Source organism: Triticum urartu, chromosome 5A (genome assembly GCF_056163025.1).
Source record: "Triticum urartu cultivar PI428250 chromosome 5A, HENAU_Tu73, whole genome shotgun sequence".
In the NCBI taxonomy this organism is placed as follows: domain Eukaryota; kingdom Viridiplantae; phylum Streptophyta; class Magnoliopsida; order Poales; family Poaceae; genus Triticum; species Triticum urartu.
Window position 1 is genome coordinate 676722334 of NC_141877.1, and position 144179 is coordinate 676866512.

Below are 144179 nucleotides of genomic sequence, written 5' to 3' on the forward strand. Positions count from 1 at the left end.
CATGAAGATAGCTTTCCCCTTACTTACCTATCAAAAAAAGGTAATTTCACCACTTAATTTTGATGAATCTATGGTGGAAATGAGGTGAGGAGGAGGAGGCAGCCAAAAGCTTGGAGAAGGAGGTGGAGGGAATGAAGTGGGGAAAGTGAGTGGGTAGGTGTGGGGCTGTCCAAAATATCTTGTTGGGGTCCCAGGTTACTAATGGCGCACCACCAGCAAATGCGCCATTAGTAACCCTGGTTACTAATGGCGCACCTGCAGGTGGTGCGCCATTAGTAGTTTTGCAAAAAAGTAAAAACAATAAATATATATACTAATGGCGCACCGGGTAATAGTGCGCCATTACTAGTTTAAACTAGTAATGGTGCACTGTGAAACGGTGCGCCATTAGTAGTTTTGCAAAAAAAAGAATAATTTTTTTTACAGTAATGGCACACTGTCTGCCTGGTGTGCCATTACTAGTTAGAACTTGTAATGGCGCACTTCGACCTGATGCGCCATTAGTTTGTATGGAAAAATGGGAAAAAAATTACTACTAGTGGCGCACCCTGTTTCTGGTGCGCCATTAGTGTCTTCCACACTAATGGCGCATCACCAACCGGTGCGCCATTAGTATATAGTAGTGGCGCAGTGCTTCCATGGTGCGCCATTAGTATCAATCCTATCTATAGCCCTTTTCCTAGTAGTGAATCACCGATGACCGAGCGCCGAACGGACGACACCTCCGCGTTCAAAACACGTACGGTTGGGGAAGACGTCTCCTCCTTCTTGATCCAGCAAGGGGAAGAAGAGGTTGATGGAGATCCAGCAGCACGACGGCGTGGTGGTGGAAGCAGCGGTGATCTCGGCAGGGCTTCGCCAAGCTCCAACGAGAGGGAGAGGTGTTACGAGGGGAGAGGGAGGCGCTAGGGACTTGGGTGCGGCTGCCCTCCCTCCCCTCCACTATATATAGGGCCGCTAGGGGGGCGCCGGCCCTAGGAGATCCCATCTCCAAGGGGGGCGGCGGCCAAGGGGGGACTTGCCCCCCAAGTCAGGTGGGGCGCCCCCCACCCCTAGGGTTTCCAACCCTAGGCGCAGGGGGAGGCCCATGGGGGGCGCACCAGCCCACCAGGGGCTGGTTCCCCTCCCACTTCAACCCATGGGCCCCCCAGGATAGGTGGCCCCACCAGGTGGACCCCCGGGACCCTTCCGGTGGTCCCGGTACAATACCGGTGACCCCCGAAACTTTCCCGGTGGCCGAAACTGGACTTCCTATATACAATTCTTCACCTCAGGACCATTCTGGAACTCTTCTTGACGTCCGGGATCTCATCCGGGACTCCGAACAACTTTCGGGTTACCGCATACTAATATCTCTACAACCCTAGCGTCACGAACCTTAAGTGTGTAGACCCTACGGGTTCGGGAGACACGCAGACATGACCGAGACGACTCTCCGGTCAATAACCAACAGCGGGATCTGGATACCCATGTTGGCTCCCACATGCTCCTCGATGATATCATCGGATGAACCACGATGTCGAGGATTTAAGTAATCCCGTATACAATTCCCTTTGTCAATTGGTACGTTACTTGCCCGAGATTCGATCGTCGGTATCCCAATACCTTGTTCAATCTCGTTACCGGCAAGTCACTTTACTCGTACCGTAATGCATGATCTCGTGACCAAACACTTGGTCACATTGAGCTCATTATGATGATGCATTACCGAGTGGGCCCAGAGATACCTCTCTGTCATACGGAGTGACAAATCCCAGTCTCGATCTGTGTCAACCCAACAGATACTTTCGGGAATACCTGTAGTATACCTTTATAGTCACCCAGTTACGTTGTGACGTTTGGTACACCCAAAGCACTCCTACGGCATCCGGGAGTTACACGATCTCATGGTCTAAGGAAATGATACTTGACATTGGAAAAGCTCTAGCAAACGAACTACACGATCTTGTGCTATGCTTAGGATTGGGTCTTGTCCATCACATCATTCTCCTAATGATGTGATCCCGTTATCAATGATATCCAATGTCCATAGGCAGGAAACCATGACTATCTGTTGATCAACGAGCTAGTTAACTAGAGGCTCACTAGGGACATGTTATGGTCTATGTATTCACACATGTATTATGATTTCCGGATAACACAATTATAGCATGAATAATAGACAATTATCATGAACAAGAAATATAATAATAATCATTTTATTATTGCCTCCAGGGAATATTTCCAACAGTCTCCCACTTGCACTAGAGTCAATAATATAGTTACATTGTGATGAATCAAACACCCATAGAGTCCTGGTGTTGATCATGTTTTGCTCGCGTAAGAGGTTTAGTCAACGGATCTGCGACATTCAGATCCGTATGTACTTTGCAAATATCTATGTCTCCATCTTGAACATTTTCACGAATGGAGTTGAAGCGACGCTTGATGTGCCTAGTCTTGTTGTGAAACCTGGGCTCCTTGGCAAGGGCAATAGCTCCAGTGTTGTCACAGAAGAGAGTGATCGGCCGCGACGCATTGGGTATGACTCCTAGGTCGGTGATGAACTCCTTCATCCAGATTGCTTCATGCGCTGCCTCCGAGGCTGCCATGTACTCCGCTTCACATGTAGATCCCGACACGACGCTTTGCTTGCAACCGCACCAGCTTACTGCCCCACCATTCAAAATATACACGTATCCGGTTTGTGACTTAGAGTCATCCAGATATGTGTCGGAGCTAGTGTCGACGTAACCCTTTACGACGAGCTCCTTGTCACCTCCATATACGAGAAACATATCCTTAGTCCTTTTCAGGTACTTCAGGATGTTCTTGACCGCTGTACAGTGTTCCATGCCGGGATTACTTTGGTACCTTCCTACCAAACTTACGGCAAGGTTTACATCAGGTCTGGTACACAGCATGGCATACATGATAGACCCTATGGCTGAGGCATAGGGGACGACACTCATCTTTTCTCTATCTTCTGCCGTGGTCGGACATTGAGCTAAGCTCAATTTCACACCTTGCAACACAGGCAAGAACCCCTTCTTGGACTGATCCATATTGAACTTCTTCAATATCTTATCAAGGTATGTGCTTTGTGAAAGACCTATGAGGCGTCTCGATCTATCTCTATAGATCTTGATGCCTAATATGTAAGCAGCTTCTCCAAGGTCCTTCATTGAAAAACACTTATTCAAGTAGGCCTTAATACTGTCCAAAAGTTCTATATCATTTCCCATCAAAAGTATGTCATCCACATATAATATGAGAAATGCTACAGAGCTCCCACTCACTTTCTTGTAAATGCAGGCTCTGCATAAACCCAAACTCTTTGATCATTTCATTAAAGCGAATGTTCCAACTCCGAGATGCTTGCACCAGCCCATAGATGGAGCGCTGGAGCTTGCATACCTTGTTAGCATTCTTAGGATCGACAAAACCTTCCGGGTGCATCATATACAATTCTTCCTTAAGAAAGCCATTAAGGAATGCCGTTTTGACGTCCATTTGCCATATCTCATAATCATAGTATGCGGCAATTGCTAACATGATTCGGACGGACTTCAGCTTCGCTACGGGTGACAAGGTCTCATCATAGTCAACCCCTTGAACTTGTCGATAACCCTTAGCGACAAGTCGAGCCTTATAGAAGGTAACATTACCATCTGCGTCCGTCTTCTTCTTAAAGATCCATTTATTCTCTATCGCTCTCCGATCATCGGGCAAGTCTGTCAAAGTCCATACTTTGTTTTCATACATGGATCCTATCTCGGATTGCATGGCTTCAAGCCATTTGTTGGAATCTGGGCCCGCCATTGCTTCTTCATAGTTCGAAAGTTCACCGTTGTCTAACAACATGATTTCCAGGACAGGGTTGCCATACCATTCTGGTGTGGAACGTGTCCTTGTGGACCTTCGAAGTTCAGTAGCAACTTGATCTGAAGTACCTTGATCATTATCATTAACTTCCTCTCTAGTCGGTGCAGGCACCACAGGAACATCTTCCTGAGCTGCGCTACTTTCCGGTTCAAGAGGCAGTACTTCATCGAGTTCTACTTTCCTCCCACTTACTTCTCTCGAGAGAAACTCTTTCTCCAGAAAGGACCCGTTCTTGGCAACAAAGATCTTGACTTCGGATCTGAGGTAAAAGGTATACCCAATGGTTTCCTTAGGGTATCCTATGAAGACGCATTTTTCTGACTTGGGTTCGAGCTTTTCAGGTTGAAGTTTCTTGACATAAGCATCGCATCCCCAAACTTTTAGAAACGACAGCTTAGGTTTCTTCCCAAACCATAATTCATACGGTGTCGTCTCAATGGATTTAGACGGTGCCCTATTTAAAGTGAATGTAGCTGTCTCTAGAGCGTATCCCCAAAATGATAGCGGTAAATTAGTGAGTGACATCATAAATCGCACCATATCCAATAGAGTGCGATTACGATGTTCGGACACACCGTTACACTGAGGTGTTCCAGGCGGCGTGAGTTGTGAAACGATTCCACATTTCCTTAAGTGCGTACCAAATTCTTGACTTAAATATTCTCCCCCACGATCTGATCGTAAGAATTTTATCTTTCAGTCACGTTGATTCTCTACCTCATTCTGAAATTCCTTGAACTTTTCAAAGGTCTCAGACTTGTGTTTCATCAAATAGACATACCCATATCTACTTAAGTCATCAGTGAGAATGAGGACATAACGATAGCCACCGCGAGCCTCAATGCTCATTGGACCGCACACATCAGTATGTATAATTTCCAATAAGTTGGTTGCTCGCTCCATTGTTCCAGAACGGAGTCTTGGTCATTTTACCCATGAGGCATGGTTCGCACGTGTCAAATGATTCAAAATCAAGAGACTCCAAAAGTCCATCTGTATGGAGCTTCTTCATGCGTTTGACACTGATGTGACCAAGGCGGCAGTTCCACAGATATGTGGGACTATCATTATCAATCTTACATCTTTTGGTATTCACACTATGAATATGTGTAACATCACGTTCGAGATTCATTAAGAATAAACCATTGACCAGCGGGGCATGACCATAAAACATATCTCTCATATAAATAGAACAACCATTATTCTCGGATTTAAATGAGTAGCCATCTCGTATTAAACGAGATCCAGATACAATGTTCATGCTCAAAGCTGGCACTAAATAACAATTATTGAGGTTTAAAACTAATCCCGTAGGTAAATGTAGAGGTAGCGTGCCGACGGCGATCACATCGACCTTGGAACCATTCCCGACGCGCATCGTCACCTCGTCCTTCGCCAGTCTCCGCTTATTCTGCAGCTCCTGTTCTGAGTTACAAATATGAGCAACCGCACCGGTATCAAATACCTAGGAGCTACTACGAGTACTGGTAAGGTACACATCAATTACATGTATATCACATATACCTTTAGTGTTGCCGGCCTTCTTGTCCGCTAAGTATTTGGGGCAGTTCTGCTCAGTGTCCCTTTCCCTTGCAATAAAAGCACTCAGTCTCAGGTTTGGGTCCATTCTTTGGCTTCTTCCCGGCAACTGATTTACCGGCCGCGGCAACTCCCTTGCCGTCCTTCTTGAAGTTCTTCTTACCCTTGCCTTTCTTGAAACTAGTGGTTTTATTGACCATCAACACTTGATGTTCCTTTTTGATTTCCACCTCCACTGATTTCAGCATTGAAAATACTTCAGGAATAGTTTTCACCATCCCCTGCATATTGTAGTTCATCACAAAGCTCTTGTAGCTAGGTGGGAGCGACTGAAGGATTTTGTCAATGACCTCCTCGTCCGGGAGGTTAATGTCCAGCTGGGACAAGTGGTTGTGCAACCCAGACATTTTGAGTATGTGCTCACTGACAGAACTATTTTCCTCCATCTTACAACTGTAGAACTTGTCGGAGACTTCGTATCTCTCGACCCAGGCATGAGCTTGGAAAACCATTTTCAGCTCTTCGAACATCTCATATGCTCCGTGTTGCTCAAAACGCTTTTGGAGCCCCGGTTCTAAGCTGTAAAGCATGCCGCACTGAACGAGGGAGTAATCATCAGCACGCGACTGCCAAGCGTTCATAACGTCTTGGTTCTCTGGGATGGGTGCTTCACCTAGCGGTGCATCTAGGACATATGCTTTCTTAGCAGCTATGAGGATGATCCTCAGGTTCCGGACCCAGTCCGTATAGTTTCTGCCATCATCTTTCAGCTTGGTTTTCTCTAGGAACGCGTTGAAGTTGAGGTTGACATGAGCGTTGACCATTTGATCTACAAGACATTTTGCAAAGGTTTTTAGACTAAGTTCATGATAATTAAGTTCATCTAATCAAATTATTTAATGAACTCCCACTCAGACAGACATCCCTCTAGTCATCTAAGTGATACATGATCCGAGTCAACTAGGCCGTGTCCGATCATCACGTGAGACCGACTAGTCATCATCGGTGAACATCTTCATGTTGATCGTATCTTCTATATGACTCATGTTCAACCTTTAGGTCTTCCATGTTCCGAGGCCATGTCTGTACATGCTAGGATCGTCAAGTCAACCTAAGTGTATTGCGTGTGTAAATCTGGCTTACACCCGTTGTATTCGAATGTTAGAATCTATCACACCCGATCATCACGTGGTGCTTCGAAACAACGAACCTTCGCAATGGTGCACAGTTAGGGGGAACACTTTCTTGAAATTTTGGTGAGGGATCATCTTATTTAAGCTACCGTCGTTCTAAGCAAATAAGATGTAAAACATGATAAACATCACATGCAATCAAATAGTGACATGATATGGCCAATATCATTTTGCTCCTTTTGATATCCATCTTCGGGGCGCCATGATCATCGTCGTCACCAGCATGACACCATGATCTCCATCATCCTGATCTCCATCATCGTGTCTTCATGAAGTTGTCTCGTCAACTATTACTTCTACTACTATGGCTAACGGTTAGCGATAAAGTAAAGTAATTACATGACGTTTATGTTGACACGCAGGTCATAAATAAATTAAGACAACTCCTATGGCTCCTGCCGGTTGTCATACTCATCGACATGCAAGTAGTGATTCCTATTACAAGAACATGATCAATCTCATACATCACATATATCATTCATCACATCCTTTTGGCCATATTATATCACATGGCACATGCTGCAAAAACAAGTTAGACGTCCTCTAATTGTTGTTGCAAGTTTTTACGTGGCTGCTACAGGTTTCTAGCAAGAACATTTCTTACGTGCGCCAAAACCACAACGTGATATGCCAATTTCTATTTACCCTTCATAAGGACCCTTTTCATCGAATCCGATCCGATTAAAGTGGGAGAGACAGACACCCGCTAGCCACCTTATGCAACTAGTGCATGTCAGTCGGTGGAACCAGACTCACGTAAGCGTACGTGTAAGGTCGGTCCGGGCCGCTTCATCCCACGATGCCGCCGAATCAAGATAAGACTAGTAACGGCAAGTAAATTGACAAAATCAACGCCCACAACAACTTGTGTTCTACTCGTGCATAGAAACTACGCATAGACCTGGCTCATGATGCCACTGTTGGGGAACGTAGCAGAATTTTAAAAAAAATTCTATGCATCACCAAGATCAAATCTATGGAGTCATCTAGAACCGAGGGAGAGGGGAGTGCATCTACATACCCTTGTAGATCGCGAGCGGAAGCATTCAAGAGAACGGGGTTGATGGAGTCGTACTCGTCGTGATCCAAATCACCGATGACCGAGCACCGAACGGACGGCACCTCCGCGTTCAACACACGTACGGTTGGGGAAGACGTATCCTCCTTCTTGATCCAGCAAGGGGAAGGAGAGGTTGATGGAGATCCAGCAGCACGACGGCGTGGTGGTGGAAGCAGCGGTGATCTCGGCAGGGCTTCGCCAAGCTCCAACGAGAGGGAAAGGTGTTACGAGGGGAGAGGGAGGCGCCAGGGACTTGGGTGCGGCTGCCCTCCCTCCCCTCCACTATATATAGGCCCCCTAGGTGGGCGTTGGCCCTAGGAGATCCCATCTCCAAGGGGGGGCGGCGGCCAAGGGTGGACTTGCCCCCCAAGTCAGGTGGGGCGCCCCCTACCCCTAGGGTTTCCAACCCTAGGCGCAGGGGGAGGCCCATGGGGGGAGCACCAGCCCACCAGGGGCAGGTTCCCCTCCCACTTCAGACCATGGGGCACTCCGGGATAGGTGGCCCCACCCGGTGGACCCCCGGGACCCTTTCGGTGGTTCCGGTACAATACCGGTGACCATCGAAACTTTCCCGGTGGCCGAAACTGGACTTCCTATATACAATTCTTCACCTCCGGACCATTCGGGAACTCCTCATGACGTCCGGGATCTCATCCGGGACTCCGAACACCTTTCGGGTTACCGCATAGTAATATCTCTACAACCCTAGCGTCACCGAACCTTAAGTGTGTAGACCCTACGGGTTCGGGAGACACGCAGACATGACCGAGACGACTCTCCGGTCAATAACCAACAGCGGGATCTGGATACCCATGTTGGCTCCCACATGCTCCTCGATGATCTCATCGGATGAACCATGATGTCGAGGATTCAAGTAATCCCGTATACAATTCCCTTTGTCAATCGGTACGTTAATTGCCCGAGATTCGATCGTCGGTATCCCAATACCTCGTTTAATCTCGTTACCGGCAAGTCACTTTACTCGTACCATAATGCATGATCCCGTGACCAAACACTTGGTCACATTGAGCTCATTTTGATGATGCATTACCGAGTGGGCCCAGAGATACCTCTCCGTTATACGGAGTGACAAATCCCAGTCTCGATCCGTGTCAACCCAACAGATACTTTCGGGGATACCTGTAGTATACCTATATAGTCACCCAGTTACGTTGTGACGTTTGGTACACCCAAAGCACTCCTACGGCATCCGGGAGTTACACAATCTCATGGTCTAAGGAAATGATACTTGACATTGGAAAAGCTCTATCAACCGAACTACATGATCTTGTGCTATGCTTAGGATTGGGTCTTGTCCATCACATCATTCTCCTAATGATGTGATCCCGTTATCAATGACATCCAATGTCCATAGTCAGGAAACCATGACCATCTGTTGATCAATGAGCTAGTTAACTAGAGGCTCACTAGGGACATGTTATGGTCTATGTATTCGCACATGTATTATGATTTCTGGATAACACAATTATAGCATGAATAATAGACAATTATCATGAACAAGAAATATAATAATAATCATTTTATTATTGCCTCTAGGGCATATTTCCAACATAGAGCATTAAGGAGAGTGCGGGGGACTGGGAAGGAGCTCGCGAGGACCTAACCCAACGGCGCCTCAGCTGCCACCACTCGGGCCGGGCGCTTCATCGAGGAACTACACCAAACTCGAGAGATAAGTCACGCCCTTACAGGAGTTGGACTAACGCAGCGCCAAACCCTCGCCCAGTGCCGCTCTGTCATGGCAACATTGCCTTCCTTGCTCGCCCAGCGAGGGCTGCTTGAGCGCTAAAGGGGACCTCCCGAGCATCGCGACTCGGGGGCTCTTACCGGACCTCGGGCTGCTCACCTCCTGGCCTTGACCACGGCATCGCGACCTGGCATACCAGCGACGGCTGAAGCCTGCCTGGGGACTGGGACCTGTCAGCGTAGAGCGCCAAGTCCTCGTGATGATAGAAAGGGGGGGCCGAGCCAGGACAGAGCAAGCACCTCGCTTTGATTCATATTAAGGATATAATGTTCACGGAAGACATGGCAGGCGCCTTACATACCCCCGTGGGGTGTTGCTTTGATTCGTCGCAGGGAACAAAGGTACTAATCCTAAGGAACGCTGATCGCCCGCACCTCCGCAAGGGACGCCATCATCAACAGTGGGCCGCCCAACGCCGGCGCCAACCCCATCCAGATCAATGGCGTTGGCGGCTGGACGCAGCTGCCCCGCCCCAAGCACGGTGCGAGCTCGGGGGCTCGTAGCTGTCGTCGCTCATCTCCGGAGTCACGAGGAGCTCAGGGGAGCCGCTGGATTCCCTAACTCCTCCCCTACCGCCTAAGGAGCTGCTGGAGGGCTGATGGGCGGGCCAGGTCCTCGCCGGTTCGTCGTCCTGCCGCTCTCCCTGGGGCAGCACTCCAGCCAGCGTCCTTCAGCATCGAAGACCTTGAAGAACATCAGGGAGGCGCCGACGTATTCAAGATGAATCACGAGGGCACCTACCGTCCGGCAGACCCGGGCGATTTCGCCCCAGCCCCAAGTCATGAAGACCTTGCCCGGAGCGACGACCGCGACCTCCGCTCTGGTCGCAAGGGTACCGCAGTCAGCGTGCTGCAGCCAGAGCTCCAGAGCCCCGCTCGGCGGCATCTCGAAGGCGAAGGAGGGAGGAAGGCGAATCCAAGAGCTCGGAGGCATGGCGGCATGGAGGCACGAGCTCGCGAGAGGAGCGCTCGGCGTGGACTCAGGAGGAATGACACGCACCATCGTGACTCGCTGGCATCGACGGCGGCACCGTCGATGTTGCTCGACGCCTTCACCCCCAGGACCCACGACGCGGGCGTACGAGGGTAGCGGATACCCAGGTGGCGGCCGCTCGTACCAGGGCCTCGGTGCCTCCGGCTGAGCACCCCCATCTCGGTGGCAGAGGACCAGCCGTTTCTTCGGCGGAAGTGGGTCAGGACCCTCTCGGGGGCCTTTCCCTTCTCTTCTGCAGAAACCGGCGGATTGGTGCCATTTGCGTAAGGAGAAGCGAGAACGAGGAAGAAGAAGGAAATGAGCGGCAGCAAGCGATGGACTGAAGGGGCTCGCACAGCCCCATACTTATAGCCGGAGGAGGCCAACCGCCGAGCACCACGATCGCAGGTAATCATGACCGGTTTCTCTGCATGCATGGACTTGTCAAGTCGTGCGGTCGCTGAGGCATCGTGGGGAAGCGCAGACGCGCACGCCCAATCAATCGCCACACGGCGCCCAAGGCCGCAGGCTGTTGGGGGCCCATGGCGCTTCGCGCTTGCCCCTTCACTTCCTTGACAGGCCAAGCCCGGGCGTGCCTTGGGCCCGGGGGCTACTGTCGGCGTTCTAGGAACGGGGGTCCCCAGACTTGCCTGCCTGCGGCATGGCTCAAGTGGGGGCCCAGCGCGGCCCATCTTCATCAGCTCAAGCTCAACACCCTCGCGAGGGGCCAAGCCTCGCGGGGCGGAGGACCGGAAGCTTCCTCAAAGGTAGCCTCATCAGGCAGGCTCGCGAGGAGGCGGAGAGATCAAGGCAGGGGTACCTCACGAGGAGCCCGTGACGCAAGCCATGACGATCGAGACCAGGCGGGCGCCAGGCGGGCGCCGGCCTGCGTAGTGTCCTTGTTTCCCCTTTGGTGCAAAGGGGGCAAGCACAGGCCAAGGCACCGGGCAAAGGTTGCCATTCCGGTGCAATGAGACCAAGACCAACAGAGCGGCAGGACGGAGGTCACTGTGGAGCCCAAGACGGCGCCATCACCAGTGCTTTTGGCAGCCAAAGACCACCTTTGGTCAGGATAACTTGTACTAGATGTTCCCCTTCAAAATGGCCAATTGTTGGCGCCCTTCCCACTCATTATTTGGGGAGAGGCCCAGGGCCTCTATAAATAGAGCTAGCCACCACAGAGTAGAAGAACACCCTGGAGAGATCAACACACCCAAAGGGCTAGAGATCTGATAGAGCCCTAGCAGAGAGAGAGAGAGAGGCGACTGAACTTGCCCAAGCAGTTCATCGCACCAGCTCAAGAACACCTCTCGCGAGGCTGTTCTTCCCTTGTACTGTTCATCATCAGCCCCTGAGGCAATCCAACACACCACACACTGGAGTAGGGTATTACACCACAACGGTGGCCCGAACCAGTATAAACCTTGTGTCCCTTGTGTTGTTCGTTGTTTCCAATTTAGATCACGCGAGGAGATTGGACGTCGATCGGTAGGGGAGAGATCTCCGCGCTCACCCCAGTGTTCGAACCTCAAGGGTCTGCCGGAACCCGAAATCCGACACAGTGAGTGTGTGACTGTGAGTGGATCGGATAGAGGAGATGGGGTGGGAGATGGAATGGCTTAGCAGTAGAGCGCTATAGAGAAAGACGTTACTGCTAAACTACCTAGCAGCAGCACCTTTCACAAAGAAGCGCTACTGCTATGTGTCAACATGTAAAAATACATTGATCATCAACGATCTTTTTGTGTATAATCTGATTTGTCAATATGAGTCCTCACCGGTTTAGGAACAAGTGAAGACTCATATTGCAGCCACAAATTCTACACATAGAGTTCAATGAAGACCAAGTGCTTATCAAAGTTTGAGAAGTAACATATTTAAGGTGGTAGAAACTCTCTTCACGGAGCGAGGTGGGACTAAATTTTTGTAGTAAACTTAGCAGTAGTGCTTATTGGCGAAATGCGATGCTACTATGCTACGTAGCAGTAGCACCCTTTGTTATAATGCCTTGCTGCTATAGCTAGCCTCGCGGCGGCCTCGTGGGAATTATAGCAGTAGCGCGTCTTTCAGCTGGCGCGCTACTGTTATATTTATTTCAGCATCGAGTTATTCTTGAGCTCGCTACAGCTAATTAGCAACAGCGCCTTATTTTAAAGCGCGATGCTGATAAGATTCTGTGTATAGGCTTTTCCCTAGTATTGCATGCTCTTAAGAAGATGACAGAACTATTCAGGAGGTGGAAGAATGAGCTAAAAACATCGTTTGTCGACAAACACAAGACACCAGAATTCACCGGCCGGTATGAGAAGATCAGAGATCACTGGCCCACATTTGTGGCCGACAAGACATCGAACAAGAGTAAGAAGATGTCAGTGACAAACAAGAAAAATGCTGTAAAGAAGAAGCATCACCATCGCACGGGGTCAGGTGGCTACCTCAAAGCCCGGCCGTTGTGGGACAAGGCTGAGAATGAGATGATTGATAAAGGGGTCGAACCAGAGATGAGTAATTGGCTAGACTGTTGCCGGACTTGGTTCTTCGGGGTTGGCGGATCCTTGGACCTTGTATCAGGGAAGTGCGTTTGGACACACGAGCAACTGAGAGTACCCGTCATGAGGCTTCAGGAGTATATTGAGGCAGCGCAGCAAGGGACGTTCGTTCCAGACAGAGAGAACGACGAGCTCACAATGCCCCTCGGGAATCCTGAGCACCCTGGACGGACACGAGGCACACCAGGCTCCGTTTCGTGGAAGGCTGGGTTTCCAGACGCAGGTGGTTAGAAATGCCAGGAGAGGAGGAAGAAAGTGGAGCAGATCCAAATTCAGGCACTACACGCAAGGGTACAAGCGATAGAGCAACGAGAAGCAGATCGCAACAAGCGACCCGCCGAAGCTTCCCCGCCATCTCAGCGGAGAAGCAGCGTGGTTTCCACCGAGCTGGAGCAGCTGGAGCCTGTCTTCACGGCTCCTGCTAGCTACCCCGTGGACTTAATCACGGAGTCTCAAAATTGCCACCTTATGACGCAATGGAAGAATTTGAAAGTCAAGGCGGCTGTTGGCTCTGTTGCACCACCTGAACCTGGCGCAACTTTTCACTGCCTGCCGATTCCAGAAGGATATGCTAGGGTGATGGTGGATGAAATAACAGACGGATTTGAGGACCTCGAGCTTGACCACCCTACCGGTAAAGGGGAGACTCGGTTGGGTTCTTCTCTGAAGACTCCATGCCTATGGCGGAAGGAGCTCATGAACCTTCCAAACTGGACGCCTCCGTCTCCTCCTCCTCCTCCGCGAGTCAGGGTACTCCACCTCCTCCTCCGCCTCCTCCTTCGGCGAGTGATCATGGCACTCAGCCTCCTTCTCCGGCGCATGGCGGCACTCCGCCTCCTCCTCCTGCGCCGGCGCGCCCGAGCAGCCAGCCTCCTTCTCTGCCTCGCCAGCAAGGGCAGAAGAGACCCGCCACCGCTACGGCTGCTCCGGCGTGTCATAGTCCTTCTCCTCCGCCTCGTAAGCAAGCATGAAAGAAGACAGCCACACCCGCTCCGTCTGCTCCGACGTCTAGCAGTACAGCCAGAGACGGGAGGCAATGCAGATTCGGTCCACCTCTCAAGCCTCTAGAGAAGTTACCATACGAGAGGACCGTGGAAGAAAACGCGAAGATCATGGAAAAAGAAGTGAAGGACTTCTTTGAAGGGGTGAAAGCAAAGAGACATCCACCTCCGGAGGAGAAGGTAGATCCGGTGAAAGCTCAGCGCACTATCGATGCCCCAAGGAAACCACCAAAGTCTCCACTGGAAAACAACTATGAGCGCATTACTGCAAAGGTATATATCGAAGTGGAGCAATCGGGAAATACTATCAATGATCGAAGGTTAGCAGAACGATGAGTTGGGAAAAAATTGCCCAGCTCGGCGAACAAGTGGACCAATCGTGCCCCCCGCTCAAGGTGTCTAGCGATATTGTCGCTAATGATCCGAGGATGGTGCCCGGTTATAGCAATCTTGGAGATTACCTGCCCGACGATGTACATTATGATTTCTTGGAGGTGTAAGAACACAAATACCATTACGGGAAGCCTCTTGTCAAAGATGAAAAATCTCTAACAACGATGATGCGAAGATTCCATGATTGGTACATGAAAACCTGTAGAGAGTCCGGGGGACGAATACTTTGTATCTGAGAGTTAAAGGGGAGCACGACCTTGTTGGAATTGATTTGTTGACTGTTCCATTTGAGGAGTTCTTTCAGTTTTTCAATCAAAAGTCCCTCGATAAATTAAAGGCCACTTGCTACTGTCTGTAAGTACTACTTCTGTCATTAAGTCTCTATATATAGCTCAGCTCTTTCATTGCGTGTATTTATAATTATCCTCACTATATTATGCAGATTGAAGATCGTCGAGTGCAGAAAAGCAGAAATGTATGATATTGGGTTCATTAACACAAATCTCATAGATGAATTTCAGGTTAAAAAGAGCGCCAAAGATGCCAAGGCCAACTTGCTACAATCATTGAGAATAAATCAAAACAAAGATAAATACTCTTTCTTTACAACTTCAAGTGAGTGTTCCTGTTTTGTGCATATTCGGTTTCCCTTATTACTCGAGCGAGGTTATAGTAATGTAATTGATGAGTTATGCATGCGTGCGCATCTTCCACTATATTCTCCTGGAGATTAAGCTTGAGCAGGGACTAGTAACCATCTTATACTCGAGACGAAAAGATCCCGAGACCTATGCGGACATGACTAAAATTCTCAACAAGTAAGTTCAATCGATCATTATCGCACCAAATCAGCAACTTTTTGTTCATTTCCTGATATCTCAAGTAATAATTATTTTCTTTGTCTTGTAGGGTTTGGAAAAAGTTCATCGAAGAAGCTCCGGGACTGCAGAAGGAGCTGCGACATACATACCCGAAAGTAAGTACTACTAGCTAGCTAGTTCCGCGCATCTCCCATTAATTCTAGCTACTTTCATCAATGCCATTTATAATGCTTCACTATCAGTTTGATTGACCTCTATTTCTCGTAAAGTTCTTGTGGTAGGAACAAGGGAATGATTACTGTGGATACTACATGTGCGAGTTCATCTACAACGCGACTTGCAAAGATAAGCGGGGCTACTCTAAAAGACAATTTGATGTGCGTAAGCAATAATATTCACAATTTCATTTTATTACACCATCATTTCTGTTGAGTTTCATTCATATATATGTATTAAGCCCCTTCTTCAAATTAGACGTGGGTGAAAGCACAAGTGCTCCCTAGGTGGTTTTGATAATTGATGACAACATATCTCTTGTTGGACTAACATTTCTATCTAGCATGTTTCAGATAAGTTCAACAATGGAGTGGCATGGACTAAAGGTTGTGGGAACTCCTTCAAGATGCTAAGGACAAAGGATTGGCTAAAGCTTAAAGCTAAAGACTCTTCACTTTATATTTTAGTGATCCAAGATCACATTGAGTCTTTAGGAAAAGCCAATACTATCAAGGAGGGATGAGGTGTTGCTTAATGAGCCTCTTGCTTCATGTGCTTAGTGATATGCTCCAAAACCCTCAACTACTTTCCCATATCCACATATGACCTAAACCCAAAGCCAAACTCAGTCCTACCGATTCTTCCTATCCGGCGCCACCGAGTTTCACTTGTCATAAGCCACTGCCAAACCCTAATCAGTTCGGTCTCACCGATGGGATCTCGGTCTCACCGAGATGGGCTTGCAAACTCTCTGTTACCCATTGCAATATTCTTGGTCCCACCGAGATATGCAATCGGTCCCACCGAGTTTGCTTGGCCAAATCTCAGTTTCACTTATTACCCAAATCGGTCCCACCGAGTTTGAGTAATCGGTCAAACCGAGTTTTGGATTTACCCTAACCCTAGCACATCGGTCCCACCGAGTTGATCCAGTCGGTTCCACCGAAATCTCTAACGGTCACTAGGTTTACCTTTTCGGTCCGACCGAGTTTGTTGATTCGGTCCCACCGAGATTGGAAAACTGTGTGTAACGGTTGGATTTTGTGTGGAGGCTATATATACCCCTCCACCTCCTCTTCATTCGTGGAGAGAGCCATCAGATTAAGCCTACACTTCCAGCATCTTATTTCTGAGAGAGAACTACCTACTCATGTGTTGAGACCAAGATATTCCATTCCTACCATACGAATCTTGATCTCTAGCCTTCCCAAGTTGCTTTCCACTCAAATCTTCTTTCCACCAAATCCAAATCCTATGAGAGAGAGTTGAGTGTTGGGGAGACTATCATTTGAAGCACAAGAGCAAGGAGTTCATTACCTACACACCATTTGTTACTTCTTGGAGAGTGGTGTCTCCTAGATTGGCTAGGTGTCACTTGGGAGCCTCCGACAAGATTGTGGAGTTGAACCAAGGAGTTTGTAAGGGCAAGGAGATCGCCTACTTCGTGAAGATCTACCGCTAGTGAGGCAAGTCCTGTGTGCGCGATGGCCATGGTGGGATAGACAAGGTTGCTTCTTCGTGGACCCTTTGTGGGTGGTTGCTTCTTCGTGGACCCTTTGTGGGTGGAGCCCTTTGTGGACTCGCGCAACCATTACCCTTTGTGGGTGGAGCCCTTTGTGGACTCGCGCAACCGTTACCCTTTGTGGGTTGAAGTCTCCATCAACGTGGATGTAGGATAACACCACCTATCCGAACCACGGGAAAAACATCCGGGTCTCCAATTGCGTTTGAATTCTCCAAACCCTTCCCTTTACATTCTTGCAAGTTGCATGCTTTACATTCCGCTGCTCATATACTCTTTGCATGCTTGCTTGATATGTATTGTGTATGTTGAAATTGTGCCTAAACTCCACTTAAACTGAAAAAGCTTAAAAATTGCAACTTTAGCATTATGTGTCTAATCACCCCCCTCTAGACACATCTACTTCTAGATCCTACAAGTGGTATCAGAGCTTTGGTCTCCATTGCCTTGGTTTAATCACCATTGGAGGAAGATGGATGTGTCTACATTAGGGAGTCTTAGACATAGAGTGCCTATTCTTGATGGAGAGTATTTTCATGAGTGGAAAAATGAGATGCTTGTAATCTTCAATCAATATCATTTGAACAAGTATATTGCTAGCCCTTGTGCACCTCATATTGATCCTTTGCATCCTACCCTAGATGAAGATATTGACATGATTCGCAATCTTAGAACTATTGAGCTCATCATTAGAGGATTGCCCAAAAATTTGATTGCTAGTTTGCCTACTCTAAATTGTGCCTATACTATATGGAAATTTCTTGAGGAACGATTTCCCGATCATTCCTTGAAAACTTTGGATGAAATTCTCCATAAATCTATTGCCTTGAGTAAGATGAACTCTAGTGATCCTAGTTAATCTTAGGCATGCTAAAGGAGATGTTGGAATCATTAATGATATCATATTCAAAGCTATAAGAATTCATAAAAATGACCACTTTGATGATCATTTATCTAATGAATTACCCTCTCTAGGAAATGATGAGTCACAAGATCATGATGAACATGGATACTATGATGATGATGATGATGATAGTGACTTCGATCTTGATGATGCAATCAGACATTTTGGTCTTATGGCAAATCTTCGGGGATATGAATCAGGAGGAAAGGAATGGGTTCTTGATAGTGGATGTACTGATCATATGACCGGAGATGAAGAGATGTTTCGTGAGCTTGCTGAAAATGACGGCCCTCGAAAATATGTCACCTTTGGTGATAATTCAAAGGGTAAAGTGGTTGGCCTTGGTAAGGTGGCCATCTCACATGATAGTTCCATTCAAAATGTCATGCTCGTTGAATCTCTTGGCTACAACATACTTTCAGTATCTAGACTTGCTGATTTCGGTTTGAATGTCCTATTTACTGAGGTAGATTGCCAAGTATTTCGTCGAGACAATCATAAAATGGTCTTTACAGGTATGCGTAGAGGTGATCTTTACATTGTCGATTTCTCTAAAAAGGCACAACCTAAAACTTGCTTTGTTGCTAAATCCTCAAAAGGTTGGTTGTGGCATAGACGACTAGGTCACGTTGGCATGAGAAACCTTGACAAGCTTATTAAAGGAAATCATATCCTTGGAGTTAACGATGTCATATTTGATAAGGATAGACTTTGCAGTGCTTGTCAAGCAGGGAAACAGGTTGGAGGAAGACATCCCGTGAAGAACATCATGACCACAAGGAGGCCACTCGAGCTACTTCACACGGATCTTTTTGGTCCCAACGCCTACAAGAGTCTCGGTGGAAATTCTTTTGGTCTAGTTATAGTTGATGATTTTTCAAGATTTACGTGGGTGTTCTTTCTTAATGACAAGTCGCAGGTCCAGAAGATCTTCAGAAACTTCGCTAGGAAGGCCCAAAATCAGTTTGATGTGAAGATCAAGAAGGTTCGGAGTGACAACGGAACGGAGTTCAAGAACGCAAATGTGGACACCTTTCTTGACGAAGAAGGGATTTCACACGAGTTCTCGGCTACGTACACACCTCAACAAAATGGAGTTGTTGAGAGGAAGAACCGGACGCTGATCGAAATGGCAAGAACGATGCTTGATGAATACAAGACGCCAAAGCACTTTTGGGCAGAAGCGGTTGAGACAGCTTGTCACGCAACAAATCGCTTATATCTTCACAAGCTACTCGGCAAGACGGCATACGAGCTTCTCACCGGTAACAAACCCCAAGTTGGATACTTTCGAGTATTCGGCTCAAAGTGCTACATTCTTGATAAGCATCGTCGTTCAAAGTTTGCTCCTAAATCTCATGAAGGTTTTCTACTTGATTATGGCTCAAACTCTCACACTTACCGTGTCTACAACAATTTCACCCGAAAGGTTGAAGAGACGGTAGATGTGAAGTTTGATGAATCTAATGGCTCGCAAGTAGAGCAATTGCCAATTGATGTAGGAGACAAAGACCCTTCAGAAGCAATTCAAGACTTGTCCATTGGCAAAATTCGTCCAACGGAGGTGAAGGAGAGTACTTCGTCCGTCCAAGTGGAAGCTTCTACTTCACGACAAGGTGAACCAAGAGTTGACACGGAAGCATCCACAAGTGGGACACACCAAGATGAAGAAAACGAGGAAATACATCAAGACGGACATCAACAACCTCCTTCTCCACCACGATAAGAGAACGATGACATCAACAATGAAGAAGGCCAAGAAGAAGAAGAAGATGAAGAAGATGTTCAACGAAGACCCAAGCAAAAGCTCTCACGAGTTCGAGCAAGAATTGCCAAAGATCATCCCGTCGAGCAAATCCTCAATGATATACAAACCGGGAGAATCACTCGCTCAAAAACTCGTTTAGCTAACTTTTGTGAAAACTATTCATTCATCTCTAGCATTGAACCTATGAAGTTTGAAGAAGCATTGGAAGATCCGGATTGGATAAACGCTATGCATGAAGAGCTACATAACTTTGAGAGAAACCAAGTTTGGACATTGGTTGAGAAGCCCGACAATAACCACAACATCATTGGTACCAAATGGGTGTTTCGCAACAAGCAAGATGAAGATGGACAAGTGGTTCGCAACAAAGCACGTCTCGTCGCCCAAGGGTACACACAAGTCGAAGGTATGGACTATGGTGAGACGTATGCTCCCGTTGCTAGACTTGAGTCCATTCGCATCTTACTTGCCTATGCTAATCACCATAATATCACCGTGTACCAAATGGACATTAAAAGTGCTTTTATAAATGGTGAAATAGAGGAGGAAGTTTATGTCAAACAACCTCCCGGCTTTATCAATCCTAAGATACCAAATCATGTTTACAAACTTCACAAAGCTCTTTATGGTCTTAAACAAGCTCCTAGAGCATGGTATAAATGCTTGACCAAGTTCCTTACTACAAGTGGTTTTGAAATTGGTAAAATTGATTCTACTCTTTTTACTAAAAGGGTTAATGGAGAACTATTTGTATGCCAAATTTATGTTGATGATATCATATTTGGTTCAACTAACCCTCTCTTTAGTGAAAAGTTTGGAAAGCTAATGTCAGAGAAGTTTGAGATGTCTATGATGAGTGAACTCAAATTGTTTCTCCGTTTGCGAATCAAGCAAACTAAGGAAGGTACATTTGTCTCTCAAACAAAGTACACCAAGGACTTATTCAAGAAGTTCAATATGCAAGAATGAAAAGGTATGTCTACACCCATGCCTACTAGTGGACATAATGATTTGACCAAAGATGGTGAACCGGTTGATCAAAAGGTTTATCGCTCTATGATTGGTTCATTGTTATACCTATGTGCTTCACGTCCCGATATTATGCTAAGTGTGTGCATGTGTGCACGATATCAAGCTGCTCCTAAAGATTGTCATCTTAAGGCTGTGAAAAGGATAGTGAGATATTTAATCCATACACCAAATTTTGGCATTTGGTATCCTAAGAGGTCTTCTTTTGATCTTGTTGGCTATTCCGACTCGGATTATGCCGGAGACAAGGTTGATAGAAAGTCCACTTCGGGTACTTGTCAATTTCTTGGTAGATCTCTTGTGTCTTGGTCTTCCAAGAAACAAAACTCGGTATCCTTATCCACCGCCGAAGCGGAATACATTGTCGCTGGTTCATGTTGTGCTCAATTACTTTGGATGACCCAAACTCTTAAAGATTATGGGATTTATGTGAAACATGTTCCACTGCTTTGTGACAATGAAAGTGCTATCAAAATTGGTCATAATCCTGTACAACATTCTCGAACTAAGCATATTGAAGTTCGTCATCATTTCATTCGAGATCATGTTGCTAAGGGTGACATCAATCTTAAGCATGTTCGCACCGATAAACAATTAGCGGATATATTCACTAAACCACTTGATGAGAAAGTGTTTTGTAGGTTGAGAGGAGAATTGAACATCATTGATGCTTTGAACTTGGAGTAGAAACTCCATTGGATACATGCAAGACATGAGCTTATGATTAATCCATGATATATCTCTTATGATAACTATCTTATGTCTTGGATATATTTGCACCTTGCATGTTGTCTAACCCATGTAGGTGCTTGGTTGAGTCTAATTCCATGAGATTGCGACTCACTCACATCTTGAGCAATCTCTACATCACCAAGACTCTACACAATAGTGGTTGAAGACAAGGAAGCACAAAACCATTCAAACATATCCTTTGACAAATTCTATGTTAAGCTTCATGATTGTCATTTTAGGATACACAAGTGCTCTTCCTTGCAAGAACTAACCCATGTAGGTAGATGAACTCAAACTCCAAGTGGTGCTCCCAACTCTTGATGAGCTACATCAACCTTGAGCACCCACACAAGTTCAACTACATGAGCAAGAACCACACCACCACCCAAGGTATGTTATTCCATCTTAGAGAAGCTTTACTCCAAGACATGAGTCAAAGCAACTCAACAAGATGTGAATACATCAAGATGCTTAAACGAAAAATGGTAACCCCATTTTGAGCTTAAACGATGAGTATGACCTATGATCAAGTGTTCTCACTTGACTCCTAAGTCAATATACTCTAACATAGGTGACTATGTCACCGCCCAACTCTAGATGAAGCTCTCTTGTGTTCCTTCTTTGTGTTATTGCATTTGTCTCATGCATGTTTATTTTCTCTCTCCTTTGTCAAAAACAAAAAAAACTTCATCTAGATCTTTCAGTTTCTTCTCTTTTCTCCTTGTTTTTGTTTTGCATTTTCTGCACTTAATTCCTTGCAAATCCTTCAGGAAATTCATTGCAAATCTTTGTGAGATCCTACATGTCTAGTGAGCTGAGGTGACAAGTGTTTTTCTCTGTGTAAACTCAGTTTCACTGATTTGCAATTTTCGGTCCAACCGAATCTTTTCGGTACCACCGAAATGTGCCACTCGGTGCCACCGACTTTGCAATCAGAAAAACAGTTTGCCACTTGTTCTACATTTCTTCTGATCCAGCTCCACTCAATGAATCTTGTCCTCTACAAGCATCACAATTTTATCCTCTGCTTTGTGCTGAATCTCAAGGATCAAACCTATTCGACGGATTCCAGGAAAAACCTTCTTGGAAATTGATGTCAAAGGGGGAGAAAGAGATCACATCAAAGCTCAAGGGGAGAGAAAGTCTCAAGGATCCCAGATGTTGTTAAGGGGGAGAGAGAGATTTCCCAGATGTTATTAAGGGGGAGAGAGAGAGATTTCCAGGGAGGGAAAATACTCAAGGATCCCAGATGCTTGATGTTCAAGAGGAGAGATGTCACATGTCTTTTGGGGGGAAAGACATGTATTTGCATTAAGTTCTATCCATTTGTATCTTTCAGCTCTGATTTTCTGTTCCCTATCTTCTCCCAATATCCCATGTAAGATTCAGGGAGAGCAAGACACCTAAGGGAAAGAAATCAGTCAAATTTATTGCATATCTTTATTCTTGGGGACATGTTGAATTCAATGTGGTACCTTGTACTCACTCTCTACATGTCATCCCAGTCTTGGTATTCTTGTGGTTTCTTTTGTTTGCTCTGGCTAGTGGATGTACCTGTGTTATCTAACCTTGTTTGTGCAGGTTCATTCCATCCTAAGCCAACTCAAGACCACAAGGTAAGTATATGCATCAAAATCATGAGTATGAGGAGTTCTTGCTTATGTACATACTGTTTGCAAGAAGGACTCATGAGCATGAAGGTATTTTCCTTGATAATCTTTTGCTCTGATGCATATGGCCAAGATGCATGTAACACATTGCCTACTCTGTCATGGTTATGCTCTCACATGTCTCTATATTTCATATTTACATGAGTGCATACATGTAGGGGGAGCCTATGCTTGTTACATGTCCTTCCAAAGCTTTACTTGCTGTTCTTTATATCTTTATCTAAAGCTTTGATGTATGTTGCCATCAATTACCAAAAAGGGGGAGATTGAAAGCACAAGTGCTCCCTAGGTGGTTTTGATAATTGATGACAACATATCTCTTGTTGGACTAACATTTCTATCTAGCATGTTTCAGATAAGTTCAACAATGGAGTGGCATGGACTAAAGGTTGTGGGAACTCCTTCAAGATGCTAAGGACAAAGGATTGGCTAAAGCTTAAAGCTCAAGACTCTTCATTTTATATTTTAGTGATCCAAGATCACATTGAGCCTTTAGGAAAAGCCAATACTATCAAGGAGGGATGAGGTGTTGCTTAATGAGCCTCTTGCTTCATGTGCTTAGTGATATGCTCCAAAACCCTCAACTACTTTCCCATATCCACATATGACCTAAACCCAAAGCCAAACTCGGTCCTGCCGATTCTTCCTATCCGGCGCCACCGAGTTTCACTTGTCATAAGCCACTGCCAAACCCTAATCAGTTCGGTCTCACCGATGGGATCTCGGTCTCACCGAGATGGGCTTGCAAACTCTCTGTTACCCATTGCAATATTCTCGGTCCCACCGAGATATGCAATCGGTCCCACCGAGTTTGCTTGGCCAAATCTCAGTTTCACTTATTACCCAAATCGGTCCCACCGAGTTTGAGTAATCGGTCAAACCGAGTTTTGGATTTACCCTAACCCTAGCACATTGGTCCCACCGAGTTGATCCAGTCGGTCCCACCGAAATCTCTAACGGTCACTAGGTTTACCTTTTCGGTCCGACCGAGTTTGTTGATTCGGTCCCACCGAGATTGGAAAACTGTGTGTAACGGTTGGATTTTGTGTGGAGGCTATATATACCCCTCCACCTCCTCTTCATTCATGGAGAGAGCCATCAGACTAAGCCTACACTTCCAGCATCTTATTTCTGAGAGAGAACTACCTACTCATGTGTTGAGACCAAGATATTCCATTCCTACCATACGAATCTTGATCTCTAGCCTTCCAAGTTGCTTTCCACTCAAATCTTCTTTCCACCAAATCCAAATCCTATGAGAGAGAGTTGAGTGTTGAGGAGACTATCATTTGAAGCACAAGAGCAAGGAGTTCATTACCTACACACCATTTGTTACTTCTTGGAGAGTGGTGTCTCCTAGATTGGCTAGGTGTCACTTGGGAGCCTCCGACAAGATTGTGGAGTTGAACCAAGGAGTTTGTAAGGGCAAGGAGATCGCCTACTTCGTGAAGATCTACCGCTAGTGAGGCAAGTCCTGTGTGGGCGATGGCCATGGTGGGATAGACAAGGTTGCTTCTTCGTGGACCCTTTGTGGGTGGTTGCTTCTTCGTGGACCCTTTGTGGGTGGAGCCCTTTGTGGACTCGCGCAACCGTTACCCTTTGTGGGTGGAGCCCTTTGTGGACTCGCGCAACCGTTACCCTTTGTGGGTTGAAGTCTCCATCAACGTGGATGTAGGATAGCACCACCTATCCGAACCACGGGAAAAACATCCGTGTCTCCAATTGCGTTTGAATTCTCCAAACCCTTCCCTTTACATTCTTGCAAGTTGCATGCTTTACATTCCGCTGCTCATATACTCTTTGCATGCTTGCTTGATATGTATTGTGTATGTTGAAATTGTGCCTAAACTCCACTTAAACCGAAAAAGCTTAAAAATTGCAACTTTAGCATTATGTTTCTAATCACCCCCCTCTAGACACATCTACTTCTAGATCCTACAGTGGGAGATGCGGAATGAACTCCTACCAGAAGATCGCATGAAAGCAATTCAATAGGAATTGGCGGGATTCTTTCTTGACCACGTCATCAATAAAGACGGAGAATACCATGTGGAACTTGATTTCATATGCTAGGGGATTGTAAGAGATCTTACATATTGTATATGTATGTAGCCAGTAGCGTCAGATAGATAATACGAAAAATTGTTGTTTGACCAATCTCTCGGAGAAGGAGAGGTCGATCAATTCTCTCAGTATGCATGACGAACTTCTGTACTTAGTGGTTTCCTTCATTTTCTTACTAGCTAGCGTGTCGAGGGCCTCTCTATACGTATAGTACGTAGCGTCGACCAAGCACGGAGATAAGAGAGGACACTTCTCTCTATTAATTAATCAGCTACCTAACACAATATATGAAACACCTTAATTAACCATACAAAACTCCCAAATCCTCCCCCCTTTCAGAAAAAACCCTAGCCCTTGAAAAGCTGACACATGGATGCCGTTTGGTCCCGGTTGGTGCCACCAACCGGGACCGAAGGCCCTCCTGCCTGGGCTCGCAGCACCGGCCACGTGGAGGCCCATCGGTCCCGGTTCGTGTAAGAACTAGGAATAAAGGCCTTGGGCTTTAGTAACGTTAACGACCCTTTAGTCCCGGTTCAAGAACCGGGACAATAGACCCTTTTTCTACTAGTGTTTGCCGCGCTGCCCTGTGAGCCTGCCTGGCCTTATGGGCCTGCATATCCACGACCAAGGCCGAGCAGGCCCACAGGGTAGCGCGCAAATATTTTTTATATAGTATTTTCTTTTATTTATTTCGGAGTACTTTTTGTTGCTGTATTTAGTTTCTTTGTGCATATTTTTGCTTTAGGTACAAAAAATTACAAACTTTCTGTTAGTGCTAGTAGTTTTCAAATTTGATAGTTTAATGGTGCATACGGAACGGAAAAATAGCAAATGATGTCAGAAAGGGTTTAAAATTGATGACGTCGCTTTGAATGGTGCATACAGAACGCAAAAAAGTCTGGAATTCAAATAAGTTTTAAAAAATGAAGTGCCCGTGTAACAGACGAGTTCTCGTCCGAACCCTGATACTCCTAAAGAGATTGTTCAGTTTGTACACAAAGTGCATCCAGTTTTTGCCGTAACCCTCTCTGCTCTTTTGCACATGCTATGTGGGTGAAATGATGATACCATGCCAAGTTTCAACATTTTCATAGTTCATTTTGTAGTGATTTTCAATTCCATGGTCATTTACCTCTCTAAACAAATCGGTAAATGACTGAAGAATAGCAAATGATGTCAGAAAGGGTTGAAAATTGATGACGTCACTTTCAGTAGTGCATACGGAACGCAAAAAAAGTCTGGAGTTCAAATAAGTTTTACAAAATGAAGTGCCCATGTAACAGATGAGTTCTCGTCCGAAACCCTGATACTCCGAAAGAGATTGTCCAGTTTGTACACGAAGTGCATCCAGTTTTTGCCATAACCCTGTCTACTCTTTTGCACATGCTATATGGGTGAAATTATGATACCATGGCAAGTTTCAACATTTTCAGAGTTCATTTTGTAGTGATTTTCAATTTCACGGTCATTTAGCTCTCTAAACAAATCGGTAAATGACTGAAAAATAGCAAATGATGTCATAAAGGGTTGAAAATTGATGATGTCGCTTTCAATGGAGCATACGGAACGCAAAAAAAGTCTGGAGTTAAAATAAGTTTTAAAAAATGAAGTGCCCGTGTAACAGATGAGTTCTTGTCCGAAACCCAGATACTCCGAAAGAGATTGTCCAGTTTGTACACGAAGTGCATCCAATTTTTGCCGTAACCCTTTCTACTATTTTGCACATGCTATGTGGGTTAATTGATGATAACATGCCATGCTTCAACATTTTCAGAGTTCATTTTGTAGTGATTTTAAATTTCACGGTCATTTAGCTCTGTAAACAAATCGATAAATGACTAAAAATAGCAAATGATGTCAGAAAGGGTTGAAAATTGATGACGTAGCTTTTAATGGTGCATACGGAACATAAAAAAAGTATGGAGTTGAAATAAGTTTTAAAAAATGAAGTGCCCGTGTAACAGATGAGTTCTCGTCCGAAACCCTGATACTCCGAAAGAGATTGTCCAGTTTGTACACGAAGTGCATCTAGTTTTTGCCGTAACCCTCTCTACTCTTTTGCACATGCTATATGTGGGTGACATGATGATACCATGCCAAGTTTCAACATTTTCAGAGTTCATTTTGTAGTGATTTTCAATTTCACGGTCATTTAGCTCTCTAAACATTTCGGTAAATGACTGAAAAATAGCAAATGATGTCAAAAAGGGTTGAAAATTGATGACGCCACTTTCAATGGTGCATACGAAACGCAAAAAAGTCTGGATTTCAAATAAGTTTAAAAAATGAAGTACCCGTGTAACAGATGAGTTCTCGTCCGAAACCCTGATACTCCGAAAGAGATTGTCCAGTTTGTACACGAAGTGCATCCAGTTTTTGCCGTAACCCTCTCTACTCTTTTGCGCATGCTATGTGGGTGAAATGATGATACCATGCCAAGTCTTGACATTTTCAGATTTCATTTTGTAGTGATTTTCAATTTCACGGTCATTTAGCTCTCTAAACAAATCGGTAAATGACTGAAAATAGCAAATGATGTCAGAAAGGGTTGAAAATTGATGCTGTCACTTTGAATGGTGCATACGGAACGCAAAAAAAGTCTGGAGTTCAAATAAGTTTTAAAAAATGAAGTGCTCATGTAATAGATGAGTTCTCGCCCGAAACCCTGATACTCCGAAAGAGGTTGTCCAGTTTATACACGAAGTGCATCCAGTTTTTGCCGTAACCCTCTCTACTCTTTTGCACATGCTACGTGGGTGAAATGATGATACCATGCCAAGTTTCAACAATTTCAGAGTTCATTTTGTAGGGATTTTCAATTTCACGGTCATTTAGCTCTCTAAACAAATCGGTAAATGACTGAAAAATAGCAAATGATGTCAGAAAGGGATGAACCGGTACTATAGGTTCGCCACGAACCGGTACTATAGATCTCCGCCCGCCACGAACCGCCTAACTATTACAAACCAGGACTAATGTGCTTCACATTTGACCCTTTTTCTACTACTGCTAGCCGCCGCATCGTATGGTTTCGCACCACCATTCCAGATCATTGTGCCACCAAGAAAGTCTTCTCCATCCCTCCTTTCGGCGTGCACCGTGTGAAGGGACAACAGGTCTCCGGAACCCTGCCTCTCGTGATCCTGTACGGGAGAGGGGCGATAAGGTTTTTGGGAAGCGCACTTGCGTGACTACTGGTAGCGACGACTTCTTCCCCGACCTCGGCAACCTCATCCTCAACGACATGGGCGACAACGTCAACACCAGCAGTGCTGCTCCCGTTGCACCATATGTGATTCTATCCTTCCTGTTCGAGATCGTGGTAGAATTCATGTTTCTAGTATGTGCCCTAGATGTGATCTGTTCATCTACTCTGCTAGTTCGCATGATTAGTTTGTTCTCTGCTATTGATGTCATGATTTATCTTCTATTTATTCGGATTAAATCTCGTAGTAATTTGCTCATATTTCCAAAAATCCAAAAACCTGATTATAGGCAATTTACTCTGAGTGGTTCTGCTGCGCATTTGAAGCCACATGCCTTTAAGGAGGTGCAATATAAGAGGTGGCACATGAGAGCAGTCTACTGGTTTCAGACCATGTGTTGTTATGACACCACTAAAGGCATGCCTAAGGGTGATCTTAATCCAACACAACTCGATACTCTCTTTAAAGGCGCTCTTCTGAGTGTTCTTGATGATTCCATTGTGGATTCATATATGTCGTTTGACAATGGCAAGGACATGTGGGCTGCGCTCGAGGCCAAGTTTGGTGCCTCGAACGCCAGCAACGAGTTGTATGCCATTGAGCAATTCCATGACTACAAGATGACCGGTGAGCACTTTGTTGTATAGAAGGCTCATGAGATACAGTCACTCGTCAAGGAAGTTGAGTACTTGAAGTGTGTGTTGCCGGACAAATTTGTTGCTGGGGGCATTATTGCCAAGCTTCCACCTTTGTGGAACAATTTTTCTACTTCCCTGAAACACAAGAGATAGGAGTTTTCCATTGCGGATCTCATTGGTACTCTTGATGTTGAAGAGAAGGCGAGAGCAAAGGACACACGTGCTCGAGTTGCTGAGGGAGATTCTAGTGCCCACATGGTACAGAAGAAGAACTTCCAGCCCAACAAGTTCAAAAACAACAAGAACAAAACTCAGGGCAAAGGCAAGTTTGATACAAAGAACATGCCGTCACACTCTACCAACTTCAAGAAGAATTCTCATAAGAAGGGGAAGGGACTTTGCCATGTCTGCGGTGATCCTAATCACTGGGCTCCGAAGTGTCCTAACCGCTTTGAGGAGCGCGAACATGAGAAGAGTGGCAAGTCTGCTAATTTTGTCATCGGTGATACTGATATGAAGGAATCTGGGTACGGTATTCTTTCTATCATCCTTTCAGTATTTTAATCTCCTGATTGTTTAATTGACACCGGTGCCAATGTACATGTTTGTGCTGACACCTCCATGTTTTCTTCTTACCAGGTCATAGGGACTTCTCCTGTGCCGATGGGGAACGGGTCACATGTCATCGTTCGAGGTGTTGGTATGATCGATCTGAAGTTTACTTCGGGGAAGACCATGTGTCTGAAGAACGTTCATCATGTGTCGTCCATCAATAAAAATCTCGTTAGTGGTTCCCGTTGTGGGAGTACAAAAGTAGGGGCTCTCCTTTTGACCCCTCTACTTGTGCACGGGCAGTCAGAGCCACGCGCCGCGGCCACACTTAGCAGGGCAGAGGAGGGAAGCGGGAGAGAAGCCAAAGCACAATACGACCAAGGCGACGCCAAGACCGGAAGCGCAGGAGGGCAAGAGGGCAAGGTGGATTCCCTTGGCAAGATCCTTACCGGGGCGGCCCCCCGCAGCCCTGGCAAGAGCCTTGCCGGGGCAAATTTCCCAATGCCAGCAGAGCGAGCCACGCTTGAGCCCACTGGCTCCGACCCAAGCAACCGCGTCGGAACCAAGGCTCGGGAGGCGCCTCTGTGGTGGAATGCAAATCTTCATCCAACTCATAAATATACGAGTTCAGATGTGGACTAGAAGACGGTGACCCTCGGCAGGATCCTAGTCGAGGAAATCCACAAGACCCCCGGCAAGACCCTTGCCGGGGATGACAGCAACGCCACGGCAAGACCCTTGTCGAGCCCCCAACAAGACCCTTGCCGAGGGCATCAGCAGGGCCACTGCCAGGCCCGCACCAACCAAGACTCTGCCGCCGTTTGCATGCAGCTGCCAGCCCAACCAGCTGGGCAGGCACCTGCGTGGCAACATGCAGCTTCTAGGCCAAATCAGCAAGCCCCTGCGTGGCGTCATGAAGATCTTCCTAAAGGCCCTACCACCGTGCCACCTCAGCTTCCTGCCTGCCTACATGGCGCTGCATGCATCGCCAGCCTGGGCGCGTGTCGAAGCGAGGGGAAGCGCCGACGGATGGGATGAGCCTTGTTCCCGTCCCCGATAAAGCTAATGGACACCTACATAGTGCATTTAAATGCACTTTGTCCCGTAATGCCGTGCGATAAGCTCGCGCACTGTAGGCATTTCCACCTCCTGTGTGCCACAGTGGTAGCCCCTTTTTCCTATAAAAGGAGGCCCGAGGCGACCAGGAGAAGGATTCGGCTTTTTGGAATGGGACAGCCACCGTAGCTAGTTTAGAGAGCTCAAGAACACTCAATACATCCACCAAAGCAGGACTAGGGTTTTACACATCCTCGCGGCCCGAACCTGGGTAAACGATCCGTGTGCTTGCTTCTAAACCTGCTCTTCTCACGACCCCGCGCCCGCCGACCGTAGAAGGGATCCCAGTGATCCCATAGGTGTCATTCCCACCGACAACTTTGGCGCGTCAGGTAGGGGTTGCAGTTGTGGGAATCTGGTCTAGCAGTTAGCCTAGCAGTTCTTCGTCGCCATGGCTCCCAAGAAGAAGGCGGCCACGGCGGTCGGTTCGTTGGGAGCCGGACGACCCGTACCGGTGCGGGCGAGCAGCGGGCCGGTCGCGGACAGAACCCGAGGCGCGACCTGCGAGCACCAACATCGCTCTGGTAGTCAGAGCCTGGCGAGTGGCGTCGTTCGTGCGCAAGGCGACGGGCCACATGCCGTGAAATCCAGAGACGGAGCTGGGCCCCACGCAGATGGCGCAGGACCCTCCGGGGGCGTCGCCGTACCACCCGCTGGCGGCGCGGCGACCTCCAAGACGCCCACTCCGGCGCCCACAGCTTGCTCTTCCCAGGTTGTGCATGACGAGCAGCGTCACCACGCCAGTGACCCTGGACGCCGCCGTGGGAAGAGTCCTGTGCGTCATCCGCGGGACGAAGGAGGCCAGCATGCCCGCTGAAGTGCTGGCGAGGACAGCGCATAGTCGTTGGGCCGTGATAGAGCTCCTTCTAACGTGGTTAGAAGTCGAAGCGCGCCACAGTCCACGCAGCTTTCGCCGCTGCCCATGCCAGTAGAAGCCTTGGCGCACGCGCAACTGCTCCTCGACTTCCCTCCCGCCGCGGAGAAGCTCGACGAGTGGAGAGACACTATCCGGAGCCTCGCCGGTGTCACCAACAAATACGAGCCACGGCCGGCAGGGCCCTCAGGCCGGCGCTCCATCGAGCCACTGCATGCTGGCGGTGGAGGGGTCGGAGGCGCCACGGTCACGGTGCACTCTCCTCCTCCACGCTAGCCACCGCGGATGTTGGTCCGTCGTGATGATGCTTGTGATGACATTTCCATAGCGTCGTCCGACCCATGGACACACCGCGATCAACGCCAGGTTCTTCAGGAGCGAGCCCATGAAGACGCTCAAACCACCATCGAGCGCCGACGCGATACGCGCCAGCAGTCAGATAGGCGGGCGGGGCCCGCTATGGACCACCCAGCACCAGGAGGCTCCGGCGGCCTACCGTACGAGGTGGGTTGTCCAGCCTTTACCCGTGAGCTGCGGCAGTTCCAGTGGCCGTCCCACCGCACGTTCAAGCCCGACGTTAGCGAGAAGTACGACGGCAAGACCCACCCGTCAGAGTTCTTCAGCATCTACACCATCGCGATGCAAGCCGCTGGAGCTCGTGACGACAAGGTGCTTGCCAATGACTTCCCGTTGGCAATGAAACCCAATGTCATGTCTTGGTTGATGCACTTGCCGACGGATTCCATTTCTTCTTGGTTAGATCTGTGCCACGAGTTCGTTGGTGCCTTCACTGGAGGCCACCAAGCTCATGGCCAGGCGAGTGATTTGCATATCATTCCCCAGAAGGAAGGTGAAAACCTGCGCAAGTACATACAGAGGTTCAGCCGAGTGCAATACAACATCCCGGATGTTCATCCTGCCGCCGTGATCAGCGCATTCCATCAGAATGTGCGTAACCACAAGATGCATGAAGAGCTGGCAATGAACAAGGTCAAGGACGTGGCCAAACTTTACGTTCTGGCCGATAGATGCGCCCGGGCTGAAGAGGGAAGGAAGTACCCCAGCGAAGACATCGATGCGGAAACCGACTCTACCGACGAAGACACCGCCGCCCCGACGAAGAAGGGCCGGTGTCGCAACAGGAAACGTAAGGAGAAGACCGTGCTTGCCGTCGAGGGATCCAGCGACACCAGCGCCGCCAAGAAGGCCAAGGCAGACGACCCCGGCAAGGAGATTGCCTGGTGCGCCGCTTGCCGGGCCTTGGCGGCTACCGACAAGCCAGGGGGCTCCGACAAGCAGTACTGCAAGATCCACCGCATCAAGGGCCACGACCTCCAGAACTGCCGACAAGTTGAGCTGCTTGCTGAAAAGAAAAAAGCCGAATATGAGAGACGGGACAAGGAGAAGGGTCGGGATGGTGCCGAAGGATCCGGCAAGAACCGCCGCGGCCAAGGAGGTCACCGCGGCAAGGATAACCAGCAAGAGAGGCCCGCCCGGGGCCGCAACAAGAAGCAGGAAGACGATGATCGTGACGAGGACAACGAGTCCGGTGAGCATGAATTCTAGAAGGCTACGGAGGCCATGTGCGTCAATGGTGGTGCCTCGCTGCACACTTCTCACCGCCAGCTCAAGCAGTGGGCACGTGAGATTACAGCAGCAGAGCCATCGTTCGATGCTCAGAAGCCACCGAAGTGGTCCAGCACACCCCTCATCTTTGACGCCGAGGACCACCCTGACCGCACGACTGCGGTCGGGTGTTTGCCGTTGTTGGTCTCACCAACGATACGCAAACTCAAGATGAATAAGATGCTGGTTGATGGCGGGGCCGGCCTGAACTTGATCTCGCCCGTCGTGATCAAAAGGCTGCAAATTCCTGATGGAGACCTTGAGGAAACGGGTATGTCATACGTCTCCAATGTATCTATAATTTTTGATTTCTCCATGCTATATTATCTACTGTTTTGAACATTATTGGGCTTTATTATCAACTTTTATATTATTTTTGGGACTAACCTATTAACCGGAGGCCCAGCCCAGAATTGTTGTTTTTGCCTGTTTTAGGGTTTCGAAGAAAAGGAATATCAAACGGAGTCCAAACGGAATGAAACCTTCAGAAACGTGATTTTCTCATCAGATAAGATCCAGGAGACTTGGACCCTCCATCAAGAAAGCCACGAGGCGATCACGAGGGTGGAGGGAGTCCCCCTAGGGTGCGCCCCCTGCCTCGTGGGCCCCTCGAAGCTCCACCGACGTACTTCTTCCTCCTATATATATCCACGTACCCCAAACGATCAGATACGGAGCCAAACGTAATTCCACCGCTGCAACTTTCTGTATCCACGAGATCCCATTTTGGGGCCTGTTCCGGAGCTCTGCCGGAGGGGGCATCGATCACGGAGGGCTTCTACAGCATCATCCAAGCCCCTCCAATGAAGTGTGAGTAGTTTACTTTAGACCTACGGGTCCATAGTTAGTAGGTAGATGGCTTCTTCTCTCTTTTTTGATCTCAATACAATGTTCTCCCCCTCTCTCGTGGAGATCTATTTGATGTAATCTTCTTTTTGCGGTGTGTTTGTTGAGACCGATGAATTGTGGGTTTATGATCAAGTCTATCTATGAATAATATTTGAATCTTCTCCGAATTCTTTTTTGTATGATTGGTTATCTTTGCAAGTCTCTTCGAATTATCAGTTTGGTTTGGCCTACTAGATTGGTTGTTCTTGCCATGGGAGAAGTGCTTAGCTTTGGGTTCGATCTTGCGGTGGCCTTTCCCAGTGACAGAAGGGGCAGCAAGGCACGTATTGTATCATTGCCATCGAGGATAACAAGATGGGTTTTTTATCATATTGCATGAAACTATCCATCTACATCATGTCATCTTGCTTAAGGTGTTACTCTGTTTTTAACTTAATACTCTAGATGCATGCTGGATAGCGGTCGATCAGTGGAGTAATAGTAGTAGATGCAGGCAGGAGTCGGTCTACTTGTCTTGGACGTGATGCCTATATACATGATCATACCTAGATATTCTCATAACTATGCTCAATTCTGTCAATTGCTCAATAGTAATTTGTTCACCCACCGTAGAATACTTATGCTCTTGAGAGAAGCCACTAGTGAAACCTATGGCCCCCGAGTCTCTTTCTCATCATATCAATCTCCATCACATTATTATTGCTTTACTTTTTACTTTGCATCTCTATACCAAAAATACCAAAAATATTATTTATCATCTCTACCAGATCTCACTTTCGTAAGTGACCGTGAAGGGATTGACAACCCCTAAGCGCGTTGGTTGCGTTGAGCTATTGTTTTTGTGTAGGTACGAGGGAGTCATGCGTGGCCTCCTACTGGATTGATACCTTGGTTCTCAAAAACTGAGGGAAATACTTACGCTACTTTGCTGCATCATCGTCTCCTCTTCGGGGAAATCCAACGCTGTGCTCAAGAGGTAGCAGTACGTTTCAAGGGGTCAGCCCAGGAAGGAGCCAGCCGAAGGGGAAGGTCACATTGCCCGTGATGTTTGGAGGTGAGTTGAACTACAGGACGGAGAGGATCGTCTTCGATGTGGCCGAGATCCCCTTGCCCTACAACGGGATCCTCGGTCGCCCGGCACTAGCCAAGTTCATGGCAGCGTCGCACTACGCCTACAATACACTGAAGATGCCTGGGCCGATGACCATCATCACTGTCCCTTCCGACAAGAAGGATGCGCTGATCTGCGCTGGCCAACTCTATCGAGAAGCAGTAGCAGCAGCTACCGCCAAGGTACCTGCTCCTGCCGTTGAGGCCCCGGGAGGGAAGAAGAAGACTGGCAAGACCCCTCGCACCCACTACGGCAAGCGCACCTCTTCGGAGTGCTGTGCTACCATCGAGGACATGCCCGAGAGCTCTACCGGCAAGAGCAAGAAATCCAGAGCTGCACCACCAAAGACCTAGAGGGTGTCCGTCAAGGAGGATGGCACGGGAGGGGCTTTCACCATAAGCTCCACCCTCGACGGCAAATAGGAAAGCGTGCTCGTCACTTTCCTGCGGGCGAATGTCGACGTGTTTGCCTGGCAAGCATCCGACATCCCCGGCGTTCCAAGGGAAGTGATTGAGCACCACCTTGCTGTCTGTCCCCATGCGCGAACTGTCAAGCAAAAGGTCAGGAAGCAAGCTTTGGAACAACATAAGTTCATCACAGAGGAGATCAGGAAACTGGAAGCGGCAAGTTTGGTGAGAGGAGTGCTCCATCCGACGTGGTTGGCCAATCCGGTGGTGGTGCGCAAGGCAAATGGGAAGTGGAGGCTGTGTATTGACTACACGAATGTCAATATGGCTTGTCCTAAGGACCCCTTCCCATTGCCGTGCATCGACCAGATTGTTGACTCCACGGCCGGGTGTGATCTGTTGTCATTCCTCGACGCCTATTCGGGCTACCACCAGATCTTCATGGCAAGAGAAGATGAAGAGAAGACAGCCTTTATCACCCCATGTGGTACGTATTGCTTTTTATGGATGCCTTTCGGGTTGAAGAGTGCTGGCTCGACATTCGCAAGGGCGGTCCAGATTGGTTTTGAGACCCGGCTACATAGAAATATGGAAGCATATATGGATGACATAGTGGTCAAAACCAAGGACAAGGCGACCCTTGTACAAGACCTAGGAGAGACGTTTGCCAACCTAGGCAAGATCAACCTCAAGCTGAACCCTGAGAAGTGTGTCTTTGGCGTCCCGTCCGGAAAACTTCTCGGGTTTTTTGTGTCATAGCGTGGGATCGAGGCAAACCTGGACAAGATCAAGGCTATTGAGAAATTTGAGGCGCCCAAGCGGATCAAGGATGTGCGCCGGCTCACTGGCTGCGTGATACGTCTCCAACGTATCTATATTTTTTGATTGCTCCATGCTATTATATTATCTATTTTGGATGTCAATGGGCTTTATTTTACACTTTTATATCATTTTTGGGACTAACCTACTAACCGGAGGCCTAGCCCAAATTGCTGTTGTTTTGCCTATTTTAGGGTTTCACCAAAAAGGAATATCAAACGGAGTCCAAATGGAATGGAACCTTCGGGAACGTGATTTTCTCAACAAACGTGATCCAGGAGACTTGGAGTGGACGTCAAGAAACAAACAAGGAAGCCACGAGGTAGGGGGCGCCCTCCACCCTCGTGGGCCCCTCGTTGCTCCACCAACGTACTTCTTCCTCCTATATATATCCACGTACCCCCCAAACATCCAGGAGCACCACGAAAACCTAATTCCACCGCCGCAACCTTCTGTACCCGAGAGATCCCATCTCGGGGCCTTTTCCGGAGCTCCGCCGGAGGGGGCATTGATCACGGAGGGCCTCTACATCAACTTCATGGCCTCTCGGTGATGTGTGAGTAGTTTACTTCAGACCTTCGGGTCCATAGTTATTAGCTAGATGGCTTCTTCTCTCTCTTTGGATCTCAATACAAAGTTCTCCTCGATCTTCTTGGAGATCTATTCAATGTAATCTTCTTTTGCGGTGTGTTTGTCGAGATCTGATGAATTGTGGCTTTATGATCAAGTTTATCTATAAACAATATTTGAATCTCCTCTGAATTCTTTTATGTATGATTGTTTTATCTTTGCAAGTCTCTTCGAATTATCAGTTTGGTTTGGCCTACTAGATTGATCTTTCTTGCAATGAGAGAAGTGTTTAGCTTTGGGTTTAATCTTGCGGTGCTCGATCCCAGTGACAGAAAGGGAAACAACACGTATTGTATTGTTGCCATCGAGGATAAAACGATGGGGTTTATATCATATTGCATCAGTTTATCCCTCTACATCATGTCATCTTCCTTAAAGCATTACTTTATTCTTATGAACTTAATACTCTAGATGCATGCTAGATAGCGGTCAATGTGTGGAGTAATAGTAGTAGATGCAGAATCATTTCGGTCTACTTGCCGCAGATGTGATGCCTATATACATGATCATACCTAGATATTCTCATAACTATGCTCAATTCTATCAATTGCTCGACAGTAATTCATTTACCCACCATAATACTTATGCTCTTGAGAGAAGCCACTAGTGAAACCTATGGCCCCCGGGTCTATCTTCCATCATATTAATCTTCCAACACTTAGTTATTTCTATTGCCGTTTATTTTACTTTGCATCTTTATTTCTCTTTATCATAAAAATACCAAAAATATTATCTTATCATATCTATCAGATCTCACTCTCGTAAGTGACCGTGAAGGGATTGACAACGCCTTTATCGCATTTGTTGCGAGGTTCTTATTTGTTTGTGTAGGTGCATTGGACTCGAGCATGATCTCCTACTAGATTGATACCTTGGTTCTCAAAAACTGAGGGAAATACTTACGCTACTTTGCTGCATCACCCTTTCCTCTTCAAGGGAAAACCAACGCAGTGCTCAAGAGGTAGAGAAGGATTTATGGCGCCGTTGCCGGGGAGATTCGCGCCAAGTCAAGTCAAGATTTGACTCCCGACAACAAGCCATTTCTGGCGCCGTTGCCAAGTCAAGACATACCGAGTACCCATCACAAACTCTTATCCCTCGCATTACATTATTTGCCATTTGCCTCTCGTTTTCCTCTCCCCCACTTCACCCTTGCCGTTTTATTCGCCCCCTCTTTTCCGTTCGCCTCCTTCTTTCTTTTGCTCCTCGCACTTTCTGCCATTATGTCTGAGATTGGGCAAATTATTGTTGATATGGATAATAATAATAACATGGAAAATTCTGATGCTCCTGCTAAAGAACTCCCTATCTTACATACAATTTTTTTTTTCGAATCGGTAGTGGTAATATTATTGGAAAAGGAGTTATCCAAGATTTCTTTACTTGTGCCGGTGCTTTGCCTTCTATGGGTAGTTCTATTCTTCATAGAACTAGTAGTCTTGTGGAGGCTATCGCCATGCTTGTAGTTGAACTTGAAAGGCAATTTATGCACATGCATTCTTGCATACAAAGGATTTTCCTAGAATTTTCTAATATTGAGCACTCTTCTATTAAATGTGCCGCTACTATGTTTTTGGCTCATGAGTTCAGATTTATAATAAAAGAGGCCAAAGAAATCTTTGCGCACTATAGGGTGGACGCTGGCCGCCCTCCCATAAAGGCAATCCTCTTTGATCAAGAGGAAATAATGCGCTTTCAATCTTTAGACTTTGTTCCTTTTAGTGAGAACCTTAGAAAAAAAGGTTCCTACAAATGTTCTAGATGCAGAATCATTTCGGTCTACTTGTCGCGGACGTGATGCCTATATACATGATCATACCTAGATATTCTCATAACTATGCTCAATTCTATCAATTGCTCGACAGTAATTCGTTTACCCACCGTAATACTTATGCTCTTGAGAGAAGCCACTAGTGAAACCTATGGCCCCCGGGTCTATCTTCCATCATATTAATATTCCAACACTTAGTTATTTCTATTGCCGTTTATTTTACTTTGCATCTTTATTTCTCTTTATCATAAAAATACCAAAAATATTATCTTATCATATCTATCAGATCTCACTCTCGTAAGTGATCATGAAGGGATTGACAACCCCTTTATCGCATTGGTTGCAAGGGTCTTATTTGTTTGTGTAGGTGCGTTGGACTCGAGCGTGATCTCCTACTGGATTGATACCTTGGTTCTCAAAAACTGAGGGAAATACTTACGCTACTTTGCTGCATCACCCTTTCCTCTTCAAGGGAAAACCAACGCAGTGCTCAAGAGGTAGCACTGCGTTGCCTCCATGAGCAGGTTCATCTCCAAGTCCGCTGAACATGCCCTTCCCTTTTTCAAAATCTTGAAGAAGGCAGGCCCAATGGAGTGGACCCCAGAGGCCGAGGCGGCGTTGCAGGATCTGAAGAAATACCTTTCCTCTATGCCAATACTGGTTGCGCCAAAACAACAAGAGCCGTTGCTGCTGTATCTGGCGGCAACGAATCAAGTGGTCAGCGCTGCACTAGTGGCACAGAGGGAGGTCGACGAAGAGGCAGTGGCCACGGCAGGACCGGCGGATGGCAACTCAGAGATTCCCCCGGCAGGGCCTGGTAGCGGCAAGGCAAGGCCCCAGGCAGAGTCCGACACCATTGGGGCAGGGCCCGCGCAGCCAAGTGAAGTGGTGCAGAAGAAGAAGATGATGCAGCACCTGGTTTACTTTGTCAGCTCCCTCTTGCAGGGGGCCAGGTCAAGGTACTCCGGTGTGCAAAAATTTCCTCTTCGGCCTCCTTATGGCCTCGAGGAAGCTGCGTCATTACTTCCAAGCCCACGAGATTACTGTCGTCACCCGCCTCCCGTTGCAATGGATACTGCACAACCCAGATGCGACCAGAAGGATTGTGGAGTGGGCCTTGGAGTTGTCAAGCTTTGGGTTGAAGTTTGAAAGTACTTCGACAATCCAGAGCAGAGTCTTGGCGGAGTTCATTGCAGAATGGACCTCAACACCCGACGAGGAAATCCAGGATACCGCTCTCCCCGGCAAGGAGGCAAGTCGCGACTAGATCATGTACTTTGACGGGGCTTTCTCGCTACAAGACGCCAGTGCCGGTGTGCTGCTTGTCGCACCCACCGGAGAGCACCTAAAGTATGTGATCCAGATGCACTTTCCCAGGGAGATGTCCACAAACAAGACTGCTGAGTACGAGGGGCTGCTCGCCGGTCTCAGGATCGCGGCGGACCTTGGGGTGAAGAAGCTCATCGTCAGGGGTGATTCGCAGCTTGTCGTTAGACAGTTCAACAAAGATTACCAGAGTCCATTGATGGAGGCCTACATAGATGAGGTGATGAAGCTGGAGGAGTGCTTCGACGGTATTCAAGCGGAGCATGTTCCCCGAGCAAAGAACGACATCGCTGACTACCTGTCGAAGCGCGCTGCATTCAAGCTACCTGTGGAACCAGGTACCTTTTTGCTTCGGCTAACTCAACCATCTGTTGAACCGTCAACGGAGCGGAACAAGCGGAGGAAATTGGGCCCCGGCAAGTACTTTCCTGCCGAGCCCCCAGGGGCCGCCGACAAGAGTGTTGCCGCGGATTCCGAGCCTGCCAAGGGGCGGCTGGCTCCGGCAGGGCGCCAAGCCCTGGCCGTAGAGACAGCTGCCCCCATGGCGGAAGAAATGCCTTTGGTCCTTGCTGTCGAGCCCCAGGCTCCAGCATGGGCACATCATACCATCTGTTTCCTCCAGACAAGGGAACTTCCTAAAGAGCAGGAAGAAGCGGAAAAACTAGCCCATCGGTCTGCCTTGTACCAGTTTGTCGATGACGTCCTGTACAGAAAAAGACCGAACTGTGTGAAATTGAAGTGCATCCCCGGGAGGAAGGACTGGAGCTATTGGCAGAGATACATGGAGGCATATGTGGCTGCCACATAGGGTCGAGGGCCCTTGTCGGCAAAGCATTCCGGCAAGGCTTCTTCTGGCCCACCGCCCTCCAGGATGCGACGACACTAGTAACCAGGTGTAAAGCGTGCCAGTTCCATTCAAAGAAGCTTCATCAACCAGCTCAAGCCCTTCAAACAATTCCTCTCTTCTGGCCGTTTTCGGTCTGGGGGCTCGACATACTGGGCACCTTCCCCCGTGCTATCGGGGGCTTTGAGTACTTATACATTGCAATCGACAAGTTCAAAGTGGCTAGAAGTGAAAGCAGTGAGGAAGGTGATAGCACAGTCAGCCGTCAAGTTCTTCAAGGGACTAGTCTGCCGTTTTGGTGTGCCAAACAAAGTCATCACCGACAATGACACACAGTTCACAAGCCAGGCCTTCATGCAGTACACCCTAGACCTCGGCAGCAAGGTTTGTTTTGCTTCGTGGCACACCCACGGAGCAACAGCCAGGCGGAGAGGGCAAATGTTGAAGTACTGCGAGGCCTGAGAACAAAGACTTTTGACAAGCTGCACAAAAGTGGAAGGCGCTAGATTAATGAGTTTCCGGCGGTTCTTTTGTCGATCGGGACGACGCCAAATCGAGCCACCAGCCAGACACCCTTTGCCCTGGTATACGGGGCAGAAGCAGTTCTCCCCACGGAACTCATATACGGGTCACCTCGAGTGCTTGCTTATGACGAGCTTGAGCAAGAGTGATTGCGCAAGATGACGCAATGCTCCTTGAGGAAGACGTCTTCGGGCGGCTATGAGAGCAGCACGCTACCAGCAAGCCTTGCGCCGCTACCATAGCCGCAAGGTCCATGCCCGAAGCCTTGAGGAAGGCGACCTTGTTCTTCAGCGCATTTAGTCAGCCAAGAATTCCAACAAGTTGACGCCAAAGTGGGAAGGCCCTTATCGAGTAATACGAGTCACGAGGCCCGGCGTAGTCCGCCTAGAGATCGAAGATGTTGTCCCAGTAAGAAATTCCTGGAACATTGAACATCTTCGCAAGTTTTACCCATATGGCGCGGTTGCCGGGCCACCCGACGAACCACCTTTTGTGCGACCCTTGCTGGCAAGGCATGTAACCCTCTGTACAAAGCCAGGCGCAGACCCTGAGTAGAAATAAACGAAGCACTGGCGCCCTAAGTTATAGCATGCATGCTAGGTCAAGTCTTTCCCTCGGCTTGAGTTGATAGTGCTTAGCAGCGACTGATACGTCCATTTTGCATCATGCTTTTATATTGATATTTATTGCATTATGGGCTGTTATTACACATTATGTCACAATACTTATGCCTATTCTCTCTTATTTTACAAGGTTTACATAAAGAGGGAGAATGCCGACAGCTGGGATTCTGGGCTGGAAAAGGAGCAAATATTAGAGACCTATTCTGCACAGCTCCAAAAGTGCCGAAACTTCACGGAAGACGTTTTTAGAAGATATAAAAAATACAGAGCGCAAGAAGTTCCCCTGGGCACCCCCCTACCTAGTGGGACCCCTGGTGGCCCTCCGATGGCCATCTTCTGCTATATGAAGTCTTTCGATGAGGGAAAAATCATAAGCCATCTTCTCGGACAAAACTCTGCCGCCACGAGGCGGAACCTTGGCAGAACCAATCTAGGGCTCCGGCGGAGCTATTCTACCGAGGAAACTTCCCTCCGGGAGGGGGAAATCATTGCCATCGTCATCACCAACGCTCCTCTCATCGGGAGAGGGCAATCTCCATCAACATCTTCACCAGCACCATCTCCTCTCAAAACCCTAGTTCATCTCTTGTATCCAATTCTTGTCTCCAAGTCCGGGATTGGTACTAGTAGGTTGCTAGTAGTGTTTATTACTCCTTGTAGTTGATGCTAATTGGTTTATTTGTGAAGGAAATATGCCCTAGAGGCAATAATAAAGTTATTATTTATTTCCTTATATCATGATAAATGTTTATTATTCATGCTAGAATTGTATTAACCGGAAACATAATACATGTGTGAATACATAGACAAACTTAGTGTCACTAGTATGCCTCTACTTGACTAGCTCATTAATCAAAGATGGTTATGTTTCCTAACCATGAACAAAGTGTTGTTATTTGATTAACGAGGTCACATCATTAGTTGAATGATCTGATTGACATGACCCATTCCATTAGCTTAGCACCCGATCGTTTAGTATGTTGCTATTGCTTTCTTCATGACTTATACATGTTCCTATGACTATGAGATTATGCAACTCCCATTTGCCGGAAAAACACTTTGTGTGCTACCAAACGTCACAACGTAACTGGGTGATTATAAAGGAGCTCTACAGGTGTCTCCAATGGTAGATGTTGGGTTGGCGTATTTCGAGAATAGGATTTGTCACTCCGATTGTCGGAGAGGTATCTCTGGGCCCTCTCGGTAATGCACATCACATAAGCCTTGCAAGCATTGCAACTAATGAGTTAGTTGCAGGATGATGTATTACGGAACGAGTAAAGAGACTTGCCGGTAACGAGATTGAACTAGGTATTGGATACCGACGATCGAATCTCGGGCAAGTAACATACCGATGACAAAGGGAACAACGTATGTTGTTATGCGGTCTGACCGATAAAGATCTTCTTTGAATATGTAGGAAACAATATGGGCATTATTCTCGAACCGTAGGGTCCGCACGCTTAACGTTATGATGACAGTTATTATGAGTTTATGCATTTTGATGTATCGAAGTTAGTTCGGAGTCCCAGATGTGATCACGGACATGACGAGGAGTCTCGAAATGGTCGATACATAAAGATTGATATATTGGAAGCCTATATTTGGACATCGGAAGTGTTCCGGGTGAAATCGGGATTTTACCGGAGTACCGGGAGGTTACCGGAACCCCCGGGAGCCATATGTGCCTTAATGGGCTTTAGTGGAAAGGAGAAAGGGGCAGCCCAAGGTGGCCACGCCCCCCCCCTCCCCTAGTCCTATTAGGACTAGGAGAGGTGGCCGGGCCCCCTCTCTCTCTTTCCCCCTCGGGGAATCCTAGTCCAACTAGGATTGGGGGGGAGTCCTACTCCCGGTAGGAGTAGGACTCCTCCTGCGCCCTCCTCCTGGCCGGCGGCCCCCTCCCCCTTGGCTCCTTTATATACGGAGGCAGGGGGAACCTCTAGACACACAAGTTGATCCACGTGATCGTTCCTTAGCCGTGTGCGGTGCCCCCTGCCGCCATATTCCACCTCGGTCATATCGTTGTAGTGCTTAAGCGAAGCCCTGCGTTGGTAGAACATCAAGATCGTCACCACGCCGTCGTGCTGACGGAACTCCTCCCCGATGCTTTGCTGGATCGGAGCCCGGGGATCGTCATCGAGCTGTACGTGTCCTAAGAACTCGGAGGTGCCGGAGTAACGGTGCTTGGATCGGTCGGATCGGGAAGACGTACGACTACTTCCTCTACGTTGCGTCAATGCTTCCGCAGTCGGTCTGCGTGGGTACGTAGACAACACTCTCCCCTCTCGTTGCTATGCATCACCATGATCTTGCGTGTGCGTAGGAAATTTTTTGAAATTACTACGTTCCCCAACAGTGGCATCCGAGCCTAGGTTTTATATGTTGATGTTATATGCACGAGTAAAACACAAGTGAGTTGTGGGCGATATAAGTCATACTGCCTACCAGCATGTCATACTTTGGTTCGGCGGCATTGTTGGACGAGACGACCCGGACCAACATTACGCGTACGCTTACGCGAGACCGGTTCCCCCGACGTGCTTTGCACATAGGTGGCTTGCGGGCGACTGTCTCTCCAACTTTAGTTGAACCATGTATGGCTACGCCCGGTCCTTGCGAAGGTTAAAACGGAGTCTATTTGACAAACTATCGTTGTGGTTTTGATGCGTAGGTGAGATTGGTTCTTGCTTAAGCCCGTAGCAGCCACGTAAAACTTGCAACAACAAAGTAGAGGACGTCTAACTTGTTTTTGCAGGGCATGTTGTGATGTGATATGGTCAAGGCATGATGCTGAATTTTATTGTATGAGATGATCATGTTTTGTAACCGAGTTATCGGCAACCGGCAGGAGCCATATGGTTGTCGCTTTATTGTATGCAATGCAATCGTGATGTAATGCTTTACTTTATCACTAAACGGTAGCGATAGTCGTGAAAGCACAAGCTTGGCGAGACGACAACGATGCTACAATGGAGATCAAGGTGTCACGCCGATGACGATGGTGATCACGATGGTGCTTCGGAGATGGAGATCACAAGCACAAGATGATGATGGCCATATCATATCACTTATATTGATTGCATGTGATGTTTATCTTTTTATGCATCTTATCTTGCTTTGATTGACGGTAGCATTATAAGATGATCTCTCACTAAATTATCAAGAAGTGTTCTCCCTGAGTATGCACCGTTGCCAAAGTTCGTCGTGCCCAGACACCACGTGATGATTGGGTGTGATAAGCTCTACGTCCATCTACAATGGGTGCAAGCCAGTTTTGCACACGCAGAATACTCAGGTTAAACTTGACGAGCCTAGCATATGCAGATATGGCCTCGGAACATGGAGACCGAAAGGTCGAGCGTGAATCATATAGTAGATATGATCAACATAAACGATGTTCACCATTGAAAACTACTCCATCTCACGTGATGATCGGTTATGGTTTAGTTGATTTGGATCACGTTATCACTTAGAGGATTAGAGGGATGTCTATCTAAGTGGGAGTTCTTAAGTAATTTGATTAATTGAACTTAAACTTATCATGAACTTAGTACCTGATAGTATCTTACTTGTTTATATTGATTGTAGATAGATGGCTCGTGCTGTTGTTCCGTTGAATTTTAATGCGTTCCTTGAGAAAGCAAAGTTGAAAGATGATGGTAGCAATTACACGGACTGGGTCCGTAACTTGAGGATTATCCTCATTGCTGCTCAGAAGAATTACGTCCTGGAAGCACCGCTGGGTGCCAGGCCTGCTGCTGGAGCAACACCAGATGTTATGAACGTCTGGTAGAGCAAAGCTGATGACTAATCGATAGTTCTGTGTGCCATGCTTTACGGCTTAGAATCGGGACTTCAACGACGTTTTGAACGTCATGGAGCATATGAGATGTTCCAGGAGTTGAAGTTAATATTTCAAGCAAATACCCGGATTGAGAGATATGAAGTCTCCAATAAGTTCTATAGCTGCAAGATGGAGGAGAACAGTTCTGTCAGTGAGCATATACTCAAAATGTCTGGGTATAATAATCACTTGATTCAGATGGGAGTTAATCTTCCAGATGATTGCGTCATTGACAGAATTCTCCAATCACTGCCACCAAGCTACAAGAGCTTCGTGATGAACTATAATATGCAAGGGATGAATAAGACTATTCCCGAGCTCTTCGCGATGCTGAAAGCTGCGGAGGTAGAAATCAAGAAGGAGCATCAAGTGTTGATGGTCAACAAGACCACTAGTTTCAAGAAAAAGGGCAAAGGGAAGAAGAAAGGGAACTTCAAAAAGAATGGAAAGCAAGTTGCTACTCAAGAGAAGAAACCCAAACCTGGACCTAAGCCTGAAACTGAGTGCTTCTATTGCAAGCAGACTGGTCACTGGAAGCGGAACTGCCCCAAGTATTTGGCGGATAAGAAGGATGGCAAGGTGAACAAAGGTATATGTGATATACATGTTATTGATGTGTACCTTACTAGAGCTCGCTGTAGCACCTGCGTATTTGATACTAGTTCTGTTGCTAATATTTGCAACTCGAAACAGGGACTATGGATTAAGCGAACACTAGCGAAGGACGAGGTGACGATGCGCGTGGGAAACGGTTCCAAAGTCGATGTGATCGCGGTCGGCACGCTACCTCTACATCTACCTTCGGGAGTAATATTAGACCTAAATAATTGTTATTTGGTACCAGCGTTGAGCATGAACATTATATCTGGATCTTGTTTGATGCGAGACGGTTATTCATTTAAATCAGAGAATAATGGTTGTTCTATTTTTATGAGTAATATCTTTTATGGTCATGCACCTTTGAAGAGTGGTCTATTTTTGATGAATCTCGATAGTAGTAACACACATATTCATAATGTTGAAGCCAAAAGATGCAGAGTTGATAATGATAGTGCAACTTATTTGTGGCACTGCCATTTAGGTCATATCGGTATAAAGCGCATGAAGAAACTCCATACTGATGGACTTTTGGAATCACTTGATTATGAATCACTTGGTACTTGTGAACCGTGCCTCATAGGCAAGATGACTAAAACGCCGTTCTCCGGTACTATGGAGAGAGCAACAGATTTATTGGAAATCATACATACCGATGTATGTGGTCCGATGAATATTGAGGCTCGTGGCGGATATCGTTATTTTCTCACCTTCACAGATGACTTAAGCAGATATGGGTATATCTACTTAATGAAACACAAGTCTGAAACATTTGAAAAGTTCAAAGAATTTCAGAGTGAAGTTGAAAATCATCGTAACAAGAAAATAAAGTTTCTACGATCTGATCGTGGAGGAGAATATTTGAGTTACGAGTTTGGTGTACATTTGAAAAATTGTGGAATAGTTTCGCAACTCATGCCACCCGGAACACCACAGCGTAATGGTGTGTCCGAACATCGTAATCGTACTTTACTAGATATGGTGCGATCTATGATGTCTCTTACTGATTTACCGCTATCGTTTTGGGGATATGATTTAGAGACGGCCGCATTCACGTTAAATAGGGCACCATCAAAATCCGTTGAGACGAAGCCTTATGAACTATGGTTTGGCAAGAAACCAAAGTTGTCGTTTCTTAAAGTTTGGGGCTGCGATGCTTATGTGAAAAAGCTTCAACCTGATAAGCTCGAGCCCAAATCGGAGAAATGTGTCTTCATAGGATACCCAAAGGAGACTGTTGGGTACACCTTCTATCACAGATCCAAAGGCAAGACATTCGTTGCTAAGAATGGATCCTTTCTAGAGAAGGAGTTTCTCTCGAAAGAAGTGAGTGGGAGGAAAGTAGAACTTGACGAGGTAACTGTACCTGCTCCCTTATTGGAAAGTAGTACATCACAGAAAACTGTTTCTGCGACACCTATACCAATTAGTGAGGAAGCTAATGATGATGATCATGAAACTTCAGGACAAGATACTACTGAACCTCGTAGATCAACCAGAGCGAGATCCGCACCAGAGTGGTACGGTAATCCTGTTCTGGAAATCATGCTGCTAGATCATGATGAACCTACGAACTATGAAGAAGCGATGGTGAGCCCAGATTCCGCAAAATGGCTTGAAGCCATGAAATCTGAGATGGGATCCATGTATGAGAACAAAGTATGGACTTTGGTTGACTTGCCCGATGATCGGCAAGCAATTGAGAATAAATGGATCTTCAAGAAGAAGACTGATGCTGATGGTAATGTTACTGTCTACAAAGCTCGACTTGTTGCAAAAGGTTTTCGACAAGTTCAAGGGGTTGACTACGATGAGACTTTCTCACCCGTAGCAATGCTTAAGTCTGTCCGAATCATGTTAGCGATTGCCGCATTTTATGATTATGAAATTTGGCAGATGGATGTCAAAACTGCATTCCTGAATGGATTTCTGGAAGAAGAGTTGTATATGATGCAACCGGAAGGTTTTGTCGATCCAAAGGGAGCTAACAAAGTATGCAATCTCCAGCGATCCATTTATGGACTGGTGCAAGCCTCTCGGAGTTGGAATAAACGCTTTGATAGTGTGATCAAAGCATTTGGTTTTATACAGACTTTCGGAGAAGCCTGTATTTACAAGAAAGTGAGTGGGAGCTCTGTAGCATTTCTGATATTATATGTGGATGACATATTACTGATTGGAAATGACATAGAATTTCTGGATAGCATAAAGGGATACTTGAATAAGAGTTTTTCAATGAAAGACCTCGGTGAAGCTGCTTACATATTAGGCATAAAGATCTATAGAGATAGATCAAGACGCTTAATTGGACTTTCACAAAGCACATACCTTGACAAGATTTTGAAGAAGTTCAAAATGGATCAAGCAAAGAAAGGGTTCTTGCCAGTGTTACAAGGTGTGAAGTTGAGTCAGACTCAATGCCCGACCACTGCAGAAGATAGAGAGAAAATGAAAGATGTTCCCTATGCTTCAGCAATATGCTCTATCATGTATGCAATGCTGTGTACCAGACCTGATGTGTGCCTTGCTATAAGCTTAGCAGGGAGGTACCAAAGTAATCCAGGAGTGGATCACTGGACAGCGGTCAAGAACATCCTGAAATACCTGAAAAGGACTAAGGATATGTTTCGCATATATGGAGGTGATAGAGCTCACCGTAAGAGGTTACGTTGATGCAAGCTTTGACACTGATCCGGACGATTCTAAATCGCAAACCGGATACATGTTTACATTAAACGGTGGAGCTGTCAGTTGGTACAGTTCTAAACAAAGCGTCGTAGCGGGATCTACATGTGAAGCGGAGTACATAGCTTCTTCGGAAGCAGCGAACGAAGGAGTCTGGATGAAGGAGTTCATATCCGATCTAGGTGTCACACCTAGTGCATCGGCTCCAATGAAAATCTTTTGTGACAATACTGGTGCAATTGCCTTAGCAAAGGAATCCATATTTCACAAGAGGACCAAGCACATCAAGAGACGCTTCAATTCCATCCGGGATCTAGTCCAGGTGGGAGACATAGAGATTTGCAAGATACATACGGATCTGAATGTTGCAAACCCGTTGACTAAGCCTCTTCCACGAGCAAAACATGATCAGCACCAAGGCTCCATGGGTGTTAGAATCATTACAGTATAATCTAGATTATTGACTCTAGTGCAAGTGGGAGACTGAAGGAAATATGCCCTAGAGGCAATAATAAAGTTATTATTTATTTCCTTATATCATGATAAATGTTTATTATTCATGCTAGAATTGTATTAACCGGAAACATAATACATGTGTGAATACATAGACAAACTTAGTGTCACTAGTATGCCTCTACTTGACTAGCTCGTTAATCAAAGATGGTTATGTTTCCTAACCATGAACAAAGTGTTGTTATTTGATTAACGAGGTCACATCATTAGTTGAATGATCTGATTGACATGACCCATTCCATTAGCTTAGCACCCGATCGTTTAGTATGTTGCTATTGCTTTCTTCATGACTTATACATGTTCCTATGACTATGAGATTATGCAACTCCCGTTTTCCGGAGGAACACTTTGTGTGCTACCAAACGTCACAACATAACTGGGTGATTATAAAGGAGCTCTACAGGTGTCTCCAATGGTAGATGTTGGGTTGGCGTATTTCGAGAATAGGATTTGTCACTCCGATTGTCAGAGAGGTATCTCTGGGCTCTCTCGATAATGCACATCACATAAGCCTTGCAAGCATTGCAACTAATGAGTTAGTTGCAGGATGATGTATTACGGAACGAGTAAAGAGACTTGCCGGTAACGATATTGAACTAGGTATTGGATACCGACGATCGAATCTCGGGCAAGTAACATACTGATGACAAAGGGAACAACGTATGTTGTTATGCGGTCTGAACGATAAAGATCTTCGTTGAATATGTAGGAACCAATATGGGCATCCAGGTCCCGCTATTGGTTATTGACCGGAGATGTGTCTCAGTCATGTCTACATTATTCTCGAACCGTAGGGTCCGCACGCTTAACGTTACGATGACAGTTATTATGAGTTTATGCATTTTGATGTACCGAAGTTAGTTCGGAGTCCCGGATGTGATCACGGACATGACGAGGAGTCTCGAAATGGTCGAGACATAAAGATTGATATATTGGAAGCCTATATTTGGACATCGGAAGTGTTCCGGGTGAAATCGGGATTTTACCGGAGTACCGGGAGGTTACCGGAACCCCCCAGGAGCCATATGGGCCTTAATGGGCTTTAGTGGAAAGGATAAAGGGGCAGCCCAAGGTGGCCACGCGCCTCCCCCCTCCCCTAGTCCTATTAGGACTAGGAGAGGTGGCCGGCCCCCCTCTCTCTCTTTCCCCCTCGGGGAATCCTAGTCCAACTAGGATTGGGGGGGAGTCCTACTCCCGGTAGGAGTAGGACTCCTCCTGCGCCCTCCTCCTGGCCGGCGGCCCCCTCCCCTTGGCTCCTTTATATACGGAGGCAGGGGGCACCTCTAGACACACAAGTTGATCCACGTGATCGTTCCTTAGCCGTGTGCGGTGCCCCCTGCCGCCATATTCCACCTCGGTCATATCGTTGTAGTGCTTAGGCGAAGCCCTGCGTCGGTAGAACATCAAGATCGTCACCACGCCGTCGTGCTGACGGAACTCCTCCCCGACGCTTTGCTGGATCGGAGCTCGGGGATCATCATCGAGCTGTACGTGTGCTAAGAACTCGGAGGTGCCGGAGTAACGGTGCTTGGATCGGTCGGATCGGGAAGACGTACGACTACTTCCTCTACGTTGCGTCAACACTTCCGCAGTCGGTCTGCGTGGGTACGTAGACAACACTCTCCCCTTTCGTTGCTATGCATCACCATGATCTTGCGTGTGCGTAGGAAAATTTTTGAAATTACTACGTTCCCCAAAAATTTGGTGGAAGATCATATGTTCAGATCCTATATGCATATTAATACCCCTATGATTATGAACATGATTATGCTTTGTGAGTAGTTACGTTTGTTCCCGAGGACATTGGAGAAGTCTTGCTATTAGTAGTCATGTGAATTTGGTATTCGTTCGATATTTTGATGAGATGTATGTTGTCTCTCCTCTAGTGGTGTTATGTGAACGTCGACTACATAACACTTCACCATTATTTGGACCTATAGGAAGGCATTGGGAAGTAATAAGTAGATGATGGGTTGCTAGAGTGACAGAAGCCTAAACCCTAGTTTATGCGTTGCTTCGTAAGGGGCTGATTTGGATCCATATGTTTCATGCTATGGTTAGGTTTACCTTAATACTTTTGTTGTAGTTGCAGATGCTTGCAATAGAGGTTAATCATAAGTGGGATGCTTGTCCAAGTAAGGACAGTACCCAAGCACTGGTCCACCCACATACCAAATTATCAAAGTACCGAACGCGAATCATATGAACGCGATGAAAACTAGCTTGACGATATTCCTATGTGTCCTCTAGAGCGCTTTTCTCTATATAAGAGTTTGTCTAGGCTTGTCCTTTGCTACAAAAAGGATTGGGCCACCTTGCTGCACTTTATTTACTTTTGTTACTTGTTGCTCATTACAAATGATCCTATCACAAAACTATTTGTTACCACTTATTTCAGTACTTGCAGATAATACCTTGCTGGAAACCGCTTATCATTTCCTTCTGCTCCTCGTTGGGTTCGACACTCTTACTTATCGAAAGGACTACGATAGATCCCCTATACTTGTGGGTCATCAAGACTCTTTTCTGGCGCCATTGCCGGGGAGTGAAGCGCCTTTGGTACGTGGAATTTGGTAAGGAAAATTTATATAGTGTGCTGAAATTTACTGTCACTTGTTACTATGGAAAGTAATCCTCTGAGGGGCTTGTTTGGGGAGAAGGTTGTGTAGTAGACATCAATAACCCGGCACAGGGAGTAAAGGTAAATTCTCTCTATAGATTTGATGAAGGTGATATTCCTCGTAATAAGTCTGCTAGCCAATGCTTAGATGAGTTTGATAATTTTATTGTTAAACAAGAAAACTTCAATGCTTATGTTGGTAGACAATTGAAACGTAATGGTTATATGATTGAACACTTGAGTGATTATATGTCTAGAGTTAAAGGTGAACTTAAACTTATTAGTTAACATGCTTCTATGGTTACCACTCAAGTAGAACAAGTTCTTAAAGCTCAAAATGATTTGCTCAATGAATTAAATAATAAGAAAAATGATAATGTTGTTAGAGCTATGACTAGAGGGGGTAAAATGACTCAGGAACCTTTGTATCTTGAAGGCCACCCTAAGAGAATTGAGCAAGATTCTCAGAGAACTAATGTTGATGCACCTAGTTCTTCTAAGAAGAAGAGAAAGAAAGATGATAGGACTTTGCATGCTTCTAGTGAACCTGTGGTTGACACACCTAAGAACCCCAATGATATTTCTATTTATGATGCTGAAACACAATCCGGTAATGAACATGAATCTAGTTATAATATTAATGATGATGTCCATGTCGATGCTCAACCTAGTAATAACAATGATGTAGAGATTAAACCTGCTATTGATCTTGATAACCCACAATCAAAGAATCAACGTTATGATAAGAGAGACTTCGTTGCTAGGAAGCACGGTAAAGAAAGAGAACCATGGGTTCAGAAACCCATGTCTTTTCCACCTAAACCATCCAATAAAAAGGATGATGAGGATTTTGAGCACTTCGCTGAAATGATTAGACTTATCTTTTTGCATATGCGTTTGACTGATATGCTTAAAATGAATCCTTATGCTAAGTACATGAAGGATATTGTTACAAATAAAAGAAAGATACGGGAAGCTGAAATTTCCACCATGCTTGCTAATTAGACTTTTAAGGGTGGAATACCAAAGAAACTAGGAGATCCAGGAGTACCAACTATACCATGCTCCATTAAGAGAAACTATGTTAAAACTGCTTTATGTGATCTCGGAGCCGGTGTTAGTGTTATGCCTCTATCTTTATATCGTAGACTTGATTTGAATAAGTTTACACCTACTGAAATATCTTTGCAAATGGTTGATAGATCAACAGTTATACCTGTCGGTATTTGTGAGGATGTGCCTATTGTGGTTGAAAACGTTATTATTCTAACGGACTTTGTTGTTCTCGATATTCCCGAGGACGATAGTATGTCCATTATTTTTGGAAGACCCTTTTTGAATACTGCAGGGGCTGTTATTGATTGCAACAAAGGCAATGTCACTTTTCATGTTAATGGTAATGAGCATACGGTACACTTCCCGAGGAAACAACCTCAAGTCCACATTATCAATTCTATTGGAAAAATTCCAACAATTACTATTGGAGGTTTTGAATTTCCTCTTCCTACTGTCAAGAAGAAATATGATATTCTTATTATTGGGGATGTGCATATCCCAGTTGAGGTAACCTAGTGTTATTCGAAATTTCTCTGGTTTCATGCGATTCGGAATGAGTTTGTTAACAAGACTTGATCAACCTTGTTAGTGTATTCCTTTTGATGAGCATGAGATGGATGAAGTTAGAAAGCACAACCTTCTGTACCCTCTTTTTATTTTCTCTTATTTAGTTTAAGTAAAGCAAAAATAGTATTTTCTGTCTGTTTTCTGAATTATCCTTGCAATAAAAAATACCCCAAAAATAAAAGTTCTCCAAATGCCCTAAAAATTTAATATGATTTTTTCTATAATATTTAAGAATTATTGGCACTGAGAACACATCAGGGGGACCCACCGTGTGCCCATGAGGGTGGAGGGCGCGCCCTACCCCCCTGAGCGCGCCCCCTGCCTCGTGGACCCCACGTGGGTCCCCTCCACTTATTCTTGCACCCACACACTTCGTATTCCTCCAGAAAAAATCACCCACCAGCTCAAACCCGTGTTCTAGCTCATCTTGCTGCCATTTTCGATCTCCTTGCTCAAAGCTCCATTCACAAAACTGCTTTGAGGGATTGTTCTTCGGTATGTGACTCATCCAATGGTCCAATTAGTTTTTGTTCTAGTGCTTTATTTATTAAAAAATTTTGCTGCTTAGGTGACCCTGTTCTTGAGCTTGCATGTCAAATTTATGTGGTCAAAAGTAGTTCTAATGCATGATATTACCTCTAGACACTTGTAGGAGTAGTTGCTATCAATTATGTTGAGTTTGGTTCACTTTTATTTTAAGTTACTAAAAATTTCAGAAATTTTCAGAAAAAGATGAAGATATTTTTGAGGGGCTCGTTGAGCCGAAGTTCGAATGATAAACAAAGTGAAGAGAATAAGAAGCCCAAGTATAATCTCCCTCATACTGCGGAGGTTCGGCCGTGTGAATGGCCTTGTGATGAGTTCTTGCGAGAAACTGGGATTTATGAAGATTTTTATTATTTGGCTGAGAATGCAGGCCTCACCGACTTCCTCCACGACCGGCGTGAACAGTATCTCCTACTCACCAATATTTTTGTGCAAATTTTTCATTTCCATGCTAGGAGATTGCCACCTTTGGTGGAATTTTATTTATATGATGATAATAAGGAGATATCACTTTATGATTTTTACCGGGTTTGTAGGATACCCTTTGAGGGTAGCATAGAGGAACCACATCGTAATGATGTGGAAGGATTTATTGATATGATTGCTGTAGGAGAAACGAGGAAGGTTTCCGATGCAAGAATTACTAGCATACATTTTCCTGTCCTATGTTACTTCGCAATATTTGCTAGTAGATTCTTAATTGGTCACGGGAACAGTGGAAATCTTAGTGCCCCTGATATTGTTATTTTGTGCCATGCTTTGTTTCGTGATACCACTTTTAGTTTAGGCGCTATTGTTGCTAAACGGTTAAATCTGAACCGTACAAAGGGTCCCGTCTTAGGAGGCATCTTCGCCTCGCGCCTTGCTGCACACTTTAACATACCTATTAGGCATTATGAGAAAGAGGAAAAGTTGTTGCCTCATATTTTTCTAGATTATAAGGGTATGGTAGCACATGGTTTTATTATTAAGAATAAGAAGAAGATGCTTAACTATAGACTGATATTTGATAAGAATTACTTTGAGACTATTACCTTGTCTGCTCCATCTTTGTTCAACATATTTTCAGACACGTACCTTGTTTTGCCGGAGGCCATTCAGGCATACCAGAGCCTGACATCAGCTCCAGAGCCGGAGCCACCACTTGATCCTCACCATCAGTCTGTTTATCAGTGGGATCTGGAGGAGATCGCCAATCAGTGGCACCCTGAGGATCCTCCTCAGTACACCGGAGATGGCAGCTTTGATCCATGGGCATAGACCAACTTAGGCCAAAAGCCTAAGCTTGGGGGAGTATGTATCTCTCACCGACATTACATTCATGTTCACACACTCATGCCAGTTGTCGGTGCTCATAATTTTTCATTGTATTATCCATGCTAGTTTATTTTCTTTTCTAGCATTCTTCTTGTGTGTTTGAAAAACCTTAAGAAAAACAAAAAAATAGTTGTAGCTTTTAGCTAGTTTACTTTCCATGCTTGTAGTAGTAGTAATTAAAAATAAAACCCAAAAAGATTTCTCGTTCTTCTTCTTATTGTTGGGAGCTTTCCCGTGTAAATAGTTTTGTTTCTTTTATTTTCTTTGGGGGTCGAGAGGAGAAGAACATAATGAAAATATTGAGTGGCTCTCATATGCATTATATATTGTTGATCTAACAAAGAGCCCATATTAAATTGTCTTATCCCATGTATTGAATGCTTGCAGATTCTAGCTTAGTCCAATGCACGTGCACTATTATTATTATCCACACTATTCAGTTGTGCAAGTGAAAGGCAATAATGACGATAAATGATGAACTGGTTGAAATGAGAAAAGCTGGTACGAACTCGACCTCTCTTGTTTCTGTAAATATGATTAGTTCATCGTTCCTGATTCAGCCTATTATGAATGAAACATGTTTGCAATGACAATTAGAGATTATAGTTGCTTATGCCATGCTTAATTTGCTAGGAGTTTATAATGGTTTACCTTGCGTGCCAACATGCTATTAAAATGGTTGTGATGTGGTATGATAGGGTGGTATCCTCCTTTGAATGATTCGAGTGGCTTGACTTGGCACATGTTCATGCATGTAGTTGAAACAAAATCAACATAGCCTCCATGATATTTATGTTCATGGTGAATTATATCCTACTCATGCTTGCATTCGGTATTGATTAATTTTAATGCATGTTCATGATTGTTGTCACTCTTTAGCTGGTTGCTTCCCAGTCTCTTTATAGCCTTCACTTGTACTAAGCGGGAATACTGCTTGTGCATCCAATTCCATAAACTCCAAAGTTATTCCATATGAGTCCACCATACCTTCCTATATGCGGTATGTACCTGCCTTTCCAAGTAAATTTGTATGTGCCAAACTCTAAATCTTCAAATAAAAATTCTGTTTTGTATACTCGAATAGCTCATGTATCAACTAGGGTTGTTTGTATCTTCCATGCTAGACGGGTTATTCTCAAGAGCAGTGGACTCCACTCCTCACTCACGAGAAAATGGATGGTCACCGGGATGCCCAGTCCCATGCTCAAATCAAATCAAAATAATTGCAAACAAAACTCCCCAGGATTGCTGTTAGTTAGAGGCACCCGTTGTTTCGGGCAAGCCATGGATTGATGCTTGTTGGTGGTGGGGGAGTATAAACTTTACCATTCTGCTTGGGAACCGCCTATAATGTGTGTAGCATGGAATATATCGAGATCTCTCGGTTGTTATGTTGACAATGGAAGTATACCGCTCAAAATATTATTCATCTCTATTTCAAAACCGAGCTCTGGCACATCTACAAATCCCTTCTTCCCTCTATGAAGGGCTTATCTATTTACTTTTATGTTGAGTCATCATCCTCTTATTAAAAAGCACCAGTTAGAGAGCACCGCTGTCATTTGCATGTATTATTGTTGGTTTACATTGAGTATGACTTGATTGGATCTCTTTTACCATGAATTACAATTTCCAGTCAGCCCTTAATCTTCAGGGGTGCTCTGTATTTATGTTTTGCGGTCTCAGAAAGGGCTAGCGAGATACCATCTTATTATATCATATTATAATTGTTTTGAGAAAGTTTTGTCATCCGAGATTTATTATTATTGCTCGCTAGTTGATTATGTCATTGATATGACTAAACATGAGACCTAAATGTTATTGTGAATATGGTTAGTTCATAATCTTTGCTGAAAACTTGAATGTTGGCTTTACATATTTACAACAACACGAGTAAACAGAGTTTGTAAAAGTTTTATTTATCACTTCCAGTTTATCAACTGAATTGCTTGAGGACAAGCAAAGGTTTAAGCTTGGGGGAGTTGATACGTCTCCAACGTATCTACTTTTCCAAACACTTTTGCCCTTGTTTTGGACTCTAAGTTGCATGATTTTAATAGAACTAATCCGGACTGACGCTATTTTCAGCAGAATTGCCATGGTGTTATTTTTGTGCAGAAATCAAAGTTCTCGGAATGACCTAAAAATCAATGGAGAATATTTTTTGAATATATAAAAAATATAGGCGAAAGAATCAAGGCCAGGGGCCCACACCCTGTCCACAATGGTGGGGGCGCGCCTACCCCCCTGGGCGCACCCCCTGCCTCGTGGGCCCCCTAGTGCTCCACCAACCTCAACTCCAACTCCATATATTCATGTTCGGGAAGAAAAAAATCAAAGAGAAGGATTCATCGCGTTTTACGATACGAAGCCGCCGTCAAGCCCTAATCTCTCTCGGGAGGGCTGATCTGGAGTCCGTTCGGGGCTCCGGAGAGGGGAATCCGTCACCATAGTCATCATCAACCTTCCTCCATCACCAATTTCATGATGCTCACCGCCGTGCGTGAGTAATTCCATCGTAGGCTTGCTGGACGGTGATGGGTTGGATGAGATTTATCATGTAATTGAGTTAGTTTTGTTAGGGTTTGATCCCTAGTATCCATTATGTTCTGAGATTGATATTGCTATGATTTTGCTCTACTTAATGCTTGTCACTAGGGTCCGAGTGCCATTCTCTCAGATCTGAACCTATTATGTTTTCATGAATATATGTGAGTTCTTGATCCTATCTTGCAAGTCTATAGTCACCTATTAAGTGTTATGATCCGTTAACCCCGAAGTGACAATAATCGGGATACTTACCGGTGATGACCATAGTTTGAGGAGTTCATGTATTCACTAAATGCTAATGTTTTGGTCCGGTACTCCATTAAAAGGAGGCCTTAATATCCCTTAGTTTCCAATAAGACCCCGCTGCCACGGGAGGATGGGACAAAAGATGTCATGCAAGTCTTTTCCATAAGCACGTATGACTATATTCGAAATATATGCCTATATTACATTGATGAACTGGAGCTAGTTCCGTGTCACCCTATGTTATAACCGTTGCATGAGGAATCACATCCAACATAATTATCCATCACTGATCCATTGCCTATGAGCTTTTCACATATTGATCTCCGCTTAGTTACTTTATCGTTGCCACTGTTACGCTTGCTATAAAACTGCTATTGTTATTTTTGCTACTGTTACCGCTACTATCATATTACTTTGCTATTAAATACTTTGCTGTAGATATTAAGTCTTTCAGGTGCGGTTGAATTGACAACTCAACTGTTAATACTTGAGAATATTCTTTGGCCCCCCTTTGTGTCGAATCAATAAATTTGGGTTGAATACTCTACCCTCGAAAACTGTTGCGATCCCCTATACTTGTGGGTTATCAGAGACCTACACGCTTGCTCCTCCTCGCTCGCCTCGCCACGCTACGCCTCGTCATGACACGCCGCGGGTTGCGGGATTGAGCCGAACCGAGGACAGAGCTATGCACGTTGTCTATATTTTTGCTGCTCGGAAAAAATTAGCGTGTCATTAATTAATAATTAACATACGCGTTAATTACTGAACCGTTTCCGATTCTTTTGGATCACGACTCGTATGTGGGGTTTACTCCCACGACCTACCCGGCCCGCACTATACAGTCAGTCAGACGTCTACTCTAGCCGCTGCCGCAATGTATGGTTTCGCACCACCGTTCTGGATCATCGTGCCGCCAAGCAAGTCTTCTTCATCCTTCCTTTCAGCGTGCACCGCGAGAAGGGACAACAGGCCTCCGGAAACCCGCCTCTCGTGATCCTGTACGGGAGAGGGGCGATCATGTTTTTGGGGAGCGCACTAGCGCGACTGCTGGCAGCGACGACTTCGGGAACGATGACTTCTTCCCCGACCTAGGCAACCTCATCCTCGACGACATAGGCGACAACGTCAACACCGGCGGTGCTGCTCCCGCTGCATCGTATGTGATTCTATCCTTCCTGTTCGAGATCGTGGTAGAATTTATGTTTCTAGTATTTGCCCTAGATGTGATCCGTTCATCTATTATTCTAGTTCGCATGATTAGTTTGATCTCTGCTATTGATATCATGATTTATCTTTTATTTATTAGGATTAAATCTTGTAGTAATTTGCTCATATTTCCAACATCATCCGCGCTGCCAGCGCGTGTGCGGCCACGTCCATGTCTGGCCGCGCCGGCTCTGCTTTACGAGCGACGCCTTGTGTGCGCGTGGCCTCGTATAGTGCATGCTGCTACGCAACGAAGTCCGGGTTCGCCTGGCCATGGCAGGCACGGCTGCCTCGCTTGCGCACTCGCCGTAGATTTGACCCTCATGAGGAGGAACATGTTGTACCTCTGCTCCTTGTACGCTTGCCAAAATGCCGACATAGGAGCCGGCGCAGGTTGCTCCTCCTCCGCCTTGACGACGTCATAGTGTGCCTGCTCCTGCTCCATGAGACCTGCGTCATAGGCCGGCACGCACCGGCGCAGGGTCCGGCATCGTGTCGTAATCGGAGCCAGTAAAATCGTCGTCGGGGTCCACGGGCAAGCTGACCGGCATAAATATTTGACCTACCTTGCGTTTAATTACCTTGCCACTTCTGGGACTTGCGATGCAAAATTTGTCGATCCGTCGATAAGACCTTCCATCTAAACAAATCTTGGGTTTGCTATCGAAAATATTTTTGATGATTTAGATCGTGTTGATTTTATTCAGCACAACCTGTTTAAATGCAGAGCAGGTGCTTAGAACTAGCAGTGATTTGAGATTAGCAAACACTGTGAATACTTTGCATGATTAAATAATAATCGACGTATATTCCATCAAGCTCGTCATAGCTGAAGATACATAGTTTTTGTAGATAATGTGTTGATAGAGACTATGTTTAAATGCAGAGCAGGTGCTTAGAACTAGCATTGAATTGAGATTAACAAACATTGCTAATACTTTGCATTATTAAATCTTTATCTAATAATAAAGCAAATTGGGTTTCTTTCGTCCGTCATGGCATCTTTCAGAAAAGTCCCTCTATTTCAGAAAATTCAACCCGCAATCCTGTTTTAAATTAAAACGAATCGTTATTTTCGTATTTTACACAAAATCCCTGTCTTTTCTTGAAATCAACCCGCCGTCCGGATTTAAGTCTCATCCGAATCGTTATTTACATTTTTTGAAAACCCCCCTGATGTTTTAGGTAATTCATCCACGGATCATATTTAAGTCAAACAAATGCTTTTTAAAATCATGCATATCTTTTAAACCTTACCTCCGATTTGAACATGTTATATATGAAATTTGATTAGAAAAATATGTAGAATATGAATATAAGATTATTTTCATCTGTTAAGTATTTTTAAATATTATTTTGGAATATATTTGAGCCAAACCAAATGATTTACTAAATTATCTGTATCTTTTAAACCGTAACTTTGATTTTAACATATTATATATGAAATTTTATTAGAAAAATGTGTGGAATCTAAATATGATATTAATTTTACCTATTAAATATTTTTAAGATATTGTTATGGAAGCAAACTTATAATTTATAGCGCAAGATTCGTTTTTTTTCATACCGGCGGCGATCCGGGTTGCAAATAAACACCCCACTATAACCATATATGGAAAAGAAAACATCGATAACTACACAAGCGAGAGAGAGAGAGAAAGCGAGAGAGAGAGAGAGGGAGAGGGAGAGAGAGGCGTCTTAGGATTAACCATATTCAACACACGTTTTTTTGTTGTTTTATGTGAACACCGAGACCATCGCCGGCGAGGGTGAGAAGGAGGATAAGCGGCAACACAAATATGATGCCTCGCAAAAATAAAGGAGATGGACCTATTATGGTCTTGAGTGATGGTTGTTAAGTTAAGAGCGTGTGTTATGTTTTCTCTCCCGTTGCAACGCACGGGCTCTTTTGCTAGTAATAACCGACGTATATTCCATCATCCTCGTCATAGCTGAAGATACATAGTCTTTTGTAGATAATGTAGTGAAGATACATACCCTGCATATATGGATGATACAGAGCATCCTATATTGTGATGCAACACCACGTCTGTACTCCGTAGTGTCTAGTCTCTACTACCCTTGAGAACTTTCTGGCCTAAACCTTCTTCCGCCCGATCCACCTTCCCTTTGACAGTTGAAATATGTGGCAGCCGCAATGTTGAGGTGGTACTGGCGTGCGAAGTTCCTGGAGCTGAAGTTGTGCCGCATGTCCGGTGCAAAAACCGTCCCCCTACCTAGTTGCTGGAACAGCACAAATACCATTCGGTGATGCCGGATCTTGGCTCCGGTCTTTCATAAACTACAAGCTCTTGGCCTGCAAGAGCACCATGGCATTAATTAGTCTTTAACCACTTAAGAATTTAAAGAGTAATTCAACTGGGTGGAGACATCTAGTCACACGTATCTATATTGTTGAATTATGATAATTCATTTCGCAAGTTTGGTTTTGTGCATGTGAAAAATAAATCAAGTATAAATGATACCCCCTCCGTCCCACAATATAAGATCATTTTTCAAGCTAGATCGGAAAAGGTGTTTCTGAAGTATGCCACTATTTTAGGATCTCCCTGTATTTTAGGCTGTACAATGGACTTGTCTTAATGATTTCCAAAATCTTTAAAACACGTGCATGTCATTTTACACGTTGATAGATATTATTTTTCTAGTATTAAGATATCCAATTGTTAATGATGAGCCAACTTTGAAATAACTTTTACCTGATTTAAGTGATAGCCCTATCTGTTAATTCTATGGTAGGCAACAGGTTTGAGGCAAAAAAAAAATCTTTGTTGTTGTTGTTGTTGTTGTTGTTGTTGTTGTGAATGTTAGGCAAAGAACTTAACAAGTGATAATTTCCACATGCACAAATTCAGCTAAACCCGCAAAATCAATAGGCACAAATTGTTATGAGGAACATCGTACCAAAGCTGACACCAGTTGTTACAGGGATGTCTGCCACCATCCTACGTACGAGTGGAGATATATGAAAATGAGATAAAATTAAATAGAAACACATACAAAAAATGTGGGGCAGGAAAGAAATGGGTAGGGGGTCATATTGACAAGAATAAGAACATGTCGCGTTTAGTTTACGAGTGCAAGTACTCCCTTAGAGATGGGTGACTTGGGCTTGGGGCATCTGGATCCACCAACATCTTTTCAATTGAAAGAGAAATTCAACCAAGTTAACATATAATTATGGTGTTTGAGTATGCTAAGAGTAAATTATTCACCTGCAAGACCTTTTGTTTCCACGAAATTCTTCACACTAATTGTAATAAACCATGTGAAAGAGTTAGATAGCCGAAGAATGGGTGTATACTGCCAACTACTCCAGTTAGAAGTTTACCAGGGTGTAGAGAACTCTCATGTCATTGCCACCAATATCAACTCGCGGCTTGCTTACAACTGCAGATGGTTTTAGCTCCGCACCTGGCCGAACTAGCCTATTGTTGTATCCTATTGTGAGTGGAACAGTTGATGTAAATGGATCCAACACATCATGTATAACATGAGCCGCAACCAAGGGATCCACTGCCGACATATACTGGACCCTTTTCTGTTATTCTGTTAACCTACCTCTCCATGGCCCTGAAGAAATTGTGTCTGTGCATGAACTAGTTTTATAGTGCGCGATGAGGATTGTCTCATTCAACTTTATAAAGTTTTGATACTTGTGTCATGCCATGCGTCACCCGTATATACACGACGTCCTTGATATTTGTCGATTAGATCCTGAGCTTTATGGAGTTGTCAGGCTCTCAGGCTGTTGATATTTCGACGTTCATGCTTAAGCCATCCTATTAGCACTGCTGCGCTGTACTGGAACAAACCTGCAAACTGTGGGTAATCTTGGCTCAACCAGCTGTTCCTTTGGACACAATCTGTTTGGAAACAATAAGTACCATATTTCTGAACCTAATGATGTAGTGGCACTGGACATATACGTGTACCTAACGTGTTTGGGTTCTCATTAACTGCATATTTCTAGTGATGTTAAGTATTTTTTTCTTGCAATTTCTAAGACATCTGCTGATATTGCTGGCATTTAATGCATTTACATAGTGTCAACAGATTTTACCCCTTCTGAAAACTCATCTTCCTTATATGATAGGGTTATTATTTTATTCAAATTCAGGGATTGCAGGAATGGACTAGTAGGGATAGGAACCATATTGACTGCATCCACTTAATCGCCCTCGGCAGGAGCCTGGCCACATTAACTGATTAACATCATTTTATAAGGTGAATTGCTTCAAAGGGGGCCTCAAGTTGCAGCGATGCTCTATGTTGGAATGGAACATGGCCATCACTCTTCTATTGCCACTAAAAAAGTGAGTTAGGTTGTGTGCAAATTTAAGCAAAGACTAACTTGATCTGTCTCATCACTGTATTACTTCTATTATTTAACATGTTGTATAAGTGTATAAAATATTACAACGCTATTTGCTCCTGTGTTGTTGGCTTGATTTTAAACAAAGCACCAGTCTACCATGTGTTTTAGTAAATTTTTGGGTAGTGCTCTATAAGAGCCTATCCATGCACAAAGATGCAAGTTTGGGCTGATTGGGCCAACCCAACAACCCATCCAGTTATTTCTTATATGTTCAGAAAGTAGAGTGTCAAATAAGTAAGAGTAATCCACTAATTATTAGACAAGAAAATATTAATCCATGTCCAAGTGCACCACTTCGTGAGTTTGCACACTCAACATATTCTGATTTGGATACGTACACACAAATTTGAGTAAAATTATGTTACATTACAGTACAAAGACAAACGATGAGAACATAATTTTGTTTGTTATAGAACTCAATAGTTCGTTTTTGGGTATAATACACATTGATTACTCCTCTTCATGCACTTTTTAATATGCCCTTAAATGAACACTTAGTAGTTCTACACTTCGTAGTTCTATGGGTTCTGAAAGAACTTTTCGAAACCCACGAGTGGACGAAGTCACAAAGGGGTTCATATGAACATATGTCCACACAATCTGCTTTGGTGGGTCAGTCCACTTGCATCTCTAGTACCAATACGTGACTTAACTACATTGTCCAAACTACCTACGGATATTATTGATATGGCATATATGTAGGTTATAGTTTTACAGCTGTAGATTCGAAAGTTGGCTGCGACTTTGCTCACTCAATGATAAGTATTCTATCTACCGCTCTGCGATAGCAAAGTAGAATCCATTTGTTCCTTCTTCACATGGGGGGTAAAATATGAATATATACCTTAGAAGGCTTTACTCGAGGCTGTCCTCAATGTCGCCTAGTTTTGAGATATCAAAAACGGTTATCTTTTTAAGTGTCATCTCTAGTACTTATGTTCATATGCTAGTATGCTACCTCTTTCACAGCAAACACGGCCACTAAATGAATGTTAGCAAAAAGTCTACAGAACTAGAAGCCCAATCGACAAAATGCCATTTGACTTGTGTACATGCCCTTCTGGGTTGTAGTGGTTCTGTACAGGCAAAATATCTGGGTTTTTTTACGGAAAATAATGATTTCTGATAATACGTATACTTATAAGTATACCAAAATAAGTTAAGTACAAGGAAGAAAAGGGGGCTGTAATTTCTCCTCGTGGGCTTTATAATTTTCAAAATAAGTGTAGTTGGTTGTGTGTAATTTCTTCAGATGGGGGTGTAATTTATCCTACTAAAGGAAAAGAATGAGATAGTGGAATGCTGCACCCCCGGCAGGAAGCTGGAAATAATTCTTCCTCTTCGCTGTATGAACAAGTACATTGAGTTCTTCCTTGAATTTCTTCATACACCTGTAGACGTTCGCCTGAATCCTTTGAAATATGAAGTCATTCCTGGTCGTCCATATGACCCAAGTGATCAGAATGAATATCTCCAGGAAGAAAGGAACTGCTGCAAATCTTTATCAATGCTGCTCTGCAAAGTATCAGATTTGATTATCAGATGTCCCATCAGCCAAAGAAGAGTTATCCTCCTTACATATCCTCGGCAACTCGAACATGGAAGGAGAAGCATCTCTTTTGTCCAGAAAGCAGAAGCATCTCTTTTTCCAGAAGGCATAATACTAGATAGGAGAACAATCTAAATCTCATCCATTTATCATCGATCTATCTTTATTGGAAGGGGGAGCTTTTTGACACTACACTAGTGTCAAAAAGCGTCTTACATTATGGAACGGAGGGAGTAGAAAAGGAAAAGAAAAGAATACTATGACCATCTCAAATTACACAAGTTTTTTAATTTTAAAATAAATAAAGTTACTTATCTCAATTGTTTGTGACCAGCCGGATCTAAATTTATGTTAGATTTTCTGTAATGTTTGAAAATATTTATGTAATTTTTGCAGGGAGTTTCGGGCATTCAATCTTTGAAGAGATAAGATCATATGCGTACGTACGTGTTGATTGCTGTTCCCAATCCACGTGCCTCGCGCTGGGGCCCTGCGAATAAAGGCGCCACCGATGATTCATCGTCTAGCAAGTCCCTGTCCCCTCATAGATCCCGATTCTCTCTCTGGATACGACGACGTAGAGCCACCGCTGCCACTCGCTGGATGGCCGGTCTACTGACGGCGATGGGCCAACATTCTTTTGCCCGCACTGCAAACAGTATGTATAAGTTTCTGATCCAAATTCAATCTACGCACAGAGAAACAAAATGAGCAATTATTCCATACACGAATAGTATCCGAATTTTGTCCTTTTGTTGCACTATTTGTAGCTGGATTTGTCTTTTCCTTTGTTTCGCTGCGCGTAGATTGAATTTTGCTTTGAATTTTTGTGAGATTGTAAACACATATCTTTTGTGACGATATACAAGCTATGCCAAGCGGAGGGAGAAAAAAGTCCATTTTTACGTTCTGTGCAAGTTTAAGCAAAGATCTAAGGTAGTTTGTCTAGACTAGTTTGACCTTTGTCTCTTCAACGTGTTACTGCTGATACTTAACGTGTAGTATAACATATTACGACAATGTTGCTCCTGCTTTGTCTTGATGTGAAACAACGCAGCGAAGTTTAAGTATTGTTATGGCTATGATGTGTTTTAGTATTTTTTCGCCAGTTTTCTATATTTCTATAATAGCCTATCCATGCACAAATATGCAAGTTTGGGCTGGCCAACCTAACAACCCATCCAGTTATTTCCTATGTGCATAACGTAGACCGTAAGTTAAGTAAGAGTAAACGATCGTGTCAGACTGCATCATATTGTCTATCGGTTGTAAACGACACCCACTGCAAATCAGAGAGGCCCTTATTGTTCGGCTGGTTTTGTAATAATTTTTTGAAAACCATGAGTGGGCGAGGTAGCGAGGTGGGAGTCTCACGGATGGGTTCATATGAACATATTTCCACAGAATCTGCTTTGGTGGGTCAGTCCACTTCAGTGCAATGTCCAAATTACCTACGTATATTATTTATATGGTATATGTAGGTTAATGTTTTACAGCTGTAGATTAAAAAGTTGGTTGACATTGTTCATTCAATGATAAGTATTTTACTTACCACTCTGTGATAGCAAAGTAGAACCCATTTGTTCCTTCTTCACATGGCAGTGAAATATGCATATATACCTTGGAAGGCTTTACTTGAGGTTATTCCCAATGTCACCTAGATTTGAGTATCAAAAAAAGAACAGGTGATCTTTTTGAAGTGCCATCTCTAGTATTTAATGGTTATATGCTACCTCTTTAGCAGAAAACATCTTGTCACGAAATGCATGTGTTAGGAAAAATTCCATAGAACCCAATTGACAAAATACCATTTGACTTGGAGAGTGGTTTTTCTAAGCCCAAGCACACTGTACCCCTTATCCTTATCCTCCGACATTATGTTGAAATTTGTGCTAGCCAACTAACTTCCTACATGAAAGTTTGTCTAGAAATTCAGGGGACTGTTGGGGATGGTGTTGTTGACACTGACGCAGAAGCCTTGAGAAGAAGCCCGAGATACAAAGGGGGGAGGATCAGAAACTGGAAGGTCTGGCCAAAATAAGAGAGAGAGAGAGAGAGAGAGAGAGAGAGAGAGAGCTTCATATGACTCTTTGATAAGAATTGATCTAGGGTGTTCAATTGAGATGATTGATAAAAATATTGACATTATTAAATAGATGTAAATGTTGTCAGGAAAGATTTTGACTCGCAGACCATCTATACCAATATAAAAAGATCCAAAGGGGCAGATCCAACAAATCTCAGCCACTCCAATGACTTAGGCTGCTTCAATGGTGAGCTCTCAACATGTTTAGCGTGTAGTTAACATCATATCAAATATAAATTACAATGCCGATCACATAATTAACACGCAAATAGTATTTTACCTAATATCCATGTGTAATTAATATATTTTCTAATATCAATGTTCATTGCATGTATATATTTACTAGTTATTAATTAGAAAGAGAAAGACATTGAAAATCCCAGCACTCGAGGTCCTATTGATACTGAAGATTGTTGGAATTATTATGTGATCAAATGGTCAAAACGTTAATTACCATAAGTTAATATGGGCCCATTAATTAGTTTCAGGATTAATACCAATTAAATGGCAATTAACAATTGGGCCCGTGATTGGGGGGCCGAATTTATGTTAATATGGTTAAGGTCCAACGGTCAAAGTCAGTGCATTATATAAGGGAGCAGATGCACGTAAACACGAGTCCATCACATTAGTCATCGTCTTCTCCCAGAATCGCTCCTTTTCCAATCAGGAGAGTGCGGCTCATTGACATGAAGGCCTTGCCGTTTCTCCGGCGAAGTGCTGGAGACGCTGCTGCAATCCGTCATCAACTTCAGACTTTAATTTCTCTACCGAGATGGCCTCTCCAAACGGAGGTATAATTATCTACTGTCCACTAAATTCCGCATCAGATCAAATTGTGTTCATGTGTATTAGATAAGATCCATTAGCACTTATGTAATCTCAGCAATTAGTCTATCATTTGATATCAAAGCAAGGTTAGATCTAATTGCAACCTGTTTGAGAATTAGCAGTAGATTAATCTGCCTTGGTATAACTTGCCTAAAAAATCGTGCGTGGAGGCATGGTACACGCGCATCAGGGGTCACGTGCTTCAGCCAGCATCAGTGTCGCCGGAAGTCTTCCGAGCGCCGCCGTCTTCTCGTTTTTGCTGACGCGACTCGCCTCATGGTGGTGTTTCCTCCGCTGCACGCATCAGGTGTCAGGCGAGCGCATCGCAAACATGCTGCCGCCTCCGCGTGCATCAAGAGCCACGCGAGCGCCGCATGCCGCCATCGCCGCCGCCGCCGTCTGCATTAGTCGCCGTGCGCATCATGCCGAGTCTCGACGCCGCACGCATCAGGGCGATGCTCTGGTTGCCGTGCGCGTCGTGGGGACGTACTAGCGCAGGACACGGCGTATCATCACCTTCCCCGCATAGCCGGCTCATTTCCGTAACTGTTGCGTCGCTCGATCGATTTTTCCTGATGGTAGCGGCGACGGAGCAGGGAGCTGGTTCGGTCGATTAGGGATTCGGCCTTGCACTCGTAACCTTTTCTGTTTCGAGACAATGTACTCCTCGTAACTGACTAGCCTGCCACTAATTTTGCCGGGCATCAAGATGGGTCTTACTTATTCTTGGGCCGCACAGAAGCATTTTTGGTTAATAACTAGCGATGGCAGGCAGCATCAGAGTTGCAAAGTAATCTAGTATTAGCACGTGCAGCTTATTTAGTTTTAACTCCTCAGGTTCCTGGTACTTACAGGAAGAGTACATGCCAAGCTTTTAAATTCTGTTGTTATTTTAAAACGGTAGATGGCTGTTTTAACATTTGTATGATTCAGTATATTTCATGAGTATTTTTTCTTCTTCTTCCGGGTGTTGCATCATACAAATTAGAGCCTTAGCCTTTGCACCTGCTGTATATTTCATAGGTTACATGTGCATTAGTTCTGTTTGCTGCCGGTCATCAAATAGTTGCTAGTGCTTTAGTTAGGCAGCAGCGCATGATTCCTGCACTGCCGTCTCCTGTGCACAAGTTAATCATACAATGTGCATTCTTATTTAATTTTGCTAACTAAATTACACGGTTGATTATTATTATTTTTACGTGCATTTCAGTCGTTATTCACGAGCATTAAGTGTTGAATTAGAATGGAACCAACGAGAAATTTTGATTTAACAGTGCTATATATTCTCACGATAATTGTGATAATTAATTTTAGTACTACATGGTTACATACTTACCAACGTTGTATGCGATCATGATTATTTTTGGACCTTTTATCTAAGGCTACTATATATCTTGGGATAATTGCAATAATTAATTTTTGTGATGCATGATTACATTCTGACCAAAGTTGATTATGATCATTATTATTAAAATTATTTTTCCAATAAAGATATTTCATTTGTTCCTTTTTTCGTTACTGCCCAACGGTGTCGCGAATTAGGATTTAATTTATTTTTGGCATGTATTAATCAGACTAATGCAAATAACACGCAATAAGTTAATTTGATATGGATGTTATTTTCAGATTTTTTAATTCTAATATCCATGTTATTTTTCCCTTTAATTCAGCCTTCAACCCATTAGGTGTTACTGGGCACATCAGTGGAATTGAGCATCTCAATGAAACTGATTTTTCTTCCTAGAAGGAGCATATTCTGAATGCCCTTGTGATCATGGACCTTGACTGCGCACTTCGAGAAAAAGCTCCTATTCCTCCGCCCTCTGATGATGAAAACCTTCTTGAGAAAAGTAAGGTTTATGAGGCTAATAAGGAGAAATGGGAGCGCTCCAACCGCATGTCTGTCAAGCTCATGAAAAGCACAACAACTTATGGGATCAGGGAAGCAATTCCTGACTCTGTGTGTGCTAAAACTTACCTGTCATTAGTGGAGGAGCAATTCAAAAAATCCTCAAAATTATATGCCAGCACATTGATAATGGAAATACTCACCACTAAGTATGACGGTGTAAGCGGCATTAGGAAACATATCATAACTATGAACGATATGGCCGCGAAATTAGAGGGCATAGGCATTGAGATTTCTGAGGGCATTTTGGTAGACTTCATTATGAATTCCCTTCCTGTGGAGTATGGTCCATTTAGGATCAATTATATCACACGAAAGGAGAAGTGGACCATGAGTGAGCTCATAGCTATGTGTGTTCAAGAAGAAGACCATCTGATGGGCATGGTATGGAAGTGTTGCCATCAGAATATTGCTAATAAGGGTAATGGCATAATTTCTTAAATTTATGAATCATTAGTTTACTTATCTTCCCATAAATAATGTTGAGTTGACTCAGGTGCCACTTGCACAATTCGAACTCATTTAAGGGATTCCATCTTATGAGGACACTCCAAAAGGATGGATCGAAGTCTTAGATTTTTCCAGCTGGACTGATGTTCAAGCATTGGATTTATCCTTAAGCGTTGGAGATTTGTTCATCCTCCATCTTAATAATATACTGTTATTTTCCTAGCATAAAGAGGGACCTTATTTTGTTTCTCTATTAGATGATGGATTTAAAACAAATATCATGTTATTAAGAGTTGTCATGATAGTTCTAGTTGTGATGTCTCTTGTGAATCCTTGAATGTTTATTATGAGTTTGATATCTCATCAAAATGATGTCACTATCATTTAAGCCATGTTGAAGGGGAGAAATGATCATTAAGAGTTTCCATGATGTTTCTGATTGCAATGTCTGATCATTAAGAGTTGTCATGATGGTTTTGATTGCGGTGTCTCTTGTGAATCCTTGAATGTGTATTATGAGTGCTCATCGAAACGATGAAACTACCATTTAAGACATATTTCGAAGGGGAAAAATGAACACTATCATTAAGTAAGAGACACCTTCCTTTCATCTACTTGGCTTATCTGATTTGGGTGAAACTATTAGTTATATTGAGGGAAATAAGTAAAGAAAACCGATAAAGGAGTTTTTCCACAGTACTTAGGATATGGAATTAATACGCATAAAAAAATTCGGTCCAGTTCCTAGCACTTATAAGTATTCTACACTTTCATTACCTTCACCCATGAATTATTGGCATTGGCCCATTTTCCAGAATAACAAAGTTTTTTTGTGTATGTTATTGTCGCCCAATATTCACTGGTGTTAAACACTCTAATTCTTTGTAGAATGTTTGCATCAGTGGGAGCTATATACAAAAGGGCAATGAAAAATTAAAGTTGAGGGGTCCATATAGGAAATAAGAAGGGAAATTGCACGTACACTAAGATGAGTGGGAGCTAGTATATCACATTTGTACTTTATGGTACGATACATATAAATTTAGTTTTCCACTACTAAGCCTAATGTCTAAGGTGACAATGCAATTTTTAATTTTAGCTATGTTGTGATACAACCAGGCAAGCCTTCTGCCTTAACAATTTTGCCCGGACTTAGATTGGTACACTACATATCTAATATTTTTGTGCGATAAGAAATCCACACATTTTTTCATGAGTAACAACAATTAAGTGAGTATCATGTTATGAAATATACTGTCCAAGACCAAATATTAAATTCAGCATATATGTACTGAGTGCATGATAGCTGATCCCCTAACTAAAGGCTTACGATTAATTTTGCTAGCATAAGTATAACTCAAGGCCTCTAATTGTTGGGACAATTATATAAATGAGATCTCGAATTTTGATCTGGACAATAAGAAAGTTTGTTTTGCTCTATAGGACCATAAGTACGGAGTATGCCTGCCGTGTCAAGATGGAGTATTATGCTATAGATAATGGGGTTCCAATAATAACTATTCGATTACTGTGAATACATTACCTTGGTATGGTATTTTTGCCGAGATAAGGACTAATGATGATTAACCATTCGATCAAGTGGGAGAATGTTGGAATTATTATGTGATCAAATGGTCGAAACGTTAATTTCCATAAGTTAATATGGGCCCATTAATTAATTTCAGTATTAATACCAATTAAATGACAATTAACAATTGGGCCCGTGATTGGGGGGCCGAATTTATGTTAATATGGTTAAGGTCCCACGGTCAAAGTCAGTGCATTATATAAGGGAGCAGATGCACGTAAACACGAGTCCATCACATTAGTCATCGTCTTCTCCCAGAATCGCTCCTTTTCCAATCAGGAGAGCGCGGCTCATTGACGTGAAGGCCTTGCCGTTTCTCCGGCGAAGTGCTGGAGACGCTGCTAGAATCCATCATCAACTTCAGACTCTAATTTCTCTACCGAGATGGCCTCTCCAAACGGAGGTATAATTATCTACTGTCCACTAAATTCCGCATCAGATCAAATTGTGTTCATGTGTATTAGATAAGATCCATTAGCACTTATATAATCTCAGCAATTAGTCTATCAGAGATGCTATATTTGATAATTTATGTGCTGATAAAGAACACTCTGATGCTGAAATGGAGGAGGAATATCGTATGCAATTAAAGAATTTGATTGCTCAAAAAAATTCTAATAGAGTTAACTCACCAATGATTAATTGTGTGAAGCACTCGGTTTCTGTTGGTCGTCCTTTGCATAGGGATAGGAAGAAAAGAGATACTTCGAATATTTTGCTTTCTCCTTATTTTGATCTATAATTTTTAGCAATGAAATGAGGTTTTTGGAATGTGAGAGGTTTGGGACAAGACCCTAAAAAAAGATATGTTAGGGAAATGATCATTGATCATAAGCTTGACTTCATTGGCGTTTTAGAAACTATCAAATAGAATTATTGTAAAAGTCAAAGACCTGTTCTATCAATTTTGTAAAAGAAAAAAGCTGGGAGATGGACATAATACTAGGTTCTGGGAAGATATTTGGGTACGCAGATGATAAAACCTGAAAAATGGCTTACACCAGATTATACTTTCTGTGCTTTGACCACAATATTACTGTGGCTGAAGCAGTAAAAAAAAGTTGGGATGGGTTTAGATTCAGAAGAATGTTGCATGGGGAAACTTTGGAACTGTGGAGAAATCTTAAACAAAGATGTGAAAGAGTTGAAATGGAAGCACGCGAAGGAAAATATGGGAGCAGCAACGGCTCGCTCCCCCGACCCCGACCCTACGCCCCTCCACCAGCCCTCACTGGCAGCGGCCACCCTCTCAGCGCCTCGCGTACTCCCTCGCCCACGGCCGCGGCTCCCTGCCTGGAGAATGGAGATCAGAGGGAGGTCCAGATCAACCGCTCGCGCTGCTCCAAGGCTGCGTCGACGACCACTCCGGCTCCGCCGCCCGCCGCCCCCGCCTCCATTGTCGGCTCCGTCTCCACTGAGCCGTCGGAGCCTCGGGCGTCCCCCAAAGTTGGGCTCCCCCAGCTCGATCCAGATCAGGCGGGTCTGGATTCCGTCTCTCTGTCGCCTCTGGCTGACCGGAGCCCTGCTCCTGCAGATGTGACGGAGGTTCTGCTTGGGGCCAAGAGTGGTTGCACAGCCGTTCTTGGTGAGAAGGAGGTGGAGTTGGCTCTGCTGTTGCATCCGGCGGCCACACATGGCGTCATCCCCTGTGTGCAGATCCTGCCTTGCCCCGATGTTGGGGATGGGGCCGAAGTTGTTGCCTTGGTTATGCGGTCGCCGCCGGGTGAAGATGCTGAGTTCGTGCCGTGCACGCCGCTGACCATCGCCGAAGGCCACACTTCCGGCGCTGCAATGATGGGGGAGCTGGCGCCGCTGGCGACGAATGCTGCTGTGGATTGTGTGTCATCAGCTTCTTGCTTTTCCGTGCCGTCTTCTTGTGATACAGTGCAGGCCGTGGATGCTCAGCCTGGGGAAGGTCCTTGGATTTTCGTAGGACGAAAGGGTCGTCCCCGTGGCGATGTGCGTTGTGACCATGCTTCTCAATCTGCAAAGCTTGTGCAAGCTGCGGCCTTCAGACGGAGAACCTATGGTCGATGTTTCCGCTGCTTGGCTCCGGACCACAAGGCCGCCTTCTGCCGCGACCCGATTCGATGCCTCACATGTCTCCGCTCTGGGCACCGTGAGAGGGATTGTTGCCTTCGCCTCTCCTCCGTCAGAGCTCCTCGCCGTTGTGCGCGTGCCTTTCCAGCTCCGCCATGTCCGTCCTCTGATAGCCGCTCTTGGGCTTCCGTTGTTGCTCCTGTAGTGCATGCTGAAGTTCTCGAGTCTATGAGGTTTTCTGAAGCTTCTAGTGGAGGTAGTTCTGATCATGAGGTTGTGGCAAAATCTTCTGAATCCTTGCTTGCCTCGAGTGGTTCTGATCCTCAGGTCATGATGGAGCTGGCGCTCCGTCCATTGCATAAGCTTGAGGACTCTTTGTGCTTGTGGTTGGCACGTGCAACCAGCTTACTGGAGCGGGCGGAGGCATCAGTTGGTCTGTAGGGGTCGTTGCCGATGACGCAGGCGGCGCTGGTGGCAAACCACAGGGACCAAGGTACTGAGGACATTGGCAACACCATGCAGCCGCTGACCTTGGGGTTAGTTGCCCCGGTGGTGGCCACTGAGATCAGCCTAGCTAGTTCTATCTCCGATGAAGTACAGGCTGTTGCAAAAGGCTGCGCTTTCGCGATTGATGAAGGTGACACTTTGCATGACTTAACCGAGCTGATCAAATGCCTCATTGCCATGCCTGTGATCACCCAGGGATTGATTCGCCTTGTCAAAGCGGAGCAGACCAAACATGCCAACCAGGTGGTATGTGCCGTCGTGAGGGTCAACTCTGCAACATGTTAGTCGCCGCTTTGTTTCCTCTTCTACGGTGTTTTTTATTTTGGGAGTAGTTTGCATGAGGTTTCGTGGGTTGGCTTGTTGCGAGGCGTCATCCGTGGTGTCGGGCGTTAGGTGTTTGAGTTCTAGTGTGGGCTTGGCCCTCGATGTATCGGTTTTCGCTCAGTTTTCCAGTAATTAACTGGGCAGCTATCTTCTTCTTAATTAATGAAAAAGGCTTTTGCCTCTGTTTCGAAAAAAGAGAGAGTTGAAATGGGGTCTCTGGCAAAGATAAACCATTGCTCTTTTTTTACCTTGTCACTTGCTTCTGCCACGAGTTCACGTGTCATCATGTCCCCACCACCACGAGATTATACATTATGAAAATTGGAATGCTACCGTGCCATATGCGGAAAGATCTTGGCTTGATTCTGTAGGTCTTAGGGTTCTTATTAAGCTTAATTGAGCCCTATGGAGTGACATAGCTCATATGCCAACGAAGAAGCTATGGCCAAGATTGCAGTAATGTAAACAGATTGGAGGAGCATGTTCCAAGTTAACATGTAATTAGAATCCCTATACCTTGGGTGCTTGGGGCTTTTCGTTTTGACCCAACCACTTGCTTTTGTCACGAATTTACACAGTAGAAAGAGCATTCACTGGCACGAGTTTACACATTATGCCCTATGGCGACTTCTTCAATCTCAAGGTCCATAAGCTCAGAATCTCAAATGTGCTTATAAAGGTAGGATGTGCCTGCATACGTTCATAGAGAGAAGTATATGTGCGTACATATAAGCATCTGCACCTATACCGTGTTTCGTTTAAAACTCCACTGATTGAAACGATCGAGGATCTGCAGCAAAGAATCCTGCCACACGCAGAAAAATCGATTGATAAAACAGAGTTCGATGCGGTCGAGCCTGGAGTCATGCAGACAAGCAACATGGCATGTTCAGAAAGATTCTCTAGGCCTTAGGGCTTTTACCTTGATTGGGTCACTGAGATGCTGATTAGAGAAACTTTACAAGCAATGAGAATCTATAGCCCTCGATCGGGGCTCCTTCTTTGACCTTGAACTTGCTTCTGCACTTTACGCATTACGATATCTCTACTTCCAAGAGTTTACATGTGATCAAAGTGTCGACGAGGCAGGCCAAAGATCTTGGCTTGATTCTCTGGCTCTTAGGTTTATTTTCCACCTTAATTTGGGCCAAGGGGATACAGATTAGAGGAGCACGGAGAAGAGTACTACGAGGAGAGAGCACCGCCCCCATTCCACGTTGCCGCTCCGAACCACCCTGAAACAAGGCAGCGCTCTACTATGCCGCTCTCCAACTCTACATCCGCGCCGGCGGCCGAGGTGCTCCTCCCAGAAGGGCTCCGGTCGGAGTCGCTGCCGCGGCACGTGGCGCTGGTGATGGACGGGAACTCTCGGTGGGCGGCAGCGCGGGGCCTGCCACCGACAGACGGGCACGAGCACGGGATGCGCGCGCTGATGAGGACGGTGCGGCTCTGCCGCGCCTGGGGCATCCGCGTCGTCACCGCCTTCGGCTTCTCGCTCGAGAACTGGAATCGACCAAAGGCCCGCACCTATAATACCTTGTCATTCCTCGATCGTGCGCGCCCGCCATGCATGCATGTACATACATAGCTCTTGATTGATGGTGGTGTTCTTTCATGGCATTTGCAGGCGGAGGTTGACTTCTTGATGGCCTTGATCGAGAGGTTTATCAACGACAACCTCGCCGAGTTCATGAGGTACGGTACTACATATGACTACTTCAGTACTTGTGCAAATTAATTAGTTCATATTCCCTCTGTAACTTGATTTATTTAAGACGTTTTTTGACACTGTCATAGACTCTAAAGATGTCACTGAGTATAAAAAGTTGCAGAGGTAGTATTAATTTTGGACCGATCACAAGGAGAAGAGATCGATCGATTATATTTCTGTGTTACTCTGTTGCAGGGAAGGGACCCGTCTACGTATAATTGGTGACCGCTCAAGGCTGCCAATCTCTGTGCAGAAGACCGCACGAGATGCCGAGGAGGCAACAAGGAACAACTCGCGTCTCGATCTAGTCCTAGCCATCAGCTACAGCGGGCGGATGGACATTGTGCAAGCATGCCGTAAGCTCGCCCAAAAGGTGGACGCCAAGCTGCTCAGGCCGGAGGACATCGATGAGTCGATGTTCGCCGACGAGCTCCAGACCAGCTGTGCGGCAGACGAATCCTCCTCCTCTTGCCCGGACCTGCTCATCAGGACCAGCGGCGAGCTGAGGCTCAGCAACTTCCTGCTGTGGCAGTCGGCTTACTCTGAGCTCTTCTTCACCGACACGCTCTGGCCTGATTTCGGGGAGGCCCAATATCTCCAGGCATTGACGGCCTTCCAGAGCAGAGATAGGCGCTTTGGTGCAAGAAAACATAATGCAGCGCTATAAATAAACGGTGCGCGCACGTGACCCGATGCTCGATCATGCTCTATCTATCTGTATCTGGCTTTATAATCAGTTTTTATTACCTTCAAATAAAGTGTTTTCCTCACGTACGGTGAGTGGTGTACTACAGCAGAGGCTACTAAAACTTCTCTCCCGTGATTTTACTATATGCTCATTGTAATCGATATAGTTTAGCATTCATGCCGAATGGTCTCTAGGCTTTTTTTTGGGGGGAGGGGGGGTCTCTATGCTATATGTTCAATCTATTAAAATAATTGGATCATATTTTGCAAGTTACTACAAAAATGTTCCATCTCACATCTCATGTTTTTCAAAAAAGATTGCTATATCATACCAGCAAAAATGATTAGTATTAAAAAAATCACCACTTATTTATTTTCTTAAAATTTTTAAATCTATGGAAAGAAACTACATGTGTTTCACAAAAATTGAGACCATTGAATATCTAACTCCATAGTTCATGTTTGAAAAGATGTTAATGTATTACCCATAGAAGAAAGTTAAGAAACCACGGCGAGGAAGAAGGACGGATCTTGTTGCCAACTGAATTTTAGGGTCAAGACTCATCGTTCTGTGTTTATTTATTTTCCTAATTTTCTGAATTGACTGATGGCAAAGATGAATATTACAACTTCAGTTAAGGCTATGCGCTGCGGTGATTGGGATGCCCCCTTTTCCACATCTCTACTTCTGCCTAGTGTTTGCAGCTTTTCTTAATAAACAAAGTATAAACATAGAAGCCCAAAAATAAGTACATACACTAAATCTTATGAAAGCACACACACCATATCCCTGTGAGCATCTATGAAAGACCAAACCAACAGGTCTTGATATTAACGAATCACTGCAGACCACGTCATCGACGGAAACATAGCCTTCCATTGGAATAATATTTCATCTTTATAAGATATCAAAACGTCAAAAATTATGATTTGATTTCTGTGGGTCCTTCCAACCATTCAATCATATGTTGGTTTTCCCTCTCTTCTGGTTGTAAGTTACTCCCTCCGTTCGGAATTACTTGTCGTAGAAATGGATGTATCCAGATGTATTTTAGTTCTAGATACATCCATATCCGAGACAAGTAATTCCGAACGGAGGGAGTACAACATACAAGCCCAATACAAATGGGTTTTATTACCATTTAATTATAATCATCGAAGTGCAGTCACTCGTTGAGCAGCATATGGAGCAGCATGTCGTTCCATGTATCAATGGCCCCCGGAAGGCACCAGTGCACGCAGTCGCTGTACACCTGGTTTTTCATGAGCGGGTCGGGCGTCCAGGCGCGGTACTTGCTGGGATGCGCGTCCGCGCGCAGGATCATCGCCTCCGTCGTGTCCATGAGCATCACCCTCACCCCGCCGGCCGCCGCCCTCTCCGCCGCCGCAAACTCCTCCACCTGCAGCGCGCGGAAGTCGAGCTCGAAGCCCTCGACCATCTTCTCCCCGCGTCGGTGCGGCGCCCTCCGAAGGCAGTTGCCGTCCTTGTTCCACTCCCCGCCCTCATAGTGCGACGGGTCGACGGTGCGCAGCAGCACCGTGCCGCGGAACCGGCCGTCGGCGCCGGAGAGCGCCCGCAACGCGGCCCGCGTGGCCATGCGCAGCGCGTACCGCATTGTCAGGTCCGTCACGTTGGGCCGCTGGCAGTAGTGGCACCCGACGAGCTGCTCGGCCTCGTACAGCATGGACGGGCGGTAGAACCAGCTCGACGCCGACACCACCACGTAGTCGAGCTCCGCCACATGCGTCGCCCACACCTCCTCCGGCTCGTCCAGGTAGAGGTTCCAGAGGCCCGTGTGCGTCGGCCCGTCGTCGTCGATCATCTCGTGCCGGACAAGGTATGGCACCCAGAAGCTGGCCACCGTGAAGTTGTACTCCCTGTAGTAGTACACCGTGTGCTTCTTTCTCGGCCAGCTTGTGATAGGCGTCGCGACCTGCATGCGTGCATGTACTGGATCATCAGTACATTAAAATATTTCTAGACAATTAGCCGTACATTGCAACGGAAAGATAAATATTTTAATAGGTTGTATTAGTCAGTGATTTATCTGTCCATATAATTTGATTGTGTAAAAAGAGATTTTATGTGGTAAACACTTGTGTGATGTTTTTGGGGGAATAACATTTTTCGGTAACTCTTATTTGTTTGGCAAAAAAACATAATTTTATTTGATAAATAAAAGAGTGATGTGCCAATTGGTTTTCAAGAAAAACGATAAAAACACAAAGATGAATGAAAAACAAAATCAAGAATGGGGAGGGGGGCGAGAAGGTAGAACACATTTTTTTCTGTCATGTTTTGTACTATAAGACAATTTTAGCTTTAGAGGATGGCAAATTCATTACAACAACATTCCAATTATATTATTTTTTACGCATGATAATTCTGGGCGTTTACCTGAAAATCTAAAAAGTCTGACATCAGTTTTTTTTAACATTATTATGATGTTTTCTTTACTCCTGATGGAAAGAAAAAGGAAGAAGATTAAGAGAGAGTGAAGATTGGAAGGAGTACGAACTCTGGTGAGGAGGCAGATGAGAGAGTCCTTGTGGTTCCTGGCCAGCGAGTCCCCGACGAAGGCGATGGTCTTGCCCCTCATCATGGCCAGGAAGCGGAGGGGGTCGAAGCGGGGCAGGTCGCAGCCGTCGCCGGCGGGCTGCCACCGCCACTGGAGGAAGCCCAGGTCCGGCCTGCCGAACCTCATGCAGTCGTAGTGCTCGTCGATGATCCCCGGGGGGCAGGTGTCGTTGGTGTAGTAGGGCGCGTCCAGGTCCGGCACCCAGTCGCCCCGGAAAATGTCACAGCCCTCGCCTCGCCGGGCTGACGTGTGAGACTGAGAACCAAGCGGCCGCCGGTCAGCTGGGATCGTCGTCGTGGTCAGCATGTTGAAAGCCGCGAGAAGAGCTGCAACGAGCGTGAGGGACACGACGGCGACGACGAAGAATCTGCTGCTGCTCCTCCCATGGCCATGGGGATGGCTGATGTGAAGAAGGTCCCTCATGGTTGCTGGATCTGACAAGTATTCGGCCGGTGTGCATCATCTTGAGTTCGATTTCTCAGTACATATAGCGAGCCATATGTGATGATCGATCATGTAGTTCCTGGTCAATTCCTGCATGAGAATGGCGCGTCAATTACTGGTGCCGGACTGCCGGTATGTGTGGTATATGTCATCATCAGATGATTTATATATATAGATCGAGGATGATTCGCTCACTAATCCTTCTCCATGCCAATATTAAATTGCAGCAATTCCGTGCCACTCTACTGTCAGCGGACGCGGTTTTTGATTTTGGGTGCGTGCGCCTACAGAGACGCTGACTCGTTCCAAAACAAGCCACTGAACGACGTTTGGCAAGATTAGCGCGGGCAAGGACCTTGTTATTGACACAGAAACACATGAATTTTCGGTGGACTCACAATAGTATTTTTTAAAAAGACTTATATTTAGGAACGGAGGGAGTGTTGACACCAGATTTCAAAGTAATAGATAGGTAGGTTGGTTATCATTCATAAAAATATTATAAGAACTTAAGAAACCATGTCTAAAAATTAAAGCTACAACCTGACGCCTCGATGGACGAGACCTCCTCTTGGGCGTCCTCTGCGTCCGTAAAGGGTAGCAGTACCCACGCACGCACCTCGTGGGCCGGCCCATATACCTGAGCGTTCTTTCCATCGCTCGTCCCCATGATTGCTCGATCCCCATGATCGTTAGTTCTTTTTATAATACAATTTTTGTTTATGGACTTTTATAACTACCAAACGTTCGGATTTTAGCAATAGGTAAGAACGATCCTTACTTCACTCTAATTATATAAGTGCATGTATTAGAATGATTAATTTTTCTTTCACAACACTCCTCTCTTTAATTAGATGCATATATGCACTAAAAGACAAAAAGCTGATGTCATCCTAGATTCTTTCTTTTTTTCAAACTTCAAAATGTTTTGTAGCTCAAACCGTCGTCCCGATTGAAAAACCGTCTTCATAAAAAAATCGTCTCAATGAGATCTTCGAAATTAGATCCTATGTTGATATGTTCTAATGACTATCTTTCGGACCAAAATTACCACATCTGGGCTATGTGAGTTATCACGTCTGTCATACATAAGTTACAGTTTCATTTACATAAACGTTTCGGGGGTATGTTTTCAACAAACTTTTTGACCCAACAAACTTTTATCCCAAGGGTCAAAAAGTGATTATAATGTTTGTAGTGAGTTATCAGCTTTGTTGTGTATATTACCATGTTGCACAAAAGTTATCGGGGTATCTTTTTCAACAATTTTCATTCCCTTGGTCAGAAAATTACCGCGATATTTGCATATAAGTTATCAACTCTCATGTGCATGTATTATCACGTTGTTTACACATGAGTTATTGGGAGGTATTTTTTAACAACATATTAACATGTTATCAGCTCATGTTATTTACATGAGAAGTTATCGGTGGTATGTTTTTAACAGTTTTTTTTTACGTCAAAGTTATCTTGATATTTGTACCTAAGTTATCAGAATCGGGAGCCTATATTATCATGCTATTTACATAAAAAGTTATCAGAGTATATTTTCAACAACTTTTTTTCATGAGTCAAAGTTATCGTGGTGTTTGTACCTAAGTTATCAGGTCCGGGAGCCTATATTATCATGTTATTTACACAGATGTTACCGGAGTATGTTTTCAATAACTTTTTTTTACGGGTCAAAGTTATCGCGGTGTTTATACCTAAGTTATCAAGACCGGGAGTATATATTATCATGCTATTTACAAAGAAGTTATCGGTTATATGTTTTCAACAACTTCTATCGATGGGTCAAAGTTAGCGTGGTGTTTGTACATAAGTTATCACGTTCAGGAGCCTATATTATCATGCTATTTACACAAAAAATTACCGGTGATATGTTTTTACATCTTTTTTTCCAGGGTCAAAGTTCTATTGGTGCTTGTACCTAAGTTATCAGGTGTGCAACGTCTATGTTACCATGCGATTTGCAAAAAAGTTACCAGGGGTATTTTTCAACAACTTATTCCCCGGATTAAAATTACCCCTCCGTGTTTGTATGCAAGTTATCAGCTCTTTGGTTCTTAAATTATCGTGCTATTTACATAGAAGTTATCGGGGTGGTTCGGATTTTAGCATTTTCATAAATATAATAGGACATCTACTTGACACAAACTGCATCTACTGTCTCTCCGATTTATCTCTTGAAATAGAATTTAACTTTTAGTTGACCCAAGCTGCAATTCATAAAGAGAAAAATGGAACCACGAAAGTCTGAATTTTCTGAAAACTAAAGTAGACCTTGGCCTCGTACACTTTCTTCAGAAAAAAGAACGCTGAAAAACTGAATTTTCAGAATTCGAACGATGCACTTGTACTCGAGCACGTGTCTACTTGTTGCCGCTGCTCAATTGGTACTCTAATTGGATCGATGCACACTGAATTCGTACTCTAACTGAGCACCGGATAGTTGCTGCTGTCGTTGCTAACTTGCAAAGTGCAGATTCTTCCACTCCCGTTGCTAACTTGCAAAGTGCGGATCCAGCCTGAGGTCAATGCAGCCGGCAGTGGTGGGCACCTGGGCTTTTCCCTCTCCCGTTTCTCTTCCTCTCACAGCCGAAGCTCGCCGAGCTCGGCCATGGCAGCTATGGTGCGGACGAAGCAGAACATCGCTTGGATGGAGACGAAATCGAGCCCGGGGAAGAGGGAAAATGATGAGGGGCTCGATTGGGGGCTATCGGGGTCGGAGGGAGGCGGCGGCCGCCGACGGTGCTCACGGGAGGGGCGACGGCGGGCGTTCCGGTCGCTCGTGGGAGCGCTTTCTTCTTCTCGTGCGTGATAGTCAAAGCATAGACCACTGCTCAGGTTGTTGACTGTTGACTTTTTCATAAAAGTTCACAAAAACTTCTAAATTCACGAAAAAAGTTCATTAGAAATAATTCATCAATTTTGAAAAAAGTTCACGAAATTTGGAAAAATTTCATCAATTTTGAATAAAAAGTTCAATGATTTAAAAACTAGTTCATCGATTTTAAAATAAGTTCACCAATGTTGAAAAAAGTTCATGGAATTTGAAAAAAAATCATCAAATTTGAAAATTAGTTCATCGAATTTGGAAAAAAATTCATCAAGTTTGAAAAAGTTCATAAGATTTGGATAAAAGTTCATCGAATTTGATAAAAGTTCATCAATTTTGAAGGACAAAGTTCATGAATTTGAAAAAAGTTCATCGAAATGGGGAAGAAGAGAAAGAAAAAAAGAAGAAAAAAATAACGAATAAAAGACACAAAAAGATGAAAGTTAGCACGTCTAGTTGGGATGACAGGACAGTCAACAGTACTAGTCACAAGGCGCCAGGCGCCAGACGCCGTACTAGTTACTGGGTATTCAGTAAGAGCTACGTTTTCCAGCGGAAAACCCGGACGCCCCCTAGGCGGCGATTAGGGTTTCTCGCGTGGACCTGCGGCGCTCGCCGATCGGATCGGCGGGGCGAGACCTGACCACAGGAGAGGACGATGGCTTCCAACGCTTCCTCATCGGCGAACAACGGATCTGGTGCTGTTGGCCCTTTGTCCCCAAATTCGGCAAGGGCTCGGCTGGCGGAGGCCCTAGGTAAGCTAGACATAACAGAAGAGGAGGCCACGCCATTGGTGATAGATGATTGGGAGGAGGGCAAACAGCAGAAGTGGATGATCGCCGGGAAGGTGCTGAACCGCAACAGTCTGCATATCCAAACCATCACCAACGCTCTTCGTCCCGCCTGGGGTAACCCTAAAGGTTTAGTTTTCCGATCTGTTGGAATCAACATGTTTGTGGCGGAGTTCGCTACCCAGAGAGACTATGATGGCATCTGGGAAGGTTCCCCGTGGCACATCAGCAAGCACGCCGTGATCCTAATGGAGTTTGATGACTGCACGAGGCCGACTGAACTGAAATTCGATCGGCTACAAGTTTGGGCTAGGGTTGTGAACCTCCCTTACAATCTTCGGAACGACTCATGGGGATCGGCGATTGCAAAACAGATAGACAAGCTAGCAACTCAAGTGCAGTTTGATCATGTTGGGGGCTTTCTCAGAGCCCGTGTTACACTCGATGTCAGCAAGCCCTTGAGGCGCTGGATCCTGATAGAATCTGCCAGGCGCAAAAGGACAGATGCATACGATATCCAGTACGAGAACATCCCTCACTTCTGCTTCTCGTGCGGTCGTCTTGGGCATAGTGACCTCTTCTGCCCTACCCCGGGGACCCGCGATGCCAATGGAGATCTGCCATTCAGCACGGGTCTTCGGCCTCATGAGGACTGGAAGAAAGCGAGCTCTAGCTAGGGCTCCAACAGGGAGCAAGACACTGCTCGAAGCTCAACTACTAAACAGCCCAGCAAGGCGAAGGAGCAAACCAATGAGGTCAACTCCCCGGCCAAAAACAGAAACAAACGCAAAGGGGGAGATGGCACGAAGCAAGTATACAGGAGGATCGAAACCAATCCAGTAATCGCACCTGTTGAGGAGAGTAACAATCAGCTAATGATTTCTGGTGGCCAGGTGGCGGGGACTACCGAGGCCGAGGAGGAAGATGGATCAGCTGAAAGAGAACGCAAAAAGAAAAGGCCAACACCTGAAAATTCTGGGACCTCGGCAGCGGCAGCCTCGCAGCCCTGCCCGTCCCAATGAATTGCATAAGCTGGAACTGTCGAGGGCTTGGGAACCCCGAGACAGTTCGCGAGCTTCGCAAAATTGTGAAGCAAGAAGGTCCCGCCCTTCTCTTTGTTATGGAAACGAAGATTAAGGGTAAACGGGTGGAGAACATGAAATCCGTGCTAGGATTTCAAGGTTGTTTTGCAGTAGATAGCACTGGTTTAAGCAGTGGCATTGGCTTTTTTTGGACAGATGAAGTGAATGTTGAACTGAAAAACTACAGCCGAGCGCACATTGATGTAAAAGTCAGGAGGAAAGATGACCAAAACTCTTGGCGTTTTACAGGTTTTTACGGAGAACCCCGGACAGGGAACATGCACCATAGTTGGGAGTTCTTGCGTACTTTGCATGGCATTCAGCACGAAGGATGGATTTGCATGGGCGACTTCAATTAGACAATGTATGCTGAGGAGCACTTTAGTGTGCATGAGCGACCAGCATGGCAGATGTAGGCCTTCCGTGAGGTTATAGATGCTTGTTCCTTCCAAGATGTAGGTTGGAGAGGAGTTCCCTTTACATGGGATAATAAACAGCAGGGCGACTCGAATGTAAAAGCTCGACTCGATCGAGCACTAGCTAATAATGAATTCTTACAACTTTTTGAGTACACCACTGTCAAACACATTAGTTCAATTGCCTCTGATCATTGCTACGTGTTGGCAGAATTAAGAAGCGATCATCCGAACAGGTGGCCTGCTGCGCAACGCCCCTTTCGCTGTGAAAATGTTTGGCAGACCCATGAGGACTATGACAAACTTGTTATGGACCTTTGGCAATCTGGGGCTGGCCAAGGAGGACTGAAAGGAGTAGTGGATGCTCTCAACTCGGTACAGTCCCGTCTCGGCTCCTGGGAAGAGCACGAGTTTGGCAACATGGCAAAAAAGGTACGCAAACTGCAGAAATCTTTGGAACGACTGCGAACGGCGTCTGTTGGCAGGGGCCCAACAGCAGAAGAACTCTCTATAGCTTCATAGCTACGAGAAGCATTGCGACAGGAAGAAATCTGGATCAAACAAAGATCCAGAGTACAAACAGTTTGAGTGTTGGAAATATGCCCTAGAGGCAATAATAAAAGCATTATTATTATATTTCCTTGTTCATGATAATTGTCTTTTATTCATGCTATAATTGTGTTATCTGGAAATCGTAATACATGTGTGAATAATAGACACCAACATGTCCCTAGTAAGCCTCTAGTTGACTAGCTCGTTGATCAACAGATAGTCATGGTTTCCTGACGATGGACATTGGATGTCATTGATAACGGGATCACATCATTAGAAGAATGATGTGATGGACAAGACCCAATCCTAAACATAGCATAAGATCGTATAGTTCGTTTGCTAGAGTTTTCCAATGTCAAGTATCTTTTCCTTAGACCATGAGATCGTGTAACTCCCGGATACCGTAGGAGTGCTTTGGGTGTACCAAACGTCACAACGTAACTAGGTGACTATAAAGGTATACTACGGGTATCTCCGAAAGTGTCTGTTGGGTTGACACGGATCAAGACTGGGATTTGTCACTCCGTATGACGGAGAGGTATCACTGGGCCCACTCGGTAATGCATCATCATAATGAGCTCAAAGTGACCAAGTGTCTGGTCACGGGATCATGCATTGCGGTACGAGTAAAGTGACTTGCTGGTAACGAGATTGAACAAGGTATTGGGATACCGACGATCGGATCTCGGGCAAGTAACATACCGATTGACAAAGGGAATTGTATACGGGGTTGCTTGAATCCTCGACATCGTGGTTCATCCGATGAGATCATCGAGGAACATGTGGGAGCCAACATGGGTATCCAGATCCCTCTGTTGGTTATTGACCGGAGAGTGATCTCGGTCATGTCTACATGTCTCCCGAACCCGTAGGGTCTACACACATAAGGTTCGGTGACGCTAGGGTTGTAGGGATATGTATATGCAGTAACCCGAATGTTTTTCAGAGTACCGGATGAGATCCCGGACGTCACGAGGAGTTCCGGAATGGTCCGGAGGTAAAGAATTATATATATGAAGTGCTATTTCGGGCATCGGGACAAGTTTCGGGGTCACCGGTATTGTACCGGGACCACCAGAAGGGTCTCGGGGGTCCACCGGGTGGGGCCACCTGCCCCGGGGGGCCACATGGGCTGTAGGGGGTGCGTCTTGGCCCATATGGGCCAAGGGCACCAGCCCTAAGAGGCCCATGCACCTAGGGTTCAAGGAAGGGAAGAGTCCCAAAAGGGGAAGGCACCTCCTAGGTGCCTTGGGGAGGAGGGATTCCTCCCTTGGCCGCCGCCCCCCTAGGAGATTGGATCTCCTAGGGCCGGTGCCCCCCCTAGGCTCCCTATATATAGTGGGGGAAGGAGGGCCTCTCAATCCACGCCTTTGGTGCCTCCTTCTCCCTCTCCAACACATCCTCCTCCTCCATAGTGCTTGGCGAAGCCCTGCCGGAGTACTGCAGCTCCATCACCACCACGCCGTCATGCTGCTGCTGGAGCCATCTCCCTCAACCTCTCCTCCCCCCTTGCTGGATCAAGAAGAAGGAGACGTTACGCTGACCGTACGTGTGTTGAACGCAGAGGTGCCGTCCGTTCAGTGCTAGGATCTCCGATGATTTGGATCACGTTGAGTACGACTTCCTCATCCCCGTTCTTTGAACGCTTCCGCGCGTGATCTACAAAGGTATGTAGATGCAATCCAATCACTCGTTGCTAGATGAACTCATAGATGGATCTTGGTGAAACCGTAGGAAAATTTTTGTTTTCTGCAACGTTCCCCAACAGTGGCATCATGAGCTAGGTCTATGCGTAGTTCTCTTGCACGAGTAGAACACAATTTGTTGTGGGCATTGATGTTATCAACTTTCTTGCTGCTACTAGTCTTATCTTGCTTCAACGGTATTGTGGGATGAAGCGGCCCGGACCAACCTTACACGTACGCTTACGTGAGACCGGTTCCACCGAGTAACATGCACAAGTTGCATAAGATGGCTGGCGGGTGTCTGTCTCTCCCACTTTAGTTGGAGCGGATTCGATGAAAAGGGTCCTTATAAAGGGTAAATAGAAGTTGACAAATCACGTTGTGGCTTTCACGTAGGTAAGAAAACGTTCTTGCTAGAACCCTACTTCAGCCACGTAAAACTTGCAACAACAATTAGAGGACGTCTAACTTGTTTTTGCAGCAAGTGCTTTGTGATATGATATGGCCAAAGTTGTGATGAATGATGAATGATCTATATGTGATGTATGAGATGTTCATGCTATTGTAATAGGAATCACGACTTGCATGTCGATGAGTATGACAACCGGCAGGAGCCATAGGAGTTGTCTATATTTTTTGTATGACCTGCGTGTCATTGAGAAACGCCATGTAAATTACTTTACTTTATTGCTAAACGCGTTAGCCATAGTAGTAGAAGTAATAGTTGGCGAGCAACTTCATGGAGACACGATGATGGAGATCATGATGATGGAGATCATGGTGTCATGCTGGTGACAAGATGATCATGGAGCCCCAAGATGGAGATCAAAGGAGCTATGTGATATTGGCCATATCATGTCACTATTATTATTTGATTGCATGTGATGTTTATCATATTTATGCATCTTGTTTACTTAGAACGACGGTAGTAAATAAGATGATCCCTCATAATAATTTCAAGAAAGTGTTCCCCCTAACTGTGCACCGTTGCGACAGTTCGTTGTTTCGAAGCACCACGTGATGATCGGGTGTGATAGATTCTAATGTTCACATACAACGGGTGTAAGACAGATTTACACATGCAAACACTTAGGTTGACTTGACGAGCCTAGCATGTACAGACATGGCCTCAGAACACAGAAGACCGAAAGGTCGAGCATGAGTCGTATAGAAGATACGATCAACATGAAGATGTTCACCGACGTTGACTAGTCCATCTCACGTGATGATCGGACACGGCCTAGTTAACTCGGATCATGTTATACTTAGATGACTGGAGGGATGTCTATCTGAGTGGGAGTTCATTATAATTTGATTAGATGAACTTAATTATCATGAACTTAGTCTAAAAATTTTCAATATGTCTTGTAGATCAAATGGCCAACGTAGTCCTCAACTTCAACGCGTTCCTAGAGAAAACCAAGCTGAAAGACGATGGCAGCAACTACACGGACTGGGTCCGGAACCTGAGGATCATCCTCATAGCTGCCAAGAAAGATTATGTCCTACAAGCACCGCTAGGTGACGCACCTGTTCTCCCTGCAGAACAAGACGTTATGAACGCTTGGCAGGCACGTACCGATGACTACTCCCTCGTTCAGTGCGGCATGCTTTACAGCTTAGAGCCGGGGCTCCAAAAGCGTTTTGAGAGACATGGAGCATATGAGATGTTCGAAGAGTTGAAAATGGTTTTCCAAGCTCATGCCCGGGTCGAGAGATATCAAGTCTCCGACAAGTTCTTCATCTGTAAGATGGAGGAAAACAGTTCTGTCAGTGAGCACATACTCACTATGTCTGGGTTGCATAACCGCTTGACTCAGCTGGGAGTTAATCTCCCGGATGACGCGGTCATTGACAGAATCCTTCAGTCGCTTCCACCGAGCTACAAGAGCTTTGTGATGAACTTCAATATGCAGGGGATGGAAAAGACCATTCCTGAAGTATTTGCAATGCTGAAATCAGCAGAGGTAGACGTCAAAAAGGAACATCAAGTGTTGATGGTGAATAAAACCACTAAGTTCAAAAAGGGCAAGGGTAAGAAGAACTTCAAGAAGGACGGCAAGGGAGTTGCCGCGCCTGGCAAGCAAGCTGCCGGGAAGAAGCCAAAGAATGGACCCAAGCCCGAGACTGAGTGCTTTTATTGCAAGGAAAGTGGTCACTGGAAGCGGAACTGCCCCAAATACTTAGCGGATAAGAAGGCCGGCAAAACGAAAGGTATATGTGATATACATGTAATTGATGTGTACCTTACCAGTACTCGTAGTAGCTCCTGGGTATTTGATACCGGTGCAGTTTCTCACATTTGTAACTCAAAGCAGGAGCTGCGGAATAAGTGGAGACTGGCGAAGGACGAGGTGACGATGCGCTTCGGGAATGGTTCCAAGGTCGATGTTATCGCCGTCGGCACGCTACCTCTACATTTACCTACGGGATTAGTTTTGAATCTCAATAATTGTTATTTAGTGCCAAGTTTGAGCATGAACATTGTATCAGGATCTCGTTTAATACGAGATGGCTACTCATTTAAATCCGAGAATAATGGTTGTTCTATTTATATGAGAGATATGTTTTATGGTCATGCTCCGATGGTGAATGGTTTATTCTTAATGAATCTCGAGCGTAATGCTACACATGTTCATAGTGTGAGTACTAAAAAATGTAAGATTGATAATGATAGTCCCACATACTTGTGGCACTGCCGCCTTGGTCACATAGGTGTCAAACGCGTGAAGAAGCTCCATGCTGATGGACTTTTAGAGTCTCTTGATTACGAATCATTTGACACGTGCGAACCATGCCTCATGGGTAAAATGACCAAGACTCCGTTCTCAGGAACAATGGAGCGAGCAACCAACTTATTGGAAATCATACATACTGATGTGTGCGGTCCAATGAGTGTTGAGGCTCTCGGTGGCTATCGTTATGTTCTCACCCTCACTGATGACTTGAGTAGATATGGGTATGTCTACTTAATGAAACACAATTCTGAGACCTTTGAAAAGTTCAAGGAATTTCAGAGTGAGGTTGAGAATCAACATGACAGGAAAATCAAGTTCCTGCGATCAGATCGTGGAGGAGAATACTTGAGTCACGAGTTTGGCACACACTTAAGAAAATATGGAATAGTTTCACAACTCACGCCGCCTGGAACACCTCAGCGTAATGGTGTGTCCGAACGTCGTAATCGCACTCTATTGGATATGGTGCGATCTATGATGTCTCTTACCGATTTACCGCTATCTTTTTGGGGCTATGCTTTAGAGACTGCCGCATTCACTTTAAATAGGGCTCCGTCGAAATCCGTTGAGACGACAGCGTATGAATTATGGTTTGGGAAGAAACCTAAGCTGTCGTTTCTAAAAGTTTGGGGATGCGATGCTTATGTCAAGAAACTTCAACCTGAAAAGCTCGAACCCAAGTCGGAAAAATGCGTCTTCATAGGATACCCTAAAGAAACTATTGGGTATACCTTCTACCTCAAATCCGAAGGCAAGATCTTTGTTGCCAAGAATGGATCCTTTCTAGAGAAGGAGTTTCTCTCGAAAGAAGTAAGTGGGAGGAAAGTAGAACTTGATGAAGTATTACCTCTTGAACCGGAAAATGGCGCAACTCAAGAAAATGTTTCTGAGGTGCCTGCACCGACTAGAGAGGAAGTTAATGATGATGATCAAGATACTTCTGATCAAGCTCCTACTGAAATTCGAAGGTCCACAAGGACACGTTCCGCACCAGATTGGTACGGCAACCCTGTCTTGGAAATCATGTTGTTAGACAACGGTGAACCTTCGAACTATGAAGAAGCGATGGCGGGCCCGGATTCCGACAAATGGCTAGAAGCCATGAAATCCGAGATAGGATCCATGTATGAAAACGAAGTATGGACTTTGACTAACTTGCCCGTTGAGCGGCGAGCCATAGAAAATAAATGGATATTTAAGAAGAAGACAGACGCGGATGGTAATGTGACCATCTATAAAGCTCGGCTTGTCGCTAAGGGTTATCGACAAGTTCAAGGGGTTGACTGCGATGAGACTTTCTCACCGGTAGCGAAGCTAAAGTCCGTCCGAATCATGTTAGCAATTGCCGCATTCTATGATTATGAGATATGGCAAATGGACGTCAAAATGGCATTCCTTAATGGTTTCCTTAAGGAAGAATTGTATATGATGCAGCCATAAGGTTTGTCGATCCTAAGAATGCTGACAAGGTGTGCAAGCTCTAACGCTCGATTTATGGGCTGGTGCAAGCATCTCGGAGTTGGAACATTCGCTTTGATGAGATGATCAAAGCGTTTGGGTTTACGCAGACTTATGGAGAAGCCTGTATTTACAAGAAAGTGAGTGGGAGCTCTGTAGCATTTCTCATATTATATGTAGATGACATACTTTTGATGGGAAATGATATAGAACTCTTGGACAGCATTAAGGCCTACTTGAATAAGAGTTTTTCAATGAAGGACCTTGGAGAAGCTGCATATATATTAGGCATCAAGATCTATAGAGATAGATCAAGACGCCTCATAGGTCTTTCACAAAGCACATACCTTGATAAGATATTGAAGAAGTTCAATATGGATCAGTCTAAGAAGGGGTTCTTGCCTGTGTTGCAAGGTGTGAAATTGAGCTCAGCTCAATGTCCGACCACGACAGAAGATATAGAAGAGATGAGTGTCATCCCCTATGCCTCAGCCATAGGTTCTATTATGTATGCCATGTTGTGTACCAGACCTGATGTAAACCTTGCCGTAAGTTTGGTAGGAAGGTACCAAGGTAATCCCGGCAAGGAACACTGGACAGCGGTCAAGAATATCCTGAAGTACCTGAAAAGGACTAAGGAAATGTTTCTCGTCTATGGAGGTGACGAAGAGCTCGTCGTAAAGGGTTACGTCGACGCTAGCTTCGACACAGATCTGGATGACTCAAAGTCACAAACCGGATACGTGTATATTTTGAATGGTGGGGCAGTAAGCTGGTGCAGTTGCAAGCAGAGCGTCGTGGCGGGATCTACATGTGAAGCGGAGTACATGGCAGCCTCGGAGGCAGCGCATGAAGCAATTTGGGTGAAGGAGTTCATCACCGACCTAGGAGTCATACCCAATGCGTCGGGGCCGATCAAGCTCTTCTGTGACAACACTGGAGCTATTGCACTTGCCAAGGAGCCCAGGTTTCACAAGAAGACAAGGCACATCAAGCGTCGCTTCAACTCCATTCGTGAAAATGTTCAAGATAGAGACATAGATATTTGTAAAGTACATACGGACCTGAATGTAGCAGATCCGTTGACTAAACCTCTCCCTAGAGCAAAACATGATCAACACCAGAATTCCATGGGTGTTCGATTCATCACAATGTAACTAGATTATTGACTCTAGTGCAAGTGGGAGACTGTTGGAAATATGCCCTAGAGGCAATAATAAAAGCATTATTATTATATTTCCTTGTTCATGATAATTGTCTTTTATTCATGCTATAATTGTGTTATCTGGAAATCGTAATACATGTGTGAATAATAGACACCAACATGTCCCTAGTAAGCCTCTAGTTGACTAGCTCGTTGATCAACAAATAGTCATGGTTTCCTGACGATGGACATTGGATGTCATTGATAACGGGATCACATCATTAGGAGAATGATGTGATGGACAAGACCCAATCCTAAACATAGCATAAGATCGTATAGTTCGTTTTCTAGAGTTTTCCAATGTCAAGTATCTTTTCCTTAGACCATGAGATCGTGTAACTCCCGGATACCGTAGGAGTGCTTTGGGTGTACCAAACGTCACAACGTAACTGGGTGACTATATACGGGTATCTCTGAAAGTGTCTGTTGGGTTGACACGGATCAAGACTGGGATTTGTCACTCTGTATGATGGAGAGGTATCACTGGGCCCACTCGGTAATGCATCATCATAATGAGCTCAAAGTGACCAAGTGTCTGGTCACGGGATCATGCATTGCGGTATGAGTAAAGTGACTTGCCGGTAACGAGATTGAACGAGGTATTGGGATACCGACGATCGGATCTCGGGCAAGTAACATACCGATTGACAAAGGGAATTGTATACGGGGTTGCTTGAATCCTCGACATCGTGGTTCATCCGATGAGATCATCGAGGAGCATGTGGGAGCCAACATGGGTATCCAGATCCCGCTGTTGGTTATTGACCGGAGAGCGATCTCGGTCATGTCTACATGTCTCCCGAACCCGTAGGGTCTACACACTTAAGGTTCGGTGACACTAGGGTTGTAGGGATATGTATATGCAGTAACCCGAATGTTGTTCGGAGTCCCGGATGAGATCCCGGATGTCACGAGGAGTTCCGGAATGGTCCGGAGGTAAAGAATTACATATAGGAAGTGCTATTTCAGGCATCGGGACAAGTTTCGGGGTCACCGGTATTGTACCGGGACCACCGGAAGGGTCCCGGGGGTCCACTTGGTGGGGCCACCTGCCCCGGGGGGCCACATGGGCTGTAGGGGGTGCGCCTTGGCCCATATGGGCCAAGGGCACCAGCCCCAAGAGGCCCATGCGCATAGGGTTCAAGAAAGGGAAGAGTCCCAAAAGGGGAAGGCACCTACTAGGTGCCTTGGGGAGGAGGGATTCCTCCCTTGGCCGCCGCCCCCCTAGGAGATTGGATCTCCTAGGGCCGGCGCCCCCCCTAGGCTCCCTATATATAGTGGGGGAAGGAGGGCCTCTCAATCCACGCCTTTGGTGCCTCCTTCTCCCTCTCCAACACATCCTCCTCCTCCATATAGTGCTTGGCGAAGCCCTGCCGGAGTACTGCAGCTCCATCACCACCACGCCGTCGTGCTGCTGCTAGAGCCATCTCCCTCAACCTCTCCTTCCCCCTTGCTGGATCAAGAAGAAGGAGACGTTATGCTGACCGTACGTGTGTTGAACACGGAGGTGCCGTCCGTTCGGCGCTAGGATCTCCGGTGATTTGGATCACGTCGAGTACGACTTCCTCATCCCCGTTCTTTGAACGCTTCCGCGCGTGATCTACAAAGGTATGTAGATTCAATCCAATCACTCGTTGCTAGATGAATTCATAGATGGATCTTGATGAAACCGTAGGAAAATTTTTGTTTTCTGCAACGTTCCCCAACATCGAGCCGGCGACAGGAACACAAAGGTTTTCCACGCCCGAGCGTCGCAACGGAAACGGATAAATCGGATCACCACCCTAGAAAGGGACGATGGCTATATATGTTCAGAGCATGATGAGGTGGCCGAGGAGATCCAAAATTTCTACATGAGCCTATATACCTCTCAAGGTTACAGCGACATGTCAGAACTATTACAGTTTGTCACACCGCGTGTATCGGCAGCAATGAACGAAAAACTGGAAAAAGAATACACTGCCGACGAGGTGCGGACAACCTTGTTTCAGATGGCCCCATCCAAGGCGCCGGGTGTAGATGGCTTCACTGCCGGATTCTTTCAAAGGCATTGGGACATTCTTGGCGACGACATAACAATAGCCATTCTGGAATTTCTGAATGGAGGTGAACTACCCGGGGGACTTAATGACACAGCCATAACTCTTATCCCTAAGGTGCGTAATCCTCAAAAAATTACACAATTTCGCCCGATAGCTCTCTGTCCAGTATTGTACAAAATAGCCGCAAAAGCAAACACCAACCGCATGAGGGATATGATGGATGAGGTTATAGGTGACGAGCAAAGTGCCTTCGTCCCGGGACGTCTCATCACTGACAACGTTCTGGTAGCATACGAAAGCATCCATGCAATGAAGAAGAAAAAGAAAGGAAAGAATTCTTCATGTGCTGTCAAGTTGGATATGCTCAAAGCTTTTGACAGGGTGGAGTGGCACTACCTGGAAGCTATGATGACCAAGCTTGGCTTTTGTGACAAGTTCGTCAGACTGGTCATGAAGTGTGTATCCTCTGTCCGCTTCTCTGTCAAAGTAAATGGAACACTTCTACCTTTTTTTCAGCCGACAAAGGGATTGCGCCAGGGGTGTCCAATGTCCCCCTTTCTATTCCTTATTTGTGCAGAAGGTTTCACTTCGTTAATGAACAATTTTGGTGGCCCTCATATTGATCGTGGGATTCGCATGAGTGTACGCTCACCATGGGTTAACCACCTATTGTTCGCAGATGACAGTCTCATCTTTCTCGGCGCTAACCTTGATAGTGCGCGAAGGTTGAATGAGATCCTACGGATCTATGCTCAATGCTCCGGGCAAGCTGTTAACAAAGCCAAGAGCTCAATCTACTTCAGCCCGAATGCATGTCAGCCTGTTCGTGAAATAGTAAAGTAAGAATTGGGAATTCTTTCTGAAGCTTTCACGGAAAGATACTTGGGCCTACCAACTGCGGTAGGACGCATAACCAGCGGCTCCTTCGACCACATTGGAGAAAGAAGCCGCGCTAGTATGCAAGGTTGGTCAGAGCGCTTCCTTGCATGTGCGGGACGTGAGGTACTGCTGAAGTCAGTCATTCAAGCCATCCCTACCTTCAGTATGTCCTGTTTCTTATTGTCGAAAAAAGTTCGCAAAGAACTCACATCTTCGATGGCAAAATATTGGTGGAGCAGCTCTATTGATAGGCGGTCCGTGCACTGGCTGTCATGGGAGAATTTGTCAACACCAAAGGTTCAAGGGGGCATGGGGTTCAGAGAGTTTGAAAAGTTTAATCTGGCGCTCCTGGGGAAACACGGCTGGCGACTCATAACCCATCCTAGGGCTGGAAAAAAAGCTCGAAGCTCGCGAGCTAAACGAGTAGCTCGTGACTCGGCTTGAATCGACTCGAACTCGAAGAATAACGAGTCGAGCCGAGCTTTAATTTAAGATCGTTTATTGACCAAGTTAAACGAGCCAATCTCACGAGCACTCGTGTAACTCGTTAGGCTCGGTACAAAAAATCAGCCACTTCCAATACAAAAAAAGATCAGCCACTTAGCACCCTATGTCCCAGATGCACAACACAAGGCCTAGCCGTTGAAGGCCCAGCCGCCTAGGAGACTCATGCATTACAAGGAAATTACTATTGTTTAGTGATATATATGTTTAATATATACATAATTATTTTTATAATATTTGAGGGTTTATGTTCATATCTTTAACGAGCTTAACAAGCTAAACGAGCCAGCTCGCGAGTTATACGAGTCGAGCCAATCTTGGATTTGAGATCGTTATAATAATGAGTCGAGTCGAGCTAGCTCGTTAACGAAACGAGCTCTAGCGAGTCGAGCCGAGCTAGCTTGACTCGGCTTGAATTCCAGCCCTCACCCATCCCAACTCCCTCTGCTCTCGAGTTCTCAAAGGGAAATATTTCCCGGATTGTGATTTTATGCAAGCCAACGCTCCATCCACTTCGTCAGCAACCTGGAAAGCAATCATTGCGGGGAGAAAGGCTTTGCAAACGGGTTTGATCAAACGAGTTGGCAACGGAGATTCAATCTCCATATGGAACGATTCTTGGATCCCCACCACTTCCACCCTCAAACCCATGGGGAGGACAGGGAATGACCCGCTACAGTGGGTCTGAACTAATCGATGACAGTACGGGAACCTGGGATATTGAAACAATACGTCGGAATTTTCTTGCACCTGATGCGGAGGCCACACTTATAACATTTCTATTCGGCACAACGGTGGAGAAGATTTCCTGGCTTGGGCTTTTGAAAGATCCGGTGAGTACACTGTAAAATCAGCCTATCGTACTCTTGTGACTCAAAACGAGCGTCGAGCTCTAGAGGAAGGGACAGTAGTGGGAACCTCAGCTTCGCAAAAACAGTTGTGGACTACTCTATGGAAACTCAAAGTGACCCCAAGAGTTCAGGTATCATGTGGCGAGTTCTCAGAGGGATTCTCCCTGACTACGCCAGCATGCAATATCGCCATATCCGCACCAACTCTAGGTGCGATCTATGCAAGACAATGGATGAAGACCTAATGCACGCACTCATACATTGCACACATGCACAAGCTTTTTGGGCTGCAGCTAAGGAAGTCATTGGACTAAAGCTTCCACGGCTACACCATGATACATGGGCGCGAGATTTGGTGCTCGACACTAGATTCTCAGACTCAGACAGATGCAAGATAATTACAATCATGCACTTGATCTGGACCTCGCGGAATCGCTGGACGCATGATGAAGAAGGATACGATCCAGGCCAAGCAATAAAATGGGCACGAGATGACTTGGCCATACTCGATCTTCCTCCAACACAGCGACGCAGCGGGAGTATTCAGAGCTGGAATCCACCACAGCCTGGATGGATTAAAATCAACACAGACCGCGCCCTCGACACACAGCTTCAGGTTGGAGGCGCGGGAGGAGTTGCTCGCTCCCATCTCTCTTTCATTGGTGCTTGGAGCAAGCCACTCCCTGGTGTAACTGACCCCTTCATTGCCGAAACCCTAGCCCCGCGAGAGGGAGTGATATTTGCCCAGCTAAGGGGCTTCTCGTACGTGGCAATGGAGGTGGACTGCTTGGAGGTAGCGAACCTCTGGAACTCGCATCACAGTCCTAGATCGATTGTGAAGCCTATCTTCGATGAAATCAAGGAAAGAGCTGCAAACTTTGTTTCCTTCTCGATCCAGCATGTCGCAAGAGAAGCCAACAGTTCGGCTGACCTATGCGCAAAACATGCAACCACCCTCTCAATATCAGATGTTTGGCTGGACTCTTGTCCATCATTCCTAGTTAGCAGCTTCCTAGCTGATTGTAACCGGATATCTATCATGCAATAAAATTCCTTGTTTCGCGTCAAAAAAAATAGTTGGGATGACAGGGTGGTTACTGCAGCTAACAATTAGGCAGGACGTCCCTGTTCAGGTTGCAGCACTAGCACTCCTTTTTTGTGGTTAGAAAAAATAGAGAAAAAAGCTAGATGGACCGGTCCAGCGGAGAAGGTGAATTGTACTGTAGCAGGCGCAGATGGCGCCAAATCGGATTTAGCTCGATGGACATATTTGCGCTCGATCCGATAGGTTGGGCGTGGGCCTGTCGCGTCGAGTGGAATGGGTAACAAGCCCACCACTTTCTTGTTCCCCACATGGAAACCATGGGAGTTGTCCAAATTAGTGTTTAAGGGCATCTACAGCTGGACTAAACAAATTTAGTTCTCCAAATGTCCGTGGACGCGCCTGGTCAGTGTCCGGGCGTGCTCGCTTTGACTCCCTATAAGGAGAGAGAAAGAAAAAAATGAAATAGAAAAAGATGCTCTGTGGTGACTTCGTAAATCTCAAGATGATATGTCGGCTCAGTCTCTCGAGGTGCTCATAGGGATAGGGTGTGAATGTATGCGTTCGTAGAGATGAGTGTATGCACGTGTATATGGACGCTTGTATCTGTACTGATGCTCAAAAAAATGCATAGAAACCCGCAACAGAAAAAACCGCAAGGACCGGCCGGAGGTTACATGGGCTGGCCCATAGCATAGGCGGCGAGTATGAATAAGGCCGTAAACAGCGCCTTGACGCGGCACGGCAGATAGCAAAACCCTTTTCTCTATCAAAATAAAAAATTGCCGGCGAGCCCACCAAATCACCCATAATGTAACTGCTAACTTAACAAAAGATGCATGCGGTAACACTTCCATCATTGGGAAGAGCCAAAGTTTGGCACTCGGCTCCGTGGAAACACTCAGCTGTTCTGCTTGATCTGCATCTGCCAGGGCCCAAACACACCTCGCGGAGGTGCACTCCAGCAATGAGTGGTGCCATGAGTCCGGCGCACCACATATACCACATGAACTAGTTGTAGACATATTTCTGTATGATCTTACATCCTCTGTAGGCAATGATTGTTTTGCAAGTCTCTACAGAAACATCCGTACTTTGCTCGGCACTTGCACTTTCCACAAGTACTTCCATGCTGATCCTTCTGAGTCCGTACTTGATGAACCGGCTGTTTCCTCCAACCATGCCTCTCTCCTCCTCCTAGTGGAGACCAACATAGCATAGGCAGACCGGACCGTGAATATTCCGGACTTCTCATAATGCCAGGACCAGAAGTCGGCAATATTTCTTGTGCATAAGGGTATTCTCATAACGATAGGAACATCCATAGGCATGAGTACCTGTTCTAACCTCTCCCTGTCCCATGTCGCTGAGGTAGCATCAATGAGTTCTGATACATGTACAGGCGGGTGTGTTATCCTACTCCCGTACGGGCGCATCATTTCCGTACGAGGCAGCCAGTTATCGTTCCAAATGTTCGTGGTCTCTCCATTGCCAATCCGTCTGACCAGTCCTTGCTTCAAGACCTCTTTGCCTTCTATAACAGCTCGCCAAATTTGGCTAGGATGGCTTCCCAACGAAGCATCCAGAAACGACATAGTTGGGAAGTATATACTCCTCAAAATGCGAGCACTAAGAGACTCCGAGTTTTGCAAGATCCTCTATGCTTGCTTTGCTAGCATCGCCAAGTTAAAGAGCTCAAAATCTTTAAAGCCCAAACCACTCATATTCTTGGGCTGTGTCATTGCCTTCCAAGACACCCAGCTTGGCTTGTGTTGCCCATCCTTACTTCCCCACCAAAATTTCCGAATCAACATGTTCAAATGCTCACACAAACCTCTTGGCAATTTGAAGCATGACATAGAATAAACCGGGACAGCTTGGGCTACAGCCTTGACCAAAACTTCCTTTCCTGCCATGGATAAATTTTTCTCTATCCAACCTTGGACTTTGTTCCACAACCTGTCTTTCAAATATTTGAAGGCTCCGTTTTTGGACGTACCAATATCACTCGGCATACCAAGGTATTTTTCATTCAAAGTTTCATTTGGTACCTGGAGTATCCCTTTAATTTGCTGGCGTATACTGTCAGGAACTCCCTTGCTGAAGAAGAGCGAGGACTTGACATAATTTATGTGCTGCCCAGAAGCTTGACAATAAACATCCAAGACTTGGTGCACCTCCGTAGCACCCATACTATTGGCCTTAGTAAACAGCAGGTTGTCATCTGCGAAAAGCAAATGGTTCACTGGCGGCACTAAAGGTGCCACCGTTAAGCCATGAAGATTTGATGACTCACTTTTTGATTTCAACAGGCACGAAAGGCCCTCTGCTACTATCAAAAACAAGTTTGGGGATATAGGGTCCCCTTGTCTTATACCTCGCGTGGGTAAGAATTGCTCCAGCTTCTTCCCATTCATCAAAACAGAAAATTTGACTGAGCAATTCATGAGGGAAATTTCCAGAGTCCATATGCTACCCACGGCTTTGTTGAGAGATTCATAAGTGAGCTGCAGAGTTTGGGTGTCAGGAAGCCTATGGGCAGGGCGAGAACTAGGCAGACCAATCTTGCATCCACAGTTCGGCCGAAGGCACCGCCAATAGGCTTTGCCAAGATCCATGTTGACGCCGGCGTGATGTGTTTTAACAGAGGAGGTACAGCGGCAGCGATCTGCAGAGATGACAATGGACACTACCTGGGCAGCTCAGTTTTGGTGGTCCGAGGTGTCGATGATGTTGATACTCTAGAAGCAATTGTCTGCAGAGAGGCGATGTCACTGGATGAAGACTTGCATATCCATGATTTTATTATAGCTTCAGATTCCTAGCAGGTGGTCAATGATATAAACAAGGGTTATATAGGCAGGTATGGCGCGATCTTAATAGAGATTGGCCTGCGAGCCTATGCGTTTAATTGTAAATTTGTTTTTGAGGGGCGGGCGTCGAACGGTGATGCTCACAATATAGTTGGATCCTCTCTTTCTCTCCAGCAGGGGCGTCACTTATGGCTTGTTTGTCCCCATGCAAATTGTATTCCACAAATTGTGGTTTATGATCAATAAAAGTGTGTTCTACCCCTAAAAAAAATCAAAATAAAAAATAAAATGGCAAAACCCTTCAGGCCTTTTCTTTCCGCGGTGACTCCTAATTCCCAATTCCATTCCCCTCCCCGCTCTCTCCCGATGCCTCCTCAAACCACATCCGGTTCGGCAGTTAGGGTTCCGGCGACCAAGGAGATGGAGATGGAGGATGCGGCCGTTAGGGAGGGCGACCATGCCGCAGTGACCACGCCGCCGCCGCCGCCCACTTGTCCCGTCTGTTTCGAGCCCTGGAGCTGCAGCGGCGGACACCGCATCTGGTGAGCGAGACGGCCTCGGCTCTGTTTTTGTTTGTTGGGATTGGGACCGAGGTCAAAGTATTTACGGGATGCACTTCCCGTGTGATAGATTTTTACTGGATTGGTACTTGGTAATTAGGTAAAATCTTCTGGAGCTGGATTTCTACTTGTAGGCAACTAGTAGTACCTGGGGTGGATGCATGGTCTGCAACCTGCTCATGAGATTATATGGAATCGCAGTCAAATTCTGAATCTGAAGTGAAGGGCTTCATTTATAAAGCCGGGCGACAGCCTTGTTTCTAAGTGATTTTGTGAGGTCCATATCTTTGCCATGCGAGGCCGGATCTGCACCTGCACCTGAACCTGACGTGTGGCCAGAGTTTTGGATTTGGTCCGAAAAAAACGAAATTCCGGCGAAATTCGTCCGTGTCGTTCAGGCCCGGTAGATATGTTAGCCGGCCAAAATTTTCGCCCCTATTTGATTCTTTTGGCCCATTCCAGTGTCCGGCCCAGCCTGGATAGCCCTTCCCACGAAGTAAAAGGCCTGAATAAACTCCTAAACCTAAATGGCAACAAATTCCTCACTTCTAGCGGCGGCGCCTTCCTCGGTCCCGATCCAGATGTGCTCGCGCCGCCGCCTCGTGAACGCATGGCCTCGGCCACAGGGGGCTAGCTGATCGTTCCATATGCCTCCGTCCGGCAGCTTGGTGCAGCGACGAGTGCAAGTATGGCCCTAGCTCGGTCGTTGGCCATAGGACCTGCGTGCGGCCGGAACGGGACCAGGAGTCCAGGAGTGAGCAGCGTATTGGATTTTGCTGCAACTGAAGCGAATCATGCGTGCAAGCAATCAATTGGTAGTTGCGATTCTGTAAGATCCTTATTTGTTTCCTTTGCTCCAGGATTTCAATTTTTGGTAGAATTTCGGTCCTTTTTCATCCAAATTTCGCTCATTTTTTGTTCAAAAATTCAAATTTTGATTCAGTCTTTTCGTCCGGAATTTTCCGAAAAAAATCCGAAATTACCGAATTTCGCCCATTTCGTCAGGGGACGGTAAAATTTGCAAAACGAAATCCAAATCCTTGCGTGTGGCGCGGGGCACGCTGCGTCGTGGTGTGCGGCGGCGGTGCGGTTCTGGCAGGGTGCCGCGGGCTTGGCGCGGGGCGTGATGTGTCATGGTGGGTGGTGGGCGCGCGGCGGTGGTGCGATGATGGCAGGGTGCCGCAGGCCAGCGAGCTGGCACTGCTTGGGTCCTTTGGATGGCAATGGGGCGGCACGGGTGCTATGGATTGGCGTCACGGCGCGATCCACGTCACTGGCATTCAAGCGGGCTGGCTTGGGCGGGAGTGTGGATCCTGTTCGTTGTGGTGGACAACGTCCGGCGGCGCACACGCACAAGAGGCCGACTTGTTCGCGCTAGTGCAAGCCTTCGCGTTGTGCTTTCCCAGCCTGCTACTCGTTGGTGGTGACGGTCTGAGTTAGGCTCCCTTGGTGCGCCTATGTCGTTGGACGGATCGACGTCGGTGGCCCTGGATGGTGGTCCACGTGGCTGGCTCTCCGACGGGCGACGGACACCATGACGGTGGTGGCTATGCCTCTTGGTCATCTGGGCGGCGAGGGGTGTAGCAGCTGGTAGCTCAAGCTCGCTCTTTGTCATTGGCAGTGGCGATGCCCATATCCAGATCTGGAGGCTTGTACCCGGCGTGGTTGTCCTGGGTGCCTCATGGTAGTATGGGTGAGTTGCCGAGTGAAAGGGTTCAAGCTTTGGCGCTAACAGCGGCAATGCCTATGGGCATCGGCGTGCCGCTATCCTCTTGAGGATGCCCCACGAGAGCGGCCTATCTGTCGCCGCAAACCAACAACGCACATCCAAAGCCATGACGGTGCTACCACCGTTAGGATCCCGCCATACCACCAGAGTAGGCTGTTGACGGTGTGGGAGGCCACATCATTCTGTCGCTGATGCAAGACCGCACACACGCTGATCCAGAGCACCCACACGAGATCTGCCATAGCCGCGCCCTAGAGCCATAACGGAGGATCTTGCATTCACTCCCCTCTTTGCCGCAGCCCATGTCGACACTGTCCCCCACCCGTTATGATGCCGCCGCCACCAGCGAAATGATGAGGATTACTTGTCGTCCCCATCAATCCTGCAACATGATGACCCTCCTTCTTCCTTTTGTGCGTGACATCTGTTGCCCCCTTTACAGCTAGGGCTTTGCTAAGGGAAATGGGAAAGATAATGAGTTTACAAGGTACTAACCAAAGGCGGAGATGTACATTAAGTTGAAAATACAATAACACACTAGTTCAGAATAGTAAAACACATCAGTTCATCATAATAAAAAAGGCATAAACATAAATTCAATTTTCTTGAATCCTCCTCCTTTGGTTTTAGTTCTGCCACGACCAAGTCTTGCTTCCAGTAGCTCCGCGGCTGGGGCGCGGCAATGTGCTGCCCATTGTGATTCCCAGCGTAGATTCTCTAGAAGAGTCGTTGCTTGGCGCCTGATAAGCACATGGTTGCGTCACGCTGAGGTCACTCATGTTTTCTTTTTTCTTTTTACCTTCCATCTTTTTTTCACATTTCTGTTTACATTTTTTTGTTTCATCATTTACTATATATATATATTAATTACAAAAAAGAATTTACATAAATTTTGGGGAACATGTTAATCATGTATTTCACAAATGCTAAACGTGTATAAGAAAATGTTAATCATGCGTATGAAAAATGTTTGTCACATATAAAAGTATCATGCATTTAACAAAATTTAAGAAAATGTTTATACAATGTAAACAAATGTAAACACAATTCAGAAAAAAATTATGTTGCTTTAAAAAATGTCCACGAGTTTCAATTTTTTTTTTGTGGTATGTTCAAAAAGAGTGCATACAATGTAATACAATGTTTGCATAATGTAAAAATAAATGTTTCGGACCGTTAAAAAAGGTACATGACATTTTAAAGAAAAACTCCGGCGATTCAAAAAAATGTTCGTGAGATTTAAAATAAAATGATTATACAGTGAAATAAAGTGTTCCAGTAAACATGATTATTGTCATTAAGAAAATGTACAATATGTAGTTGAAAAATGTTACTCTGTACTCAAAAAATGTTCAAACATGTACTCCCTCCGTTTCTTTTTAGTCCGCATATAAGATTTGGTCAAAGTCAAACTGTACAAAGTTTGACCAAATTTATATAAAAGAATATGAACATCTACAGTACTAAAACTATATAGTATGAACATACGTTTCATTATGCATCTGATAATATTGATTTCATATTATGAATGTTTATATTTTTTAATATAAAGTTAGTCGAACTTTACAAAGCTTGACTTTGACCAAACCTTATATGCGGACTAAAAAGAAACGGAGGGAGTATTTTTTAAAATATACATCGTGTATTTGAAAAATGTTCAAAGTGCATCAAAAAGTGTTCCGTGTGTGCGCTAAAAATATACATTTTATACTGCGAATAAGTAGTCTTGTGTTAAGAAAAATAAAATCAGTGAAAAACAAAAATAATAGATTTAAACCAAGGAATACAAGAAAAAACAAAAGAAAACCAAAAGTAATGAAGAAATAAAACCAAATAAAATATGTGAAAAAGAAACTATAACAGAAGAAAAATGAAAAACCAAAGGAAAACAAAAGAAAAAGAAAAACTCGAGCAGAGCGAGCAGGCCTGTAGCCACACACGACCGAGTTGTGCGAGTGCGTAATGGGCTTGCCCCATTCGCTCGCCTGTAGGTGATTCCTAATAAGAATTGGTATGGGCGAACCATAGCCTTGACGCCACTGAGAGTAGGTTGCACCATTTCATAAGCAAGAAGCAATACACAGTTTTTTTTCTTCATAAAAGGCGTCTTTATTAACTTAGATTGTAGCATCAAGTGGATATCAAGCATAATGAGTGGTACCCGACCTTTGCATGACTAAAATATACACAACCTTAAACGAACAGTCTAACAAATTATATGTAAAAAAAGAATGACAAGTTGGCAACAGTAAAGCCACATGAGTCCAAAACTATGCCATTGTCGACGAAGGAGATGGACCGATCCGGAGATTATATTACCATCCATGTTGGGTAAAAACCTCCCTGGCCACCCGCTCCAACCTCATCACACCGCCTTGAACAACAATTTATACTCCGTTCAATGTAGCGTAGACCGCATACGAAGTGAGTGCGTACAACGGCGGAGACAGCAAGGGCCAAGGCCCGGGCCAACATGCCAAATTTTTTTTAGAGCAGCGATCTTTTGTTTCAGAAGTTGTGTGTTATGCTGTTCTGGGCCTTGTGGCCCTCCCTAACCGATGAGCAACAGCAAAAGTGGCACAATGAATCCTGTACAAGGCTTGACTTTTCTCTAGTGTTATTCTATCCCAATTCCCAAAAGCTAATCCCAAACACAAAGAGGCAAAGTCACCCTCGTCTCCCAGCCACACGTGATTCCTCTTCCCACCTTTCCCTTTCCTTGGTCCCCCTTTGCTCTGCTCATCCATGGAGACAAACCACTAGCCCCCAAATCTCCTAAATCTTTCTAGTTGCTCTCTCCTGTAGTTGTTGCAGCGCCGCCGGCCGGCTAGACGACTCATCTTTCTTCAAGCCGCTGCAAGCACACAAGAAGAGGTACATATTCTTGATTTGAGATCCCTCTTTCTCTGTCTCTCAGATCTGAAATTTGTTCTATAATTTTTGTTTGGCTTTTCAATTCTCTAAATTGGATAGTCTTATAGTGGTCTATTTTTATTTTTCTAGGGTAACCGGTTGTCTCCATGGCCAAAAATAAAAGAAAGCTTGCAACACTACATTCTTTTTTTGAGAAGAAAAGAAGAACTGATGATGTTCCAGAACAGATTAATTTGGTTGATGCCCCTCCCTTGGTAGATGAAGAAGAGCAAGTAGATGAACAAGAACAAGTAGAAGAAACTCCAATATCAACAACACCACCTCAGGTTATGAGAGGGAGAGGCAATGATGATTCTACTATTTTGGTAGTCGAAAGAGAACCAGGTCTGCGGTGCCAAATTTCAGATTATCCTCCTAACGATCAAGAAAAAGCTCGAATGGCATATATAAAGCATGGGGCATATCATTTTAAAATGGATGAGTATCCTCCTGATGAGTCGGTGACCCATCCACGCAAGTTTCAGTATCATTGGTTTAAGAGCTTCCCTTGGTTAAAATATTCGCCGGATAAAGATGCAGTCTACTTTTTTCCATGCTTTTTATTTTGTAAGAAGCCACTTGGAAAGAAAGGATCTGATGTGTTTACAGTGAAAGGATTCAAAAAATGGAAGAGAGTTAATGACGGAGAGAGATGTGCATTCTTAACTCACATGGGAAAGGACAGTAAATCTGCTCATAATTATGCTGCAAAATGTTATGATAATCTGAAGAATAAGCTATGTCATATGGAACCATTAGTGGTGAAGCAAACAGATGGGGATATCAAAAGGAATAGGCTGCGGCTTAGAGTAACCGTTGATTCACTACGGTGGTTAGCATTCCAAGCTTGCCCCTTCCGAGGACATGATGAAAGTCTTGATTCAAAGAACCAAGGTAATTTCCTTGAAATGGTGAAATTGATAGCTTCTTATGATGAGGAAATTGGTGCTGTAGTGTTGGGTAATGCTCCAGGCAATGCTAAGTACACATCACCTACAATTCAAAAAGAACTTCTAGGTATCATTGCTTCTAAGGTGCAAAGTGAAATCCGTAAAAAAATAGGAGATGCTAAGTTCTGCTTACTTGTTGACGAGTCAAGAGATGAATCCAAAAGAGAGCAAATGGCACTAGTTATTCGTTTTGTTGATAAACCTGGTTTCACTCGTGAGCGTTTTCTTGATATTGTTCATGTTGCTGATACATCTTCGGCTACTCTAAAAGAAGAGATATCTTCTGTTTTGGTTCAACATCAGTTAGATGTGAACAATATTCGCGGCCAAGGATACGATGGTGGTAGTAACATGCGTGGAGAGTGGAATGGACTACAAGCAAAGTTCATGGAGGAGTGTCCTTATGCATATTATATCCATTGTTTTGCTCATCAGTTGCAGATAGCTCTTGTTGCTGCATCAAAAGAAGTAGCCGATGTTCACAACTTTTTTGATCATCTTGCTCTTGTTATCAATATGGTTGTGTCTCCTAGTAAGAGACATGATGAGTTGCAAGCAAATCAAGTTGCTGAAATGGAGCATTTGATTGAGCTTGGTGAGCTTGAAACTGGAAGTGGGGCTAATCAAGTCGGAACTTTACAACGGCCTTGTGATACTAGGTGGAGTTCACACTATGCTTCTGTTTGCAGCCTTGTGAAATTGTACAAACCAACATTTTTGGTACTTAAAAGCATTGCAACTTCTAAAGGATCTGGTACTTCACCTTCCACATGAGCAAAGGCTTCTGGTGCTGTTAAGTTGATGATGTCTTTTGACTTCATATTTATTCTGCATGTCATGAAAGAACTTATGGGAATCACGGACATGCTATGCAAAAAGTTGCAACAAAAGTCTCAAGATATTGTGAATGCCATGGATGATGTTAAGACTACCAAAATGTTGATCCAGGAGCTAAGAGATAATGGTTGGAACAAGCTTAAAGCTGACGTGCTTTCATTCTGTGCCAAACACGGAGTTCAAACACCACATTTGAGTGAGTTATATGTGGATTTCATTAATTCTCGTGCGGAGGATGAGACTACAGTTGAGCACCATTATCGCTGTGACATTTTCATGGTTGCTGTTGATCAGCAAGCACAAGAGCTGAATTGTAGACTCAACAAACAAGCAACAGAGCTTCTCATCCTCTGTACTTCCTTGGACCCAAAAGATTCATTCCGTTCATTTAACATAGATAATATATGTTCTCTGGCTTCAAAGTTCTATCCTGCTGATTTTAAAGAACAAGAAATGAATAATTTAAGATGTCAGTTATGACATTATGAGAATGTTGTACCCACAAGCCCAAAGTTTCAGAATTTGACAACTATATCAAAACTTTGTCAACGACTTGCATCTAGTGGAAAATCAGATGAATATTACTTGATCGACAGGTATCTAATGTTCTCTGTTCCTGTATTGGTTGATTTATTCATTGCTAAAAATTCCAACTACTTCTTAATGTACAGACTCATTCGGCTTGTTCTTACTTTACCGGTTTCAACGGCAACGACAGAACGTGCATTTTCTACCATGAAACTTGTGAAGACAAGGCTTCGGAATAAAATGGAAGATGGATTTCTAAGGGATTGCTTGCTAATTTATATTGAAAAGAAGATTGCTGTTGGAATATCAACAGATGCAATTATAGATGAGTTCGATGAACCACCACGTCGAGTGCCATTTAGTTGAAGGCCTGGAGCAAGTTAGTTTCTCTATCTTCTATTATCTAGATTTTTCTTTTGTGTGATGTACAATTGAAAATTTGCATATCCCCTTGTATCAACGGTGAATGGTGGTGATCAATGAAAAATATTATGCTATTACATCTGCTTCACTGTTTTTTTGATCAAAAATTTGTACGGAAGTGTTGCTGCCTTCAGTGGGCCCGTGTTATACATTTTTCCTGGCTCCGCCACTGAGTGCGTACAATGATAAATAACCTGCATAGGAGCAGATGTTTTGCTATTAAAAACACAATCGTTTCTACATAGTCAAAGCCACCATAATAAGGCCGACGCTCCCACCCGTATTAGTATACTAAAAGTATTTGGTATACCGTCAAGACAGTGTCCATATATATTGGCAACACTTGTGGGCGGATACAAATTGGACGCTATTTGAATGACTGACCATATAGAACGTGTAAACTTGCATTGAAAGAAGAGGTGTTTAATTGTCTCGTCATGAGTACAAAAACTACACTTCTTAATTCCTTGCCAGTCGAGCGAAGTTGTCTTTTGTTAGCACAACTCCTCTTCAAAGATACCACATGAAAATCCTAATTTTTAGTGGCATCTTTGAGTTCCAGATTAGTTTATTATTATTGACGGGAATCTCTGAATGCGAGAGTACATGGTATAGAGTCAACTGTGAAGAATTTTGATGTAGTGAGATTGCAACGAAACACATCCTGCTTTTGTGTCAAGTTAATCGTATCTAAATGGGATAAAAGAGAAGCAATACACAGTTTAACCCGTTATATATGATTCAGATTTATTGTCTAAAGAAATGATTTTGCTTTAGATGATGGTCGCTATATTTCCTCCATTCCACAATGTAGTGCGCCCGTGCTTTCCAATGTCCAAGTTTGACTGTAAATTAAACCTACAAGACCGACTGAGGCGGGGACACAAATTATATCATTGAATTCAGATTGAAAATACTAATTCAGTGGTATAATATTTGCCCTTGCTGCAGCCGGTCTCGATAGTTAAATTTACGGTCAAACTTAAATCTCAGAAAACGCGGGTGCATTACATTGTGCAATGGAGGGAGTACTTTGCTTCTTCAGCCTCATGATGTAATTCCGTGTAAGTACCTGTTAGCATTATCCATCAGTTAAGTTGGTGAATATGAAAAATTCATAAGCTATGGTACGCCGTTGGCGCACTCTAAAGAAAATGAAAATCCATGATGTTGTTCGCATGCACCGAAAACATATCTTGCCGGTGCGGAGAGAGCTGGAATCTGCTGTGTGTGATGGCCGGCGTTCACCTCGATTAAATTAGTAGCGGGCACGCAAGGCAAGCGGAGCTGAAGACGCTTCTTCCAAATTCTTTGCGGTGGTGAGTGCCTCCACCTCCATCCGATACCTTGCCGTGCAGCCTCCCGGGAGGTAGATGCCGACGAACGTCTCGTCCTCTCCCCCGTCGTTCTTGCCCCGCATCAGGAAGCTGGCGCCGCCGCGGTGGGCGTCCGCGATGACGCCGGCGTAGACGGGCTTTCCCCACCCGAACTCGGCCTCGTCGAATCCGGCATGGCTCACGTCCGACACGCCGAAGGAGCGCGTCCTCGCGATCACGGGACGGCCCTCCAGCACCATCAGGTCAGCCACCGACCGCATGTACTCGTACGTCACCCTCGCCTTGGCCTCCCTGATCAGCTCCACCGCGTAGCCCAGGCCACGGCCGCACAGCTCCCCGGCGGCGCAGCGCGCCACCACGAAGACGAACGCGTTGCCGTAGTAGCCGGAGGGTATTTCGCCGCCGAACGCGTCCGTGCGCCGGCCGCGCGCGTTCACGGCCATCATCAGCCGCACCTCGTCCCCGGGCTCGTAACCGAGCGCCGCCGTGCGGCTTCTCCACACACAGGCCACCACCAGGTCCAACTGGGACGCCGATGCAGCTCCCGGCGCCAGCCGACCACGCAGCGCGGCGATAGCGTCGGGCCCGAAGGAGAACTGGACGCGCGCCATGTCGTCCGGTGGCGTGGACTCGAACCGGTCGCGCCCGTCTGCTGGCTCCCGGTACTCGTGGTGAGCGAAGGAAGGGCGAGGTGGCAGCCGCGCGTTGAAGATCTCCCTGGCCCAGACCGGCGGCACGGACGGCGTGCCGGCGCCGCGGGCGAGCTCTCCTACTGCCTTCCAGAACTGCGCCAAGCCGGGGCCGTCGCAGATGCAGTGAGCGTTCTGCTGGGACACGGTGAAGCCTCCGCACTTGAGGCGAGTCACCTGGACAAACATCAAGGGCTTGTCGATGATTGCGGGCAAGGATAGCGGCACGCCGGCCGGGGGCGCTCTGTAGACATGATCGTCGTAGATGAACTTCTCGGAGCGCGGGAACGGCGGGTACCGCACGTCACCGAGATCGTCGACGGCGATGTTGGCGTCCGCCTCCGCGAACACGATGCCCTGCCCGGCGCAGTCCACAAGCAGCTTCCCGCCTGCTTCCGCGCGCAGCCGGCCGGCCAGCGGGTAGTAATGCACCAGCGCCTCCGCCAGCGCGGCTCGCACCGCCGCCGCCGGGTCAATGAATCGCTTGGAAGGGTGGCCTCGGTAGAGGTGGATCATTGTGGTGTAGCACCGCAACACCGCCTGGTCGTCGATGTCCGACAGCGGCTTGCTCTCCCGCGGCGTTAGCCGCGCCGGCGCTAACAGCGATGCCGTGCCCCGGCGCACCGACAGCTCACCATCTAGCACGGTCCTAGCCATATTTCTATATGAATCTCGATCGGTCAAAACCTCTTGTGAGATGGATATGGAGGAACAAACTAGTAGCAGTAGAGTAGTGCTATTGCTGCCTGTCACCCATCGATCGATGTTCCGTATAGCTCTATTTATAATGCAGCAATAACACAGCACAGTTTGACCAATCATAGTTATTGTTGTTGTAATTGTTGGATTTCATGTTATAATTTTTATTTTATTTTGTGGAGGAATTTCATGACATTAGAAATTCCAAATTAGATTGCGTTATTTTAGTAGAGCACTTAAATGCATCAAAAGTACAGTGATGCTTAGGCACTTCCCCAAACGTTTCACGGTGCTAAAAATAACACATAGAGGGTGTTTGGATACATTTTAGTCCCATGACTAAAAGTAGTGGGACTAAAATTTGCTAGCCTCACCCATGCTTGGCTCCAAATAGTAAAAAGACTAAAATCAAGTTATTGATCATTTATTATCCTCCAAACCCTCCAATCCAGAACTCGCATGTGTTAAAGAAGAGACATTAAATGATGAGAGAGAGGATTAATACATATTTTAGTAGGTTTTCTATGACTAAAAATTTTTAGCCTCAAGACTACTCCTAGCCTCTCTTTAGTCAGGGGTGCTTGGAACTTTAGCCTCTAAAAGAGACTATTTTTAGTCAGACTAAAAATAGCCCCTTGGATCCAAGCACCCTCATAGACAAAAAGATGACATGGCAAAGTAATTAAGACGAAGAGAGATCACTTTGCTAACCCAGAAAGAACGAGTCCAAACATATGGACCTACATAACAGATTTTGGTTGCTAAAAAATTAAATAAAGAAAGTTGATAAGCTCTTTGATACAATTATCACCTATGCATTGAAGAGTTTTATTGCTAGGCTGTTTCAGATATCGAGCACCTCATCTAAACACTATATATATGCATGATATATGCTTATAGTACGTATGACCAACCTATTGCCGCAAATGGAGCACTAGCTCACAAATAGTACTCCCTTCGTACCATAATGTAAGACATTTTTTAACACTAGTGTAATGTCAAAAAACATCTTATATTATGGGATGAAGGGAGTACATGTTAACCTCCCCCTTCCGTATTCATGCGGTAACCATGCATGGTGGCAGATTAGATTAATTGGTCTAGCCCGCAGTTGACATTTAGGAGCAAGAAGACTTGTGGATTGATCAAGGTCCTGCTAATTAATTAAGGAAGCCTGCAGGTCAAGTGGCATCATCTCATCTTGGCTGTACTTTAGCTAGCTATGACAAGACTTTTTGGGAATGGATCGAGGTCCTAATATTATTAAGATGCTCATCGACCGGTAGCCCTTTGTTCACAAATGTGCCACTAGGACGTTGTCACATGAAGTTTATAGCATAGCAAAACCTCCGTCGTGCTAGCATCATAAGAATATTATATGCATTGCCACCCAAGTAAAAATATGATATGGTACTATAACTAATATGTAAGAGCATCTCCAGCCGTTGGCCCACAGGGGCTCGAAAAATCGCCGTATAAGGGCGAACCGGCGCTAAAAATCGGCTTGGGGTGAGCGGGTTCCCAGCCGCCGTCCCCCAAGGTCGCCCCCAATTGCCCTTTTTGAAGATTTTTGAAAATAAATTCAACTAAATTCGGCAAACATTACAAAATTTTGGCAAACAGGACATAAATTTTGGCGTTCTACTTCTTTTACATAGAGAATGAAAATTACTAAATAAAAAACTCGCTGAGCGCGGCATAGTCGCCGTCGTCGCCGCCGTCGCCTCCGTCGTCCTTCTCCTTCACGCCGCTGCTCGACTCCTGCTCGGGGTCGCCAAGGCGGACAGGTTTGGCAGGTGGCGGCGCGTCGTCATCGCTGTCTTCAAGCACGATGATGCCCCTTTCGTCGCGCCCGCGGCGGCGCACGGCGATGTCTGTGAGGGCGCGGCACTGGCGCTCCATCTCCACCAGCGCCCAATCTTCCCGCGCCCACTTCATGGTCGCCACGTCGCCGAGCTCCGGTTCCGTCTTCACGGCGGCGAGCCCCAGTGTCGGTGTCAAAACCGGCAGATCTCGGGTAGGGGGCCCAAGCTGTGAGTCTAAGGATCAATGGTAGCAAGGGACAATGAGGACACGGTGTTTACCCAGGTTCAGGCCCTCTTAAAGGAGGTAAAACCCTATGTGCTGCTTGATTGTATTCGATGAGTATAGGGGTTATAAGAGTTGATCTACCTCGAGATCGTAATGGCTAAACCCTATTTGTCTAGCCTATGATTGTTCTAATAGCCTCTACGGACTAAACCCTCCGGTTTATGTACACACCGGAGGGGCCTAAGATTGTACAGAGTCGGTTTGTAGAGAAAGGAAATAGTACATCCGGACACCAAACTTGCCGTCTACGCATATAGGAGTCCTATCCAGACACTGGGGATAGTCTTCTGTTTTATCTTCACGACCCATCAGTCCGGCCCATATCGAATAGACCAGACACCCGAGGACCCCCTAATCCAGGACTCCCTCAGTAGCCCCCGAACTTGCCTTCAATGACGATGTAGTATCTGGCTTATGTCTTCGCCTTTGCAAGACGGGTTATTCATCATACTCCGGATTGACGACAACCCGGTTTTGACCTCCATGCTTTGCCTTTATGATTCCTTCCTGTCATCGCCTCGATTTCCATGTGCCGGACGAATGTGAATGGTCCATAATATTTTACAAATAAACCCCTTATTATGCAAGGGCGGCATTTATATAAGGAAGTTAGACCTCCCAATGACATCCCATATCACGCAAAGAGCATCAGAGCAAACCACAAAAAAACTTCAAAACATGGCGAGCGCTCCTGGCTCTTCCTCGCGCATTCATGGCCCTCAAGCGGGAGATTGGCGAAGCTGCTCAGTGTCTCACCTCCAGCTGAATCGACGTCAGATGCAGGGATATCTCCCTCCCGCAGATCTAGTCTCCGTGCGGGCGGGATTGGCCTCAATTGGCAATGATGTGCTAGCAGAGAATTTTCCCAACCCCAACAAGGAGGAGAGGGTGTGCTTCGTCTCGTTTCTTCTAAGGGGCTTAGGATTCCCGATTCACCCCTTTCTCAGAGGTTTCGTGGTGCGGTTAGGAAGGGCGCGGTGGCCGTCGAGCGTTGAAGATCTCCCTGGCCCAGACAGGCGGCACGGACAGCGTGCCGACGCCGCGGGCTAGCTTGCCGATCGCCTTCCAGAACTGCGCCAAGCCAGGGCCGTCGCAGATGCAGTGAGCGTTCTGCTGAGACACGGTGAAGCCTCCGCACTTGAGGCGAGTCATCTGGACAAACATCAAGGGCTGGTCGACAATTGCGGGCAGGGATAGCAGCACGCCGGCCAGGGGCACTCTGTAGACATGATCGTCGTAGGTGAAATTCTCGGAGCGCGGGAACGGCGGGTACCACACGTCACTGAGATCGTCGACGGCGATGTTGGCGTCCGCCTCCGCGAACACGCACTAGTAGAAAACAGGGCTTTGGTCCAGGCCGGGTCAGCCCATTAGTCCCGGTTCAGTCCAGAACCGGGACCAATGTGGGCATTGGTCCCGGTTCGTGAGCCCAGGGGGCCGGCCGGGCCACGTGGGCCATTGGTCCCGGTTCATCTGGACCTTTTGGTCCCGGTTGGTGGGATGAACCGGGACCAGTAGGCCTCGCTCCTGGCCCACCACCATTGGTCCCGGTTGGTGGCTTGAACCGGGACCAAAGGCTCCCCTTTAGTCCCGGCTCATGTCACCAACCGGGACCAATGAGGTGCCTATATATACCCCTCGCTCGCGAGCAGAGTACCCCAGTGCTCTGTTTTTCTGTGGCCGAGGGGGAGAGGGCTTTGTGGTGCTCTAGCTCACCTCCTATGCACATGAGGTGTTCGATGGAATGCCCGAGCCACACTACTTAAGCTTTCTCCTCTCGAAGCTCGACCTCCAAGCTCCATTTTCCTCGAGATTTGTCTAGATTTAGCGGTCCGTCACGCCCCGTCCCCGTCTTCACCGCCGTCGATCACCCGCGCCGATCTCATCACCGACACCACCGTGGTGAGCCTCTTGTTCTCATCTTCTTTCTGAAAGGAAAAATATTCTTACTTGTATGTTTAGATAGATACTTGTATCATTTTCTTACTTTTATTATTGCATCTTATATAGTGCGATGGTTTTGGTATCCGCCCCCGTCGGCCCTCGTCCTGTCTATGATTCAGATGTGGTATGTATATTATCTTTATAACTATTGGTTCATTTATTGTTTATGAAAATTATGCCGACCAACGTGACATAGATTTTATTTATCTAGGATGTATGTAAATCGGAAATGCCAACCGACCCTATTGTCGAGAGGTTAAATTTAGTTGAAGAAGAAAACAATTTGTTGAAGGAAAAAATAAAAAAAAATTGAGGAGGAGAAGATGATATTGGAGTTGCATGTTGCGGATGTCGTCGATGATCACAAGATCAATATGGATGCAATGCGCTTGAAGATTAGAAAGATTAGAAAATATGCCATTCATACCGAGGCTTGGTATCATTATGCCGTTGGATCAATTGTTACCTTGGTTGCGATTATGATCGCATTTGTTTTCGCATTGAAATGTTTTACATAGTTTCAATGTATGGTTTAATTAATTAGATGCTCTGGATAGCTATATGTTGTTAGATGAGAACTATGTATGCACTTTGGTTTTAATGCGATGATGAACTTCTATTAATTTGGACACTTAATTATATATAATGCACGCAGATGAACCGGCAATGGATGTATGGTGACAGACACACCCGCGAGTACATTAAGGGCGTGCATGAGTTTCTCAATGCGGCTGAGGCAAACAAGCAGAATGGTTTTATGTGTTGTCCATGCACTGTGGGAATACGAGGTCTTATTCTAACCAGAAAATCCTTCACTCCCACCTGCTTTACAAGGGTTTCATGCCACACTATAATGTTTGGATGAGGCACGGAGAAATAGGGGTTATGATGGAAGACGGCGAAGAAGAAGACTACGATGACAACTATGTGCTCCCTGAATACGGTGATGCTGCAACGGGGGGGAGCTGGTGAAGATCAAGAGGAACCAGACGATGTGCCCAATGATGCTGCAACGGGTGAAGCTGCTGAAGATCAAGAGGAACCAGACGATGTGCCCGATGATGATGATCTCCGCCGGGTCATTGTCGATGCAAGGACGCAATGCGAAAGTCAAAAGGAGAAGCTGAAGTTCGATCGCATGTTAGAGGATCACAAAAAAGGGTTATACCCCAATTGCGAAGATGGCAACACAAAGCTAGGTACCGTACTGGAATTGCTGCAGTGGAAGGCAGATAATGCTGTGGCTGACAAAGGATTTGAGAAGCTACTGAAAATATTGAAGAAGAAGCTTCCAAAGGATAACCAATTGCCCGACAGTACATACGCAGCAAAGAAGGTCGTATGCCCTCTAGGATTGGAGGTGGAGAAGATACATGCATGCCCTAATGACTGCATCCTCTACCGCGGTGCATACAAGGATCTGAACGCATGCCCGGTATGCAGTGCATTGCGGTACAAGATCAGACGAGATGACCCTAGTGATGTTGATGGCGAGCCCCCCAGGAAGAGGGTTCCTGCGAAGGTGATGTGGTATGCTCCTATAATACCACGGTTGAAACGTCTGTTCAGAAACGAAGAGCATGCCAAGTTGATGCGATGGCATAGTGAGAACCGAAAGAAAGATGGGAAGTTGAGAGCACCCACTGACGGGTCGCAGTGGAGAAAAATCGAGAGAAAGTACTGGGATGAGTTTGCAAAGGACCCAAGGAATGTATGGTTTGCTTTAAGAGCGGATGGCATTAATCCTTTCGAGGAGCAGAGCAGCAATCACAACACCTGGCCCGTGACCCTATGTATGTATAACCTTCCTCCTTGGATGTGCATGAAGCGGAAGTTCATTATGATGCCAGTTCTCATCCAAGGCCCTAAGCAACCCGGCAACGAAATTGATGTGTACCTAAGGCCATTAGTTGAAGAACTTTTACAGCTGTGGAATGAAAACGGTGTACGTACGTGGGATGAGCACAGACAGGAGGAATTTAACCTTAAGGCGTTGCTGTTCGTGACCATCAACGATTGGCCCACTCTCAGTAACCTTTCAGGACAGACAAACAAAGGATACCACGCATGCACGCACTGTTTAGATGACACTGAAAGTATATACCTGGACAAATGCAGGAAGAATGTGTACTTGGGCCATCGTCGATTTCTTCCGACCAACCATCAATGTCGAAAGAAAGGCAAGCATTTCAAAGGCGAGGCAGATCATCGGAAGAAGCCCGCCATGCGCACCGGTGATCACGTGCTTGCTATGGTCAATGATTTACACTACATAATCTTTGGAAAGGGTCCCGGTGGACTAGCTGATCCGAATGACGCTGAGGGACACGCACCCGTGTGGAAGAAGAAATCTATATTTTGGGACCTACCCTACTGGAAAGACCTAGAGGTCCGCTCCTCAATCGACGTGATGCACGTGACGAAGAATCTTTGCGTGAACCTGCTAGGCTTCTTGGGCGTGTATGGGAAGAAAAAAGATACACCTGAGGCATGGGAGGACCTGCAATGTTTGCACGAAAAAGACGGCATGCCTCCGAAGCAGTATAAAGGTCCTGCCAGCTACGCTCTTACGAAAGAAGAGAAAGAAATCTTCTTTGAATGCCTGCTCAGTATGAAGGTCACGACTGGCTTCTCGTCGAATATAAAGGGAATAATAAATATGCTAGAGAAAAAGTTTCAGAACCTAAAGTCTCATGACTGCCACGTGATTATGACGCAACTGCTTCCGGTTGCATTGAGGGGGCTTCTACCTGAAAACGTCCGATTAGCCATTGTGAAGCTATATGCATTCCTCAATGCAATCTCTCAGAAGGTGATCGATCCAGAAATCGTACCAAGGCTAAGGAGTGATGTGGCGCAATGTCTTATCAGTTTCGAGCTGGTGTTCCCACCATCCTTCTTCAATATCATGACGCACATCCTAGCTCATCTAGTCGACGAGATTGTCATCCTGGGGCCCGTATTTCTACACAATATGTTCCCCTTTAAGAGGTTCATGGGAGTCCTAAAGAAATATGTCCGTAACCGCGCTAGGCCAGAAGGAAGCATCTCCATGGGCCATCAAACAGAGGATGTTATCAGGTTTTGTGTTGACTTCATTCCTGGCCTTAAGAAGATAGGTCTCCCTAAATCACGGTATGAGGGGAGACTGACTGGAAAAGGCACTCTTGGAAGAGACTCAATAATATGCAGGGACGGATATTCTTTGTCTCAAGCACACTACACAGTTCTACAGAACTCTACCTTGGTGACCCCGTATGTCGATGAACACAAGAACAGTCTGCGCTCCAAACACCCGGAGAAGTGCGACGACTAGATTACATGTGAACACATCAGGACTTTCAGCAGTTGGTTGGAAACACGTCTCAGAGGTGACAACACTATTTGTGATGAGTTGTACTTGTTGTCCCGGGGACCATCTTTGACTATATTGACTTACAAAGGATACGAGATAAATGGGAATACATTTTACATGATCGCCCAAGATCAAAAGAGCACCAACCAAAACAGCGGTGTCCGCTTGGATGCAGCAACCGAGAGCGGAAAGGACACATATTATGGTTACATAGTGGACATATGGGAACTTGACTACGGACCTGATTTTAAGGTCCCTTTGTTTAAGTGCAAATGGGTCAATCTGTTAGGCGGCGGGGTACAGGTAGACCCACAGTACGGAATGACAACAGTGGATCTAAAAAATCTTGGGTACACTGACGAATCGTTCGTCCTAGCCAATGATGTGGCACAAGTTATCTATGTGAAGGACATGTCTACCAAACCGAGAAAAAGAAAAGATAAGGAAGCGAATACATCATACGATGAGCCAAAGCGCCACATAGTTCTTTCAGGAAAAAGGGACATCCTGGGAGTGGACGGTAAGACAGACATGTCTGAAGATTATGAAAAGTTTCATGAAATTCCTCCCTTCAATGTCAAGGCTGACCCAAGCATCCTGATAAACAATGAAGATTATCCATGGTTACGGCGCAATAAGCAAATGACACAAGCGAAGAAAAAGTGAAGACTTTCTCCCGCAACTATTATGATGATACCATGCCAACTTTGTAACACACAAACATGCTACCATTGTCCGTTTTGTACATGCACATGCTATGCGGGTGAAATTATGATACCATCCCAACTTTCAACTTTTTCAGAGTTCATTTGAAATGCTTTCATGTCTTATGGTTCAAGGTTTTATGTGTTGAGGCAAATGGATCAATATGTCAGGAGGCGGGGTACAGGTAGACCCACAGTACGGTATGACAACAGTGGATCTAAACAATCTTGGGTACACAGACGAACCATTCGTCCTAGCCAATGATGTGGTCCAGTTATTGTCCGAAACTTTGATACTTCGAAAGTGATTGTCCATTTTGTACACGAAGTGCATCAAGTTTTCTCTATAAGCGCATCTATTCTCATTTTTTTAGTAAGTTAATCACAAACTTGTGATTCAAACAATTTTCAAAGAATTCAAATTTTAACTATTCAAATTTGAAAACTAATGGCACTAACAGAAAGTTTATAATTTTTCTAAAACTAATGACACTAACAGAAAGTTTATAATTTTGCTAACCTAAAAGGAAACAGAATTAAAAATTAAAGCAAAAAACAAAAGAAAATAAATAATGCAAAAAAAAAATCAAAAAAATAGGAAAAACTATTTTTATAGTAAAGTTAATCACAAAATAAAATAAATAAAGCAACAAAGAAAACTAAAAAACTAAAAAAGTGTTTTCAAATTTGAAAACTAATGGCACTAACAGAAAGTTTATAATTTTGCTAACCTAAAAGCAAACAGAATTAAAAATTAAAGCAAAAAACAAAAGAAAATAAATAATGCAAAAAACAAATCAAAAAAACAGGAAAAACTATTTTTATAGTAAAGTTAATCACAAAATAAAATAAATAAAGCAACAAAGAAAACAAAAAACTAAAAAAGTGTTTTCAAATTTGAAAACTAATGGCATTAACAAAAAGTTTATAATTTTTCTAAAACTAAAAGCATAAAGAATTAAAAAATAAAGCAAAAAACAAAAGAAAAATAAATAAAGCAACAAAAAAACAAAAAAATGCCACCTACTGGGCCACCACGGCCTGAATACGACTAGAAACCCTACCATGGGCCAGGATTCAGGCCCGCAACAGGCCCAGTAGGCCCACAGGCATTGCAGTGACAGATTAGGCCCGAAAGCCTGCAGTTGAGAGGAGCTCGGGAGGGTGGCGCAGCAGCGCTTATAAACCACTCCCGAGCCCTCTCAACTAGCGAGGTGTGACTAAACTTTTGGGCGCGGGGCAGCACAAGGCCATTGGTCCCGGTTGGTGGCACCAACCGGGACTAAAGGGGGGCATTGGCCACGGTTGGTTCCACGAACCGTGACCAATGCCCCCTTTAGGCCTCTGCTTCCCACCCTTTCGGCTGCCGAAAAGAGACCTATGGTCCCGGTTGGTGGCACGAACTGGGACCATAGGTGTGCATTGGTACCGGTTCGTGCCACGAACCGGGCCCATTGCTCTGGGTATATAAGGTAGCACTTGTGAAAATTTCGCCAACCGCTCCCATTCGCCCCTGACGCCGCCAGGCCGTTCGTCGTCGTCGTCGCCGCCCCGAGCCCGTCGTCGCCCGCTCCCCGTCGCCGTCGCCCCGCGCCGCCGCAGGCCTTCTCCCCGTCGCTGCGTGCGCCGTCGCCGGCCTCCTCCTCGTCGCTGCGTGCGCCATCTCTGGCCCCCTCCCCGTCGCCCCGCGCCGCGTCGCCGGCCTCCCCCGCGCCGTCGCCGGCCTCCTCCCCGTCGCGCCCCCAGTGAGCTCCCCGCCCCTTCCCATCGATCCCTGTCGCTCTGACCATCGCCGCCGCCGCCGCTGCTCTCTGTGTGTGATAAATTTTTTCATATGTGTATGTATATGCTCATATGTATTTGGATTTGGCTATGTATGTATGTATGTATATGCTCATATGTATGTACGTATATATGTATATGCTCTCTGTATATGGATTTGGCTATGTATATGCTCTCTGTATATGCTCATATGTATGTATGTTCATATAGCATTTTTTCTATATATGAATTATTTTTTTGTTCATGGATATATGCTAAATAAAACGAGGGGGTGATAGATGATGATGAGGGGTCGAGAGGGGGACGAGAGGTCGAGAGGGGTCGAGGGGAGAAAAAAAATGTTATCAGGGACGAGGGTCGTCGAGGGGTCGAGAGGGGTACGAACCGGGACCAATACTCTGAGTATATAAGCATGACTTAGAAAGAAGAAGGGGAGAGGAAGAAGAGGAGAAATAAATAAGAAGAAGAAAAAAGAAGAAAAAGAAGAGGAGAAGAAGAAAGGAATAGTGGAGAAGAAGAGAAAATAGAATATATTCTATTTTTTCTTCTTCTCCACTATTCCTTTCTTCTTCTCCTATTTTTTTTCTTCTTTTTTCTTCGATCTTCTCCTCTAGCTATTCATTTCTTCTTCTCCTCTTTCTTCTTCTTCTTCTTCTTCTTCTTCTTCTTCTTCTTCTTCTTCTTCTTCTTCTTCTTCTTCTTCTTCTTCTTCTTCTTCTTCTTCTTCTTCTTCTTCTTCTTCTTCTTCTTCTTCTTCTTCTTCTTCTTCTTCTTCTTCTTCTTCTTCTTCTTCTTCTTCTTCTTCTTCTTCTTCTTCTTCATTTTTATCGGGAACGAGGGTGTCGAGGATCGCCGAGGGGTCGAGGGTCGGGAACTAGGGTAGAGGGTCGAGGGTCGTTAAGGGGTCAAGGGTTGAGGGTTTCAGGGTCGAGGGTTCTATAGGGTCGAGGGATCGAGGGTCGAGGGTTCCAGGGTCGTCTAGGGGTCGAGGGTTCCAGGGTCGTCGAGGGTTCGAGGGGTCGAGGATCGCCGAGGGGTCGAGAGAGGTTTCCTAGTGTCAAAGTATTGAAGAAATCCATGGCTTCATCATTAGCCGGAAGTAACCAGGGCATGACGAAGTCCTCCAAAGTTATTTTGGAATGGTGTCCCGGATAGGATAATTTGCCTTTTTGTATGAATTTTAGCAAAGGCCTTCCAAATAACGATATTTGGAAGGTTCTTGCTGAACTTTGTACCAAAAAGCGAATTATCCTATCTAGGACTCCATTCCAAAATAACTTTGGAGAGCTTCGTACCATCATGCACCTGCTACTTTCTCCTAATGATGAAGACATGGTTTTGTTGAATCCTTTGACACTAGGCAACCTCCCGACCCCTCGGTGATCCTCTCGAACATGAGAGGAAGAAGAGGATCGTCGAGTGGTCGAGGGTTCCAAGGTCGTCGAGGGTTCGAGGGGTCGAGGATCACCGAGGGGTCGAGAGAGGTTTCCTAGTGTCAAAGTATTGAAGAAATCCATGGCTTCATCATTAGCCGGAAGTAACCAGGGCATGACGAAGTCCTCCAAAGTTATTTTGGAATGGTGTCCCGGATAGGATAATTTGCCTTTTTGTATGAATTTCAGCAAAGGCCTTCCAAATAACGATATTTGGAAGGTTCTTGCTGAACTTTGTACCAAAAAGCGAATTATCCTATCTAGGACTCCGTTCCAAAATAACTTTGGAGAGCTTCGTACCATCATGCACCTGTTACTTTCGCCTAATGATGAAGACATGGTTTTGTTGAATCCTTTGACACTAGGCAACCTCCCGACCCCTCGGCGATCCTCTCGAACATGAGAGGAAGAAGAGGATAAAAAAAGAAGAGGAAGAAGAAAAAAAAAGAGGAGAAGAAAGAATAGAGGAGTTCTTCTCCTCTATTCTTTCTTCTCCTCTTTTTTTCTTCTTCTTCCTCTTTTTTTATCGGGAACGAGGGTCGTCGAGGGACATAGATGTAGTGTCGTCGTTGTCGATATATACCCCCTCCCGATAGCTTCAACACGTGGGGGGCGGGGGGGTCGATATTACCCCCTCCTTGAAGCGTTCTCGAGGCCACCCCAAACCCTTGAAGCATTGTCGAGGCCACCCCAAACCCTAGAGAAGCAGCATCGAGGCCACTAATTAATATATATGATTCCTTACTATGATTAGGTAGCTAGTTCTACATTTGCCACTAATATATCCATCTGTCATGTTTGAATAATAATTGCCATGTTGTAAATATTTGTAGAAACTATGGACACCGCCCGAGACGAAGCAAAAGAAGCGTTGTTGAGGGACATAATCGTAGAAGGAAGTGATGCCGTCTCGTTGTTTCTCAACGACACCGATGGTCTGGAAGGAGAGGGTGAAGAAGCTGGCTACGGTGACCTAATGCCGGTGCAAGAAGAAGAACATGAGGACGGCTCCGGTGACCCAATGCGTGTGCAAGAAGGAGACCGTGATGACGGCTCCGGTGACCGAACCGAGTCCGGCCAAGTATATATATTAGCTAAGCCTGTGCTGACTAGCTGATTGATGCATTCATTGTTTTGGTATGTACACATATTAATTAAGTCTTTGTTCTTTTTTCTAGCCCTCCGGATCGAACACAACTTCGTTAAAGAGACGAGGCCTGAAGAAAAAGTTGAGCTCGGATGAAAAGTTTGAGACCATAGCAATCGCACCCAACGGCCAACCGATTGAACCCATCCGAACAAAGAACGCATTTGTTGCTCAGTGCGGGGTTCTGGTTAGGGGCAAGATCCCGATAAGCATCCAGCAATGGTTTAAGCCGGCTACAGAAGACCCTGAGGTGTCTTATGTCAATGATATGCAAAAAAATGATCTTTGGACTGAGCTGAAGTCAAATTTCACCCTACCGCCAGAGGATAATCCAGAGAACCCAGTTAAAGAGCAATTAATCAAGTCTTTTGCTCTTAAGAGGATGGCAGAACTATTCAGGAGGTGGAAGAAAGAGCTGAATAAGTTTGTCGAAAATAATGAGACACCAGAATTCAAGGGCAGATATGAGAAGATCAGAGATCACTGGCCCGCATTTGTGGCCCACAAGACATCGGAAAAGAGTAAGAAGATGTCGGCGACAAACAAGCAAAATGCTGCGAAGAAGAAGCTTCACCAGCGCACGGGGTCAGGTGGCTACCTCGTAGCCCGGCCTAAGTGGGCCAAGACTGAGAATGATCTAGTTGATAAAGGGATCAAACCAGAGACAATTAACTGGCCAGACCGTTGCCGGACTTGGTTCTTCGGGGCTGGCGGAACCTTGGACCCTGTAACAGGGAAGTGCATTTGGACAAACGATCAAATGGACATACCAGTCAGGAAGCTTAAGCAGTATATCGAAGCAGCGCAGCAAGGGAAGTTCTTTCCAGACAGAGAGAACGACGAGCTCACAATGGCCCTCGGGAATCCTGAGCACCCTGGACGGACACGAGGCACGCCAGGCTCCATTCCGTGGAAGGTTGGGTTTCCGGACGCAGGCAGTTACAAATCCCATGAGAGGAGGAAAAAAGTGCAGCAGACCCAAATGCAGGCGCTGCAAGCAAGGGTAGACGCGATAGAGGAACGAGAAGCAAATCGCAGCAAACGTACTGCCGAAGCTTCCCCCGAAGCTACCCCGCCATCTCAGCGCAGAAGCAGCGTGGCTTCCACCGAGCTGCTTCAGCCGGAGCATGCCTTGACGGCTCCTGCCAGCTATCCCGTGGATGCTATCACGGAGTCTCAAAATTGCCACCTTATGATGCAATGGATGAATTTGAAGGTCAAGGCGGCTGTTGGCTCTGTTTATCCTACTGAACCCGGCGCAACTTTTCACTGCCGGCCGATTCCAGAAGGATATGCTAGGGTGATGATGGATGAAATAACGGAGGGATTTGAGGACCTCCAGCTTGACCACCCTACCGGTGAAGGGGAGACTCGGCTGGGGTCTGCTCTGAAGACTCCATGCCTATGGCGGAAGGAGCTCATCAACCTTCCGAACTGGACGCCTCTGCCTCCTCCCCCTCCTCCTCCGGCGAGTCAGGGCACTCCGCCTCCTCCACCGCCTCCTCCTCCGGCGAGTGACGATCAGGGCCCTCGGCCGGCTCCTTCTCCGGCGCGTGGCGGCACTCCGCCTGCGCCGGCGCGCCCGAGCAGCCAGCCTCCTCCTTCTCCGCCTCGTCAGCAAGGGCGGAAGAGACCCGCCGCCGCTCCGGCGCGTCGTAGTCCTTCTCCTCCGCCTCGTAAGCAAGTAAAGAAGACAACCGCTTCGTCTGCTCGGCCGGCGTCTAGCAGTACAACCAGAGGCGGGAGGACATACAAATTCGGTCCTTCTCTGAAGAGTCCACAGAAGTTACCATACGAGAGGACCCCGGAAGAGAACGCGAAGATCGCGCGAACCGAAGTGGATGACTGGTTTCAAGGGTTGAAAGCAAAGAGACATCCACCTCCGGAGGAGAAGGTAGATCCGGTGAAAGTGAAGCACACTCTGGCTGCCCTGGCAAAACCACCCAAGTCTCCGCCGAAAGGCAACTATAAGTGCATTATTGCAAAGACATGGGCCGAAGCGGAGCGGTCGGGAAGTACAGTCAGTGATCAAAGGCTGAAAGAACGACGAGCAGCTGGGAAACAAATTTCCCAGCTCGACGAACAAGCAAAGCAATCGTGCCCCCCGCTCAAGGTGCCTAGCGACATCGTCGATCCGAGGATGGTGCCCGGTTATGGCAATGTTGACGATTACCTGCCTGACGATGTACATTATGATCCCATGGAGGTGCAGTTACACAGATACGAGTACGGGAAGCGTCTCGTCAAAGATGACAAATCTTTAACAACGATGATGCGAAGATTACATGATTGGTACTTGAAAATCTGCAGAGAGTCTGGGGGGAGGAGTACTTTGTATGCGAGAGTTAAACCGGAGCATGACCTCGTTGGAATTGAACTGTTGCCTATTCCATTTGAGGAGTTCTATCAGTTTTTCAATCAATTGGCCCTCGATAAAACAACGATCACCTGCTACTGTCTGTAAGTACTACTACTTCTGTCATTAAGTCTCTCTATATAGCTCATCTCTTTCATTGCATGTATTTATAATTATCCTCACTATATTATGCAGATTGAAGATCGCCGAATTGAAGAAAAGACAAATCGGTGATATTGGGTTCGTTAACACATATCTCATAGATGCAACTGAGGTTGAACATCGTCCCGAAGATACCGAGGCCAACTTGCTACGATCATTCAAAAAAAATGAAAACAAAGATATAATACTCTTTCCTTACAACTTCAAGTGAGTGTTACTGTCTTGTGCATATTCGGTTTCCCTTATATATTACTCCAGGTTATAGTAATGTAATTGATGAGTTATGCATGCGTGTGCAGTTTCCACTATATTCTCCTAGAGATTAGGCTTGAGCAGGGAGTAGTAACCGTCTTGGACTCTAAACGAAAAGATCCCCAGGAGTATGCGGACATGACTGAAATCCTCAAGAAGTAAGTTAAATCGATCATTATCCACCATATCAGCAACTTTGTTCATTTCCTGATATCAAGTAATTGTTTTCTTTGTCCGACAGGGTTTGGAGAAAATTCACCAGAAAAGTTCCGGGACTGCCGAACGAGCTGGAATTTAGACACCCGAAAGTAAGTACTATAGTAGCATGTTCCGCGCATCTCCTAGTGATTCAAGCGCTAGTTTCATCAATACCATTTAGCATTCTTGCTTATCAGTTTGATTGACCTCTATTTCTTGTAAAGTGGTTGTGGCAGGAACAAGGGAATGATTTCTGTGGATACTACATCTGCGAGTCCATCCGCCACACGACCTGTGAGCGGGGCGGGTACTCTGATGAACAATATGAAGTACGTAAATAACAACATTCACAATTTTATTTTATTACCATCATTTGTGTTGAGTTTCATTCATTCATATATATATGTATTGACCCCCTTCTTCAAATTAGATGTTTCAGAAGCGGGATGAACTCCTAGCACCAGCTCGCATGCGAGCAATTCAAGAGGAATTGGCGGCATTCTTTCTTGACCACGTGATCGCTAAAGACGGGGAATACTATGTGGACCATGAGTCCGTATGATTATATTTGTAAGAGATAATTATTGTATATATGTAGCCGGTAGTGTCGGATAGATATACGAGAACTTGTTGTTCGACCAATCTCTCGGAGAAGGAGAGGTGGTCGATATCACTTCTCTCTGTATGCATATATGTTCATGACGATCTTCTGTTTCCTTCGTTTTCTTACTAGCTAGCTAGCGTGTCTAGTCCTCTCTATACGTATGTATAGTACGTAGCGTCGACCAAGCACGGACATAAGAGAGGACACTTCTCTCTATTAATTATAGCTAGCTAACACAATATATGAAACACCTAAATTAACCTTCCAAAACCCCCAAACACCCCCCCTTTCAAAAAAACAAAAACCTCAACCACAGAAATGCTGACGCGTAGATGCCTATTGGTCCCGGTTGGTGCCACCAACCGGGACCAAAGGGTCTCCTGCCTGGGCTCCGCGCACAGGCCACGTGGAGGCCCATCTGTCCCGGTTCTGTATTGAACCGGGACTAAAGGGACAGGGCATTAGTACCGACCCTTTAGTCTCGGTTCCAGAACCGGGACAAAAGGCCCTTACGAACCGGGACAACAGGCCCTTTTTCTACCAGTGACGATGCCGTGCCCGGCGCAGTCTACAACCAGCTTCCGGCCGGCCAGCGGGTAGTAAACTACTCTCTTCGTTTCTAAATATTTATCTTTCTAGAGATTTAAAAAAGTGACTATATACGAAAAAAAGTGAATCTACACTTTTAAATATGTCTATATACATCTGTTTATAATAGTCTATTTAAAATCTCTAAAAAGACAATAGGAATAGAGGGAGTAGTAATGCACCAGCGCCTCCGCCAGCGCGGCTCGCACCGACGCTGCCGGGTCCATGAATCGCTTGGAAGGGTCGCCTCGGTAGAGGTGGATCATGGTGGTGTAACACTGCATGAGCGCCTGATCGTCGATGTCAGACAGCGGCTTGCTCTCCTGCGGCGTCAGCCGTGCCGGCGCCACCAGCGATGCCGTGCCCCGGCGCACGGTCAACTCATCATCTAGCACGGTTCTGGCCATTTTCTACCTCGATCTCGATCGATCAAAACCTCTTGCGAGATGCATATGGAGGAACAAACTAGTACCAGCAGAGTAGTGCTATTGCTGCCTGTCACCCATCGATATTCCAAAGCTCTATTTATAGCGCAGCATAACAACAGAGTTTGACCAATCATAGTTATTGTTCTTGTAATTGTTGGATTTCATGTTAGAATTTTTATTTTATTTTGCGGCAAAATTTTATGATAGTATCAGAAATTCCAAATCAGATTGCATTATTTTAGTATAGTACTTAAATGCATTAAAAGTATAGTGATGCTTAGGCACTTCCCCAATGTTTCACTGTGTACGGGTGCTAAAAATGACACATAGACGAATATCATATGGCAAAGTAATTAAGATAAGGAGAGATCACTATGACCCAGAAAGAACGATGACAAACATATGCATGTGGACCTATATAACAGATTTCAGTTGCTAAACGGTTAAACGAAGAAAATTGATAAGCTCTTTCATGCAATTATCACCTATGTATTGGAGAGTTTTGTTGCTAGGCTGTTTCAGACACTGAGCATCTTCCTACTTGATATATGCTTAGTATGTGTGACCAGCTTATTGCCGCAAATGATTCCAAGAACTAGCTTCCATAATAGAGAGCACTAGCTGACAGATAGTACATGTTAGCCTTCCCCTTCCGTATTCATGCGGCAACCTTGCATGTTTTTTTTATGAACCGGGTTAATTCCTTTTCCATTAAAGATATAATGGAAATACAACCAAATCCGAGTTCACACGACAAGGGAAAGGGAAAAAGCGAGTTCAGGCACTTCCGGGAAACCTGCTGTGAGCGCTCGCAATCGAAATGCCCACTATGAGGCAAAAACCCTGAAGCAGCATCAACACGCACCAACGAGACACAAGTTCAGACCACATTACAGCCTACGCAGAGGCAACACAAACATGCAGATTATACACCAAAATGAACGCCCCCAAAGTACTCCAGATAACTTGGTATCTTGGCCGATCACTCCACAGTGTCGCCAACATATGCAGTCGTGCAGAGCCTCATCATTTCTTTAGTGTTCTCCTTTAGAATCATTGCACCACGCTCCAGTTCCGTTCCCTTTCACCCTTCAGGAGTCCTGCCCAGTAAGATATATGCATACAAGCAGTGAAGACAATCTCAAAAGAAGATGACAATTTCTTGAATTCAAAAGTAGACTGGTTTCTACGATTCCAAATAGCCCAGCATACGGCTGCTAGCCCCATTGTAAAGTATCGCTCCCCTTGAGAAAGAAAGGCATAGCACCAAGAATAAAACTGGCATAGATTGTTGGGACATAAATCAGTCCCAAGCATCGCTCCTACTGTGCTCCATGTTATATTTGTGTCGAATATTATGTACGCAAGGGGTTACGTGGACTTGGAGTTGTAATTGGTGTGGTTAGGTACGAGTTGTGTAGGAGTCGGACACTTGTATCCTAGGCCTCTTATATACGAAGGGGCACCACACGTTGTAACCCATGACGACTTGATAGCAACAGGTACGCGGGGGAGCCGACGGCTTGTGCCGGCGCCCGGGTGGCCGGTGTTGCGGTATCTTGGGGAGGAGTGCCTGTAGTCATGCCTCGGGGATGTAGCCATATCGGTGAACCTCGTTAACAAATATCGTGCCTCAGTGTGTCGTCTATGATCTTGCATTAGCGTTTTATTCTAACACTCCAGGCTATCCTTGCCATAGGACATAGGAAGAACAAGTGCAAATAGGTTTCTCTGCAGTCACAAAAAGAGCAACGGGGATTGCCAGCCCGGTTTCGTCGCTTCGTAACATCTCTGGTTAGAATAGCATACTGGAAAAGTTGCCATAGGAAAATCTGGATTTTGACAGGCAGTTTAGCCTTCCAAATCCATCTATAGTCACAACCAGCCAGATCTTTCTCTAGATAAGAATACATAGACTTAGTTGTATATTTGCCTTTGGGTCCAGCAGCCCACATAATTTCATCTTGACCAGCCGAAGTATCAATGCTGTCAATAACATTCTTGACCCCTCAAACTGACGACTCAGGTCTACATTCAGCCCGCGTCTGAACATTTCCCCACCAACACGGTTTTTAAATTGGGCAACAGTATCATCTTGATAATTAGCAATACTAAACAGGTCCGGATAAGTAACACCCAAAGGTGGATGAGTGCCAATGGGGTCATGCCACACCCTAGCAATGTTGCCATTATTGACAATCACTTTCTTCCCGGCCATATACACCTCCTTTACTTTGAGTAAAGCTTTCCAAACAGGGGAGTCATGAAATTTTGCTTTAACGTTGGCTACAGAGCTGTTCTTAAGATATTTCGCTCTCACCACATCTTGCCAAAGCCCCTCCCCTGTATCCAGTTTCCACCACCATTTATCTAAGAGAGATATTCTGTTTGTGAAGATCTTTCACACCCAGCCCTCCTTTGTTCTTAGACCGACACACCCTTGTCCATTTAACCAGGTAGTAGCATTTCTTACCCATCCCACCACATCAAAAGAACTTGCAGCGATATTTATCGAGTCTCTAACATTTAAGATTGATAGCAGGAACATCGACATATAGTAGTATGCGATGCTCGAAAGGGATGAATTCAACAGGGTTAATCTCCCACCAGAAGAGGTAGAGTTGCCAATCCAGGAGTCACAACATTTAAGATATCGAACAGCAACATACTCCCAGTCAGAGTTCCTCAAAGAAGAGTAACTAACCGGCACTCCTAGGTATTTCATAGGAAAGTGCCCTATTGTCAGGACCCCGATTCCAAATCACATCGATCTAGCCGGTAACACCTCATATCACTTTGCGACCTCACGCACGGTATTCCACGGGTATCGCCTTACCATGGCCCGGGACCGTTTGCGCCTTTTGGCTCGCGTATATGATAGTGTCGCTAGCATCCATATGACAGAGAACCCGGGCCGACATGGCTAGTCGTGAACCCAAAGCGGCACAGACCTATGGAGACAGGCATACATGAATCACATCGAGCATGTCGGTCATCAGCGAGTGATTCCGGGCTGTAGCACTGGGCTAACAGGACTCGGGCGAACCCGGGCTGTAGCAGGCTAGGCAGGACTCCGGATATCACCGCGTGACATTTCCCCGAAGGGACAGACGTAGGAACAAAGTGAAACACATGCCGGCCAGTCAAGTGTCCTGAGCAGTAGTGCTGGGCTAGCAGGACTCCGGTGAACCGGGCTGTAGCAGACTACTATGGCTCGAGGAACACTAGACTACATTTCCCCATAAGAAGGGCTGCCAAGGATAAACAACTAGATTGTCGGATCCCACTCATACCAAGCATTTCAATCATACACACAATATGCCCGATATGAGTACATACAACATGGCATCACAACAAAACTCTACAACTCAAGTACTTTATTTAAAGGCTCCAGAGAGCCATACATAACATGTCCATATAGATAGGGGTCACATGACCCGACACTCAAGTCATACAATCATACAAGCACGTGCGGAAGCAACTAGTCTGAGTACAGACTCTAGAAAGAAAGAAGGCTTCTCGAAGCCTGTCTATCTACATAGGCCCCTCCATGGCCTGGATCACCACCTGGGTGGCTAGTCACTCGTCGACGTCAAGGTCTACGTAGAACCCATCGGAGGGGGCGGTGTTGTTGTCTGAAAAAAGTAATTAAGCAAACATGAGTACAAAGGTACTCAGCAAGTCTTGCATCAGAACCTACTTACATGCTTATTCCCAAGAAGGTGGTGGGGTTAATGCAGCAAGCCAGCTTTGACTCTTGGCTAAGCTATCCTACGGAACTTCACCAGTAAAATAGTTTTTGCACACGAGTCCACTACTCACCAACACAATACTCCACCGGGGATCCTCCCTCGTCATCCTACGAGAGGGCCATCCTCGGTACTCACACTTATCTTGAGTCTTTTATTAGTATCCGTTAACTTGTCTATGAACTGTATAGGCAACCAAGTAGTCCTTTACCGTGGACGCGGCTATTCGAATAGTTTTATACCCTGCAGGGGTGTACTTCTTCATACACGCTTTCACCACTTACCGCCGCTTACACGACATGTACTCGGCAACCTTCAAGCGGAAGCCCAGCGAGGGTGTCGGCCACGGCCTACCTAAACACTTAAGTCTCTAGTCCAGGTTTATCGCCTATCCAGGTTCCATCCGCAGGGAGTCCGGCCGAGGTTTCCACATACGGCCCCGAACGAACAGGGTCTCGAGATGCCTAAGGGGCGCCCGGCATACCCGGCCACGGTGTATCTACCGCAACATAGCCCACCCCTAGGGTCAGCGCTACGCACGGCCGCCAACACATAACCTACAAACACCAGAAACTAGTCGCAACTCCTGGACAGAGTACTAGGGTGGTTAAGAAGCCGAGAGGGTCAATTAAGGATCCCAATGCATGGTAGTAGCTGAATCTTAAAGCACACATACAGATCTCAGTTCTTAGGGACGGCCTCAATGAAACAACCCACCATGTACTCCTACATGGCCTCTCATCGATACCTTTACCAAAACATGTTCAACACATCCCTCACATTACCGGCATAAGCATTTCACTCTGGCCCATCACCCAGATGAACCAGACCTGACACAACTCTAAGAATAGCAGGCATAGCAAGGTAGGAATCACATACATGGCTCAATCAACTCCTACACATGCTAGTGGGTTTCATCTAGTTACTGTGGCAATGACAGGTCATGCAGAGGATAAGGGTTCAACTACCGTAGCACATAGCAGTTTGAATCGTGTTGTCTTAATGCAGTAAACAAGAGCAAAAGCGAGAACATGGGTTTGTATCGGAATGATCAATGGTTGCTTGCCTGATGGAGTGGTAGTGGGATACTGCCCTTCAGTTGGATACTCGTGAATATCCTCGGAGGCAGAACCTACCACGAAGAACACATCGGAACACAATCAACACATGACGATATGCAACAATATGATGCATGCTATGACATGGCAATATGAATGTGTCTTGGCCTAATGCAAGTTATAATAGAAAGGAATGAACTCATTTGAATCAAAGATTCAAATATTAGCTCATTAAACATGGCCTTAATAGTGCATTTCCTTATTCTACTTAAACAGCAAGGTAAACTTGTTTTTTTCATGCATGAAACCATTACAGATGGATAGATTGAATTTTTCTGATAATTTTTCATATATAAATTATTTCATTTGGAGTTACGGTTGAATTTCTATGATTTTTAGAAGTTTTAAACATTTTCTGGAATTCCTAAATAAAAATAAATCCAGAAAATGCATTACTGCGTCAGCATTGCATCATGCTGACCTCAGCAGGTCAAAGGCGCCAGACCAGGTCAAACCTGACTGGTGGGCCCCTTCTGTCAGCCTCTCAGCTAATTAACATGATTAGATTAACACTAATTAGCTGTTAGTGGGGCCTGGGCCCACATGTCAGTGACTGATTTAATTAAATTAATTAAAACTAATCCTAAATTAGTTAGCAGACCGGCCCCACCTGTCATAGGCTCAGGGGGGTCTACCTGGGCCCACCCAGGAGTCAAACTGGGTCAAACTCGCCGGCGACTCGACGCCGGCGAGGCCCAAGACGGCGGAGGGCTTTGGATTTGGTCCTCCGGTGACCAAATCGACGGCGGAGACGTGCTACACGTAGCTGGGGAGCTGCCGCATCCAGTGGTGCAAGTGGTTGGACACGGGGACGTCGGAAACGACGCCGGCGATGACCTTGGCGGTCGCTGGAGTTTGGGCGTGGATGGATTCGACGCTACGGTGCACGGGAGAAGGAGCTGGTGGTGGCTACGGGTTCCTGGTGCTGCGCTGAGTACAACGGCGAGCTTGGCCTCGAGCCACTATGGCTCTAGCGACGACGACGCCATGGTCGGCGGCGGGGAGCTCTCGGGTGCGGTGGGAATGGCGGCTACGGAGGCCGAACAAGCACGGAAGCTAGGAAGAAAGGAAGAGGAGCTCACAGCGGGGTCGGAGAGGGGGTCAGTGAGCTCGGGGAGGACTTGAGGCCGGCGAATCTAACGACGGCGTCCGGCGGCCGTGGACGGGGAAGAAGGGCACCACGTCGTCTTGGGGTCGTCCGAGCTTGCGTGAGTCGACGGAGAGGTCCAGGGTGACGAGGCGGAGCGATTGGGCTCGTCGGAGGGGCGATGGAGTGGCTGTGGTGGCAACTACGGCGATCGGCGGCGAGGTACGCGCTCGGCCATCGCGGAAGAGAGTGAGGGAGACGAGGGGGAGAGTGAGAGAGGATGAGAGGGGGACGTGGGGGTCGCGTGGCACTTCTGGACGTCTCCAGGACGTCGGCAGAAGCTGGAGGTGGCCGGCGCGTGGCCGGCGCGCGGCGAGCACGCGCCCCTGCCTCCTGGCGCGAGGAGGACGACGACTGGCGAAGCCAGTAGGCTGGGCCAAGCCAGGTGGGCTGGCCAGCTCAGGTAAGGCCCAGGTGGCTTCCTTCTCTCTTTTTTTTGTAAATTTGTTTCTGTTTTCTATTTAATTGCAACTGTTGGGCTTTATTAAAAATACTAAAACGTTTCCAAAAATCCTGAAAATAATTGTGGGCTCTGTTTAGATTATTTCCAACAGCAAACATTTATTTCCAGAATTATTTGGGCATTTAATTTATTTTATAGCATTTAAATGCCCAAATTCAAATACTTATGATTTAATTCAATGACCTTCTGTTGACCTAGAAAAATGTGCACCAATTTTGCCAGAGGTTTTAACCCAAGACAAAGAGGGTGAACTTTTTAGAAGGGCATTTCAGGTTCGTTGAAAATAATTTTAGTAAACCCTAGTTGTTTCCAGGGGGGGTGTTGGGGGTTCTGTTATCCCCATTTCAAATTTAAGAGGAAAATAAACATGATGCACACTCCAATGCTTGAACTAGCTAGGGTGTGACACCTATCTGGCAACCAAACAGATCAGCATACTTTTGAAGGACAGTATCGTCCCCTCCCAAACACAACACCTCACTTTTTAGGAAGTTAATTTTCAAACCAGACATAAGTTCGAACAAATATAGCAAAAGCTTAAGATTGATCGCTTTGTCAATATCATCCTGAATGCAGAGAACCCTGTCATCTGTGTATTGTAAAACAGCAATCCCATTGGGAATGAGGTCTGCTGCCAGCCCTTTAAACACATCATTTTTCTGGGCACTGAGAATCATTTTAGTAAGGCATTCAGCCGCTAAATTAAAGAGAAAAGGGGATATGGAGTGTCCTTGCCGCACCCCGTTACAACTTTGACAGTAGGGTCTCATAGTATTATTAATCTTGACACTAACTGTTCCATTCCGGAGGATTTGGCCGATCCAGTTGCACCACTTATCATTGAAGCATCTCATTCTATGACATTCTAAAAGAAAATCCCAATTCACCTTACCGTACGCCTTCTCAAAATTAAGCTTCAGGACAACTCCAACTTTTTTCTTAACTTGTGTATGGTGCAACACCTCGTGTAATGTGAGGATCCCATCCATGATGTTACATTTTTTGATAAACACATTTTGGTGACGACTGATGAGCTTGTCAGCAAACATCGTCACTCTATTATCCAACACTTTGGTATTGAGTTTATAAGGGCACCGCAACAGACAAATGGGTCAAAACTCTTGGTTTTTTTGGCTCCATTGACTTTAGGAATCAGGGTAATAGTCCCATAATTCAGTCTTTCTATGTCTAGGGAGCCTTCATGAAATGCCACAAACAGGTTCATAATATTCTGTTTGACAATATCCAAACAAAATCGATAGAATTCTGCTGGAATATTGTCTGGACCAGGGGCTCTATTGCTGTCCATGGAGAATAAGGCATTCTTAACCTCTTCCTCACTAAAAGGTCTAGTCAAAAATTTATTGTCATCAACTGTTAGCTTTTCATCACCCCCTAGGTTTCAGGATCTAGATGAAAAATGTTCCCCAGAGCATGTATGAATAAGTTATCTGTCCCCTCAATCACAGTATCACCATATGAAAAGGAGTGGATGGTATTCTTTATTTTCTTTCCATTGGCAATCCTATGGAAAAAGGCAGTGTTCTGGTCTCCTTTCAATAACCATGTCTCATGGGATTGCTGGAGCTAGAACAACTCATCATTAACCATGAGCTGTTGCAACTCACCACTCAATGTAGCACGCTTGTCTAGAGTGTCAGGGTCAAGAGGCCCATGTTCTTCCATAAGTTCAATAGCAGCAAGCTCATCTTTGATTACTTTCTTCCTTTTCTTCTCATGGCCAAACTTGTCCGACCCCCACCCCTTGAAAAAATTCTTGAAACGTTTTAACTTGATATTTAGTACATCAATTGGATTGGAAGATCTAACAGGTCTTTGCCAAATCTTTTTGACCAAAGGTAGAAATTCCTCATTGGTCATCCAACTAATCTCAAACCTAAACTCTCTAGGTTTAGGTGTTTGAGGGCAAGCACTATTAGTGGACAAAAGGAGAGGATTATGGTCTGAGATGTCTCTAACCAGCTTTCTGGTAGTGAGCAAAGGGAATAAATCTTCCCACTCACTGTTCATAAGGATCCTATCCAGTTTTTCTAGAGTAGGATGAGCTTGATTGGTGGACCGAGTAAGCCTCCCCCTCAACATAAATCTCCCGCAGGCACATAGTATTAATGATGTCATTAAATCTATCTACATACTGGGAGGCCACCATCTTTTTATTTTTTTCTCCATAATGCCTTAGAATATTAAAATCACCCCCAACTATATAAGGCATTGTCAAGTGGCTACAAAAATCAGCAAGTTCAGAAAGGAATTCCTCTTTCTGCTCATCATGGGCAGCACCATAAACATTAAGCAGAGCCCATGCACATTGTTTAGGCACATCAAATATAACAACTTGTAAGATATATTTTCCCATAGACCAAGATACTATTTCCAGCTTCTCTTTTTTCACCCCACAAAGCATGCCTCTGGACTTACCAATAGAAGGAATCCAGTTCGATTCAAAGGTCTTATAAGGGTCAATATTCCTTATATCATGATAAATGTTTATTATTCATGCTAGAATTGTATTAACCGGAAACATAATACATGTGTGAATACATAGACAAACAGAGTGTCACTAGTATGCCTCTACTTGACTAGCTCGTTAATCAAAGATGGTTATGTTTCCTAACCATTGACAAAGAGTTGTTATTTGATTAACAAGGTCACATCATTAGTTGAATGATCTGATTGACATGACCCATTCCATTAGCTTAGCACCCGATCGTTTAGTATGATGCTATTGCTTTCTTCATGACATATACATGTTCCTATGACTATGAGATTATGCAACTCCCGTTTGCCAGAGGAACACTTTGTGTGCTACCAAACGTCACAACGTAACTGGGTGATTATAAAGTCGCTCTACAGGTGTCTCCAAAGGTACATGTTGGGTTGGCGTATTTCGAGATTAGGATTTGTCACTCCGATCGTTGGAGAGGTATCTCTGGGCCCTCTCGGTAATGCACACACTAGTAGAAAACAGGGCCATGGTCCAGGCCGGCTCAGCCCATTAGTCCCGGTTCAGTGTAGAACCGGGACCAATGTGGGCATTGGTCCCGGTTCGTGAGCCCAGGGGGCCGGCCGGGCCACGTGGGCCATTGGTCCCGGTTCGTCTGGACCTTTTGGTCCCGGTTGGTGGGACGAACCGGGACCAATGGGCCTCGCTCCTGGCCCACCACCATTGGTCCCGGTTGGTGGCTTGAACCGGGACCAAAGGCTCCCCTTTAGTCCTGGTTCATGCCACCAACCGGGACCAATGAGGTGCCTATATATACCCCCTAGCGCAAGAGCAGAGCACAGTGCTCTGTTTTTTCTGGCCGAGGGGGAGAGGGCTTTGTGGTGCTCTAGCTCACCTCCTATGCACATGAGGTGTTCGATGGAATGCCCAAGCCACACTACTTAAGCTTTCTCCTCTCGAAGCTTGACCTTCAAGCTCCATTTTCCTCGAGATTTGTACATTTCTATTAATTTCGACACTTAATTATATATAATGCACGCACAGATGAACCGGCAATGGATGTACGGTGACAGACACACCCGCGAGTACATTAAGGGCGTGCATGAGTTTCTCGATGCGGCTGAGGCAAACAAGCAGAATGGTTTTATGTGTTGTCCATGCACTGAATGTGGGAATACGAGGTCTTACTCTAACCGGAAAATCCTTCACTCCCACCTGCTTTACAAGGGTTTCATGCCACACTATAATGTTTGGACGAGGCACGGAGAAATAGGGGTTATGATGGAAGACATCGAAGAAGAAGAGTACGATGACAACTATGTGCCCCCTGAATACGGTGATGCTGCAACGGGGGGAGCTGGTGAAGATCAAGAGGAACCAGATGATGTGCCCAATGATGCTGCCACGGGTGAAGCTGCTGAAGATCAAGAGGAACCAGACGATGTGCCCGATGATGATGATCTCCGCCGTGTCATTGTCGATGCAAGGACGCAATGCATTAGTCAAAAGGAGAAGCTGAAGTTCGATCGCATGTTAGAGGATCACAAAAAAGGGTTATACCCCAATTGCGAAGATGGCAACACAAAGCTCGGTACCGTACTGGAATTGCTGCAGTGGAAGGCAGAGAATGTTGTGGCTGACAAAGGATTTGAGAAGCTACTGAAAATATTGAAGAAGAAGCTTCCAAAGGATAACGAATTGCCTGACAGTACATACGCAGCAAAAAAGGTCGTATGCCCTCTAGGATTGGAGGTGGAGAAGATACATGCATGCCCTAATGACTGCATCCTCTACCGCGGTGCATACAAGGATCTGAACGCATGCCCGGTATGCGGTGCGTTGCGGTATAAGATCAGACGAGATGACCCTGGTGATGTTGACGGTGAGCCCCTCAGGAAGAGGGTTCCTGCGAAGGTGATGTGGTATGCTCCTATAATACCACGGTTGAAACGTCTGTTCAGAAACGAAGAGCATGCCAAGTTGATGCGATGGCACAGTGAGAACCGAAAGAAAGATGGGAAGTTGAGAGCACCCGCTGACGGGTTGCAGTGGAGAAAAATCGAGAGAAAGTACTGGGATGAGTTTGCAAAGGACCCAAGGAATGTATGGTTTGCTTTAATCGCGGATGGCATTAATCCTTTCGGGGTGCAGAGCAGCAATCACAGCACCTGGCCCGTGACTCTATGTATGTATAACCTTCCTCCTTAGATGTGCATGAAGCGGAAGTTCATTATGATGCCAGTTCTCATCCAAGGCCCTAAGCAACCCGGCAACGAAATTGATGTGTACCTAAGGCCATTAGTTGAAGAACTTTTATAGCTGTGGAATGGAAACGGTGTACGTACGTGGGATGAGCACAGACAGGAGGAATTTAACCTTAAGGCGTTGCTATTCGTGACCATCAACGATTGGCCCGCTCTCAGTAACCTTTCAGGACAGACAAACAAAGGATACCACGCATGCACGCACTATTTAGATGACACTGAAAGTATATACCTGGACAAATGCAGGAAGAATGTGTACCTGGGCCATCGTCGATTTCTTTCGACCAACCATCAATGTCGAAAGAAAGGCAAGCATTTCAAAGGCGAGGCAGATCACCGGAAGAAGCCCGCCATGCGCACCGGTGATCACGTGCTTGCTATGGTCAATGATTTACACTACGTAATCTTTGGAAAGGGTCCCGGTGGACTAGCCGTTCCGAATGACGCTGAGGGACACGCACCCATGTGGAAGAAGAAATCTATATTTTGGGACCTACCCTATTGGAAAGACCTAGAGGTCCGCTCCTAAATCGACGTGATGCACGTGACGAAGAACCTTTGCGTGAACCTGCTAGGCTTCTTGGGCGTGTATGGGAAGACAAAAGATACACCTGAGGCACGAGAGGACCTGCAACATTTGCACGAAAAAGACGGCATGCCTCCGAAGTAGTATAAAGGTCCTGCCAGCTACGCTCTTACAAAAGAAGAGAAAGAAATCTTCTTTGAATGCCTGCTCAGTATGAAGGTCACGACTGGCTTCTCGTCGAATATAAAGGGAATAATAAATATGCCAGAGAAAAAGTTTCAGAACCTACAGTCTCATGACTGCCACGTGATTATGACGCAACTGCTTCCGGTTGCATTGAGGGGGCTTCTACCGGAAAACGTCTGATTAGCCATTGTGAAGCTATGTGCATTCCTCAATGCAATCTCTCAGAAGGTGATCGATCCAGAAATCGTACCAAGGCTAAGGAGTGATGTGGCGCAATGTCTTGTCAGTTTCGAGCTGGTGTTCCCACCATCCTTCTTCAATATCATGACGCACGTCCTAGTTCATCTAGTCGACGAGATTGTCATCCTGGGGCCCGTATTTCTACACAATATGTTCCCCTTTGAGAGGTTCATGGGAGTCCTAAAGAAATATGTCCATAACCGCGCTAGGCCAGAAGGAAGCATCTCCATGGGCCATCAAACATAGGATGCTATCGGGTTTTGTGTTGACTTCATTCCTGGCCTTAACAAGATAGGTCTCCCTAGATCGCGGTATGAGGGGAGACTGACTGGAAAAGGCACTCTTGGAAGAGACTCAATAATATGCAGGGACGGATATTCTTGGTCTCAAGCACACTACACAGTTCTACAGAACTCTACCTTGGTGACCCCGTATGTCGATGAACACAAGAACAGTCTGCGCTCCAAACACCCGGAGCAGTGCGATGACTGGATTACATGTGAACACATCAGGACTTTCAGCAGTTGGTTGGAAACACGTCTCAGAGGTGACAACCCTGTTTGTGATGAGTTGTACTTGTTGTCCAGGGGACCATCTTTGACTGTATTGACTTACAAAGGATACGAGATAAATGGGAATACATTTTACACGATTGCCCAAGATCAAAAGAGCACCAACCAAAACAGCGGTGTCCGCTTTGATGTAGCAACCGAGAGCGGAAAGGACACATATTATGGTTACATAGTGGACATATGGGAACTTGACTACGGACCTGATTTTAAGGTCCCTTTGTTTAAGTGCAAATGGGTCAATCTGTTAGGCGGCGGGGTACAGGTAGACCCACAGTACGGAATGACAACAGTGGATCTGAAAAATCTTGGGTACACTGACGAACCGTTCGTCCTAGCCAATGATGTGGCACAGGTTATCTATGTGAAGGACATGTCTACCAAACCGAGAAAAAGAAAAGATAAGGATGCGAATACATCATATGATGAGCCAAAGCGCCACATAGTTCTTTCAGGAAAAAGGGACATCCTGGGAGTGGACGGCAAGACAGACATGTCTGAAGATTATGAAAAGTTTCATGAAATTCCTCCCTTCAATGTCAAGGCTGACCCAAGCATCCTGATAAACAATGAAGATTATCCATGGTTACGGCGCAATAAGCAAATGACACAAGCGAAGAAAAAGTGAAGACTTTCTCCCGCAATAAGCAAATGCTATGTGGGTGAAATTATGATACCATCCCAACTTTCAACTTTTTCAGAGTTCATTTGAAATGCTTTCATGTCTTATGGTTCGAAACTTTGATACTTCGAAAGTGATTGTCCATTTTGTACACGAAGTGCATCAAGTTTTTGTCGTAACCCTCTCTAAAATCAAACTATAATTTGTGTGACCTAAAATAAAAAATAAATAGCAAAGAAGAAAAAAATTCTAATTTTATAGTAAAGTTATTCATAAACTAGTGATTCACACAAATTTTTAAAAATTCAAATTTAAACTATTTAAAATTTAAAACTAATGGCACTAACAGAAAGTTTATAATTTTTGTGACCTAAAAGCAAAAAGAAATTACTAAAAAACTGTAAGTATTTAGTTGTAAGTAGAAATAAAAAATAAATAAAAAAAATTCTAATTTTGTAGTAAAGTTGTTCATAAACTAGTGATTCACACAAATTTTTAAAAATTCAAATTTAAACTATTTAAAATTTAAAACTAATGGCACTAACAGAAAGTTTATAATTTTTGTGACCTAAAAGCAAAAAGAAATCACTAAAAAACTGTAAGTATTTAGTTTTAAGTAGAAATAAAAAAAATAAAAAACCAAAAATATGTAGAAATAAAAAAGAAAAAACCAAAAAAAATGCCACCTACTGGGCCTCCACGGCCTGAATACGACTAGAAACCCTACATGGGCCAGGATTCAGGCCCGCAGAAGGCCCAATAGGCCCACAGGCAAAGCAGTGTCAAATTAGGCCCATAGGCCTGTAGTTCAGAGGAGTTCGAGAGGGAGGAGGCAGTAGAGCTTATAAACTGGTGTTGGGCGCTGTCAACTAGCGATGTGGGACTAAACTTTTGGGCGCGGGGCGCACAAGGGCATTGGTCCCGGTTGGTGGCACCAACCGGGACTAAAGGGTGCATTGGTCACGGTTCGTGGCACCAACCGTGACCATTGCCCCCCTTTAGTCCCGGTTGGTGCCACCAACCGGGACCAATGGGCTTCGCTTCCCGCCCTTTGGGCTGCCGAAAAGTGGCCATTGGTCTCGGTTCGTGGCACCAACCGGGACTACTGCCCACCTTTAGTCCCGGTTGCTGCCACTAACCGAGACTAAAGCCTCTGCTATATAAGGCCACACTTTGGAATTTTTCATTCTCATCTTGCAGTTGCAGTTGCCGACGCCGCCAGGCTGCCCCGACGCCGCCCGCCCCCATAGTCGTCGTCGCCCGCGCCCATCGTCGCCGTCGCCCGCGACGCGCGCCGCCCCGGCCCGCCCCCGTCGCCGTCGCCCTCGTCCCTGCCCCGACGCGCACCGCCCCGTCCCGCCCTCGCCGTCTCCCGCGCCGGCCGGCCCCTTGC

The 144179-nt window shown here is 45.6% G+C and overlaps 4 protein-coding genes and 4 pseudogenes across 4 annotated transcripts; 5 read left to right on the top strand and 3 right to left on the bottom strand.

Moving 5' to 3' along the window:
* Positions 1 to 61805: 61805 nt before the first annotated feature.
* On the bottom strand, positions 61806 to 63279 carry LOC125506512 (protein RICE FLOWERING LOCUS T 1-like; annotated as a pseudogene).
* A 5689-nt stretch (positions 63280 to 68968) lies between these two features.
* Positions 68969 to 70944, top strand: LOC147974042 (uncharacterized; annotated as a pseudogene).
* Positions 70945 to 73607: 2663 nt separating this feature from the next.
* On the top strand, positions 73608 to 75373 carry LOC147974043 (uncharacterized; annotated as a pseudogene).
* A 1111-nt stretch (positions 75374 to 76484) lies between these two features.
* Positions 76485 to 77951, top strand: LOC125506514 (cis-prenyltransferase 4, chloroplastic). Its single transcript, XM_048671316.2, has 3 exons — positions 76485 to 76931; positions 77040 to 77107; positions 77319 to 77951. The coding sequence occupies exons 1-3, from the start codon at positions 76671 to 76673 to the stop codon at positions 77788 to 77790; spliced, it is 801 nt and encodes a 266-aa protein (XP_048527273.1). The 5' UTR covers positions 76485 to 76670; the 3' UTR covers positions 77791 to 77951.
* A 609-nt stretch (positions 77952 to 78560) lies between these two features.
* On the bottom strand, positions 78561 to 80946 carry LOC125506515 (protein trichome birefringence-like 19). Its single transcript, XM_048671317.2, has 2 exons — positions 80330 to 80946; positions 78561 to 79744 (listed from the first exon to the last, which is right to left on the bottom strand). Exons 1-2 carry the CDS (start codon positions 80810 to 80812, stop codon positions 78977 to 78979), a joined length of 1251 nt encoding a protein of 416 aa, XP_048527274.1. The 5' UTR covers positions 80813 to 80946; the 3' UTR covers positions 78561 to 78976.
* Positions 80947 to 84330: 3384 nt separating this feature from the next.
* On the top strand, positions 84331 to 85485 carry LOC147974044 (uncharacterized; annotated as a pseudogene).
* Positions 85486 to 106713: 21228 nt separating this feature from the next.
* On the top strand, positions 106714 to 109128 carry LOC125527813 (uncharacterized). The gene is made up of 2 exons (XM_048692323.2): positions 106714 to 106892; positions 107022 to 109128. The coding sequence occupies exon 2, from the start codon at positions 107039 to 107041 to the stop codon at positions 108653 to 108655; it is 1617 nt and encodes a 538-aa protein (XP_048548280.2). The 5' UTR covers positions 106714 to 106892; positions 107022 to 107038; the 3' UTR covers positions 108656 to 109128.
* Positions 109129 to 109391: 263 nt separating this feature from the next.
* LOC125527812 (benzyl alcohol O-benzoyltransferase) lies at positions 109392 to 112541 on the bottom strand. The gene is made up of 2 exons (XM_087522344.1): positions 110918 to 112541; positions 109392 to 110741 (listed from the first exon to the last, which is right to left on the bottom strand). The coding sequence occupies exon 1, from the start codon at positions 112515 to 112517 to the stop codon at positions 110928 to 110930; it is 1590 nt and encodes a 529-aa protein (XP_087378470.1). The 5' UTR covers positions 112518 to 112541; the 3' UTR covers positions 109392 to 110741; positions 110918 to 110927.
* Positions 112542 to 144179: the final 31638 nt, after the last annotated feature.

Bases quoted from the DNA above. Each gene is read 5' to 3' on its own strand.
- LOC125506514 (XM_048671316.2), top strand. From the start codon at position 76,671: ATGCCGCTCTCCAACTCTACATCCGCGCCGGCGGCCGAGGTGCTCCTC. The intron at 76,932-77,039 runs GCCCGCACCTAT...TGGCATTTGCAG, and splicing joins AGAACTGGAATCGACCAAAG to GCGGAGGTTGACTTCTTGAT. The intron at 77,108-77,318 runs GTACGGTACTAC...ACTCTGTTGCAG, and splicing joins AACCTCGCCGAGTTCATGAG to GGAAGGGACCCGTCTACGTA.
- LOC125506515 (XM_048671317.2), bottom strand. From the start codon at position 80,812: ATGAGGGACCTTCTTCACATCAGCCATCCCCATGGCCATGGGAGGAGC. The intron at 79,745-80,329 runs GTTCGTACTCCT...GCACGCATGCAG, and splicing joins TCATCTGCCTCCTCACCAGA to GTCGCGACGCCTATCACAAG.
- LOC125527813 (XM_048692323.2), top strand. From the start codon at position 107,039: ATGGCCAAAAATAAAAGAAAGCTTGCAACACTACATTCTTTTTTTGAG.
- LOC125527812 (XM_087522344.1), bottom strand. From the start codon at position 112,517: ATGATTGGTCAAACTGTGCTGTGTTATTGCTGCATTATAAATAGAGCT.